The sequence below is a fragment of the Cricetulus griseus genome, chromosome 4, assembly GCF_003668045.3.
Source record: "Cricetulus griseus strain 17A/GY chromosome 4, alternate assembly CriGri-PICRH-1.0, whole genome shotgun sequence".
Lineage (NCBI taxonomy): Eukaryota > Metazoa > Chordata > Mammalia > Rodentia > Cricetidae > Cricetulus > Cricetulus griseus.
Genome location: NC_048597.1, coordinates 84,307,230 through 84,451,408, shown reverse-complemented (window position 1 = coordinate 84,451,408; position 144,179 = coordinate 84,307,230). Strand labels below are relative to the sequence as shown.

The window sequence follows — 144,179 nt, the reverse complement described above, 5'->3', positions numbered from 1 at the left end:
GAACGAGTCTACATAATCACATTTTCTTCTAAATCTGCCTTAAAAACATTTCAGTTCTATTTTATAAAAATCATTCTTTTAAACCAGAAAGAGAAGGTTTCTGGCACCTTAGTAGCTGAGAATTTTCTGTACCCGAGAAATTAACAGAAGAGATTATTCATTGCAGATCAATTGACCCAGCAACATGAAAAAAAAAAAGTTCCTAAATTCTTTGCTGCAGACATGTTTTGTAGAGGACAGGTGTGTGTGTGTGTGTGTGTGTGTGTGAGAGAGAGAGAGAGAGAGAAAGAGAGAGAGAGAGAGAGAGAGAGAGAGAGAGAGAGAGAGAGCACATAAACAAGTATGCCTGAGAATGGAATCTGAACTGAAAAGCCAATGTTGAAGTCAACCGTTGTTGTTATTTGCATGCATTTGCCTTGCCTCTGTTAGGTAAATACTAGACCACTGAGCTACACTCTAGCCATAATTGTGCAACTTGTAGGGAAAGAAAATGCAAGATTTCTACCCCATCTTCAGCAATATGTAGTTCTATTATGATGGTAAAATATAATTAATTGTTAAAATGATCTGTGAGCAAACCTGGTGCTATGAAACATGTCTCCAGACAGCTGGGAAGCAACCACGGCTGACAGGACCTGCTGTTACACAGTTATCGAACATGAGGAGTGGCCCAATTTGGGTGAAAAAATGCCCACACCAGGGCCAAATGACAGGCAAGCAGCAGCAGGCTCTCCAGGTGAAGCCCCAGATCGCCAATGGCCCAAGACCAACCTTCTCAAGGCTGGAGAGTCCTAGACTCCAGCCTGGCACTGCTTCTTGAGTGGCAAGCTCATTTGTTTTTAATCTCAGTCTGCTTTTGAAGTTCAGATGAAATGCTGGGGCTTTTCAGAGCATGGAAGGCAACGAAGTGCCTGGCTCCCCAATCTGTCCATCTGGATAGACACACTTTGAATCCAGAGAGCTTCTGGCACCTTCACAGTTGAGGACTTTGTGTGCCCTGAATCAGCGAGGGAGACTGAGATACTCATCATCCGAAGTGCAGCCCAGCAGGATGAGAAAGATTGCCTTCAAATGGGGGAAAATAGGCTGCTTTTCTTATAGGAAGTATATATTGCCATGGGTAAACTTAGAGAGTGAAAACATTAGCTTTAGTGTTAGTGACTAAAGAGGACTCGATCTGTCCATCCGTGCATGCCTTCATCACTCATTAATTACAACACAACTTGTCAGTGTGTGCACAAGTTTAAAGGGGTGCTTATCGAAGTCTGGGCCCAGGACCAACAGTGAGGGCATCTCTTAAGAAGTTGCTAGAAATGCAGAATTTTAGAATTCTTAGATTCAGCCTCAGACTAAGGATCTGAAGGGTGGAGAGGTGGCCCAGCTATCTGAGTTTTAACAAGCCTCTGATGCCTCTGGCTGCTCGACCTCGGGGACCTGTATTATGGTGCACATATGTGTTGTGCACAGTGTGTGTTGTGTGTTGGGCGGGGGTGGGAGGGTGGCAGAGACAATGCTGTGAGAGAAGTTCCCTGTCCCTAGCTGGGGCTTCCCAGAAGTTCTCCACTGGATGCTGCTACACGGTGTTCCTGTGAGATCCAGTAGCGTACCTACTCGGATGCCAAAAAATACGTGGTCTTCTCTAGCTAGTATTGTGTTAATTTGGGCTATTCTTTCTACTTAGCTTCTGGAATGAAGTAGAAAAGACTCAAATGGGGGGGGGGGCTCTCATCTATTTTCTTGCTAATGTTTGTTGATCAGAATGTTTTTATTTGTGCTCTTATGAAATGGCAAAGGTCCAGTCCTCGGGGCCCAGTATAAGACTGCCAAAGGTATTCTGGGAACCCCTAATGGTTATCAACAATGTCATCTGATAGGTAGCTCCAGCCATGTGACAAGCTTAGAACAAACACTTCCTGCTCACAAGGGCATTCTGTTATTTTCTCTCTCCTCCCATCTCCCTCACTACACCATCCTTAGTAGAAAAAGTAGCAATTCTGCAAGCCAGCCCTCCTATCAGATTAATGGGCCTGAACACAGCTGTGTGGGAGGTCAGGCTGCCTGGGATGGGAGCTGCCCCCAGAATCTCGGGGTCAGAAGCACTTATGCTGCAGTCGAATGTGACACATCTCCTGTGTTTTTCGGCTTCTCTGGAGAGGAATGTCCAAAGGGGTGTGACTGAGAGATTAGCCACAGCTATGCAGACAACAGCTGGCTGCTTACTTCATTGCCTCCTAAGGGCTGAGTTCTGGATCCTATCCAGAGAACAGTGCTTTGGGTAAAGTTCTGAAAAATAGTTCAGTCGAGGCTGCTTTTGTTGTCCGTATGGTGAACATCCTCAGATTTCACATGGAGAGTCAAGGTGATGTTTGCAATTACCAAGCTGGTCTTCCTTAAATGTTTGGTGTATGTGTGCATGAAAGTGCTCGAATATGTGCGTACAGAGGCCAGCAGTTGATGTCAGCTGTCTTCCTTAATCTTGCAATACCTTATTTTCTGAGATAGCCTCTCATTGGACCTGACACTTGCTGGTTCAGCTAGACTAGCCAACCAGAAAGCCCCCAAGGCCCCTCCGGTCTCCACCTTCCCAGTGCCAGAATTATAGATGTGCATTATCATGCCTGGCTTTTTACATGAGTGCTGGGATTCAAACTCAGGTCTTTGTGCTTACATGGCAAACAATTTACTGACTGAGCCATCTCCCCAGTCCCTCTTGATTTAAATTCTTCCACCAAAAATGAACAGTGACAGCTATTCAGAGCCGCTGAAGATAATGTAATTACTTATGAGCACTTGAGATATATTAATCATTATACTAATTTATATCAGGTCCAGCCTTTACTATGGGTTTCATTACCCTATTTTGCAGCCACAGAAATAGAAACTCAGTAAGGTTAAGTTAGGGCTGTGCCGCAAGTAATGTCCAACATCAGAATTTGAACTCAGGTTCCCCTGTCTCCAATGTATGAAGTGAGCTATTAACACACTGTTAAAATGTGCATAGTACCCAAATCAATTTAAAGGTCCAATATTTACCTTATGAAAATTATGTTTATTTACAGGGATGGAAAAGGCAATCCTACAATTCATAGGGAGAAACAAAGGCTATATAGACAAAGCAAACTTGAGCCAAAGGTACAAAGAGGAAGATGTCACTCTAAACTCAAAGCATCAGAGTGTGACAGTAAAAGAGGCATAGATGAGAAGAGAAGAAAACAGGAGAGGAGAAGAGGAGAGAGGAGGACATGGAGGAGAGGAGGAGAGAGAAGAGCAGGGGAAAGGAGGGAGAAAGGAAGGGTGAGAGGGGAAGGAAAGAGAGGAAAGGATAAAGCAGGGGAAGGGAGAGAAGGGGAGGGGAGGGCCCAAGAAAAACAATCCACACATTTATGGCCAACTGATTTTTGACAAAGGTGGCAAGAACACACAATGAGGAAAGGTCATTCTCTCCATGAAGTGATGCTGAGGTAAGTGGGCACCCACATGCAGAAGGGTGAAACTGGACCTTTATCTCACCCCGATACACAGACATCAATTCAGAGAGGATGGAAGGCATGAATGTAAGACCTGAAGCTGGGATGTCCATGGAAGGAGAAGTTGGGAAGCGTTATGACCTTGGTCTGAACAATTGCTTTTTTGTATAGGAGCCTAAAAACATCAACAACAGGAGAGGACATAGGCAAATGAGATAATGTCAAATTAAAAATGGTCAGCACAGCGAAGGAAACAGTAAGCAAAATGATTAGATAAACTTGTCTGATAAGAGACCATCACCCAAAATACAAGTAACTAAACAAGTCAGCGGTAAGAGAATGAGCAACTTGACTGAAGAATGAACAGTTTGGGCAGATGTTTTAAAACACACACACACAGCCAGTCAGTGGTGGCACATGCCTTTAATACCAGTACTCGGGATGCAGACATAAACAGATCTCTGTGAGTTTGAGGCCAGCCTGGTCTACAGAGTGAGTTCCAGGACAGGCTTCAAAGCTATAGAGAAACCCTGTCTCAAAAAACAAACAAACAAAAACAACAAACAAACAAACAAAAGATACATACACACCCAACATATGTTATAGAGCTGTGACCTCAAACCAGATAGAAGCAATTCAATTTGTGGCAGTAGGAGCACTGGACAGACATAGCTACCTTGCAATAGACTGTGGAGCTGAGCAAGCCCTAAGTATAAAAAGAGTGGATGAAGTCCTGAGTAAAAGTGTATCATTGACAAGAACCAATGCTCAGACACCTGGGAAGTGACAAAGCTTTCTTCAGGCTAGGCCTGGAATAGGCAAAGCCTTCCTCTGGTCCCTGTACAATGTTGGTAGTGTGTGTGTGAAAAAAACTAGCAACCAGTTTGCTCCTCTCGATGGCTACAACCAGCAGCGACTGCTTGTCTGTAGACACCTCCTACCAAGACTAGCTAACTCCTCCCCCTGAAGTCCCAGGTTGTTGTATAATTGGTACTGCTCTGGCTTTTCTGTACATGTGTCCATCCTTCCTTCATTCCCTCACACCCCAATTAGGTGTCTGGGACCAAGTCATGCAGGGCTTGGCTAAGGACCAAAAACAGAATGGCAATTTCTAACTCTGATATTATATGTGGGGTTGTGTAAATCTCTTTTTATTGTACAGGGACTCACAGTTAAGAGTTTGCCTTGAGGAGACGTTGAACTTTGAACTTTGGAATACTAACTTTTGTTAAGACTTAGGGAGAGCCTTACAGTTGAACTAAATGTCTTCTGCTTGACCATGAGCCTTTGGTAGGCAGAGGTGGAATGCTATGTTTTGAATGTGAACTGCCCCCCCCCCCCCCGCAGGCTCATGCTTTAATTCTTGTTTGTCAGCTGGTGGCATGGTTTGGGGAGGCTGCAGAGAACCTTGGGAGGTAGACCTAGCTGGCAGAAGTCAGTCACTGGGGAGACTGAAGGTTCTAGTTCACTCCCTTGTTCTGGTTCTATTTCCTCTGTATTCTGGTCTGCTGTGATGTGAACAAGCTCTACCACATGCCACTGCCACCAGAAGCTAAAGCTTCACCACACTGTCCCTCCCGGGATAGACTGAAATTCTTTGAAATAATGAGCCAAAATAAACTGTTCCTGTCACTATTACTGGGACAGCGATGCAAAAGCAACTAAAAAGATGAGGAGAAGGGGAAGGTGTGTGCAAAGTCGTCTGGGCATAAATAAGCACAACCATTCCAGAAAACACCATGGAAGTTCCTCATTCAGATGAGCTGCCCTATGAACCAGCAACCCTAGTTGGAATGTAAACTCCAACTAGGCAAAAACTAGTGTGTAGGCAAAGTCAGTGTGAGACCAGATATCTGCACCCCCATGTGCACTGCAGGATCACTCATACTAGTAAATGGGGGGAATCAAATGGAAACGCAGCACACACACACAATAGAATAGTAGTCAGCCATTAAAAATAAGACAACCTTGTCGTTTGTATGGGTGCACCTTATAATAAGAGAAATAAGCCAGGCACAGAAAAGCAACTACCTGCTTTGTGCTATCACTTACATATGTACTTTTAAAAATATGACTCAATGCTGGGTGGTGGCGACACATACCTTTAATCCTAGCACCTGGGAGGCAGAAACAGGTGGATCTCTGTGAGTTCAAGGCCAGCCTGGACTACAAAGTGAGTTCCAGAACAGCCAGTGCTGTTATGTTACACAGAGAAACCCTGTCTCAAAACAAACAAACAAACAAACAAATCTGAGCTCAAAAAAAGCCGAGTATAGAATGACCATTATCAAGTCCTGGGTGGGGTAAGAGTCAAAAGACACAAAAGCTTAAAGATCTACTGCACAACATAATAGCTACTGCATGCACTACATCCTTGAAAATTGCTGAAGGAGTATATGATGTATTTTTATTCTTAAAAAGTGATAAATGAAGCCGGGCGTTGGTTACACACGCCTTTAATCCCAGCACTCGGGAGGCAGAGGCAGGAGGATCTTTGTGAGTTCGAGGCCAGCCTGGTCTACAGAGCAAGTGCCAGGATAGGCTCCAAAGCTACACAGAGAAACCCTGTCTCGAAAAAACAAAAAAAAAAAAACAAAAACAAAAACAAAAAGTGATAAATGAGGTAATAGGCCTTCTTTAGCCATTCCTTAATTTCTACATATTTCAAAATGATGTATCATATGTAATATGTGTGATTTTTCTCAATTAAAAATAAATAAATAGGGGCTGTGAAGATAGTTGAGGGCATTCCCAGCATTTATTGGTAGCTGGTAATTGCCTGTAACCTAGATCCAGGGGATCCTGTGCCCTCTTCTGGACTTCTCAAGTACTGCACACATGTGGTGTACATACAGACAAGTAGGCACACACATAGGCACATGCATACACATGAAGAACAATCAAGGACTTACAAAATTGAGATTGGAGTATCAGACAAGGCAAACTACTTCCAAGAAAGGCCTAGTCATTGATATTCTAGAGAAGAGGGAAAGTAGATGGGCAAAGAACTCTGTGGGAGGGTTTTCAGATCATGCCCCTGCCTGGGCAGATGCTGCATCCTCAGTAGCATCCCAGAGGCCTTTGGTCCCAGGATGACCAGCCTAGAGGCTTGTTCTGCCTCAAACAGGACCGTTGCCTGAGGCTTGCTCTCAGGACCACACTAGAGTGTGATTCCGTCTGTATAAGCATGATGAAATTAGGGAAAGTTCTGTGTAACTCTGCTCAAGATACCATGGAAAATTTGCTTGATTTTGTTTCTGGTTATTAGATTTTTTCCCCAGCTATTAAAACTATCCAAGAATCGCTGTTTACTGATTAAAGCCATAATTTCATATTGAGAACATCTTGTATACTCACAGTAATGTGAAGCCCTGTTTCTGTTAATTGAGCTTCCCAAGTGCATCTGCCACAGACTTTATCACCAGAAGAAGGGGAGAGCGAATGACACCCTACATGAGTTTCACAACAACGGAGTTCATTGGACATTTTGTTATCATTGATCCTGACTTGAGAACCTTGCATGCGTCATGACAAATGTCATGTATTGCCAGCAGAGTGTGATGGAGGACTGGGGTATAATGGGTTGGGGTGGGTGTGGAGAGCTGAGAATAGTACCAATGGCTTTATGGCACCATTCCCCTCTGCTCTTCTGAAAAAAAAAAATTATCTTCCAAGAGGCCATGTTTGCTCACAGAAATTAACTGGCACACTATTAAGGGTCTTGTAGCAAACATTGAGATGTATTAGAAGTTGGGTGTAGCCGGGCAGTGGTGGCACACACCTTTAATCCCAGCACCTGGGAGGCAGAGGCAGGCAGATCTCTGTGAGATCTCGGCCAGCATGGTCTCCAGAGTGAGTTCCAGGACAGCCTCCAAAGCTACAGAGAAACTCTGTCTCGAAGGAAAAAAAAAAAAAAGTTGGATGTGATTACATGATCACACACACACACACACACACACACACACACACACACACACACACACACACACTGGTAATCCCCAAACTCTGGAAACTGAGGTAGAAGGATGTTGAATTGGAGGCTAGCCTGAGCTACACAATGAGAGAGCTTGCTCTCTACTGCCCTCCAAAAAAAAAAAAAAAAAAAAACCTGAAAAAGAGGAGGAGATGAAGGAGAAAGCGAAGGGAGCATCACCCCAAACCTCACTCTTCCAGGATTTTATGGAGCTTTAATCACGTGACTATGATTGATTCAGCCACTACCATGTGATCATCTTGACCTCTAGGCCTCTCTCTTCCCAGAGGTCAAAAGTTAAGGAGGGAAGCCAAACTTTCTAGTCTCTCTTTTTCTCTCTTTTGAGACAGGATTTCTCTGTATAGCCCTGGCTGTCCTGGAACTCACTCTGTAGACCAGGCTGACCTTGGACTCAGAGATCCACCTTCCTCTGCTTCAAGAGGGATCAAAGGAAGGTGTGTGGCACCACCAACCTGCTTTACCCAGAAATTCCACACTGGTTAAAGAAAAAGGTCCCAGCCAGAAGGGAAACTTGTCTCCCGGGGAGTGGGGGGTAGATTGTTTGTGGGGTCTTAACAATGTCTCAGCTCACATTACAGGGTAAGCCTCAAGGCCAGGCAAGAATGGGTAGAACCACAGCTTTGAGGTGACTGCTTAGATGTGCATATCCTTGGCCCTCAAATGAAACTTTAATTTCATTTCAGAACCCTGAACACAGACTTGGGGTGTCACTGGAATTCTCCTTTTTTTTCTTCCCAAAGTGCCACGTTGAAGAAATCTCCTAGTTTTTTTTTTCCCTTTCCACTATTAATTTGCCTCTTTAATAGGCTTATCAAAGATGGGTGGCCAAACCTGGCTTGGGGTGCAGAGTGTGACCTCCCAAGTTTGAGAACAATTATATACATGAGGCTCCTCCTGGGGTTACTCTTCAATCCTTGTATGTGTAACGCCTTTGAGTATCATGGTGAGGCTGTAATGTGGAAGGGTTAGACTCATGTCATTCAGGGTGACTGTCACAGGGCTCTGAGAGATGTAGCATTACAGTCCCTCCAGTTGAAAGGTATTATGTGCTAATAGATTTCTAAACAAGTAGAAAAAGTATATATACACATTCATGTACATATGTGCTTGATCTCTCCCTATCTGAGGAAACCTTGCAAGTTAACAAAAGCCAAATTGCTACAGTATGACCTGAACTCCTGAACTCCAGTGTTTCCCTCTCTATTTTGCCAGCATCTGGCAGCCAGATGACAGGATTTTCCAGTTTTATTCAAGTATGCATGAGGTAGATGATTAATCAGTTAATGAACCCACTCAGCCCTGGCAGTGTGGTCGTCTCCGCTATGCAGTTGAGCCTGACCATTCCTGAAATGTATCCAAAGATGCTGAATGCCGCTTTTGTCAAATCTCATTGACTCCACAGGCCCTATGTCATCAAGTTCAGCTCAGTGATTACGAGATAGAATTATTAATGAAATCTGGAGTAAATGCAGACATTGCTCTTCCGTAACCAATGAGCAGCGTTCTTTAAGACACAATGACAGACATTTTTCTCATCAGAATGAAGGGAAAGGGGAAGTCTTCAGTGATTTTTCTACATATATGTGCTATATATAATATAATATATTACAGTTTAAAATAGCAATTTAATTATGTTTAATACATAAGAACTGAAACAAAAATGTTTTAATTATGCTGCAAACACATATTACTAGCCTTTTAGTGTGCAAAATGGACTGTCATAGAAACTTCTAGTAGGATTCATAGTCCTTATATGGACATGGCTATTAATCTACACGAACAAAGCAATTTTGAATGCATAAAAGAAAACCAAAATGAACTAGGCTGGAGAGATGCTCAGTGGTTAGAGGTGGTTACTGCTCTTGCAGAGGATATGGGTTGAGTTACCAATGCCTGCAGCTCATAACTGCCTATAACTTCATTTCCAGAGAAGCTGATGGCCTCTGGTCTCCTTGGGCACCTACATCACATATACACATGCCTCTTTAAAGAATAAAATAAAAAGGAAAAATCAAAAGCTTAGAATTTTCTTTTTAAATTTTAGTCAAGAAAAGAAAACTAGAATATTCAATATTAGCAATAGATTGTTCATGGTGTTTGGCATTTATATAATACAACTGATATGATTATAAACCCCTTATAAGATGTGATCCAAAGCTATTACCTTAGACCAGTGGCTCTCAACCTTCCAAATGCTACCCCCCCCCCATTTAATACAGTTCCTCATGTGGTGGTGACCCTAACCATAGAATTATTTTGTTGCTAATCCATAACTATAATTTTGCTACTGTTATGAATCATAATGTAAATATCTAATATGCAATGGTGTCACAACCCATAGGTTGAGACCCGCTGCCTTAAAACAAAACCTCTCGGTTTTCATTACTGTTAAACTCAGATTTTTCAAGTGTTTCTTTGGTATGGCCAGATCACAGCGGTATTTGTGGTATATGTAGGGAGTGAGAATAAAAGTTGAGGAATATAAAGGAACTCTAGACATTGATGATAACTGTAGACCCTAAGGAGAATCTTTTCTTTGCCAACAGAAAGGAAACTATTTAACTGTGAATAGATCTCTCACTGAGTGACAAAAATGAACAAGAAGTGGGCAGAATCACCTTCATGTCATAAGAAACCAGGGCAGTTGTTGCATCTCTTGTTGCCAATGAGAACATTGTAGTTTGGATCCAAAGGAAACAGCATGCCATTCTCCAGTCCAAAACACAAGTGGCATTAGACCCCAAAGCAGACAATGGACAATGGTGCCTGTTAAACCCTCCACAGGCCACATTTAGCAAATGGATTTATTCTGACAAGCTGCTTCCCTACCTGGGCTCAATGAAATCTGGAGACCCTTGTTCTGACCTGATCTACTGGTTCTTCTGTTCAGAAAGGGAATGAATGCTCAGGACTCCAGATAATATCCATGTGACACTGGCAAGAAGCAATTAATGTAGCATCCTTTCTATTGACATCACCAATGGTCAGTGGCACCTTTGTTTTTCGAGGGTTTTGAAAATACATAGGAAGGGCAGGTATGGACGGAGATAAGGAAGTTCTTACCATCTTGGCAAATATCACAGACCAAGCATATGGTGACAAAGGAGAAATTAAATATTTTGGTTGTTTTATTTCTACCTGGTGAAAACTTTGGATCTTCACTTTTGTTTTGTTTTGTTTTTTGTTTTTTCAAGACAGGGTTTCTCTGTGTAGCTTTGGAGCCTATCCTGGCACTCGCTCTGGAGACCAGGCTGGCCTCCAACTCACAGAGATCCGCCTGCCTCTGCCTCCTAAGTGCTGGGATTAAAGGTGTGAGCCACCAACACCCGGCTAGGATCTTCACTTTTCATTTCCACATTTGATGTTTAAGACAAAGTCATAGATGTGAGACTATGAAGGGTGTACAGACTTCATCTAAAATGCTTTTTGATGCTAACAATTTTTCTTTAATATTTTAGTTTTCTCCTATGTAAGATTTGATGGGTTTCATGTCTGTATAGGACAATATCAGCATCACTGGGACCTTCAGAGCTGCTGATCTCTAGTTTAAAAGGAAGAAAGAAAGACAGAAAGAGAGGAAGGAGGAAAGGAAGGAAGGAAGGAAGGAAGAAAGAAAAAAGAAAGAAAGAAAGAAAGAAAGAAAGAAAGAAAGAAAGAAAGATGGGGGAGAGCCACAGACTAAAGCAATGAATGTTTTCAGGATGAAAAGCTTTCTCCTCGTGGTTCTTTTTAGACAATAAATAGTTCAAAGCAATGTAGAAATTGATGCAGAAAAAAAAAACTTAAGATTAAAGAGGAAAAATTGTGAAGTCAGAGGATGCGAACAACAGAGGAAGCAGAAACAGGAAGTAGAGAAGAAAATGGTAGCCTTGAAAGGTCTGTGGTTATAAGACCTTCTAGAGGCCAGGCGTTGGTGGCTCACGCCTTTAATCCCACCACTCAGGAGGCAGAGGCAGGTGCATCTCTGTGAGTTTGAGGCCAGCCTGGTCTCCAGAGCGAGTGCCAGGATAGGCTCCAAAGCTACACAGAGAAACCCTGTCTCGAAAAACCAACCAACCAAACAAACAAACAAAAAAGACCTTCTAGAGAAATGTGAAGTCAGGTTGCAAAGTGAGGATTCATTTCACAAACACTAATTAATTAATTAAAAAAGAATGTTTTGTTGCTTGTTAATTGCTTTGCCTAGTTTAAGCTGAAAAAAGGAATTGTCTAACAATATTGGGTAGCTTATAAAGACCAGGTTAGAAGAGCAGCAGTCATGAGACAGATCACTAACATGCCCCAGGAACCAAAAACCTCCCACACCACAGGAGAATGGAAGCCTGTACACAGCCACTTCCTGTGTCACTGTTGCATCCACAATTCTTACAGGGACCAGAGGTACCTGTGAGTCATAGAACTGGAATGATATGACTGTATCTTAGCTGCAAGGGAGTCAGAGAATATGAATCTTCTGCTTTAGGAGGGCATGGCCCAGAATATGGGAGGGTGTGCAGTGATATTGAAAGCCCATAAAGGACTCATGTCCACTACAGTGATATGATGATTGTGCCTGGGGAAGGAACAGAAATTTGGCATGATTTCTTTAAAAAGGATCAGAACGGGAAAGAACTGATGTAAGATGACAAGCTAGGGTAATGAGCAGCAACAAGAGCTTGTCTTACATCTGGGGAACAGAAGGACTGGGATGTTCCTGTAATCACTAATGATGTAGAATGACACCATTCAGCGATGGTGGTTGGCATCACTAACAGACACAGAAAAGTTAAAGGTTAGTAGTGGGTTCCATTTTGAAGAGGAAAGTTGGGTCTGGCTGGAGCTATATTCATTTGAGGGGATGGCAGGCTCCTTGGGTAGACAAAGCTAGTATATGTTCAAAAAATCAGCCACAAAAAAAAAAAAAAAAATGACAGGTGACTACCCAGTATTGAGAGGATGGAATTTAACACCTTTTTTCTTTCCTCTTAAAAACTGGTTTCTAGCCATCTGCTCTAGCGAGAAGCAAGGCAGAGCCTAAGCAAGGGCCAGGTCTTATCCAATAACATTCCTTTCTGTGCTGAGCTGCTTTTACCTTTCTTTAGATGGTTTCCTTTTCTCTCTGTAACCATGTCTTGGAGGTTAGAGATCTAATTGTTTACGTCTAGGTGAGAGGAGGAATATAAATAAGGAACCCAGCCTTGCTTTTATTGCAGTCATTTGTCACCTAGTCAGAGACAACATTAAGACACTGTTGGTGGTCAAACAGTCCACATCACAGAAGGGAAGTTGCTGCACTTTCACTGGCACAGATCTGCGGAGGCGGAGGAGGGGCTTCCTCCCTCATACTTAAGTCGTTTTGGTTTGCAGCCCCCTCCTAGACCTGTATTACCACCCTCCAGTCCCTGACAATGAAGCCCACAGAAAGAGGCCCACCAGAAACTGAATGGGTGGTTTGTTACCCACAGAGAGTCAACTGGAGCGGCATTTTCTTTTAAATCAAGGGACACTTTTGTTCTAAAGGACAAGACCACGTCAGAGCAGTCCGAGCTGCCCCACAGAGGAGGAATCTCAGTCACCTCCTCTGCTCTGGCCAAGATTACAGGGCTCTCAGGGCTGACCACAGCTGAGGTCACCAATACCTTCCTCCCCCCAAAGGACCCCCCAAGCAGGCACTACTCTGGAAAATGGAAGCCATGGGCTCAGCATGATACAATGTCACAGGGACATTCTATGCTTTGAGAACTCCTGCAGGGCCTGGTAGATAATACCAGAGTACAGGGTGACCACAAGCTGATGCCCTGCTACAGGGCATGCCAATCCTCCTCCTCCCTCTCCTTCTGCTGCTGCTCCTCCTCCTTCCTCCCTATTCCTTTTTTTTTCTTCTCCTCTTCATCTGAAATAGAAAGAAGAGGCTCGGAACTTGCACGGGAGGAAGGAAAACCTTGTCATCTAATCCTCACGGCCATCGAGGGCAGGTTCCTACAGAAGAGTCTGGTCTCCATGAGAAACAGCACAGGGTGTAATGTTGAGTCTTCCTCAGAACTCCCAGGGGTATGGAGAGAAGCAGGGTGCTTAGGATACTGAGACAGCACAACTGTGCATTTATTTGCAACAGTTACTAACATTGTTCCTGAGACAAAGTCCTTTACCCAACCCCAAGGGCATAGCACAGCTTGGCAGAGCCTGGCTGGCCAGGATGAAGGCCTCCCTCCATAGGTCACATGACTGTCATCGGAGCTGACTGTCAGAGTTGGCCTCTTGAAATTGACTGAGGTCTGAAGACTCTTGCACAAAATTCCTCAGACAACTAAATACTAAAGTGTTCTCCCTGATTCCACTTTAGGGATGGTCAAGAATCAGCTGCTCAAGGTAGCTTTCAGGGGCTATGGATTTTCAATATCACCGGCTCAAAACCCTTCCTGCAAAACAAAACAAAACAAAAAAACAAAACAAAACCCTTCCTGCAGTGTGTTAGCTCCTCCCCAAATAAAGCATTTGGCGGGGGAAGAAGCAGGTTAACAGGTAACACAGTGTGTGGAAGTTAATTGATGGGCAGCTTCTCCCCCTCTCCTGTCCTACCTGATACCAACTGACTCAGGAGGCAGATGTGAGGGTATTTTTTGGCAATAGCTCCTGGCCTCTTTGTCATTGGATGCCACAATAAAATTTGCTTTTTTGTGAAAACTAGCACTCTTCAATTGGCTTCTCTACCACTCAGTAGCAAGCTCATAAGTCAACCCACAAAGCTCAACTTTTATGCTTGTCTCTCTGAGAGGACATTTTGCTGCCAAAGGCTTTTTATGACTGGTTCTGGATTTGACAACAAATCATCAAAGGGCAGATCTTGTCCTTCTAAATTCCATCTGTGTTCCAGATCTTGCAACTATAATTTTAGATGGGGACATGCAAAGAGCAGAAGGACCAAGATGCTGTGGGCTTTGTCCTCAGGGCTGAACATACTTGGTCACAGAGCACCTAGGGAGAACTGAATAGTGTACAATAAGACACGGGCCGGTGGTGTTGAGAAACCAGCATTTGTCATTCTGCTCCAAAGCTGGTAGAGAAACGTCTGTAATCACTAAAGACAGAATAGTAAATTCAGCAATGATGGCTTGTACCACTAACAGACACAGGGAATCTGGGAGCAAGTGTCATGTCAAGACCTTTCCTGGGCCACTAGGAGTCCCCAGCAGTAGTGGCACTTGCCCATCATGTCAATGTACTCCAGGCCAAGACTCACAGAGCCTCTGTCCAGGAAAACAGTAACAGAGAAAACTTGTCATGTTTGCTGTAGGCACCTGTAAAGTCTTCCCAACATCTCCACTAGGCCCCAGGTCAGGCTCCCTGTCCCCCAAGCATATGGGTCCTATGGCACATACTCTGGCAAAGCTGGGGTTAAAGGGTGCTTCAGAGTGACAATTCTGAGTCACCAACTGGCTCAAAGATCCTCTAAGTTGGAAAAGTGAAATGAGAGAGCCAAGGGGTGGAGCATGAACAGAGGGCAAGCTACAGAATGCTGAGTCCTGCTGTGCTGGCCACATACCAGCTAGAATTATACAAAGTGTTCTTTACCTCCAACCCCTAAGCAAACTAAACAAAGGTCCCTTCTTGTGTGGTCTAATCCTATCCCTAGGTGGAGGTAGAATGAACAAGACAAAGGCCTGGATGACAGGGGCTACTGACCTTTCACCTCATTACACACACACACACACACACACACACACACACACACACACACACACACACACACACACACACACACACACACACGCGGTGGTCTGATTGTCTCCAGCCTTCAGGCAAACCTTGGTGGTCCAAACGTCTATCTGAGCACTTCCCCCTCCCATCAGTAGAGGTTTCCCTCTTTCAGAGACTAGCTGCAAGCCTGGCCCATGTACCCTCCCCTCTCTCTGTCTATGACAGGAAGCTAACGATTGCTATATTTGCATTTGAAGAGACGCTATACACAGCACCTATCTTCTAATCTTTATCTCAGCCCAGTTCCTGCTAAGGAGCTAGGATACATTTCTATCATCATCTCACCTTCAAACAACAAAATCTATCTCGTATGACTGAGCCCGTCCAACCTTCCAATGCATCTTCTTTGCATTGGTTGTTTTATTGTCACAACAGCCCAATATCATAGGTACAATATTGATCCCCATCCCAAGGTGAGGAAGCTGAGGGTATGGCATTCCTCTTGCCCCCAGGCTTGGCATTCATAGGGCACAAGAAACATGTCTAGCTTCACAGTCCTTCTTACTGGTCCTAGATAGAAACTGAATAATGGCTCAAGGGCACTTTTCCCACCAGACCATTTACACATCTTACCGTCAATGTGTAAAGGAAGTCACCAGAGTTCTAGACTGGGGTGCAGATATTTATTCCACAGTATATGGCCCAGCCTTGGGGGGGGGGGTGCTCTGTTTTTGCATTTTGTTGGTTTTTTTTGTTTTTGTTTTTTAATTGCTGTGTGCAGTGATGCGACCCAAACCCATGCCAACCACATCTGGACTATGGAGCTTCATCCTCAGCTCCCATTCTGCATATCTAATAAACCCCAGATGATGTCAGTGCAGGTGACCTGCAGGCTCCAGCCTTTTTTCCCACGATTTCGGACTGCCCAAGTAATCCCATCCACCCATCTACCTCTACACCCATTGCATCCCACCTGCTCCTAAAGGTACCTTTCTGTACCCATCTGACTTGTTCCAAGGTGATTACATTCTTTTAACAGTATCCTTTCCCAGGAATGTGCATCTCCACCATCTGAGCAGCATGCCCCACGTACAAACTGCAGCCCATCTGAGTCAGTATTTTGAGAATGGATCTGGGACCTAGCATAGGAGTCTGTTCTTTCCGGTACAAACTGATCTATCCCTTTCACCAGGTACCCAAATGACCCACATAACAAGATTCAGGGATCGGGCTACCAAAACCAGAGTTCTTTGGGGCAATTTTCCCCATCATAGCATGGATACGCTGATTTCTTTGGCCATCATGTTCATACAAAGAATTGGCTCTCCTATGTCCAGCTCATCCCCAGTGATGACATAAAAAATTAATTAAATAACCACAACTTTCTCTTTAAAGGAGATAAGAGACAGTTTATTCTCTATCCAAACAGGAGTTTCTATGGTCCCAGGGCACAGACTTTTTTGTTTTGTTTCCTCGAACTCACAGAGATCCACCTGCCTCTGCCTCCTGAGTGCTGGGATTAAAAGTGTGCGCCACCACTGCCTGGCTATTTCCTGACATTTTTATAGTAACAGAACACACTTTTCAAGTACATTGTGGAAACATCAGGAAGTCAGGGACACAGCAAAGTGAGCAGATCTTTGCTAGAGGCCTCAGGTGCTATCTGATGACAGTCATAGCTTTTGGGTTGGTCAAAGCTAGTGGCAGATGTTTCATGTGACATAAGGATGCTAGATCAGACACAGAAGTGGGCAATGAAGGTGGCTAAAGATAGCCCAGGATAAATTGTAACAAGACTGTAGACCTCTCTACGCCCTTTGAAGTTTCAGTCAATCAGGCTGATTGATGTCTGTTGATTGTGGCATGTCGAAGATGAGTTAAGAACTTTTGATACACACTACTGTAGGGTTTCATTCTCCTGCCAACAGGCACTGCACTGAGCCTTTCTGGGAAGAGTCTCATTCATTTCTGAGTAAACAAATGTGAAAAGTGATACAGTAAACTAAATGGTTTTCTCTCCCCTGGTCCTAAACCCCAAGCATACAGCTGCTTTAAGATTTGGCTGGGAATTGTCAGTTCAAATGATTTCCTTTAGCTTTAAGAATTTTCAGAGACCAGGTCTGTGTGCTGTTACATTTTCCCTGCCTCCTCCCCACTGCTCTTCCAAAGAAAGCCTCACATTGAGAACTAGAAAGGGCTGATTCAGTGACATCAACCGCTCCCAGGGTGGCTCCTTCCAAAAGTCCTTGTCCATTGTACTTGGTATCTATAGGGATAAATGTAAAGACACACCAAGCGACAAGATTCCAAAGACACTAGACTATTGTACTGTCCCGTTAATTTGGAACAATGAGCAGTCTGGAGCCTGTCTCCAGGCAACAGGAAATGCCAATCACTGTCAGGTGGGACTTGTTGATGAATGTTCTAAGGCAGAGTTTCACTTTGTTATCATAGAGTCAGAAGAGGTAACTCGGGAGTTCTCTGATATTACAGTCTTCCAACTCAAGGCGGGCCCTTTAATTACAAAGGTTCTTGCTTTGTTTGCTTCTTTTTAGTAATTTACTGATTTGTAGCAAAATGAACTTTCTCACATCAGAATTTTGAAGATCTCATGGAAAAACGAAAAGAAGCCACACTTCCATCCTTATTATCAGTGGGCTCCACATGCAACTGCACAATGAATGTGTGTGTGTGTGTGTGTGTGTGTGTGTGTGTGTGTGTGTGTGCCTCAAACATGTGTGGGCTTTTCATTGTTTGTCATTAGTCTCTAAATAACACAACTTAGCAGCAATTTATATAGCACTTACTGTAAGTAAAGTATAAGGTACTGTGAGGAGCCAAGAAATTTTTGAAATCTTCAGGGAGATTTATATGCTAATACTATGCCATTTTATATAAGGGATTTTAGTGTTCACAGATTTTGATATTCTAAAGTATGGAGTTCAGGGTCAGGGGTAGTGGGGCCAGGGGAGGTGGGGCTAAATCCCCATGATACCAAGGGATAACTGTGGCTGCCAAGGACAACCTATAAATATTTTATTTATGCATTTTAGTAGCTAAATATCAGCCTAACAGAACCTTCTGGACGTTCAGATTGATGGTCTCAAAATCTCCACCATTAAACTAGTTCAGTTTGCTCTGATCTTCAAGTCTGGACTCTCTAATAACCTCAAAGCAGTCAAATACAGGGACTGGTTGAAGGGAGACTGCCACCCACATACACTACCCTCAGCCTTGCAGCCAGCCTCTCCCTGCCTCTTCCATGCTTTGTGCTCAGCTTGGACCTCTCATATCATCACCACTCATTCATGGCCACCTATTTTGGCAGCATTTGTGCCACCTGACCTAAGATCCTCCTTTTGATAGGAAGTACTTGCTTTTCTGCCCCATTTGTGATAAGTAGAGATAGGAATATTCTAGAGTTCTACAATTCGATATGTAGTCACTAGCCACGGGTAGCTTCTTATAGTACTCCAATTTTAATAAAATGTAAAGTCACCTGAGCCACAAATGTTTGATAGTCACATGTTACTGACATAGAACACACCCATCAGGCCAAAAAGTTCTATGGACTAGCCTTGATTTAACATGCTCACGCCTGTCTCCATCCCAAGGAACTGGGGATCTTAACTAACATCTTCACCAAATCCACACCCCAAGTAAAAGTGCTATGAAACCCAAACTAATAGAACTGATAGACACTGACAGGATCCTGCTAGCATCTTGAGACAGTTCAATGTGTGGCTCCGACTGAGGCTCCCATGATGCCTGCAGCAGCACTAGAGAAGGCTGCATCACCAAACACATGGACTCTCAGGACCATGATGGGGATGTTCATATATATATATATATATATTATATATATATATATATATATATATATTCCTCTTATTGGTTGATGAATAAAACACTGTTTGGCCAATAGAGGCAGGAAGATAGGCGGGACTAGGAGGGGAGGAGAATTCTGGGAAAGGTAGGCAGAGAGAGACCATGAGGAGATGCCATGTAGCCACTAAAGGGGGAGTGGGTTTGTTGCAGGATCTCCTGGTAGGGAGGCCAGAAGATGAAAACCCAGCTCTGTCTAGGGGATGGGTTGCTAGTGGAGAAATTTAAAGGAAAGAAGGGAGAGAGGAGACACTGCTTATTGGTCAGGTGGTCAGAAGAGCATGCTTGCCTTAGGCTCTGTGCAGGCTCAGAGTATCACCGTACATCTCCCACAGATCTCGTTCTCTTGGGGAGGAGTTACTATGTTCTACTTAGGAGTATTTGAGCTGGTGGCATCAAAAGGCCTCTGACAGGGTGAACTGGCTTGTTCTGCACACATCCACTTTTGGAGTCTGCTGAAACAACCTAAGTGCTTTTCTATTTAAAAAATGTATGCCTTGGGTATGTGTAGACCTTACCTGATTTCACTAGGAACACTTAAATACCTCGTCCAGGAAGCAGAGAGAATGGGGGGGGCGGGGCAGGAACAAGAAACAGCTCCCAAGAACACACTCTCAGGGACTTTCTTCCTCCAATGAGACCCAACCTCTAAAGGTTTCTACCACCTCCCAATCACTTCCTAGAAGCCCATCCTCTGGCAACTGAGCCTTTAATTGACATGGCTGGAATACTCATCACGAGGGTGGGTTTCTTGTGACAGGATGAATTCAGTCTCCACCCCTCTCTCTGGAAGACTCAGTTGATGTAGCCAGAAGGTACTAGACCAAGCTCTCAACCATGCTAGCTTCCAGGATGATGAAGCAACTAACTCTGTTCCTCAGAAATTCTGTTATAACCACAGAAAACAAACTCAGGAGCGTGCCTAATTAAGGAGCCCCAAAGAACAGTGTCCCACACAAGACAGAACTTCATTTCTCCCTTGGGAGGTGGTCCAGTTAGCTTTCTATTGCTGGGAAAAGTCATCGACCAAAACCAGGTTGGGGAGAAAGGGTGTTGTTTAAACTACATGACCTGATCACACTCCACCACTGAAGGCAATCAGGGCAGGAAGCTGGAGGAGGAAGTGCAGCATGGAGGAGGAGCACTACACACTGGCGTGCTCTCCTGGCTTGCTCAGCCGCCTTTCTTATATAACACAGGACCAACTTGCCCAGGGGTGGCACCACCCACAGTGGGCTGTGCCCTCCTGAAATAATCGTTAATTAAGCAATTGCCTCCCAGACTGCCCTGCCAGCAGAGCTAATGGAAACAAACCCTCACTGTGATCCCCTCTTCTCACGTGACCCTAGCACATATCAAGTTGTACAAAACTACAACAGCAACAATCCACAGGTGGAAAGATAAAGCTGTCCTCTAGAACTAACATAAACGTTCCTGGTGCCCCAAGATCCAGTGCCCTTTGACTTTGTTTGGCCAACTTGGTGCATCCCATTATGACCTAAATTGTGCACTGCAGGAGACAGAAGGATGGGAGACCACAGTCCCTTGCTCAGTAGGAGCTGTTCTCCCCCCCTCGAGCACAATGCTTAGTCCCATGGCAGCACCGAGCTACAACAGAGTTAGGAAACTTCATCCTTGTACACACAGGGGCAGACATCTAGCATCCTCTGTCACCTACTACCTACTGGGCCTAAGGTGCTATGCTCCTCTGAAATACTACCTCCAGACGTAAAAGCAATAGTCCATGCATGCCGATAATGAGAAGAGAAGGCATTAAGCCTCGGGTCTTAGTCACATTGCCAATGTTCTTTCCATAACACTGACTGCCAAGCGCAGATCTCATCTCCCGAATGCTTATTTTTTTTTTACTGTAAGATAAAAGAAAAATTGATATCAGTAGGCATGACCATTACAAATGTTCTTATATATTAAGACAAAGTCCTTGCAAGGCAATAACAAAGCCATAAAGCACTAAAAGCAGGGAATTAGAACATCTAAGTTTACATATAAAAATAACATTAGCTCAGTTGTATTGGCTATGGTATTGTAAATTTCCAATTACTCAGCTAATTGCAGAATCTTAGAAGAGGATGTGGGAAATGGGGAAATAAATTAATGTTGCCATGAGAACCCTATTTTTTTAGATTGTAAGTTTGAAATAACTCCATGTCTTTCATTTTTATGCATAAAAGGGAAGAAAGAGCAGAATGGAAATGCCACTGTGTGACACCTATGGTGACAGAGTCCACAGGGACTTTGATGCTGGAGACTAGCAGAGTTAAGAAAGAACCGGGTCACATCTCACCTGCTGCTAATCCTCTACTGGGGGTAATGAAACTTCCTCTGAGTTTTCTAAGCTGCAAACACACATATTTTGCCAGGAATACCTTAAACACACCCTAAGATCTCTTTTCAGTTGAGACTAGCGTCTCTCTGGCTTTTGCCCCATGAAAGACTGGCGGTGGGGTCTGATCACAGAGTTCCCTTTTTTGTCCCCACAGCTTTCTGAACTCCTGTGTGACAAATGCCTCCAGGACTCATCAGAAAAACTGTCAATGGAAAGCCACCTTGTCCATTTTTCTAAGCACCCCTGGAACTTGCTGCCACGGGCCATCTCTGTGACTTGGTTCCTGGTATTGTCTCAAACTCTACTGGTCACTGTGAGCTTCCCAATTTCATGCCCCGGGGACACAAATTGTACACTTCAGCCAGCACTGTCTCTAAAAACCAGGAGAAAGCTGAGGCATGATGAGTCCCTAACCTCAATGGGAAAGTTGTTTTATAGCAGAGACTTGTGTCCCCTGGTATCTTTATTCGCCTTTTCTGTAACAATAGACCCCATTGTTTGATTTTGTTTGCTTGTTTGTTGTTGTATTTTGATTTGTTTTTTTGGTTTTTTGTTTTTTTTGTTTTTGTTTTTTTTTCGAGACAGGGTTTCTCTGTGGCTTTTGGAGGCTGTCCTGGAACTAGGTCTTGTAGACTAGGCTGGTCTCGAACTCACAGAGTTCTGCCTGCCTCTGCCTCCCTGAGTGCTGGGATTAAAGGCATGCGCCACCAACACCCAGCTGTTTTTTGGTTTTTTGAGATAGGGTTTCTTTGTGTAGCCTTGGTTGTCCTGGAACTCGCTCTGTAGACCAGGCTGGCCTTGAACTCACAGAGATATGCCTGCTTCTGCCTCCCCAGTTCTGGGATTAAAGGCGTGCACCACCACCATCTCCCATCAAAACCTCATTTTTTTTGTTGTTTGTTTGTTTTATCTTTGTATGTGGCTAACTCAAATAAACACCACTGCTTACTAGTTTCTTCTGCAATTAAATGTAAGTGCACATGTTTGCCTCTGGCCAATAAATTGTAACTAAAAACCAGAAGCAAAACATTGTGCTCCCCCATCCCACTTCCTTTTTATCTGTTGATAAATGGCAGGATCTCTTGTCTACCCCACTCATCTCTGTCTCTGTGCTTGCATCCTCCAATGCCACTCCTGTGTACTGCTACTTATTTGTCTATTATTTATTTATTTACCCATTTAGTTGCTTGCTTATTTGTGTTTTGATTTTTTCTTTCTTTCTTTCTTCCTTTTCTTTCTTTTTTTTTTTTTTTTTTTTTTTTTTTTTTTTTTTTGTCCTGGGATCAAGCCGTGTTTTGTACTTGCAGGGCATACCCTTAGCATTGAGCTTTGGTTTTTGGATCAGGGTTACTCATCCTATATCCCCTTGGGATCTGACAGTTGACTGGCTAGGTGATGTGATAAGAACAATTTTATTACTATAACGTGTGTGGGAGTGGGGCTTCAATGAGTATGCTCACAGAATGGCTAACCCCAGCACCTGGCAGGCAATTACAGTAGGACCTGTCAGGCAAGTGAGCTTCTTGACATGTGGTTCAAGAAATATAGTTCAGCAGACTGTCAGACAGTGTCGGGCTTTCATACAGAACATGTCAGACTTAGTTAGGGTTTCCAGATATTTATCTCAACTTTCTCCTTACATTGCTTACCAGTGTTGTTTAAAATGGGATACACAGAATTCAGGAAGTTTGGAGCTCAGAAAGATTAAATAAGTGGCACATGTTTTCTTTCAAATGCAGAGTGTGTGTGTGTGTGTGTGTGTGTGTGTGTGTGTGTGTGTGTGTAACGGAAACAGGAGGAGCTGAGAGTGAAAGGTGATGGATGAGAACAAAACACACATTATACATACATGAAAATGTCACATTGAGTTCCATTATTTTATTACTTAAATTTTTAAAAGATTTATTTATTTTTGTTTTATATGTTTGAGTAAGTCTGTGCAGTACATGCATATATACAATGCCTGTGAAGGCCAGAAAAGGGCATCAGATCCTCTGGAACTGGAGTCATAGACAGCTGTGAGTCACCATGTGGGTGCTGGGAATTGATCCCAGGTCCTCTGGAAGAACAGCCAGTGCTATTAACCACTGAGCCATCTCTCCAGCCCAAGCTCCATTATTTTGTACAAAGAGCATGTACTAACTAACTGAATTAGCATGAGGAAGGATGTATTTTACAGCTGGGAAACTTTCAAGTTCCCACAAACACATATCTTTTCTTCCACAGACATTAGAAACTGTTTGAAAAGAAGGCCCATGTCCAGCACGTGAGCTGGACAATCTTAGTGCCCCCAGTGTCCCCATCAGTCTGCAACCCCTACCTTCTGGCTTATCACATAAATAAACCACTCTGTAAAAACAATACTACAGACTCCCTGCCTTGAGCCCACGCTCCCTTGAACCTTCTATTTGAGAATCATTCCCTACCACCAGACATCATAGGATTGTGCTTCTTACTGCCTCAAATCCACATGGGATTGTGCTTCTTACTGCCTCAAATCCACAAAACCAAATACAGTAATACTTATTAAAGTGACAGAGTTCCCTTTTATGAATGGCTTTCCTCTAACTTCAGAACCCACAGTGAGCCAGCCTGGGAATCGACAAGGAAATGCCAGCTACAGCCTGGGTCACCAGACAGACTGAACAAACACACATATTTTCTTAGCCTCCATCAGCATCCCTTCCAGTAGAAACAGTAATCTGAGTTCATGCCTCAGACCCCAAGGCAGCAAGCTTATGAAAGACATGTAACTATAAACCAACTTCCTTGAAGATCAGCGCCCTGAAACCCCCGCTGGCCTTGGAAACCAGGGCACTAGCAACATCCACCCCTATCTCTCCAACCTCCCCAAAGCTTTTATCTTCCTTTCAACATTCGTTTATATCAGTCTCTTCATTTCTCCATCTCTCTTTCACCATGTTACTCTCTACAGTTACAAAGATAGATCCCTGGCAGAAAATAAAAATAATTTGTTACTCACTATATATAGTGTATGTATATACAAATATATATACATATATATACATATTATAGTATACATATGTATCACATCCATATTTACATATATAATAACCTTTCTCATATCCAGATTTGCCCACATATGTTTATCTTAAGTTTTTCCCCCCTCTTTATTTTTCCCATAAAAAATGTCTGTTGGGGGAGATCTCACGGGGGCCCACCTCTAGACAAAGAACTAAAGGAACTAAAGGATGCTGTCAACAGAGAATTAGCCTTCCCCAGGGATGAATCTTAATTGGAAATCCAATAGCAGCCCTGATATCATATATACAAACAAGCAACACTAAGCAGACTCAGCAAGTTCTATTTAGATAGTTATGTATTTATATAACACACTTACTATATGATTACATATATATATCATGTCATATATTGGGAGTGTTAAGGAAACAACTAGAGAGGAAAAGGAAGGGAGGAAATAATGAAATTATATTTTAATTTTAAAAATTATTTTACCAATCCCAAACCTTCAACAAAGAAAGAAAGAAAATAATCTTGTGTTTGGTAAATAATATTGTGTTCCTGTTTCCAGGTCCTGACTCCTGAGCACAACAGGTTAGAATGCCCCTTTCTTGAGCTCAAAGTCCCCAGGCACTCAGAGCTGGGATGGGGGTCGAGGGGTGGGAAACACACCCGATGGTGTCATCACTCTTCTAGGCATTGTGCAAGAGGACAAGGCGTCCTCTGCCATGACTGTTGCAGGCAGTCTTGTGGAAGACAGGGGTGTGGTGGATGAGCCAACCACAAAGCAATGGCAACTGAAACTAATTAGCAATGATGTCATATGGTACATCAGACCATGAGGTCATGACCCACACAGCTAAAAATAGATCCTAGGTTGTAAGGACCTGGGCTGGCAGGTAAAGGTGTGAGAAGCAAGCCTAGCGCAGGTGTGAACCAGGCCAACTGCAGAAAATTTTCAAATTGGCTCTAGGAAATTGTGTAGGTGGAAACTGGATCCTGCCATGGGTCTTTGGTGATTTTGCAAGAGGGACTCGGTGTGGGCCTACTTACTGTTTTCTAGGAGTGAGAAAGCCACCCAAGTGACGGCCTAATGACCTTTAACTCAGGACACCCGCCTGGGAAGGAGCCTGGAATGTCCTTTGGGATGCATCAAAAAAGGACAGGAGGAGAGACAATGTCACCAAGACTCTGCTAGAGGGAAAAATGAAGAAGAAATGAGATTTTAATCTTCCTTCTAAGTCATATTATGCATAATAATTACTAATTCTAATCTTTTTGTAAGATGAGCAATAATTTAGATGCACTAAAGTCAATATTTAATTACCCATGAGTTCAAATAATTTCCCTTTGCTAATGTAAAATTCTTGCCATTAGGAGAAAAATCTAGCTAAAACGAGTAAGCTAAGGTTTAAATAAAGGCTGCCTTCAAACATAGTTTAACTTGTTGGGTTCATCAAATCATGGTTTTATGTTAAATAAGACAGAAAATGCCCAGAATACTGGCTCAGACAATGTTCATTTTTTTAAACAAAATTGTTATAATTAAGTTACAACATTTAGAGATACTGTTATGATAAAGCTCAGAGGGGGACCTTGGGTGGGGGAAAATTCCATGGCAGGCAGGGGTGACTGAGGTGAAGGGACAAACATGCCAGGAAGACAGAGCTTAAGTGGGGAGTTTTATTAGAAAGGGGAGGGCAGGGGAAGGAAAGAGAAAAGAGGTAAAGAGACAAAGAGAGAGGACTGACAAGAAGAGGGAGACAGGAAAAGTCCTGTCTGCCCCAGGGGAATATGGGGAAAGAGAGAGTGGGAAGAAAGCTGGACAAGAGCAGAGTAGAAGAGAGTGGAGAGAGAGAAGAGCCAGAAAGGGAGCCTAAGTGGGCAGAGGTCTTTCTTTTAAAGGGGTCCTTTGCACTTGTGTGTAGACTATTAGTCATGGAACCCTGGGCTGACCAGAGTACTGCTTGAGTGCATTCTGCCAGCTGACGGGGCAGGCCAGCATAATGCCTGAATCCTTACAGATACAAGTTACTGGCCATTCCAAATTTGTCGTGACCTCGCTCACCCCGTGCTTTCCTCATTTTGGAAGAAATGAAAATTATTTGAAAATGTTTAGCTTTTAGATTCTGCGGGACCCTTTCCACAACTCTTACCTATCTCAGGGTTCTGGGGAGAACTCCCTCTCATTTGTGGGCTGGAGAGGTCAGATGGTCTCAGCCAAGATCTCTGATCTGCAACTTGGATTTAGCTTCCCATGTCAAAGGGGTCTCCACTGCTGACAAACCAACCTGCAGCCAACACAGTTCATCAAACACACCTGCAGCCAACACACCTGCACTCAATACAGTTTCTAAATACACCTGCTGCCAACACAGTACATGCAATATACCTGCAGCCAACAAAACTGTAGCCAACACATGCAATATTCCTGCAACCAACACAGCACATGCAACACACCTGCAGCCAACACACATGAACTCAACACAGTTTCTAAATATTGCTGCCGACAACACTCCTGCTGCTAACCGTACATGCAATATACCTGCAGCCAACAAAGCTACATCCAACAAAGTGCAATATAATACAGGGATGTCTGTCTGTCCTTTATCTTTAACGACACCGCCACAGATCAGCTGATCTGCACAGTAGTTACAACAGCTGATATTCTTTAGCAGGTGGTTAGTGTCTTCAGGCTTTTTGGCAAGTCACAGGAGACTGCATCCTTGCCCAATAGGAGGCCTTCAGACAAATACAGGCAAGCCATGTATTTCGGATGCAATCGAGCTTTCCAGCAAATCTCTAGCTGCTCCTCTGCAAAGTGAAGGATTCTCTTACAAAGCCAATAATTACTTCCTAATGCACAGGGTTGGCCATGCTGGAATATCATCCCCCAGGTTTGCTTAAAAATGGGCATTTGCTAATCTGAGGGTTGGTCTCTGGGCTTAATTTTAATGAAAAGGATAAAAACAATCAAGAGAAGAGTGCTCTCATTGCATTTGTATTTTGGAGGAGTTGGTGATAGATGGGTAGAGATGAAAATATTCTAATGGAAGGGCATTGAAGGTGGGGGCGGGGTGGACTGGTGGGTCAGCAAAACCATCAAGATCACACACAGCACAGCCAGAGTTCAAATGCCTCTGATCATTATCAAAATCTTTGGAATGTAGCAGCCTATAAAACAACCGAATCCGGAGCTGGAGGCAATGGCTCGGTGATTAAGAGCACTGGCTGCTCTTGTAGGGGACGTGGGTTCAGTTCCTAGCGCACTCACATGGTGACTCACAACTGTCTGTACTTCCAGTTCCAAGAGACCCAGCATCCTCTTCTGACCTCTGGGGACACCAGGTGGGGGCACATGGTTCACATACATACATGCAGACAAGCACTCGAACACATAAATAAATAAATATTTAAGCAACAACAACAAACCCCAGTATTCCACACCTCACCAAAGGAAGGCTAATTCAACAGCTGAGTGATAGCATGAACTGCAGACTCTAGCAGGAAGAGTTACTTAGACATGGGCGGTCAAGCACATACCCCCACACCAGTTGATGTTTGTCAAAACCATTAAGGTGGAAAAAGATGCAATTAGTTGGAGATATACATTTTCCCAACCCAGAGAATGGAAAACTAAAAATAAAACGGTCTTATCAAGCAGGGCAGGCCTGTGCCCTTTAAACTTATCCTTTGTACCACACATTCCCATGCTCCTGTCCTGTCCTGCTACCATCAGGCCCTCTGGGGAGAAAAAGAATCGGCTTTGTCTCTCTCAGACCTTTAAAAGAACATCGCCCTTTTGTCTCCGAGCTGTTTCTCCTTCACAAAATGCTGATAGAGTTTCTACAAACTGAAAGAAACCTGATGGTGCAAACACAAAAGGAATTTTCCTTCCTGTATCCAGGATAGGATGCATTTAACGTCATTGTCCCAGGAACGAAGGGCATGTCCAGCTGGTGCCTAGACGCTGCATGCTTTAGGGGTTCCTTGCTAGGACCCTACTAAGCCCAGCACTGGGAGAATTGTAAAGAAAAATAATCCTGCCCCCATCTCTGTCTACATTGAGGGTTTTAGTTCAATGTTCTTTTAGGCGATGCGTTTTTTTTTTTTTTTTTTTTTTTGAGACAGGATTTCTCTGTGTAGCTCTGGAGCCTATCCTGGAACTTGCCCTGTAAATCAGGGTGGCCTCAAACTGACAGAGATCCACCTGCCTCTGCTTCCTAAGTGCTGGGATTAAACATTTGCCCCTACCCCCACCCCCACCCGTTACCCCCCTGAGCAAGAGGGCATTTTAGGAAATCAATGGCAGGAAACAGGAGGCTGCTGAGCATCTCCAGTGTATAAGATGCTCCAGCAATCGGGAGCATAGTATTCAGAACAGTTCATTATTTCTGTGACTACATTACAGACTCCTCTACTGCTAGAGTGTAATGGCTAAGACTGCCTTCTAATGAAATTTCAGTGACTGTCATGTCCCAGAAATAAGACTTAAAAATCAGGCAGGCAAACAATGACATCTGCCCCTTTGTGGGGGTCCTCAAAATAGAAAGGTTCCTTAAGTGGGACACATGACATAGACATAACTTCTACCCCAACCCCCAAACCTAGTTAGGCAACTCCAAAGATATTGTGAAATCCATTTTGGAATTTTGTTACATTTGTTTATTTATTCATCTGTGTGTGCTTGTGGGGGGGGGCACACAACCCTTGATATGCATACACATAAATGTAAGCAAGCATTCATATACACAAATAAAAGTAAATCTTTAAAAATAATCATAAATGCAAAAGACCCACTTCTGCATTTGATAAAGTTGAAAGGACATAAATCCAGAAAAACAATTTCCATCCTGAGACCTAACCCTACCTAACCCAACCTAATGCTTATTTCTATATTTCTTTTAGATACTGGAGCTCAAACTACATGTATAATTTAGCATCTGGCCCTTTTTGCTACTGCCACCATTTGAGAGCATTGAAACCCTTTGCAAACATCAGTATTGATGGCTGCATACTATTTGGTTATAAAGCCATATCACAACATCTATATATTTAAATATATACATTGCTCATTTAAAACTGGCAAAATAGTTTTGTTTATATTCATGATACATGCTTCTACTGGGAAATATCTTTCATTCCACCTATCTGCCTTTCAACCAAAATATATCCAACTTTATTCCTTACTTAGGACATTTTTACATTTATCTTATGTGTGTGTTTGCCTCCATGTATGCATGTGAGCCACGTGTGTAACTTCTGCCCTTAGAGGGCATTAGATCCCCTGGAACTGGAGTTACAGATGGTTGTGAGCCACCATGTGGGTGCTGGGAGTCGAACCCAGCTCCTCTGCAAGAGCAGCCTGTGCTCTTAGCTGCTGAGCCATCTCTCTAGCCCCTGCATTTGTTAATTTTAATTGTTTTAAAAGATAGGCTCATGTCCTCTGGAAGAACAGCCAGTGCTGTTAACCACTGAGCCATCTCTCCAGCCCAAGCCCCATTATTTTGTACAAAGAAGAAGCAGACCCAGCTGTTAGGTAATATTGCTAGAGGTTTGTGCGGCTAATCAAGTTGTCTCTGCCTTAAACACAACCAGAACCAAGTCACCTGTCCTCATCTGCTTCCTTCCACCCAGTTAGTCTCTTGTAATTCTCTTCGCAGGTGAGAAATCCTGCCTGCAATGTCTCCACAGGGTCCCTGCCAAAGTCTAATTGTGAGAAGTGTACAGAGCAGGGCCAGTTTCTAAGGGCACATTCTTGTATCTTAGGTGGCCAGGACAGTGTTCATTTCAGGAGTGGAACCTTGGGTCCTTCCGCCATCATCTCTCCGCTCTTCCAGCCTTAGCTGCTGTCAACTGCCATTTTATTCTCTACTCTGATACATTGACATGTGGTCATAAATACTCGCCTAGACTATGGTAAAAGTCTCCAAGAGCTTGTATGTTGATACAGACAAATAAACTGTATGGCCATTACAGTTTGAATGCAGTGTGCTCCTCAGTGACTCAGGTGTTAAAGACTTGGTAACTAACTCGGCTCAGCTAGGAAGAGGATGGGACCTTTAAGGGGCGGGGCCCAATGGGAGGCTTTAAGTCAATGGAGGTGGGCGTTGGAAATGATAACAGGACAGGGGACTTTTTTCTTCCCACAAAATGAGTCTTGTTGATCCACGATACACTCCTCACTGTGTCGTACTGACTCACACAGACCATCAGCAACAGAATATGGGCTGAAACCTGTGACATCAAAAGCCAAACTAAATCTTTTCTTTTAAGTTTATAGCCTCTGGTATTTGTTTCAGGAACAAAGAGCTAACAGGCCAGTGCAAACAGTCAATGGCCTCCCTGTGCCGGAGCATCAACCCAAACTTTTTGCTGGGTTGCCAAGGAACAGCCTGACATGCTGATCTCTGACCTCTCTGAGGGCACCCATGTCCTTCACTCGCACATTATCAACTCCGGCTTCTACAGACTTCTGTCTCACCCTGGGTGCACTGGGCCAGCTATGAGATTTCAATTTTAGCCCCTGCTGGTGGCTTTACTGGTGAAATTTATACCTTTCTTCTTTCAAAAAAATAGATTTAATTTATGCGTGTTTGCCTGCATGTATTTGTGTACTGTGTGCATGCAGTTCCCACAGAAGCCAGAAGAGGGTTCAGGTCTCCTGGAGCTGGAGTACAGGTGGTTGCCTGCTGCAAGAACAATAGGCACTCTTAACCACGGAGCCATCACATCCCTCTGACTTTTTTTTTTTTTTTCTTTAATAGAATTTTTTCAACTACAAGTTTTGTTTTGGTTTGGTTTGGTTTGGGTTTTTTGTTTGTTTGTTTTGTTTTTTGAGACAGGGTTTCTCTGTGTAGCTCTGTAGTCCAGGCTGTCCTGGAACTTGCAAAGATCCATCTACCTTTGCCTCCCAAGTGCTGGGATTAAAGGCATGGGCCACCACCACCTCGTTCAACTACAAGTTTTAAGTGACCATTCTTAAATGCTTTGCAAAATCCTATCATTTTGCTAAGCAAAGACATCATTGTGTGCTTCCAACTATGCATTGTGGGGTGTGGTAAGAGCGTGTCAGAGTTTACATGGGAGAGCACAGTGACTAACCCCCCAACCCCCGAATGTCTGATAGGTGACACTGTAAGCAGTCCTGGCAGAAATGACAATATTCTACAAAGACATGTGCCCCCTTCCCTTCAACTTCCAGGCTATTGATACAACAGACCTCAGGGAATTGAAATTTCTTAAGAATCTCTTAATGGAGGAAGGGAAAGGCTGAAGTCAGCTGCCAGCCAAAGAAGGAACTTGCCTTCTAGAAAGAGATTCTACACAGTTCTAACCACCTTGCAGGAGAGACTGGAACCAAGATAATGCTAGGTCAATGACAACTGACCAGGACTGCTTAGCTATCCTACCTCTCCCTTCTATTAATCCTGAACCTTATGTTAGAACCCTGAGATGAACTTACAGGGAGGAGGGCTCACTGGACCTCTTTGTTTATCCCTCTTCCTGAGTTGACCACACTGGATAAATCTCCTTTCTCTGGTTTTCACTATTACATGTTTCTTCAATTGATTACTATGGGTGGGTGACCAAGCTTAGTGTGTTACGGTTGCCAAGACCCAGGCCCTGTCCCAGCAGCTTCAGCAACAATCTCACAGGAACTTTACCAACATCCAGGCTTGGACCTCGATTTCTCCTTAGTTTTCCTGGCATTTGTTTTCTTGCCATAGTGCTCAGGGTAGATGTCCCTCTTCAGAGAAGTCCTCCCAATTATTCATAAGCTAACCTGCCCCATTGTTGTTTTTGTTGGGCATGTCAATCAGCACAGCCAATTAGGTTAGCTGAGCTACAAATATAGACTAATACAATCAAACAACATTTTTTTTAAAGATTAAAAAAAATATTCCCGGGGCGGGAGAGATGACTCAGTGATTAAAAGCACTTGTTACTCTTGCAGAGGATCTGGGTTCAGTTCTCAGCACCCACGTGACACCTCACAAGTGAAGCCCCAGTTCTAGGGGATCGGACACCCTTTTCTGACCTCTGAGGGCACTAGACATGTACATGGCACACATACATACATATAAGCAAACACTCATACACATAAAAACAAATATTTTTAAATGTCCTATTTTTATTCCGTGGTGAATTGTCCCATAAAACCTGGCCCTTTCCAAAACTGGTAGGTCTCTATCTCTGATACAAAAGCTCTGTCATATCTTGCTGTCAGCAAAGAAGTTTTTACAAGAATGAAAATAAACACATCGACGCTGCTATAAATAAGAGGGAGCATGGAGCCAGCTCAGAGGCATTCCAATGCTCCAAAAGCACAGAAGTTCACCCAGCAGCTGTTCGGGGGCATCACAGCACACCCTTGACAATGAATTAACTGTGGTTCATAATTAAGAAGTTGCATTTTGTACTCGGGCCTCATTGCTCTCATTGTGTGTCAACCTGAGAATTCATGCATCTGAATTCCTGAAGAAAACAAGACAAACACATGTCCAGGTATACTTAGTTATAATTGGCGTTTAAGTTTTTGGAAAGGAGGAACATCTCCAACAACAGCAACAGAACCCTCCCCAAAGTATTTTTGGGCCTGCAAATTGGCCCCTTCCAAAGGAGTGACCTTATTTATAGCAGGTTAGTCTGTTAATTTAATTACTATGCAATGCAATGCAAGCCCAGTAAAACCACCACGTAGGGCGTAAAGCACAGCTGGTGTCCAACAAAAATCACCATTCATTTGGCTCAGTGGGCTGTGTGGAAGAATACCTGAGTGTGAGATACAACAGCCACTCTATTAGGACACTTTTAAACAGCAAAAGATCTACTTACTCACGTCCTAGGGTCTGGGCAAGAGAAGGAAAATTAAAAAGTCACTGGGTCTGTTTAGAGCACCAGATGTGCCTTAACCTGCCATTGTTTTATCCTAAATAAATATTAATGGTGTGATTCATTTTCAAATAAGCAATAAACATTGATTCTGCTTTTTGTTTTTGTTTTTACAGACAAGGTTTCTCTGTGTAGCTTTGTAGACCAGACTGGCCTCGAACTCACAGAGATCCACCTGCCTCTGCCTTCTGAGTGCTGGGATTAAAGGCATGCGCCGCCGTCGCCACCACCACCACCTGGCCATCGATTCTGTTTTTGTAAAAATTACTTCATGATGCAGAACCACCTAAATCAAACTTATATGAAGATAGAAATAACTTTCTAGGAAAAGGATAAGCCCAGAAGTGGATTTGATAAATTAACTATATCCCTAAAAGAAAGAAGAGAAACCCCAAAGGCCAGCATTTCTCTATGCTAATAACTTATTTCTGAATCCCCAAAACTTCTTTTGTCTGTCTGTAGAAGAGAAACATACTCTCAGGCATGAGGTACCGAATGGGAAGCCTGTGTTCTGAGGTTTTATCTCAACTCTGAGTTACTGAGTCAGTACAAATGGCCATATGGAGCTTCTAAAAAGATTTGTATTCCCTTCAAGACAGTGTCTCATTCTGTTCTAGACTGTCCTGTAGCACACACTGTAGTTCAGTCTGTCCTAGAACCCATAGAGATCATCTTGCTTCAGCCTCCCAAGGGCTGGGATTCCGGGCATGTGCCACCATGCCCTGCTTAAACGGTACTTGGCCCAACTGTCTCCTTCTTCATCCTTCTCAGTGTGAAACAGACCTGAGTGTGAACTTCAGGAACTACAGGGGAGTTGCTTGAGTGTCTTGTCATCATTTCCAACATACACATGCACATGTTATATGACAAAGTGTTTCCTATAGAGACACAGCACACCGTGTCTACTCACCCGAGATAGGGAGCCACAACAGACCAAAGTATGGATATCACCAAAGTCAAGTTTGGAAAACCAATGAGTTTTATTGGGTTACTTATAGGGGGTAGATATGACTCAAAGACAGCTGCAGCACCAAAGCCCACTCCAATATGGGTGACAACTCACAAAGCTGGGAACCTGGAGCACACTGCATGGCCTGCAAGCAGCTCAGCCAGTTAAAGAGTGTCTTTTCCAAGTGACTCTGGTGCAAACCTCTTCCAGGCTCTCCCAGTCTCTGCTTCTACCAGGTAGCCGATCTGGTCTCAGAGTCTGCTTTGCAGCTCAGCTTCCTTCCATCTGAGGGGACCCTCAGCCTCCATTGCTTATTCCAGCAGGGTGGAAGGGGCCTAGTGAATCTGCTCAGTTTGGGGAACTTCTGGAAGCTATTTTGAGTTGTTTTCCTTCCTGTTTAAGGAGCTTCCTGCAGGATGGAATGTTTTAATCTCAGAGGAAACGGTTTTGCAACTACCTGACCTAGTTAGTGATGTTGCTGAATTGATGGCGTGAAGCAGTTTGCAAAGCCCCAGGTACCATCTGACAGAGGATGGTTACTTGGACCTAGCCAATGTCACCAACATCCCTTCCTTTTCTTTCTACTCCTCTTTTTCTTTTTCTCAATTTGTCCTCACCACCCCCACCTCACCACTACCCTTGCCCCCAACTTAGCACACACACACACACACACACACACACACACACACACACACACACACACAGAGAGAGAGAGAGAGAGAGAGAGAGAGAGAGAGAGAGAGAGAGAGAGAGAGATCTGTGGTAGAATTCAAGAAGGTTTGCAGAGCACATTCTAGACCAGAGGTTCTCTGTTGGAGTGTGATGCTCTTAAAGTTACAGTCCACCATGTCCAGACAGCTCTCTGGGCTCAGCCCAAAATGGAAGACACCCTTTCCAGCACAACTCCCTTCCTACCTGGATAGTGTCTCTAGGCTTGGAGGCCTGACCTTATCTGGAAGCTGTCCCTAACCCTGGATGCCTGGCCTATCTCAAGGAGACCTTTGACACAGATCTCCTGCTTTCCTCCTGCTGCCCATATGATAATTAGGTTTTGAGCTCCCAGCTATATGGTAGAACAATGCTGCCAAAGGCAAATTAGGTGTTGCCCCGGCTGCTGTTCCCATCCTGTATTTCCCCCTCATTCTGGAATAAAGCTGAGTTGTTGTAACACTGAAAAATGTCTCCCTGAAAGGGCAAGCCATCTGAACTCTGTTCCCAACTGGTCCCTCCTCCACCGCAGACCGGTGGCCGGCATCCTTGAGAAAGAAGGAGACCCACCGTTCTTAACCTTCCTAACACTGTGACTCTGTAATACAGTTCCTCATGCTGTGGTGACCCCCAACCATAAAATCCTGTCGTTGCTGCTTCGTCACTGTAATTTTGCTACTGTTACGAGTCATAAGGTAAATATCTGATGTGCAAGATGTCTGATGTGTGATCCGTGTGAAAAGATAGCGTGATCCCTCAAAGGGGTAGAGACCCAAAGGTTGAGAACCTCTGTCGAGGCTCTTGCCCTTCTGCTGCAGCCTCTGAAGCTGGAGGAGGAGCGAGGGGTGTGCATAGGGCTTAAGCATTGCTTCCCATCCATGCCCTGGGGGGTGGGTGTGATCTCTCTTGAACAAGGTAACTAAGCAGTTCAGGGATAAGCTGCAGCCTGGGAGCTGAGGACCAGATTGATGAAGAGAGTCAGCATCTGCCCCCAGGTCCTCAGAGGAGTTAAGACAGGTAGGGTACCCATGGCCGTTTTTTGCCTCTTGCTCATGTTGGCTGCTGTTCTCATCAGATGGCTATTCTTCTGAAGCTTCATGCCTGGGTATATTGTTCCTCACGTCTCCATTCTGTTAGTGTCCAACCTGGATTCTGCATTGCACCCAGAAGTTTCTGGTGTAAAGTGTGCTCTGAGCTCAGTAAGAGCTAGGGGAAGATAATTTGTCAAATGTTTTTTTTTTTTTAAGATTTTATTTATTATGTATATAACATTCTGCTTCCATATATATCGGCACACAAGAAGAGGGCATCAGATCTTATAATGGATGGTTGTGAGCCACCATGTGGTCGCTGGGAATTGAACTCAGGACCGCTGGAAGAACAGTCAGTGCTCTTAACCTCTGAGCCATCTCTCCAGCCCTAATTTGTCAAATGTTAACTGTGGATAGTGGAAACTGCCAGGGCTAAAGTTTTATACCTTGAGATCAGCATATGATGTCACCTAATGTATCCTTATGCAAATGGCTATAGTGTTTTATAGTTACAAAAGAATGTCTTTTAGGGAAGCCCCTCATGTTGAATGGTCTGTAAGTAGTAATAAAGAACTTTTACTCTTGAGTTTGAGGCTGGTTTTGAATCTGTGTGTTTCAGTTTCAAGGTAAACCTAAGTGCCCTTGACTTCTGGTCTATTGTAGCACTATTGAGTGTGCATTGCCTGCATTGTGAAGTGTGGTTCTTGGCTTTTTAAACATCAGCAGGGATTAGAAAGATGGCTCCACAGTTTAGAGCACTGGCTGCTCTCGCAGAGGATATAGGTCTAATTCCCAGCACCCACATTAGAGCCCACAGAAGTTTGTAAATCCAGTTTCAGGGGATCCAACACCCTCTTCTAAACTCTGTGGTGCACAGGTATGCATGCAGACAAAAATCCCTACACATAGTAAAAATAAAATTAAAGCTAATCAAACAATAACAGGGACTAGAGAGATGGCTCCTCAAGACCGCCTACTGCTGCAGCATAGGAACTGAGTTTGTCTCCCAGCACCCATGTCCGATGGCTCACAATTGCCAATTCCGGGGGGAATCTGATGTCTCTGGCTTTGGTGGGCACGCATGTGCACATGCACATATGCACAACCCCCATACAAACAATTACATTTAAGAAAGGCAGATAAACACCCAATCACAGTGTTGCCATCTCTTCCACGAGCACCTCACTGAAGTACTGCCCCTTGTACTTTAATGTCACTTGGCTATACAATTGGGGTCAGACAAGTGGCAATAGAGAAAACAACACAGAAAGGGGCATTTTGAGAAAAGCATACCAAGTCCCTGAGAAACTTTGAAACTGCTGGGCTGTGCCTACTCAGGGGCAGAGGCCAGCTTTGATCCCGAGTCACAAACATCAACCTCCCACCCACACCCCATCCCAACGCCATTCCCAAGCCTGCACCTCCACAACCTTATCCTCCACCCCACCTCCTCCCAACCTCTGTTTTCCCTGCCTACCCAAGACAATGCAATGAATGTAATAAAGGAATGCTTTTCCAATGGGAAGATGGTAGGAAACTCTCAAAAGATAAGAAACAAAAACAATTTTAACACTTCCTTATTTTGTCTAACAGTCAAATTTCAGTGAATCCTGAGAAGTTACTATTCCTTAAACCCTGACATCAAAGGGTTTCTTTGCTGTCTTTCACATGGCTACCTTATAGGATAGGATCTGCATGAGGGGGAAAGAACAGTCAGTGTCTTTCTTTCTGAGACTGGTTCATTTTGCTTAACATTGCATCTTCTAGGCCCATCCATTTTCCTGCAAACTTCTTGATTTGAATTTGGAAGCACTGAGGAACTCTGGAATAATTCTAAAATGTATCATTGTTGCTGAATCAATGCACTTTCCGATTAAAAACGAATTGAATACTAGCCTTCGTCAGACCACTGCAGGTCTGTCATCATGGATGTGAGCCACATGCAGACCACCAAGCTGGCCAGGGACATCCAGGTCCTGGGTAGGACCAGTGAACAGTACAGTGTGTGCAATGAGCTGAGAAATTTGCAGATGTGAAAGGTTTCACTGGAGTCAGATCCAGAGAGAGGAGGCAGCTTGGAACTGGGAATGAGGTCCCACATATGGATTGTTTGGCCCACATGATGTTGGGCAACTGTCAAATAATATACTTATATTCTGTGTAATATGCATATTTTTGTATAGGTTAAAGATAATCTATAATCTATAATAATGTCATATATATATATATTTAATCAGATTCACCTCCCCATTGCCTTCTTTTATTTCCCTCCCACTCTTACTGAATCTCTTCTTCTCAACGAGTCTCTTCCTACTCCTGTGTGTGTGTGTGTGTGTGTGTGTGTGTGTGTGTGTGTGTCTATGAATGTGTAGCTGGAGTTTCTTGTCCCACCAGGTCCTGTCACCCTTCAGCCCCAAATAAGCACACAAAGGCTTATATTAATTATGAAACTGTTATGAAACTGTTGGCAGATGGCTAGGGCTTCTTATTGGCTAGCTCTGTCTTAATTTTTAACCCATTTCTAGAAATCTATGTATTTCCACGTGGTCTTGGCTTACCTGAGAATACCCTGACCTGTTACTCCTTTAGAGGCTGCATGGCATCTCCTCATGGTCTCTCTCTGCCTATTTTTCCCAGAATTCTCCTTTCCTCCTAGTGCCACCTATCTTCCTGCCTCTATTGGCCAAACAGTGTTTTACTCATCAACCAATAAGAGAAACATATATACAGAAGGACATCCCCCATCATATATGTGTGTATGCATATGTGTCTCTGTGTTTCTTTGTGTATGAGTGTGTATGTTTGTGTGTGTGTTTGTGTATGTGTATCTGTGTGTCTGAGTATGTATGTGTATGTGTGTATATGTGTGTCTGTCTATGAGTGTGTCTGTGTGTGTTTATAAGTGTATGTTTGTCTGTGTATGTGTGTTTATGTCTGTGTATGTCTGTGTGTCTGTCTATGAGTGTGTCTGTGTATGTGCTATGTGTATGCATGTGTCTGTATGTGTGTGTATGTGTGCGTGCATGTGTGCATGTGTATGTGTGCATGTGTGTGGGTGTGTTCCACAGAGTTTAATCAGGCTTTCTTGCATGAACACAGGGGAGGATTTATTTACTGCAGCACCTACTAACCAGCACCTACAACTGGAGAAAAAGACTTCCCTTTCTCTGGAAACCATTAATTTCCCCTCACTGTCCTGGTAGGTCAGGGGTGGGGACTTACAAACCCTTCTCCCATCCCTGATGGACTGCAGATGGATCCAAGCTTCAAAAGCAGTAATTTTAAACACCAGAAAGACAGGAAGGAAGGTGTGGAGATGCAAGCAGGAAGATCTGATTTCAAACCTCAGAAGCCACCCATATGAAAGGTTAATGCTGTGGCCAATGCTCGCAAGCCCAGCATTGCAAGGTAGAGTCAGGGGGATCTGTGGGGCTCACTGGTCAGCAAGCTTAGTCTACTTATTCTGTTCCAGAGAGAGAGAGAGAGAGAGAGAGAGAGAGAGAGAGAGAGATCCTGTTTCAAAACAGAAACAATAAAACATGTAAAGTAGATGATGTTCCTGGGAAACCACACCCAAGGTTGTCCTGTGATCTCCACACACACGTGCACACATACTTATACACATATATACACATGAACATCTACACATATATGCATATACATCAGCAAAGGATATTCTTTTTCAAAAAAGAGCAAATGTGGAGCTGGGCATTGGTGGCACATGCACTCAGGAGGCAGAGGCAGGTGGATCTCTGTGAGTTCGAGACCAGCCTGGTCTACAAGAGCTCGTTCCGGGACAGCCTCCAAAGCCACAGAGAAACCCAGTCTTGAAAAACCAAAATAAATAAATAAATAAATAAATAAATAAATAAAATAAAAAATAAAGAGCAAATGTGAATTGGAAAATGTTTCCTCTCTGAAAACTGCATTGCATTATTTTCAACATTTTGCTACAGATTAATGACCATTCCATCTGGTACTTGGGACCTCTGACTGTTAGTATTCATGCATCTGTACTGGCCTGTCCTTGGGTTTCTGACAGGATACACCCTCCGCTGGAGTCACTAAGAGCACCAGCCGTGCATATTCACTGTGTTCCTTTTAAAAGGGCCTGCCCACCTCCCATCCTTTTCTCATTCTTTCTCCCTCTGTGTCTATTCCTCCTCTCTCCCCTCCCTCCATTTCTCTCTCCCTCTCTTTCCCTATCTCTCCCTCTCTTCTCTCTCTCTCTCTTTCCTCTCTCCCCTCTCACTTGCTGCTCCTGTCTCCAGAGGCTGGTCTCCCCCCTTTCCTTTTCCCTGTTTATAATCCCTTTCCCTAATAAAAAGCCCCTTTGCTTGTATCCTGTCACATGGCATCTTTCTCTCATGTGCCACTTTTCTTAAATTACAACACTGACACCCAGTCTTGACTAGATGACATGAGCCTGGGTACCCAGGAGATCATCATAGGTGGCAATTGGTCTTGGGGAAAATGGTGGAAAAGCAAATTAAGGATGAAAACAATGGGTATGAAATGTGATTGGTCAGCATGGGATATATGAAGAAGTAGCCTGGGTAGGACGTGGGTGTTAGAGTTGAGCCATGGGGAAATGCTAAGGAAAAGGAAGACGAACAACAAGGTGGAGAGGGAGGCTTAGGACAAGTGTGGGATGCTTTGGTTTGCAATGTGTTGGCTTTGGGATTCCAGCCAGGCAACCCAATAAAAGGTCTAGTAGGAAGCCAGGGTGTCTGGCTTGAGCCCAGCAGGGAAGGCTATGCATGAGCCGTGAAATCAGATGTCAATGAGATATTGGCAGCTTGTGGTGTGGAGGATGTTCAGACTGGCAAAAGAGAAGAAAGGAAGGAAGGGAGGGAGGGAAGGAGGGAAAGAGGGAAAGAGAGATTGTAAAGAACCTACAGGTAGCCACATGTATGGAGAATATCAACATCCAAGGGTCAAGTACAGTATAGACATCAATGAAAGTGAAGGAGAAAGAACAGAGAGGTGGTCCAAAAACCAGAAAAGGGGCCCTCATTCAAACTCTGTGTCATTCTTAAAAGGATAACCATCATGATGATTTAACATTTCTCTTTCCTGCACTGTGCTAAATGCCTCCCAAACCACTTCCTTTGGCCCTCACAACAGCCCTATAAAACAGAGCATATTGTTGGCCATATTTTACAGCCTAGATGCTCACATTTCACCTAGATTCAGTAAATGTGTCCATGGTGCCAGTGAGTGGAAAAGCTGGAATCCATCCTGACTCCAGAGCTCATTCCCAGGTGAGGGAGTGGCCCATGATGTCAAGAACTCAGGGCAGTGATCCAGGGTGACAAAATATTAAAGATGTCCTTGGTATTTGGCAGTTGAACATCTTAGCTCACAAGCTGGGATGAAGTGTGCAGGATATGAGAAATCAGATGCTCCTTGCAGTGGGCAGTGCCCCAAAGCATGGCTTTGACCTTGGCTGCTGCACTGTTCCCAGGGATACCATCCATGTGGACTCCAGTGTGACCTGCTGCCATGAAGCAGCTTTGAATCCCAGCAGAATTCAAGGCGTTTCTTTGTGAGTGGTTCCAGAATCACCACAGATGCCCAAGCCCCCAGATGCTCAAGTACCCGTATGAAATTACACAGTATTTTCTGGCCAGCTACACACGTCTTCCCATGTCCTTTAAGTCGTCTGTCATATTAATACCTAACATGGTAGACATTCCACCCAAGTAGTTGTTCTGTGATGTTTAGGGAAACACAGGAGAATAAAATGTGCACCTATTCAGTGAAAATGCAGCTTTGTGTTCCTTTTCAAATATTTTCAATGCATAGTTGGTTGGCTCCATGAATGCAGAAGCCCTGGATAGGGAGGGTGGCTGATTGGGAGATTCTTCATGTTAAGAGAAGGAACAAGAGGGGAGGAGCGTGGAGGAGAGGATCTGCAAATAAGTCAGCCTGTTTTGTTTTTTAAGAGAAACAATTGCAATGTGTTTCCATTCTAGAGGAGTCCCCTGGTTTGTGTGGGGGTAGAGCGAGCTTGCCTGCTCTTCTAGAATATTTATCAACAGTGTTTCCTTTTTCCTCTACCATTTCTCCAGGGGGGAATTGTGCAGTCTATAGTCAACTCTTAGTGGAAGAGATATGAGCCAAGGAAAGCAAGCCGTTGTAAGAGAGAGGGAGGCTAGTTTGTTGGGACAAGTTGCTAAAGACAGAGTGGATACCTGAAGTGGATAGAGGTAGAGACCTGGAAGGGGGAGGGAAAGGCTCCCTATGAACCAGAGTAAGGGTGGATGCTACCAGCTAGGCATATGCTCCAAATCCATGCAATCCCTGACTTGACTGACCCCTGCCTCTGTGAAGTAGGCATCTGTGGGGCTTTTGGTTTGAATATACATTCACAGCTTTGTTTGCTTTCTGTTTTAGCCCTTGAGCTAATCTTTCCATAATGCATTCCCATTGATCTCTCCAAGAGAAGGCAGACAGTGTGGGTAGAACCATGCTGAACTTGAAGGAGTAGGTAAAAACACACTGTGAGGGGCCGGCTCCGCTCCGCTGAGTTCTTATCTCATGTAAAAAGCAGCAGGTTGCTTCATTAAGACCAGTCCAACAGTAACTTCTTGAACACTTATGACATGCTAGAAAATGCCCTAAGCTTTAAATCTATATGATTTTCAAAAAATACATAGTTTTATTTTATGCACAGGAGTGTCTTGCCTACATATATGCGCACTATGTGCATGCAGTGCCTACCGAGGCCAGAAAAGAACGTCGGCTCCCCTGGAATTGGTGTTCAGGCAGTTGTGAGCCACCATGTGGTTGCTGGGGATGGAACCTAGGTCCCCTGAAAAAGCAGCCAGGCCCTTAACCACTGAGCCATCTCTCTAGCCCCAAAATCGTAAGTTTTGTGGAAATGGTCCAAATATATACTTTTCTGTTTTAATTTTGTTATTTCATTTTAAAAACATTGACTTATGAGAAAACAAGTTAAGTTACCCAGCTTTCACATCTAGTATATGTCAATCATGTTTTGAAAGGTGGGCCTACACTCATAGTCAGGATATTCTCTCTCTCTCTCTCTCTCTCTCTCTCTCTCTCTCTCTCTCTCTCTAAGTTCACTTCAGGTCCGTTCTTCTCTGTGGCATCAAGTCAAAGGCTGACATCCTGATCAATTAATCATCTCTGAATCTTGCAAAAAAGATGAGGATGTAATCTGATAGGCAGGCTCCTGGCAGCCAGACTAGATGCCAAGTTAGAGGGTGATCAGCTCTTTATATCACTGCCCTCGTGAACCGGTGAGGATCGGTTCTTACCTGAAGTTTCTGTCAGCGCGCTGGAGAAGGTGCATACTAACTGGGTTATTCAGCATAGGAAACATGGTCATGAAATCCACACATGTGAGCCCTTACCCAACAGGGTCTGACTCAAGAACTGAGTCAGACACAACAGAGAGGCCACTCTTTGGCTATAGCCATCTTCCAACTCTCATGACCTCTTGTCAATGGAAAACCTTCAAGAATAAGCTGGGGGTTTGGAGAAACATATCATTGATTCTCAATGCAGCTCTTTTAAATATCAATATAATTTCAGTAGCTTTATTTACGTATTTATTTATTTGAGCCCAAGCTGGCCTCAAACTTATAACCCTCCTATCTTAGTCTCCCAATCACCGGAATTATGGAAGGATATTGACACACTTAGAACTTGGTGTTCCCCTGGTGAATGCAGAAGAACAATAATTCAATCAATAAAAAATAAAAATAAAACACTCACAAAACTATATACCATGTTGGGGCACAAGAGAAACACAATTACAATCTTAGTGTTTTTGTTTTTGTTTTGCTTTTTTTTGTTGTTGTTTTGAGACAGGGTTTCTCTGTGTAGCTTTGGAGCCTATCCTGGCACTCGCTCTGGAGACCAGGCTGGCCTTGAACTCACAGAGATCTACCTGCCTCTGCCTCCTGAGTGCTGGGATTAAAGGTGTGTGCCACCAACGCCCGCCTAAAGTATTTATTTATTATTTGTATTTTATTTACATAGATGTTTTGCCTGCAAGTATGTCTGTGTGAGGGTGTCAGATCCCCTGGAACAGTAGTTATAGACAGTTGTGAGTTGCCACGTGGGAGCTGGGAATTGAACCCAGGTCCTCTGGAAGAGAAGCCAGTGCTCTTAACCACTGAGCCATCTCTCCAGACCTTTCCAACCTTGGTGTTAAGGAGAATTTGCTTGCCTACACTGAGGGGAATATATTGCTTACATAGAGTTTGAAAACGTCTTGAATAGAATTTTACTATTTTTGGCATTGCCATTTTCTTTTCATGAAATAGCCTTATAAATGTGGGATGATTGCTTATGACAATGTAAACCATGAATAATGATCATTGTGTCTTATGATACTAATTTGGTAGTAAATTCTATACTTGGGGGCATAATTGTCATGACTTCATATAAAGCTATGTAATAACTCAACAAACCCATAACTCCCCAGGAGTCCTTCTGTCTTGTTTCTGAGAACACCTTAGAGGCTACTCATTCTCAGGCGCCTTAAAACTTACCGAGAAAATGTGGCTGCTTCTCAAGAAGTCTTCATTTCCTCATTTGTTGAAAAGAAAAAGAAGGAGATGATGTCATCACTAAGCTTCCTTCTCAGTCAGCAACTGCTGTTTCAGTGACCCCACAGTGGGGTCACATCAGGAAGAATTGCATTGTGGGACGTCGGTATAGGACAAAACACAAGCAACCCTCTTCTAGTGTCTATGGGTTCTTGGGGCACCCAGTTTAAACCATTATGTGTTCATAAAGGTACCCATGGCCATACGTCAATAGTCCAAGGAAAATTATGTCCCATTGCTCTTTGCTCTCCCCTCCTCACAGTACCTAACTACAAGACATTGACCTCTCCCTGACACCAACCAAGTCCTTGTCCCAAGATGTTCCCCACCCTCCTTTACTGAGAGTCCATTAAGAGATACAGACCAGGTGAATAAAGGCATAATGTCATGAGGGCATGAACACCACTGCAGGAATAAGCAGTGAGCACTTGAAAGCACAAGGGAGACAAGGCTGAGAACACTTGAGGTGCATGACATTCAGGCTTGAGAAGGACAGATGAACAGATGGGCTGGCTGGTCAGGAAGAGAATGCCTCTGCCAAGACTCAAGGGCAAGGGGTACAAACAGGGGAAGTGGTGGAAGCTTTCTCTTATCCCAGTGGCCATTGGGAGTTGGGGTTACACTGGGGTTAGGAAAGGTTAGAGGGAGGAGGTATGAGGAGCAGTGATTCAGGTGAGCTGCTTGGGGTTACTCTGAGATGAACGGAAGACAGCAAAAGGTTTTGAGTGAGGTGGATACTGTCCTGTTAAGCTGGATTTTCAGAATAGCATGGAAAAGAGGCTTCCAAACTCATAGAGAATCTTTTGCCTCTATGTCTTAGGTCATTGCATAAGCATGATATGATTTTACAATTAAATATTTGACGTGACTCTTATGCTGGTTTGACTCAACGAGGAGACTCAACTTAGGAACTTCAGGCGTGACTAGAGACCTCCTTGGTCCCAGTTCCTCCTCACTGGAAAATCTTGGTCTGTGCCTGGGTTCTGGGTACCTGAAGATTGGATCACTTTGAGCAAAGTCAGATAGAAGTGGCCCAGACCATATTCCAAGCCCAGACCCACCCTTTGGTGCATGACATATTCACAGGGTTCCCTCACCCCCAGTCATTGAGGATGCCTTTCTCTGTCTCTTGTGGCACTGTCTTACTGTGTTATCATTTTGTAAAAGACAATGTACTGCATAGTGAAGTGACTGCATAAAGAAATATCTCACAGAAGGACATGTGTTTTCCCCTTAATTTTATTTGTGTACTCAAGCACATGGATGTGATGCCACAGGGCAACATCAGGGGTTTTCCTTAATCACTCTCCACCTTTTGTCAAGTGTGTGTGTGTGTGTGTGTGTGTGTGTGTGTGTGTGTGTGCGTGTGATGTGAGTATATGTGTGCGCCTCTATGTCTGTGTGTGATGTGAAAGTATATGGGTGTGTGACTTGAGAGTTTGTGTTCATGTATATGATATGAAAAGTGTGTGTGCATGTGATTTGTGTATCTCTCTCTCTCTCTCTCTCTCTCTCTCTGTGTGTGTGTGTGTGTGTGTGTGTGTGTGTGTGTGTTTGTGTGTGTGTGCATGTGCAATGTGAGAGTGTATGAGTATATATACATATTCTTGTGATGTTGGTGCCCGAATGCCCTGGCCTTCAAGTGGCAATCAGATCTTTTCTAGCCAGTGTTTACCGTCTCACCTTGTTTTAGATCAACAGTTCTCAACCTGTGGGTTGTGACCCTTTTGCGGGTCAAATGACCCTTTCACAGGGTCGCCTATGGTCATCTGGAAACACAGATATTTACATTATGATTCATAATGGTAGCAAAATTACAGTGATGGAGTAGCAAGGAAAATAATTTTGTGGTTGGAACTGTATTAAAGGGTCGCCACATTAGAAGGTAGAGAACCACTGTTTTAGATGGTCTCTTCCACCTTGTATAACCCAGGCTGGCTGGCTAGTGAGCTTCCACTGAGTCTCTGACCAACCCTTAAATGACTATAATTGGCTTTTCCATGGGTTCTGAGGATCTGAACTCAGGTCCTTAGGCTTTGTGGGCAATGCTTTTCTGCACTGAGCCATCTGCTTATCCCTCCATCTTAGTTTTCGAGACAGAACCTCTGAGTGCAGAGATCACCCATTGGCTATGGTGGCTGGCTAGGAGGTCTGACTGTCTTCCTCCCTCACCCCAGGGTTCCATGACTCCTGGTTTTTTATGTGAGTGTTGGTGGTCTATCTCAGGTCCCATGGATGCTCTTCTGACTGAACCATCCCCCAGCATAAGTCAAGTCATTGTTTCTATCCAGGTGGATATCTGGGGCTGGTGGGCAGGCCCAGAAGGGTTCCAGGCCTTTGTGTCTTAGGACAAGGAAGTGACCAGGGAGATAAAACTGATGGTAGCAGAAGCTAGGGCAGATTGTTAGAACCATTGCAAAGGATGAAGCAGGCCAGAGCAGAGCCATTTAGAAACACAGCAGCTGCACTGCACAATGGGTTAGAGCTTTTATGTCACATAGCAGAGGCTTGGGGGACCATTTGCATAGTGCAGGCTTTTCCGTGCACGCTCTGTTCACCCAGCTCTGCATATTGCTTCATGTATCACATGTCTGGTCAGTGATCTTAAATCTCCACCCAGGGGTGTGCAGCTTAGTGTATCATGAGCCACAGGTCACCTTCAAACACCCTGAAGTGTCTCTGTGACTATACCAGTGGCTCCTGCCATGTCTAGTCTGCCTTGGCTGGCAGGTTTTTCTCCTATGCTAATTTTGTCGCCTGCTTGTAAGGCCTTCCAGACTTCATTCTCCACCCTACTCTCTGGGCCTCACTTTCATCCATTTTCCTTGGGAAAACAAAAAATAACTCTGACATTCAAATTGCTTTAGACACTATACAGGGCAACTAGGGCTGACTTTGTGCAAAGTGTTTTATTGAGATATGATTTATACATTGTTAAATCCCTCTCAATAGTGAGAGGGTCTGTCCATAGATATGCATACAATGGAATATAACTTACCCTTTAAAATGAAGGGATTTTTTATTTTTTACAAGCTAATGAGGTACTGAATAGAGTTGAAAACAATTGTCTAAACAGAAAGTGGAGGTAGGGGAGGGAAATGTTGTTTAATGAGTAGAGGGGCGGCAAGGATGACTCTTCTACAAATGAACATACTTAATATCACAGAACTGCACACCTAAAAAGTTATGATGGTCAATTTTATTTATATGTATTTTGCTGCTATTAAAAACTAACTTCAGAGCCAGCCTGGTCTACAGAGCAAGTTCCAGAACAGCCAGGGTTACACAGAAACCCTGTTCCAAACCAACAAAAAAATAAAACAAAACAAAAACCTTATAGGGCAAGGAGATGTCTCAGTGGTTAAGAACTGTGGTTGTTCTTGCAGAGGACCAGACTCAGTTCCCAGCACCCACATAGAGTGCCTCACAATTCTGTGTAACTCCATTTTTAGGGGATCTGATGCCCTTGAATGGTCTTCAAGGGAAGCCATAGGCAGAAGGTACTTACACACACACACACACACACACACACACACACACACCAATTGAAAAGCTTTAAAAAGAACTTCTGAAGTGCCCCCTTCAGTAGTTTCTAGAGTGTTCACAGTTTTGCCAATTTTGTTCTGTTTTGTTTGAGACAGGGTCTTGGTATGTAACCTGGATTGTCCTGGTATTAATATGCAGCTCAGTCTGGCCTCAAACTCAAGGCTGAAGTGCTGAAGTGCTGGGATTACAGCTTCTATCACCATACCCAGCTGTGACCATATCCATAGCCTCATTTTCTAACACTTTCTTCATCCCCGTATCCCTCCAGGAAACTCTTTGATCTCTACCAATTTGAGGAAGCTATTTTTGACAGACCATGGTGTCATCACAGATTCTTAGAAGGGCCCTTGGAGATTTAGATGAGGCTCCCCCAGAAGAGGTTTGGAGAGGCATAACAGATCAGCAAAGGGCACACAACTCGTTTGTGGCAGAGTTAGCTCTTTGATTTCATGTGAGGTTGGTTTTTCCATATCAAAAATGCTGTGTCATTCACTTCCTCCCGAGTGGTGCTGACAATAGATTCTCAGCACACAGAGATGCTACCCTTTCCTGCTGTGGACAGTCAGGCTCCTCTCTGCAGGCTCTCCCTTCACTCTCTAGAGCCTGGAAGCCAACAGTAAAGACAGCACAGCAGGAAAAAAAATTCGTATGTCTTCCAAAATGCTCCTTCACGCCTTGGTTATGTCTGAGAAAGGGTTCAATGAGTTTTGTTGATAATATCTCAGCCTGTTTTATTTGAGTAATTAGAAATGCAACCAGGCTCAGTGAGTTCACTTTTGTGGCCTTATATTGAAGGGGCCGGAGCAAATGGCATCCTAGAGCAGAAATGCCAAAGTCTTGGGCTTGAAGTAGGAGTCACTACATCCCTAGAAATGGGGGCTGGTGGACAGCTTTGCTTGGTCCTAACACTTTCTGCTCCTTGCCTTTCAGTAGCATTAGGTCTTGCAGAGCTATGGTCAGGGAAACTACAGGGGGAGAGGGTGTTAGGTATGGCATGGGTAATTAACATTGGTGAGTGTCTTTAAGTGGTAATTTCTTCAGAATTCATTGGTGGATTGAAGACTTGCAATTGTCCTGATCTATAGGAAGGTTGATGGTGGAAAAGGGTCCTACAGTTATTAAACACAAAGAAAGAGAAACCACATTAACTGAGGCTGTGGCAAATCATGGAACCCACAGATGCTGAAATATCGAGAGAGTATGGAAGCCTCACTGGGTCTATATTCCTGTGATACAGGCCCCTAGGAGTGCATGGAATTTCTTCAGCCAGGCCACTCAAGTGATAGGTACTCTTAAGTGCCCCGTGAGTTCCCATCCCATGAGGAAAAACCTGACTGGGGAGATGGTTATGGGGAATGACACAGGCTCCTAGACAACGCTCCCTGCAGACAGGGACTGCATAGCTCATGTTTGAACTCTCAGTGGCTGAAGAGTGCTTGGTACATTTTTCTGCTGAGAGAGAGAATGAGTAGTAGCAACAGTTCACATCAGAAGATGTGCAGTTATTTACAAAATGATGTATGTGCCATGCATGCACTCATCTTCAACAGCACTCAGACTTTAGCCCTCATAGGTAGGCAAGGCTGCTTCTCAAGTGAGATCACACAGCTGTAGGCGGGAGAGGTGGTATCATGTTGAGACTGCCTTTCCAAAAGGCCAGAGATATGAATAAGGACCAACTGGATACCTGTGGTTTCTGTACTCTAATGCTATATCCATGGTATACATATTTTTCACCTAAATCTGACAACACCAGCATCATATTATGCTGTTTTCAACTCATAAGACAATTACATCACGGGTTAAATAGGGGCTAGGCTGGCAAATGGGTGAACCCACAGTAGCCTCTGCTACAGATCTGGCATGATAGCACAATTGTGCCCAATATAGTTTCTGATCATTTTGATTAAGTAGATTGTAGCTTTAAGGCCCTCTGTCTTCAGGAAATGTGTTCAAACATTGCCTCTTACTTCATGAGAGCCTTGTTTCTGTTGAACTTCCATGGCCTTATTGGAAATCAATGATTCCTTTAGATCTTCAAACTGTCATGTTGAAGAGACCCAAAGATTAACTCACTCAATGAAATGGTTTGAGATTGTAGGATGTGAAGAACTTGCAATAATTAAAACACATGCTCCTGCACCAAGGTGTGTCCTATTTTAACTGTGTCTACGTCGTGCGCGAGGGAATCTCCCCGTGCAAGTTGTTTTCCTCCAACATTCCGCATGATCATAGCATTTCAGGACACTGGTAGGGCCTAACTGCTGGGCAGAGCAGCTAAACTGAGGCGAAACAAGGGAGCTATCCTTTCCTAGCAACTGTTGCTACGTGGGGGCGTGGCATCACTGCGAGAGAGGACGCCCTTGCGGCCCCTTCCCCTCACCTGCACGAACTACATTTCCCATGATGCTCGGAGAGCTCCGTTGTGACGAAAGGAACGAGCGCGGACGGGGGCGGGGAGGGGGCGCTATTCCCAAGTCGGCTCTTGGGCTCCGGCCGCCCTACCGCTGCCGCCATGTTGGGCTGAGGCGATGACAGGAGACGGCCAGGGCGTGTGGGATTGAGAAGTGGAGGAGGAGGCGGAGAGTCAGGGCTCTGAGGGGGTGCTGTTCCCCAGCTGAGGGAGGAGCCCCCGGAAGACGCCGCGGAAGGCAGCGAAGCGGAGGCGGCCGGAGCCGGGGACGCGATGCAGCCGGAGCCGCGCGGCTGCGCTGAGGCGCCCGCGGCCTGAGCCCCACGGCGTTGCGCTCGGCTCGGTTCGGCCCGGTTCGGCTCGGCTCGGCTACCGGCGAAGTCAATGCCCTTGAGCGTGGCTGCGCGCGGCCCGGCTGTGCGGCCCCGCGGCGCGCGCTGAGCCTCTCGGCGGCCCGGGCCGCCCTCAGCCCCGCGCTCGATGTGTAGCCACATAGTTATCTGTACACTTCGTCGCCGGGGCTTTAATGAGGACCTGAGTCGCGAGGGCGTGTGAATCACCGCCTGGGCCCGGGAAGGAGGACGGCGCATTTAACCCCCTCCCACCCCGCTCCATGTCCGTGTGTCACTCGGCTCAGTCCACCTGGCGCGGCGGGTCCTGGCGCTGCTACTGCTGCTGACGATCTGCTCCCCTCGCGCCTCTCGCCCCAGAACCTCTTGTGCGCCCACGGAACTTCTACTTTTTTCCCCCCTCTTTGGAAAAGCTCAGCCACGAACCGATCAGAACTGTGAAGGTTTTTGATTCTCCGTAGCTCCAGCACTTCTGCTCTTGTTTTTTGTTTTCTGCGTAAACCTCTGGCCCACTCTCAAAAGGCAAGATGTCCAGTCATGTCCCGGCGGATATGGTAAGTGAACGATAAGTTCTGACGTTCGGATTGCATTGTGGTTTCCAATCTGATTTACTCCGGAGACGACTCCGGCGTCGGGGCGAAGGTTTGTGGGACCGAGGGGAACGGGGGAGGGGGGGAAGCACTGGTGTCAAAGCCACCCCACTTGGCTTTGGAGAAGTTCGAGCTTCTACCCCCCCCTTTTTTTTTAAAGGAAGCACTGGTTTTTGGTGTAGTTTTGCTGCTGCTGCTTCTTTTTTTCTTTTGTAAACCACGGGGAGTCAGTGGTTCGGTTGTGTTTCTAAGTCGCCGGAGGCAGGGAAATGCAGCTGGAAGCGGAGGAAATTCCTCCCCGATTGCTAGAAGTCTCTGAAGGCTTGGATTTAAAAGCTTCGGGGAAAACGTCAGGGGCAGTGTGGGCAGAGCCGGGAACTGGCGCCGTGCTGGATGCCTAGGGCAGGAAGAGGCGATCTCGCTCAGTGACAGACAAAATCATTCAGGCAGTAGGTGCACGCCTGATACGTTTCAGGGACAGAGGCGCACCTCTTTGGAAAAGTCTTGCTGCGAGCCCTTCGAAAGGTCTGGCTGAACAGTTTTGACCACCCGAGATATTTAGGTATTTTTTTCGCTTCTAGGCTGATCGCATAAGGGATCCTTATTTTAAATATAGATATTCCAAGAAGGTTTCTAGGTAACAGATATTATCAGGGTTGCATTTTAGGCTTTTTGTTTGTTTGTTTAAGCCAATGAAACATGCTTATTGAGCCTGAATCATTGGGCATCGAGGACTGGAAACAAAAAGTGCTCGTTTATTGAGGCTTTCCCCTTAGGTTTCTAAAGGTTAGGGTTGTGAGTGTGTTGACTGACAGTTACTTTGTGGCCTTACAGTGCTGACGGGTGGGTTTGTGGGAGTGTGAAATGACACTTTGCAGTCCCGAGGGCAGACATAATGCATTTAACAGGAAGATGAATAATCCTGTTTATGAAAGAATTGAAGTTAATGTAATCATGCCCACTTATGTCAAGTTGACATTTGGATGTATGTGGCACAAAACCAAAACTGAACTTTGCTAATGACTGTATTTTCTGTATTTTTTTTTTTTTTTTTTTTTTTGGTTTTTCGAGACAGGGTTTCTCTGTGGCTCTGGAGACTGTCCTCTTGTAGATCAGGCTGGTCTCGAACTCACAGAGATCCGCCTGCCTCTGCCTCCCGAGTGCTGGGATTAAAGGCGTGTGCCACCAACGCCCGGCTTAATGACTACATTTTTAAAATGTCAAATATTTCTATGGGTGGAGGGTGCTCTTTTACATACCTTTAAAAGAAAAGTGGCCCTAAGCTGTGTATTTTGACCTTGGCTTAAAGACATTTTGTTTGTTTGATTTTCCTCTTAATACCCTATTCAAATGCAAAGGAACCACCGGGTCTGTCTCCTGGGCAGCCACACCGACACAGCTTCGCCTTTGCTTCCGGAGTCTTTAAACTCCGGCTCTCTCCTTTCTGTTGTTTCTTCCTTCTTGATGTGCACAGAGGGAACGGAACGGTCTCTTGCCTGCTGGAGTGGCTGCCATGGTTCCCTTTTACACTATTCTCAAAGTTGCCTGGAGAGGTCTCTACACAGAACTGCAAATGCTATTTCCCCTGTTTGATGAGTGATCTGTGGGCTCATAGCCTCTGGCAAAAATTTGCTCTTTGTAAAGCCTCCATTTTACATCATCAGCACAGTGCAGGCTACACCCACCTTAGTGCTATTTATTCTGTCAGAGAAGTTGTAATGAAATAGATCTGTGTCATTAAAGCAGTGCCACTACTTTCTTTAGGCCTAATGATAAAAAAAAAGTGGGTCGTACTGCATTGGCCACACATTGAGGTGATTTTGGGGGACTACCCTCTCTGAAGATTGGAAGCTGTGTTGGGACTGGGGGACTGAAGTAGGGGCAAGGTTTTATTAATAGCTGCAATTACAAACTCTAACGACTTGTGTGTTTGAGATTGTGTGTTCAGGCCCTGATGACTCAGTGGTGCTTTGAGATCCCTGATTAAAGGTGATATGCAAGGGCAAAGCAGTATTATGTAATAAACATAGAATGCCTGATGATGTTCTTCAGAGGTAGCCTGACACCATGCAGACTTCCAAGCTCTCAGTGGGTTTTGTGTCTCCTATTCATCTGCTTGAGGATGCAATTGTGAAAACCTTTTAAACCTCCATTTTCCATGACTTTAATTTTAGTTTTCCTTCAGAAGTGTCTTTTGTTTGATAAGTTCCTAGACTCTCCAATACATGTAATACATTAAATACTGGCTTGAAGTTGTTGATTTAATGCTTCATAGTTAAACTCCTCATACCAGTAACTGACAATTTGAGTTTGCATTGGTGACTTAAAGTGAGGACAGTTTACCACTTCTTAATTTGAAAACCATCTCTTCACTCCCACAGACTTCCCACAAAGTAACATTTCTGTGCAGCTTGACTCTAAATTGATTACATTACTAGCTGTCACAGAGCTCTGAACTTGAACTTGCATGTGTAGAATCCTCTTTCTGTTAGGGGCTGTAATGTGAACCTTTTGAGTGTTGACAGCTCCTCTGTGCTGGTCAGAAATACATGTTCTTCTGTCCTTTACATCTTAATGGTGTTTATCAACCCAAGGGCACCTGCCCAGGAGGTGGGGTGGAGCACTGATGTGAGACCCCTGCTCTGTTTCATTTGCCATAATTCCTTCCAGACAGATGATAATTGCTAAATCAGTTGACATTTGGGTAAAGTCCTCCTATGGCTATCATTGTGACTCATTTGCAACCTGTATTTTAACACTATAGTTTAATTTTGTAAATAAAAGAATTCTCGTTTAAAGTTTACTTTTAAGCATTAAGTATGTTTTGTTTTACTGTAAAAAACATTTTTATAATCCAAATTTAGAAGGACAAAGTGCCTCTGTAATGAGTGCATTTGTTACACCTTATATAAAATAATTTGAAAGGAGCCTTCTTATCACCATTCTGCAGTGTACACACACACACACACACACACACACACACACACACACACACACACGATGTGCATGTGCATGCATTCTAGAAACATAAATAAGTGTATTTACAGGAGATGCTGATTTTCTTGTTAATAATGATAGAGTTGGAAGTACATTTACTAATATATCAGTGTAGCAACCTGGCTGTGGGGGGAAAAAAAACTGAAAATATTGGAGCAGAATTTCATTATAATACATCATATTTAAATGGTAATTACCTTTTTGTTTTTAAAAACTGAGTTGACAGTTTGTGGTCTTCCTTGGGCATTAGCCATTGTTTGTTTGTATAGTGACATGTAAGCTGCTCCACAAAAAGACATTTACTGTGAAGGTAGGAATGGGGAGAAACCAGGTGATGAAGATGCCCTCACTTGGGACTGGGAAAGGTCTCAGTGTGTGTGTGTGTGCCCGTGCACACTCATGTGCACACACAGGCACATATGTTCATAAAAATGTCTCTTCGATTGTTAGACCACTTAAGACTTTGGACTAGAATTGTACTTCTTGACTTTATGGCATCTATTACATCAAAAACTATCTGCAAAACACCTGTGAGCTGGGTGTGGTAGCCCATGACTTTAATCCAGCTTTCTGGAGGTGGAGACAAGCAGATACTGTGAGTTCAAGACCAGTCTGGTCTACATATTAAGTTTTAGGCCAGCAAAGGCTACATAGTGAGACCCTGTCTCACAAACAGAAAGAGAAAGAAACTACCTATGTAATAGATTGTATGAGGACAGTGGACTCAGGCTGTTATCTAATTGCTTGTTAGGTTGATGAACAGTCACTGATCAACAGATTGTAGTCTGGAGACAAAAGATACCATGGCAGTTTTGTTAGTATATTTTGTGTGTTTAATAGAATATTTTAATCATAATGCTTGTTTTATTTCTTCTGTTCACAAAAGAAATATTTTTGGAGCCCTCTAGTGGGCAGGGAATAACTAAAATAAATTTTCTTTCAGTGTGAACTTTGATCAATTTCCTAAATTAAAGTGAAATGACGTGTGAGGAGGAGCCATGCCCAGAATAAGATCCTGGGAACAGAATTGACTATGGGAAGAGTATCCAAGATAAAATGCCAGACTCCCTCCTTGCTTACAGTTCCTTTTCATTGTTTTCTTTCCCCTGCCACATGCACTGTTTTTCCAATTGAAGTCGGGAGAGCCCTTCAAGCTAAGGAGTCAGTGAGTACAGCTTGCAAGTATGTGTGACCTGATAATGGCACAGTAAATAGCAGCTCTCTGGGTGATTTACTTGACTATGAGTCCCAGTTTTTTTTAGCTGAAATGGATTTTAGTTCATTGTAGGTCCAAGAGGACTTTCCTTTCTCTCTGAATTGTTTTTTCTTCAGTGCTTTTGTTGATGTCTTATACTTGGTCAGGTGCGGGACAGGTGTCTTAGATTTGTTATGTCTTCCATGATTTCTAAATCAGAATTGGTGTTTTAAAACTTCTTGATTCATTGAAGTGGTACAGTTTGTTACTTAGAGAAAAGTAAAAGTGTTGTTCCACATCTGCTTTGCCTAGCACTTTGAATGTGGAAAGCATACTGTTATTATTAAAAATACTGTTAATATTAAAGCTTGGATGTCCTTACATTAGTGATAAACGGTGCTGGCTCTGCTAATCTTCATAATGTAGAACACATGTGCTTTGGTTTTCAGGTTCCTTTTTTTGTTTTTGTTTTTTGAGACAGGGTTTCTCTGTATCCTTGGCTGTTCTGGAACTCACTCTGTAGACCATGCTGTGTCCAAATCACAGAAGTCTGCCTGCCTCTACCTCCCAAGTGCTGGGATCTAAGGTGTGTGCCACCACCACCAGTCTATCAAGTGTTTTTTTGGGGAGAAGAAATTGAAGTGACTTCAACTCATAATAACCCGGGCAGGAACCTTGGTGAAACAACCCCCACTCCCCAGTTCATGAAGGTTATATTTTGAAACAGCCCAGTGTGATCATTTTGAGTTGCTGCTTGGTTAGAATAGGATGTAGAGTACTTAGTCTAACTTTTTGTTTGGCTTTTTGAGTCAAGTACCGGCTATATTGCCAGGCTGTCTTCTCACTAGTTATCCTCCTGCCTAAATCTTAGTGCTGTGATTATAATGTGGGCCACAAGCTTGTCTAGCTGAGTTTTGACGACTTAGGGCCAACATTTGAATGCTGTCAATTCTGTTCCCGGGTTTACTTCAGGCACTAATTGCAAACTTGTGTATGCAAATGTGAGGCCTGAGTTTTCTGCCCTTTTTGGATCATTGCTTTATAAAATGAAGTGAGGCAAGTCAGTCAAGGTCTGAGAATAAAAATACTAGAACTTGCTTTTTGTATCTTCTTGTCCCCACTGTGCCGGTGAGCTTTTTTTTTTTTTTTCCTTCCTTCCGTCCTTCCCTCCCTTCTTCCCTTCCTCCCTCCCCCCTTCCTTTCTTCCTTTCTGCTATCTAGATTATCTGTTAATGGAGTTTGCTGAAGAAGCTGTACCAATTCTGGGAGTAGGAGGCCAATAGAAGCACTATAAGTGCAGCTGCTCAGCCGTTTTGTGACTGATCCATTATGGCATCTAGTTCATAGAACCTGCTGCTGACTTAGTACTGAGCTCTGCGTTAAAAGACTTTAAATCCCAAGTGAGAAGGAACTTACTGCTCTGAAGAATCTAGTACTGTGGAGAGAACATTCCAAGAGCATGTTTAAATATTGCCCATCTCTTGAAAGGCCTTTTCTGCAAAGAATTCCAGTGAATTTTAAATCATCAGAAGCAAAAGGCAAAACTAGTTTGCAAAAAATAAGACATCAGGAAAAGTTAAATTTTATTCACAATTTCATTTGGTAGCTGACTTTTAAGCTATATTAAGTTGGTAATGGAATGGAAACTTCCATGACTTTGTGAGCTAGTGGCATGCTCCGCTCTGGATCTATGCCTCTGTGTGAGCTAGGGTTTTCTTTTTGCCTTAGGACAGCTCTGGAAACCACATGTCAATAGTCCCAGCCAAAGGGGGGCTGAGGCAGGACAGTCACAAGTTTGAGAACAGCTTATCTAAGAGACCTTGTCTCAAAAACCAGAACAAATAAAATAACAATGGAGGAAAAATCAGTCAAAATAAACTTACCCTCTTCTTCAGGAAAACCAGTTTTAAGAACCAGATAGGCATGTTCAGAAACAGAACTTTTATTAATGTGCTAATATTTTTAGTGGTTGCAAGTTCAAAACAGATTCATATGTAGTTAAATATAAAGTAACTCAAGCATTTTACTCATTTAATTTGTTTTGGTTCTGTGAAGTAAGTGTGTTGTGTGAATTTGTTGCAAGTCTGTGCACAGTATGACATAGAGAAGAAGCCAGTGTAGTAAGTGACTAAGCTTCCTGGGCATTTTAGCTGATGTTAGATATGTAATTTTTCCTATAATCAGTATGCCTGCTTACTCTTCTCTGTTTATCATGCTGACTGTAATTTGCCATGGATATAAAAATTAAGCTTTCTATAATATAATACATGTTAAGGAAGAGCAAAAGGTGTCTGAGCAGGTTGTTCAGGAGCGTGTCTTCAGTAAAGTAAAATGTCCTTTAATGTTATCTTTAGCTCATGTCTTTGCTTGCCTATACATTTGGGAGTTTACTGTCTGGCTCTTGGTTGTGTTTTAGAGCTATATAAGGATTGTTGATGTTTGAGCCTGTAGTCTCCTTTATGTTGTTTAAACTCCTAAACACCAGAGATTCTGCATAGATCCACACACTCATGAAGAAATTGTTCATGACCACCTGGAAAAGACCACCAGGGATATATGCATAGTGAAAGAACCTAGGGGTTTGCTTTTGTAGCAAAGATATTCACAGATTAAGGAACTACAGTCTCTGGAAGGAGGGAGAGGCCTGGGCTGTCTGTGCCTGAGGACCATAACCCAGTAGTACTAGGGGAGTGAAATGGAGGTAGGTTAGTAACTGGGTGGTCTTTCAGTAGCCTGCTCCAATGGCAGGGGAAATGAAGGAGGCTGTCAAAAAGTAGGAATAACTTTGAGAGAAGGAGACTGTCATTTTGAGTTGTAGTTCAACCTTAGAAAATCTCACTATCTGTTGCTTTTCTTTTGGCCTCCTCTTCAACTTTCAGACTTACAGTGGGATTATCAGTAGAGCTCATGCTACTTTCTTACACCCTGGGTTCAGAGAGGACAAGAAACTTGAAGTCTCATGCTAGGAGCACTGAGTCATGATGGAATTTGGGTCTGATGGCATTGAAATGGGCATTCTGTACTTCCACTACCCAGGCAGGCATTGCTGAGTTCCTCATGCACATTTTCCTATCGTTGCCTCAGAATTCTTCCCAAACCGTGGTTTGGGTCACTGCTGCTTGTTCAAAGTTGAGATGAATACCATGTTGTGTGCAGCTTTGCAGCATGCTTGGTGCCTTTGGGGTTGGCATGATTTTAGAACAGTCTGCTTCATCACTAATTGCTGGACTTGGAGTATTTTAAGTGTATTGGCACTTTGAGTCTTTGTTACATGGTAGAACTTTGCTGTCCAGGTGCTTGTTAGAATGCTTCATGTATATAGCACATAGGTTGACATGTAAAGAGACGAGTGTTACTGAGCCTTTTTCTTCTATCCTCATGCTATAGCTGCTTATCTACAATGTGGACTGTCTTTAACCAAGTCAAACCTACTAGGTTTTTTAGTGGTCTCTCTTTTCTGGGCAGTATTCCATGACTGGATTTTCTTTTTGTAATGACTAGATTTTGAGAAGAAAATGTTCTTGTGAAGAAAACTGTTCAAGTTTGTCATCATCTCTTATCTCATTAAGATGATTAATTTAGGCAACACTTCACCATGTCTAGACAAAATGTTCTCATGATATGTTTAATTTTCTTTAATAGAAAAGTAAATTTTGTCTTAGAAATACTTGTTTTTTTTCATGCAGTCACATATTATAAACATCATCCATACAAATACGGATAGAACCACATTGTAATTTTAAAGTGATTCTAATAGATGTCAGTTATTTAACTCATTAATATTGTTTTGTTCCATTTCCTGTTGCTGGAAGTCTAGAGAACACATGCATGCTGAAAGAGAGGAGAATGGGAGGAGCGGAGGAGAGGGTCTAATCCCTTTTTTAAGTCCCCACCTCTTACTACTGCTACATTAGGGATGGAGTTCTTAATGCTTGACTCTCCAGGACACATTCATATCACAGCAGGAATTTAAAAGCTGTGGGAAGCAGTACTATAAGGACTGTTCCCAAACATGTTTCCTGTCTTGTGAGTAGTCCCTAAAATAAAGTTCTAGGGATGTAGTTGCTGTGCCAAAACATATGTTAATTTATTGAAGTCATAGATGGGGGGTACCAATTTCATAATTAAAAATTCTGACTTTCCAGATGAATCTGGCCGTTTCACTATGCCTTCTCTCTTCCCACTCCCTTTAGTTTTTGTTTTGAGACCATGTCTCCAGTGTATCTGAATAGCCCAGGCTAGCCTGGAACTCCATCCTGTTGGTTCAGCCTCCCGAGTGTTGTGACTAGAGAGGCATGTGCCACCATGACTAGCTAGCTGCATTCTCTTTTTAAAAATACTTGATTTTCAGATTTACTTCTTTATTTTATGTGTACATGTTGTCTGTATATGTGTGTGCACCACATGCATGCCCAGTACCTGAGGAGGTCACAAGAAGACATTGCATCCCCTGGGACTGGATGTACTACTGGTAGTTATGAATGACCGGGTGAGTGCTGGGAATGGAAACTGGATCTCTCTGCAAGAGCAGCAAAGTGCTCTTAACTGCTGAGCCATCTCTTAAGCCTCACAGTTTTTAGTATGCTAGCACATCCCTCACATCAAATGCTTTCAATTTTGTTCATGGAAAAGGTTGATTAGCAGTTTGAATTTCTTGTAAAAAAATATTTGGGAGATCTGGCTGGGCGTTGGTGGCGCACGCCTTTAATCCCAGCACTCGGGAGGCAGAGGCAGGCGGATCTCTTTGAATTCAAGACCAGCCTGGTGTCCAGAGCGAATGCCAGGATAGGCTCCAAAGCTATACAGAGAAACCCTGTCTCGAAAAACAAAAACAACAACAACAAAAAAGTATTTGGGAGATCTAAGTGTCAAGGGTATATTGACCTCATATAATGATCTGGGAAATGTTTCTAAATTTTTTGGAAGAGTTTGTGGATATTGGTTTTATTTCATCCATAAATGTAAGGAATTCAGTAACAGGGCCATCTTGATTACTGGTACTGTTTCTTTAGCTCATGCAGGACTCTGCATTCTTTCTGTGTCAGGTTTTGCTTTTTCAGGGTTCTGACCATTCACTTCCATTCCACCTTGCCTTGAAGTATTTCAGTGTCTCAGTCATTTTGATGACCCCTGCTCTTAAAATCTATCTTGGTAACTTGTGTCTCCTTATCTTGGGTATTTCAGGAAGCCGATTTAAAGCTCATTTTCTGCTAGTTTGTATTTGAATTTTCCCTTCTACTTTAACAGAATTTAACTTGCTAATCTTACTCATTCATTACCAGCCATTCCCATTTTATTACACACATTTGTTCATGGGAAATACTCCTAAATACAGATTTAGCTAGATCACACAAGTTCAATCTCTGTTCTTTTTTATTATTTAATTCAAAACATTTTTAAATTTCAAAAAATAATTGAATATGCTTTAAGATTTACACTCTGGTGTTTCTGTTGATCCATGGGTTACCTAGAGATGTGTTACATAACATTTAAGCATTGGGGATTTTCTCCATGTATTTTGTTATTGATAACATGTTTAATGCTGTTATCACCTGGGGCCATTTGCCCTAGACTTCACAGATGGATCATTTGTTGAGGCCTACCTGCTTTACAGTTTTTGAAACTAAGTAAAATTTACTAACCATGCCTAGTCTACTATATCTGTATTGCTTGCTTTTGCTTTGTGATTCTGGGATTCACACTCATGTCTGTGCATGCTAGGCAGCCACTGAGCTGTACCTTGTAGCTTGCTATTGCCTCCCCCACCCCCAGCATTCAGTTGAAAGAAGTGCATTACAGTTTCCATGTTTCTACTGACTGTATGATCTTTCAGTTCTCTTCAGTCCTGCCTTATGCATGTGAGGCTGGGTTATTGGCTGAGAATGAATTCATGACTGTTCCATTTTCCTATTGGAGCAATCTACTTACAACCTTTGCCATCTTTTCACTTTTATCTTTGGATTCTACAACTTTCTTTGGCCTTGAAATGAGTCTGAATATCACCCAGTGGGCTCTGTTACAGTGTGATAACTACTGTGTGCCTTCTCTAGATCAGTTTTCCATCAGTCCTTCCGTTTCCTGCCTTCTTTTGAAAACATAAAAGTACTTACTGTACGCACTTTTAGTGTGTTTATTATCAATACTGTCTTCACTGCTTATACTGAAGATGACCATGTTCTTTTGTAGTGTTAGGTTTTACTCTTTTAGCTCTTTGGCCCTTTTGAGGGGCCCACTACCCAGCTCCCAAATAACTACACATGAAGGCTTATTCTTAATTATGAGTGTCCGAGCTTAGCTTGGCTTGTTTCTAGCCAGCTTTTCTTATCTTAGGCTTTTCCCATTCTCTCACTATGTAAATCTTACTCTTATCTGTGGCTGGCCCCTGATTGTCCTCCTTCTCCTCTTGTTCTCTCCTTGCTTCTCATTTCACCTTCTATTTATACGTTGTCTTCCAGCCTCACCTGTCCTTGCTTTTGCCTCCCAATTGGCCATTCAGCTCTTTATTAGGACCACCAGGTGTTTTAGAAGGCACAGTAACACAGCTTCACAGAGTTAAACAAGCAGCATAAACAAAAGTCACTCACCTTAAAATAATAATTTACCACATTCTTTGCCTTACTTGGGCCTAGGCTAAAATTACTGCCTTCAATCCCAAGAAAATGGAAAGGCTTTACTATATCTTAGTCCAGTCCATTCCTCTTTAATTCTTTGCTTTATTTTAAACCCAAAGACATCTTTGTTGAAATAATAGTAACAGTAGTAATAGCAATGATGCTGTTGTTTAGAAAGTCAGTTCTTAAATTATTCCAACAATTATACTCTGGGGTCCTCATTTTTTCTTTGTGCCTCTTGTCCATTTTGTGGCTAGTGTTTCTCTTTGCTGCCTTTGGGATTATTTTTTTATGTTTGGTTTTTAGGCTTTATGATTTGCATAGAGCCTTTCCTGGTAGTTATTTTGCAGTTTGTAGACACCTTGATTTTGCCTTTGGCTTGCTACCTTTTGTCATTTGGAAATTTTTCCAGTGTGTTCTCCTTTAGTTTTTGAGGCAGCTTTAGCTAGTCGTGATCCCATGACCCTCCTGTCTCAGCTGAATGCCAGGTTTACAGTCATGCCTGTATTAAGTATGTGTGTTCAGTTGTCTTCTTCCCTTTTAGACTTGAGTTATATGGATGTTAGGCCATTTCACTGTTTCCATTAGTCTGTCGTTCCCCCATGTCAGTTTTAATATGTTGTGCCAACCTGTCTTGTGATTCGTTTATCTTCTCTTTCCAATACCCAATTAGTGAGTTTATATGTGAAGTCCTGAAGTACATGTGGGTTCAATTTCTCGTGATGTACTTGTGTTTTCTTGGCTGCATTACTCATTGTTATGAAATGTTTCTATGTTCTTGTTTTTAATTATCTGATTCTTTTTCCTTGGATTATGATGAAAAATTATAGAAGATCTGAGTAACAGTCTATTTCTCCGGGTAAGCTCTCATATTCTCACTTGGCAGTTAGAGACACATTCTCAAGTGCACACATCTGTGATTGAGATATGACATGTGGCTGAATTCAGCTTATTCAGATAGCCTCTCTTCTGGTGTGTGGCAGTCCTAATAAGGTCTGAGTGGAAGTTGGTGTATTCACCAAGATGCCTCTTCTTGGTAAATTCTGATTTTCAAGTATAGTGAGTGAGGCTAGATGAGAGTCCTTCTTAGCTTTTTGTCTTTTTTGATTTTTCGAGACAGGATTTCTCTGTGTAGCCCTGGCTGTCCTGGAACTCACTCTGTAGACCAGGCTGGTCTTGAACTCACAGACATCCATCTGCCACTGCCTCCCAAGTGCTGGGATTAAAGGCGTGGGCCACTACCACCCAGCTCCTTAGCTTTCTTTTTAGCCTTTTTAGGTTTTCCTGACTCTGAACTGTGTTATGAGTGATTCACACATGCTTTTTAAGGCAGAGGTTGAATGAATGCCAGGTTTATTGCTATGATAGTCCCTTTTACCTGGGGTCCTCAATTCCTGGCTACTTTAGTGGTATAGAATCCCAGGGTTTGTCTTTGTGGGCCAGTAAGATGGATTAAGCTCTCTCTGGCACCTTTCCTTAGCCTTTGGCAAGTGCCCAAAGAGGATGGCATCTTCCCATGCCCTTGATCCTGTCCTCCTTCTCTCCCTCCCTCCTTCCCTCGTCTGTCTGTCTTCAAAGAGCTAGATTATTGGGGACAGGGATGGCCATCGAATGTTGTAGTTGTTTTTAGTGGAAAGTTAGGTATGATGTCGCTGGTCCTTTATAGCCAGTCCTTTAAAGTTTTGTTTTGCTTCCAGCTTTGTTTACTACTAATACAAAGTGATCTCATTTTCCTCCTCATTAATTTGGGCAGAAAAAATATTTAGATGCCACTGTGCTGGGTAGAGCCTGTCAGTAGTTGGAGCCAATTATTTTCCTCCAGGTCTCTTAAATCAATTCCCTTCCATTGTCCTTATCACCTTTGTGTTCACAAGACTTCTTTCTGTTACTATATGCCCCACGTCCTTTCTCCAGGTTTGCTTTTTGAAAGCCTTATCATCTGGCTGTTTTGCTTGACAGTGGCTGGTCTTCATTCACTGGTAATGGGTCCAGGCTCCCAGCCAGGGAAGCATTCAGACTTGGGCAGTTGGGGTTACATTACAGTTCTGTCTCTGCAGTTGCCCTGCTTGCTGTTTTGCTTTTCTTTCTTTGCTTCTCTTTCCTCCTTGCAGTCTAGTCTTCCCTTTCTGCCTAAAATGCCCCTCTCATCCTTTGCAGTGTTAGTTCCATGGTGCTGTCAGTAGTGTGACCAGGCATCAGTCACTTAGTGCACTCATGCTGTGAACCATAAACCAATGGAGGCAGTCGGTCAAAGCTGTCTCCTTGGAGCTGTCTCCTCAGAGAGACAAGAAAAACACCAGAGTGGCAGGATGGCTGTCCCCTTTGGTATAAAGCACCCGAGGGACAGAGCTAACTAACCTTCCGCCCCGATTTTGGGCATGTTTGGTTCTGATAGTTCAGGGATGTGTAGGGAGCAGTAACAGCATCACTTGTTGTGGAAGGCTGCATGAACAGAGTCTGGCCTGAAGACAGAAGGCAGGTTCAGGAGTTGATAAAGGATGAGAATGTTGCTCATCAGTCTAGAACTAGGGTAGGCACCACAGAGTCGGTTGCTCTCATAAATACTGCTCCTTCTATCCTAGCAATTGTTAATATTGCCATTTGCCCACTAGACAGTGTGTAGATATACTTTAAAGATGAAAATGGCTTCTCTTTCTGTACCTCTGCCTGTGCCTAGCACAGTACTGTTATTCCCAAAGATCATTGACCTAAATTATCGTAACCAAACTAAGTAAAACAAGTAATTAATTAGAGTAAGGTTTTTTAGTCCTGTACAAGGGCTGCTTCCCCCTGAGGCAGGGTCCAAGAGGTCAACATTGGATGTGTGTAAAACAAGGATCTGGAGTCAGCGGTTTCCAAATGGAGGAATTGGTGGGCAAAATAGGTGGAATTACAGGAGCAGGACATAAGCATAATAAGTTAGTTAAAACCACCTCCTGAAACTAGAAGATGATTGCAAGGTGGTCAGAACAAGGTAGTCATAGCAACAGATTGTCAGGATAGTCATAACCTTTTGAAACAAAGGTAGGTTTGCAAGATGGTCATTACAACTTTTTGAAACAAAGACATGATTGCCATTCCTGGAACAGGCATTTGTAGTTAAGGTTACTGGTGGGGCATAGCCCAGTCCTTGAGAAACAGATTTAATCATAAATAAGGATGAACCTATTTTGTCTTTACTATAATATGACCTTCAAGCCTAAAATGGAGGCAAGTTGGATTATCAATACCTAGCACAGTGAATACTCAAAATGTTGACTAGCCTGTAGCTCTGTGCAATAAACTAGTTTCTAGTCACCTGAAACTGTTGAGCATTTCTAGTTTGGCTAGTGTAGTGGAGGACTGTATTTAGTTAAAGTAGGAATAGGAACATGTAGTTGGTGGCTACTATGTTGGACAGGGTAATGAGGTGATTTATACAGTTGACCTCAATGAAGTGAGTGGACCTCTGTGACTTTTTTAAAAAGTATTTTTTTTGTGTGTGTGTGTGTGTGTGTGTGTGTGTGTGTGTGTGTGTGTGTGTGTGTGTGATGTTCCTTTTCTATATCTCAAGGTTAGGCATCCTATTATTCTCTGTGGTCAGTTTAGTGGAGTAAGGGAGACTCTGTAATGAAGCTGGTGTAATCAAATACATGTCTTGTTAATAGGTTAAGGAAATGGTAAACATTTCATAGCTTTTAATCACAGACCCCTTTTCTAGCTATGTCTCCTTGCCTTGTGTTACTTTCAGCAATTAAATACAATTAACTCAGTGAGCAGGCAGGTATTACTGATGGGCCGGTGAGCACTAGTCTTAAGTGCTTTATACATGTTAACTTAAGTTTCCTACCATTCTCTGAGGTAGATATTACCCCCTTTTACAGGTAAGGAAGCTGAAAAGAGATTTTTAAGCATTTTGCTGCTGCCTGATGAAGCCAAATTTAAACTCGGGCATTGTTTTCAGAGCTTGGTAGGACTCAAGGAATATGCACTTAACTGTTTATTATGAGCAAAAAGGCAGCATACAGGCAGGCTGTGGTGCTGCCCACCCTGACCTCAGCACTGGCTTCCGAGCAAGGAAGACTGTGAGTTGAGGATTGGGCTCTAGGTCATAGGAAGCCCTGTCTAGAAGGAGGAAGACAAAACAGCAGAGGCAGCATTTATCTAGCATGTGGTCAAGTTCACTGCACATATAACTTAATCTGTTGTTTTTAGTACTGTTCATAGTTAAGGCTTTAGGACAGCAGACCAAGAATAGAAAATAGCTCACAAAAAAGTGAAACAGTTTTGAATATTAAACACAATTTCAAATAATAAGGACCATGAGTGAAAAACTCATGGGTTGCAAAGAGTGTAGAACATCTGTTTATTCTACTGTAAAGTTGTGAGGGCCTCTCCCTGAGATGCTGGTGATCATGTAATCACTGACATTCTACTGTCACTAGGAACTTCATTAGAACTTCTCCCCAAAGCAAGAAAGTAGCCTGTGTTAGTGCTGTGAGTTAAGTAAGAGACCATGGTAGGCTTTAATCTAAACAGTGGAGACAGAACCTTTCAGGGTTCTCTATAGAAAAGTTGGAGTGGTGATGCCCTTGAGTTATCCTCTGTGACAGGTCTCAGATCTTGCTGCTTAGACCTTGACATTGATGATGGTTGATTATTAATTTTTTGAGTGAAAGCACATCCTTGGATTCTTTCTGAATTATTTCTGATTTGCCAGTGTGATTCTTTTCTTTTTTTCTTTACACATAAAAAGAAAACTGACAAAATACACGATTGTATAACTACAATGTAGTTATTTTTAAAACATTCATAACTTGCTGGTCATGCCTTAAAAATCATCAGTATTACTATTATCAAGAGTTCAAATCCAAAGCTTATATAGTCACTATTCTTTCTTTTAAAAATTTGAAATATATGAAGGCTTTGAAAAGTGGAGCATTTGAGAATGGTTTTGTTTCGGGAACATTGAGAAAGGGGAGAGCCTTACAGAGGAAATTTGTAGTTTTTATTTAAGTCTGCTGTCTGGGTATGCAAACTGTTACATACTATTAGTGTTGACCTCAGACACATTTGTTCCATACGTGGTGTATGAAATAGGCACCTTTAAAATATGGTAACTCTAACAGTTACAGAAAGTGCACCATTGTTTAGAAATAGCTCTTGGTCAGAGAAATATCCTTAAAATGATTGATTGGTTTTATTTGAGAACTCATTAGGCCTCTCTCTGTCTTTTTATTGGCAGGAAAAGGAAGGAAGCACACAGTGTTTATACTCTGGTCAAGTGACCTAACCCTCTCTTTCCTTTGCTCTACAAGAGACTAGCTGTTTCTTCAATAATTGATGTGAAGTGTCTCTGAATTCCTGTGGTTTGAAGGCTTTACAGATATTAACTTTCTCTTCCTGACTGAGAAGGATGCGTGTGATAGTATCCTTTCCCCTCAGTTTAAATTTAGATGTCTTGATCTCGAAAGCTTGTGAGGGTGATCTGGGCTTGCTGTCTTACTTTTCTTCCTTGCCCCAGCTAAATGGTGGTATAGTGCAGTGTTTGGGCATTGCATTTGACATAATATGTGCTATACTGGTGACCTGAAATGAGGACCTAAGATAGAATTTCTGAGTGAACCACAATAATTTGCTAAACTGGAAGCTGTGGAGGAGGGATTGAACACATAAATTCACACATTCATTCATTCATACATGTATGTGTGGATTTATACTTAAATATTCCATTTCACAAACTTGATTCTAGCATTGATCTTCTGATGATGTGACTTTTAAAAAGCATCTATAATTATGCTCTACTGTAAGGCTTGTGATACAGATGATATTTTTTTAAAAATAACTGACAAAGCAGCCCCAGTAGCATTGGTGGAGTTTTTGTCATTGGGGAAATCACAGCATGCAGCCAATAAAACTTGAGTTCTACATCTTGGAAGACAGGCTAGATGATTCCAGTTTACAGCAGTCTCTACTCTCAACAGCAAAATACACAGATTTTTATAACCAGATTCATAAAATATACTCCTAGAGGTTTTCAGAGGTCAATATGGAGTGTGCTTTTTGCTTTTATTCTTGACATATTTGCTGGTAGTTTAGACAATAATTTGATATTCAGTCCATTGCAAGAACTTTGCAGTTATAGTCTCAACAGACAGCTTCTGTGAGAATGGTTGCTTCCTAAGATAAGTACTTCATGGGCCATAGTTATTTTCCTAACGTAGGCAGCATCCTCAAGGCCACATAGCTTTGAGAAAAGAAAGGGACTGTACACAGAATAGCATGGCTAATATGAACAATATTGCATTGTTTACAGAAGGCCCTACAGTTAAAATGATTTAATTCATATTCATTTACATATCATTTAAGTCAACCCTGCTGTAGGGGTGGGGGGGTGCTCCAAAGAAGTTGGCAAGGTTCCCAGCACAGCATCCTGAAAGTGTAGTGGAAATATCTAAGTATCTATCTGGTAAGGACTGGAATCATCATTGCATAATAAATGATATTTGTGATGATTTTTTACAAAAAAAAAAAGGTAACTATGGGAGGATGCTAAAATTATCCACATTACAAATGTGTAGATTACTGAGCCTGAGGTAGCCCCAGAAAATAAAGTAAGTTCAGTCTCTTCACTGCAGGAAGGAGGGACTTCTAGATGTCCTTGGTAGTTTTCTCTTTGGGTTGTCACCTATTATGTCAGAGGTGTTCAGTAGTTGGGAAACCCACCTGAAGCCTCCATGTGGGTCTTAGGTGTGAAGACCCATCTGAAGCCTCCACATTGGTTCATTTGCATGCAACCTGAGTACACCAAGAATTCCCCCAGATGTTTGTCCCCCATAAACATTGCCAAATGCTGTTTGTGGTTGTAGGCAGAGGAAACAGCTTGTGTTTGTTTTTCAGTTGTGCATTGTACATATTCTTTGGCTTCTGGCACTTTCAAATTTACTTTTTCACGTCATTAACAGATTTAACGTCAGAATGCTTGAACTTGGGTAAAGTAATTTTTGTGTTAGCATCTTTGCTCCATAGTAGATTCATGGCCATTTCAAGTGTTTATTTAATTTTTTGTTTTATAGCATTCCATCTATAGGATCTTAGAAGTCTGCAGTAGATTCATCAGAAGCATTTCCCTCCTTCCCTTCTCTCTCAGCAGCTCCTCTTGGGAATCGCCCTTGAAGGAACCCTTTTCCTGAGGGACTTGCTATGTGCAATGTGCCACAGTTAAACAGCCCTGTTTGGTTCTTAGTCACACTGGAGCAACATTGCAATTGCTCCTGACCTTAGGGATGGGCCACACTGTTGTCATCTGGGAACTAATAATAATATTCTTTAAATATTTATTCAACATGTATTTAATGGAAGAGGAAGAAATTGATTTTCTTTTAATAACATTTCCATGCAGAAGCAGCTGCCTTCCTGAGTTGTTTCTACCAGCCAGTGTGGGCCGGTTCTCTAAAATAGACAAGACAGCTCCCAAGGCATGGCAGCTTTGTTTCCTTTTATTTCGAGGTTTTCTGAAGTAGACACTAAAATTAGCTAATAAAATGTATTCTGGTAAAAACTCCTATTATTCTGTCTTGGGACTTTGGCTGACAACTAGTACATGTGACCAGTTATCCCAGGAGTGCTGCACTGTTTCTCATAAAGCTTTATTTGCAGACACAGTACCCTGAAACCCCCCTTCACCAAGCTTAGGCCATTTGCCCCTGGTGCTGATGACATGGGTAGAACATGACTGTGTCACTCTTGAGTCCTGAGCCTGTTATGGTGCTTCAGAGAGGATGTGCTCACCTGTGTTTGACTGGCTGCTAAAGTCTAGATTTTCTCTGCCTGTGCCTCAGAAATGAAATTGTCATTATTTTTCATTATGCACTAGTTGTATCTCTCCCTGTGTAGAGAATGGTCTTTGTGTGAACAACAGGAGTTTCTGTTTTATTTTCAGTGCTTTTACATTGCCACCATGAATTTCTTTTCTAGATTAAGTTTGCTGTCTGGTAAAATGTGTGTGTGTGTGTGTGTGTGTGTGTGTGTGTATCTTGATAAAATCTGTAGTTGAACAAGCAGTTTTAAGTAAATGCTAAAGGATACAACTGTTGAAAAACTTCATTGCTTGTAACATTTAAGGAACTAGGTCACAAAACCTGTAGCAAAATTACATATTCTACTTTTAGAAACATCATAAATGGGACCTCTATTTTCTCTTAGAGTAGGCCCAGTTACTCAGAATAGAAGTTAATCTTCTTGAACACATAGCTGCTTTTATTATTCTGAACCTCATTTCATTAGACACTCAAGAGAAGTGTCACTAACACTGTGATGTCTCTTTCTTCTCCTTGCTTTCCTCAGGGTTCATCTCCCCAAGCACAGCCTGCGTTGACTGAAGCCTCCTTTATTCTCATTGAAAACAGAATTGAACAGTGAATTAAAAAAATAACTTTTTATATTTTATATTTACATTTTATATTTTATCAAAATGTCTTATGTTGGTTTTAGTGTTTATCCAGATTTTGCTTCTTACTGACAGTAATTTGCTTTCCTTTGTTTAAAAATAAAATCCATGAATTCCCAGAAGTTTCTACAGTTTGTCTGTTTCCCCAAATGTGCCAAGTACCTTCCTTTTCTAACCTGAAGTCTTCACAGCCTGTAGTGTGGTGTTGTGCAGTTTCATCTACCTTCCTCTTCTGACCTTAGAGCTGCCTGAATGAAAGCCTTGCCCAGCCCCTCCCCTGTGCCCTCTTCTAGAAAGCTATGGTTTCCATTGGAGCACTGTGCACGGTTGCCTAGCTCAAGGCTTGCCTTCCCTGTCACATGGCCACACAATGAGCTCCATGTTGACAGAGGCCTGTGGGTACTTCTCATTCTATGTTCCCAGTGTGTCTGTGATAGGAGCTGTAAAGAACTCATGGATGTTTAATAGTTACATTATTTTGAAGAGAAATTGATAGAGTTAAATATATGATCTGTGTTTTAATGTTCTTTAGATAATTGGAATCTTTTTTTGTTTTTTCAGTGCTGTGACTTGAACACATGCTAGGGAGGTGTTCCCCACTGAGCAGTGTCCTAGTCGCTAAAGAAATCTATTTCTTTCCAATTAACTTTTCTGATAGAAAAGTGCATGCCTCCTAATTTGCAGTTTTACATCTAGACATAACTTTGGCGGTTGGAGCCACTGCCTCCTTCATGGTCCAAATAGAACTATTTTATGAGTCGTCTACAAGCCAAGGAATGAGAGGTGTTGGTGTCCTGTGAGCTAATATTCATACAGATATTTGTAAAGTTGTGGTATGCAGTAGTGCAGTGGGGTAGCTACACATTCAGTGTTTAACTACTCTTTTTCTATTTTAGGGGGTCAGTGAGGTGGCTTAGTGGCTAAGGTGCTTGCCACCAAGTTTGACTTTCATTCGATTTCTAGGCCCCATATAGTGGAGAGAGAACCAACTTCTGAAAGTCCTCCATGTGTGCTCTCACACATTCAAAAGCAAAAATAAAATGTATTTTTTTTTTCAAAATCCTAAGGACTTTGGGAGGTGATTTTAATGGTGTAGAGTAGATCATTAATGACTGCCTTGTAAATTGGCATCACATACATGGCCTTGTAGCACTTCACTATGATCATGGCAGACATGACAGTCATAACTATTTACACTGACCTAGAATGGCTTCAGGATCTGGACCTTAATGGAGTGGTTTGTTGTGTTGCTTTTCTGGAAGCTATTATAAGTCAGTAGGAATTGGCAGAGCGCTGAACCCTGTTTTCCAGCCTGACATTAGATATTTTCTGATTATTTTCCTTTTTGAAAAAGAACAATGTAAAGGTTAATGAGTCAGTCGTTCTTTATATATGAGAGCTGTCATTAGTGGAATACTTGTTTTCCTCCACTGCAGTTTATCCATGGGCTATCATGTATATAATTTACTGATACAGAAAGTGGGGCTATACATTGGGTGCACACCAGTTTATTCTGGAAGTGTTTCTAATGCCCATTGTTTTCTAGAAATCTTTACACATATACACATACACAAAATTATATGCGTGAGTATGTGTTAGTTCAGGCATACCTGACTGTGTGCAATCAGAGGCCCAGGGGCAGGGGGATTGTTTTGTGTCTTCTGTTAGTCTTTGCGTTGCTCATTTAAGGCAGTCTCCCTCATCCTGAAGCTCCTATTTTTTGGCCAGGCTGACAAACAGAAAGATCTCACAGCACTGGGGACACAAGTGTGCCATGAGCCCATGCTTGGCTTGTGATGTGGGTGCTGGGTTCCGAATTCAGGTCCTCATGGTTGCACAGCCAGCACTTTTAACCATGGAGCCATCTCCCCAGCTACATCTTAACATCTTGAACATTACACTTGTTTCAACCATTCCATACAGTAAGAATATGGGAAGACAAAAACCTGCAAAAGAACGATAATGTTTGTCTTAGTAGTTTCTGTGGTTGCACTAAGTAGGAAAGATTTGGTAGGTGACCCTTCTTTTGAGAAGACATACTGTGTACAGCCATATTCCTCACAGAGAAGGGTGGACCAATGGGATAAGCAACTATTTCCAACGATTTAAATACAGACTTTTGCTTATAATCGTTCATCTACCTTAAATGGTCCTGTTTCTGATTCAGATGGTGGTTTTACTATTTAATTTTTTTTCTAAGTCTTCCAGATTAGTTTTGATGCCCTGAAATCCAAGATTGTGTATGACTGTGTTGTGTATGTTGATCATGGGTCCATGAGGCCATATGTTCATACAGTCAGATCATTGTGATGTGGGCTGACTTGCTGTGCTGTAAGCTCTGTTTCATAATCCGTGCACAGAAAAGTACATCAGAATCCTTGTAAAAATTTTGGGAAGAAGGGGATAAAGCAGAAATCTGAACTCAGGAATCCTGTCTGTCACCAGTTTTATGCTTTGAATTTTAAGGTGACTACTGTGAAGCAATCGTTTTCTCAGGATAGGGAATTCTCTTTAAAGGACAGCTGCTGAGCCTTATGCTGAGCACAGTATGCAAGATGCCTGACTGGTACCCGACACATAAACAAGCAGTAACCACATGTGCGCTCTCAGAGTCTCAAAAAACCTTAGGATGTCCTGCATCTGACTGGTCTCCAGGGGCGCAGCCTCTGGCTCCTTATGAACATGAGTAATGGGGATAAGAAACTGACTTCTTTACGAACTAGCCAGTTTTGTTTTTTTTTTTTTTTATTTTATTTATTTATTTATTTTTTTGTTTTTGTTTTTGTTTTTTTGTTTGTTTCCTACCTCTGTCTTCCCTTGGTCCCGAGGAAAGTCAGTCCTATGCAATCCTCAGGTGGCAGCTTTCAGCTCTGCACTAAGGGAAATCAGTGCCTTCTTTTTGCTAATTTTGCCTCTATTAAATGTATTTCCCTCCTTTCCTATCTTCTACTTGTTGCATTAATATAACTTTTAAACAAAATTAAGCCAGTCTCCTCTTTAATATACATTTTCTCTTATATAGGTTTTAATTGTTTCATATAATGTTAATCATAGTTTAAGATAATTGATTTCAACTTGGGTAAATTGCAAGGTCCCCTTCTACTTTTCCTTCTGTGTGTATAGAGTACAACTTTATTTAAAAGTTAGCTTTTTCTTATAGAAGTTCTAGTATTCAGTGTCTATAGCTATTATTGGTTTTATCTTTAAATAATTTAAAAATTTAAAGCATAACAATTCAATTTTTATATATAGTCATATTTTGCAATGTTGAGTTCATTGCCTTGCATGTACTGATAAGTACTCTAGGCTACAACATTGGCTTCCAGAATTCAAATTTAAATTTAAAAACTTACCAATTTTAACGTTGTCTTTCCTTAGTATCAGGTGAATCTGACAATAGTTCTATACTTTTCATTCATGAAAAGTTAAAATTTCCCCTCTATTGTGTAACAGCCCTAGCTGTCCTGGAACTTGATTGGTAGATCAGGCTGGTATCAAACTCACAGAGATCGACCTGCCTCGATCTGTCAAGTACTGGGATTAAAGACATATACCACCACCAGGCTCTGGTCACTAATTCTTCTGTCCAGAGATTTAAAATCTTTCCTCTTTAGCCTCCAGCATATGGCCATCCTTTAGGCCTCCGTATAGATGGCACAGTGAGCTGGAGTTTGGGCTATATATGGTTAGCAGGTTCAAATAGGTTGTCTACAGTTAGCTTTTGTCACACAGTGAAGGGAAACTAAAGCAAAATTTTCACTGAAGATGTGAAATCTCCTTTCACTGTAGGGTTCACATGTCTCCTGGCAGTTGTGTGGAATTTCTCCTGTCTTCCAGTGTGCTCATTGATAGCATCGCTTACCTTAAATACATGTGTCACTTAGGTGGTACTGCTCCAACAGCATGACAGATTGGAACCTATCAAAAGGTTTTATATTTTTATTGAAGCATAATGCAGTCAAGTTGACAGACACCATATGTAATTTTTAATCTCCCATTTTATGTATTTAACTCATTTACATGCTCTTTTGCACTGTTGAGATTTTTTTATGACTTTGTTTTGTTGAGATGATGTGTGGATCTGATACAAGTTTCTTTTCCATGGTCTCATCATATTCTGTTTGTCAGTCTTGAACTCCATTTAAGTCTTAAATCACTTGATCAGAGTTTCCATGCTGCCCTGCTGACACAGCAGAAGTCTTTGAATTGGCTCCAGGAGGAGAGGGTCTTTCCTGGCTTCTCCTGTGGCTCTTACTACTGTGGCCCGGAGCATGGCCATTTCCCCAGCTGTTTGAGTGCTTTTCTGATGGCTGTTTTTCAGCTTTCTCAAGCTTTTTTTTTTTTTTTTTTTCTGGTGACCCTGCCTACAGTTCCTGAGTGTTATCTGCTGTTTGGGGTTCATTGGGTTTTGTTTTTTTTCTTGTTTGCCCAGTATCTACAATTGTAACAAACGATATCCTTTCAAATTAGACTTCCTGTGAAAGCACACAAAAAAATATTCAAAACACAATTTGAAAATAGTGGTAAAACTTCATAGCACTCTAGTCAAGTGTTACTTTCGTGATAATATGGCATGGTTTGGATGTCGGTGCTTTGGGGAAAGAAGGTCATGAAAACAAGAGAGGCAAGTAGCTCTAAGCCATGCTTAACACTTCTAAAATTATGATTTGACACTTCCCTCTCCTGCAACAAAACAACTGTGTACATCTGCCCCCAAAAGATTACTTTGAAGAACTACACTCATGAAAGTAAAAAGTTTTGGTCTGTTATAGGCTCATGATTTTATAGTTTTCATGTATAGATGCAAGAAAACATGATAATATAATTTATTGAGTTTAGATACTAAGACTTTTTACTTAACCATTTATCATCAGTTGAAATAGTTTCCCCCCACGAGTAATTTAAAACATGAAAGTGTCCTGCTGCCAACAAATGTGCTCTTGATGGCCAACACCATGGCTGAGTCTGCTACTGAAGCAGCTTTGCTCCCAGGAAACTTGGTAGTGTCTGGAGAGAGGTCTTTATTACCGGAGGCTTTGGGAAGTGTGGTGGAGCATCATCCAGCTCAAGGTACTGTACATCCTACAGTGCTTAACAACTCTATGATGAAGGTTTTACCAAAACGTAACTTTGGCCTGAGTTTGAGACACCCATCTTTGTTAAGAATGTGAACACAGAAGTAGTTCTGTAGGCCATTAAGTAACTAGATAGTATTTGCCTAGCATAAGTGCAGCCCTGGGTTAGAGCCCCAGCACACCACACACTGGGTATGGTGGTATACACTTGTCATTGAGGACTTGGGAGGTGGAGGCAGGGGGGACCAGAAGCTCAAGCTTATCCTCAGCTGCGTAGGGATATTCCACTTTGACAGGATGCTTAACCTCACTGAAGCTGGATTTTGCTAATGGAAAATAATGGTAACAGTCTTCACCTTGTTATAGGCAACAGTTTTGGTAAGTAGTAAGTAAGCAGTATTATCATTCCTGCTATTATCACCACCAATTAAAATATGTCAAAAGTTACTAAAATGATGAGGTTTATTGAATTGTTAAATAGATCCTAAAACTTGGGTTTTTTTTCAATTTATTTGACAAGGTGTGCTTTTGGAAAACATTTTTACTAATTATTTGTCAGTAATTTGTAATTGACATGCCACTGTTTTTAAAGAAAGGGGGCACTGAGCTCTGTTCTCTTTCTGGGCAATGTGTTTCCTCATCTAAGAGCTTTCCCTAACATCTTTCTTTAATTTCTCTGAATCTAGAATATGAAATCTTAGGGATGCCAGTTGAATTCAGAGCAGTACCCTGTAAAAGATTAAAAGAAATCTGCAAGTGATATCCCTTATCTTATGATAAATAATAACATTTATACAATGGCATGTTGCAGCAAGTGATACCACTAGAAGGAAACTTTTGCCTTCTGTGTATTTTCTAACAATATGTGTTTCATGAATGCTTATTCTCACTGAGATGGTCTAAGGGGCTAATAGAAACACTGTGAAAATGTAGGGTGCTGCTAGCTCCTTAAGAGGACATTGTGTGTTTACCATGGGAACTCAACCGCTGAGGCTTATGGGGGCCTGGTCTGCCATAGTAATCATGGTGTTTCCTTTCCTCTTTAAATGGCCCCTGGTGGTTTTATTGACGCACTTTAGGGAGGACAGTCAGCTGGTGCAGTTCTTGTTTGAGTTTTCATGAGGATATTTATTGCCTGTGCTACCACAGATACTGTGAAAACTGGCTAATAGTGGGAAGAAGAGTAGAAGGGAGCAAAGAACCTGGAGATGAAGGCACTGTGATTCTGCCCTCAGGAGTTTGCAGCCTTATTGTGGAGGTTTAATGTGCATGCATACTTAATTTGTACTCAGGATTTACAGGCCTAAATGTATGCTAGACCAGGAGAGTCAGGTAGAAAGAGGACACTTAAGGTGCAGCCATTTTCATTGATGCTAATTACTAATTACTCTTTGCACACAAATCTAGACTCACAACACTTTGAAGATGCAGACTTTGTTTTTTAATTTCAATAGACACAGTTATGTAAGTGCATGTGGCTAGTGTGTAATGTCAGCATTGAAACTGTGGCAGAACATTGCTTCCACTCACTCTGGCACATTGGTTCTCAACCTGTGGGTCAAGACCCCTTTGGGGGTTGGTTACAAATCTGATATTCTACATATCTATAGCAACAGATTCATAACAGTAGCAAAATTACAGTTACAAAATAGCAGCAAAATAATTTGTTCATCACAGTATGAGGAACTGTATTAAAGGGTCACAGCATTAGGAAGGTTGAGAACCACTGGTCTAGCATTAAAATCATTCTTTATCTGCTGTTCTGCCCAATGGGAAGAAGTGCATTGGGAGGCTCAGCCAACCCTGTCTGGCTGACAGCAGCACACAGAGACAATGAACTTCCTTAATGTTCAGATTCTCTGATCCCACACACAGCTGTGCTTGACTGGGAGCATCACATCTCTGGTCTGTTAGAGTACCTTGCACTTGGTTATTTTTCACCCTCCATTTATCCAACTAAGGAATGGAGTTTTGGTGATGAGGAAGAAAACAGGAATAAAATATGGAGAAAAGACAAATACATTAAAATTTGTCTTTATAGTTTATTTGATAAGGTGTGTCTTCAGAAAACATTTTTACTAATTGTTAGTAATTTGTAATTGATATGTCACTGTTTGAAGAAAAGATACCAAGCTGTTTTCTCTTTCTATTGTATGTGTTCCCTCATTGGATGGTTTTCTCTAATGTCTTTCTGTAATTTCTCTAAATCTAGAATATGAGTTTTGGAGGGTACTAGTTAAATTTAGAACAGTCCCCTGTAGAAGGTTAAAAAGAATCTGCAAATGATACCTCTTCCCTGTAGTAACAGAATCCAGACCAATTATGAGAGTGACATGATCAGATCGTTTATTTTACCTTAAAGAGTTGAAGCCTTGGAAGATGGGAAACATTTGAAAAGATGTATATTCTAGAAAATCCAAAACACCCGTTTGGACAGTTTTATCTATCAGAAAACATTTGTATGTCTTAAGATTCAAATAAAAACAAAATAAATCAGTGTCATAGACAAGAAAAATTTATGGATTTCCTTCATTCAGCAGAGAAATTTGTGCCTGCATGTGTTTGTGAGCACATGCAAAGTGGAAATGGGTGTGTCCCTGTGTGTGTATAAATAGTTGTTCACGATGAGCACCACTCACATCAAAGGAATCTTTGAAAGATTTTTGCATAGTTTTCTGACAGTTTCCCGGCAGCTGAAATCAGGGTCTTGTCTATAGCAGGGAAGGCATTATGTCGGTTCATGGTAAGTACTGACCAACCTGTCTCGTGAGGAGGGAGTCATTGGCATAACAGCTGTACAAACAGCTGGTGTTGAGCAGATGGGAATCATCCTTATCCCAACAGGCCTCCTGGATCCGGAGACAGTTAGCAATCTAAGGATTCCATAGAAAATTCCCTAAATTATGATGGCAGAATTATTTTCTTTCTAGAAAAACATCTTTTACTCTCTGGAAAATTATCAGCCACCTTATAACAGCAATTTAAATTGTTTTCCTTGTAGAAAGTTTCAAGTGTTAGAAGTGAAAGAGTTACTCTGATGGACCCTTGTCTGTCACCTAGAGTTATAGCACATACTTTTAAACCAGTTCACTGTCTCCCTCCCCTACTAATTGTTTTAATTTGCTATTTTAAGAAATCGAATCTGTTTTATCACTTTACCCTGAGTCATCAGATAATACATCCCCAAAAGTAAAGGTGTGTGTGACCTCTGCTTTGTTACCAGTCAGCAGAGTGGACTGCTCACAGACTAGAGATGACTGCAGGTGTTGTCAGAGTGGCCAACCCGTTACACTGGGCAGCATTTGAGGGGTAGAGTTTCCATGTCTGTGCCAACTTTTCTTTGCTCATCTTTGTGATTGTAGCCATCCTGGTGTGTTTGCAATGGTTTCTCCTCAAGTTCTGCATCTCTTCTTGTGTTTCCTGCTCGGTGTACTTTTAGTATTAAACAAGCAATGGATATTGTCTTAGTGTTGCTATTTCTGTGATGAAACATGACCAAAAACAAGTTGAGGAGGAAAGGGTTTATTTTGCTCACAGTTCCATAGAACAGTTCATCATCAAAAGCAGTGAGGGCAGGAGCTGACTCAGAGGCCACAGAGGGGTGCAGCTTATGGGCTTGCTCCTCACGGCTGCCCCGCCTCTTTTCTTATAGAACTCAATGGGCTGGGCCTTCCTCCATAGATCACTAATTAAGAAAATGCCCTACAGTAGAGCTTGCCTGCAGCCCAAACTTATGGAGGCATTTTCTCAATTGAAGCTCCCTCCTTTCTGATGACTCTAGCCTGCCTCAAGTTGACTTAAAAATAGGCAGTACAACTATTGATCTTACTTTTCAGTATGTTTTCAATGCTGTGTTCTCTAGAATTTAAGATCTACCTAGCTCTTTTTTTTTTTTTTTTTTTTTCTACCTTTTTACTTGGGTTTTTTGTTGTTGTTGTTCTAGTTAGGGAACAAGCTTGTTTCACATGTAAGTCCCTTCTTCCTCTCCCTCCCCTCACCCCATCCCTCCTCCCCCACCCCATCCACCCACCACTCCCCAGGCAGGGTAGGGCCCTCAACGGGGGCTCTGCAAAGTCCACCAAATCTTCCTGTGCTGGTTCTGGGCCCTTTCCCATGTGTCCAGGGCCAAAGTGTAACCCTTCACATGGGATGGGCTCTCAAAGTCCCTTCTTGCACCAGGGAAAAATACTAATCCACCACCAGAGCCTCCCTGGAGTGCAGAGGCCTCCTTATTGACATCCATGTTCAGGGGTCTGGATCAGTCTTGTACTGGCCTCCCCGACAGCATCTTCTACCTAGCTCTTAAATTTAGTGTATTATATTGGAAAGAATCGTCAGATAATTGGGAAGATTTGGTCAGATCATTAAAATATCTGAAAAAGAAGTAGTATCTTAGTTTATAATTGTAATTCCAAGTCTAATTACAGCTGTCCTTGGTGTGGCAGGGGAAGTATCAGGACCCCCAGTGGGACCCTGAAAATCTGATGAATCCTTTGAAATGGTACTTGTGCTTAACCCAGGACATTGTCCATGCCCTGGAACCACCTGTGGATGCTTGTAACAGTCAATGTGAAGTGTATAAATAACTGCCGTGCTCTGTTGTTTAGGGACTAGTGATAAGGAAAAATGCCTTGGTATTCAATACAGATGCTTTTTTTTCCTGAATATGTTTGATCTACAGTTGGTTCATGGAGGTGTGACTAGCTAATCAGAACCACTCATCGGTGGTAACACACAGACTTGAGTAAGAACTTAGAGCTAACTTTAAAAGTAGGACTACATCAGAGTTTTTAACTTTTCTTTTGTAGTCAGGCTTTATTTTAAAGGACAAAAGGAAGAGAGTCTTGCAAGTGGCCTTTTCTCTGCACAAAGGCTGCCTTGGGAGCTCCATTTCTCATGTTGGGCCAGCTCTGCCAGCACCTCCATTTGCAACGTCTTTAATTATTCCCTTCTTTTGCTCTTTGCTTGGCTGTCATAAGAGCTGGGTAACAACTCATTTCTTTTGAATTCAAATGTTAAAACTATTTCTGTTAGAAACAAACACCTTTCCTATTTAACACCACTCACAAGGTGTGCAGAAGTGATCCTAGATACTGATGTTACACAATTGCTAGAGACCTTGAACAGTTTGAGACAAGTTACTCAAGTGTGATTTGAAGATGTCAGCATGATCCACAAAGGGTTATACACCACTTTCAGGGAGATCTGATTATTCCAAAGCCAGACCAGAAGGAGGTGGCACACTCGTCTGAGGCTCACTCTGTCCTCACAATACATATCGTTCTGCATCTTCCCTTTCACCTTCACCATAAAGTCTGCCTTTTACAGAAGTAGGAACAGCATTCTGATAGATTCTTCCTATGTTCTCTCTATTCCCCTCTTGGAAACCATCTGATGTCCCCATTCAGCTTTAGCTTACAGTGAGTGTTTTTAATGCTGCTAGATTTGCCTGTAGCAAGTATAGCTTATGATGAAGGGATCTTTAAGTGATAGTCTGAAGCAGTCAGCTCCATTCCCTGGCACCAGTGTTCATGCTGGGCAGCACTCTTAGCTCAGGAAGCTCCCACAGATGCAGTTTTATGCTGTTTTCCCAAGGATGATATTTAATATTACAATAGTGACATTGATGTGTCCATTATTCAGTTGTTTCTGTCCTTGTTTGTGTCTTTATGAGCCCTTCTGCTGAATAATTCCTCCAACCCTGAATATATTTGGGTTTTACATTTTAATTAACGACAACAAATAAAACACCATTGTATTAAAGTCAGAATTCATGAATGTTCCAGAGACTTTAATTAATAAATGAGATCCTCAATATTAAGAGCCCATGAGGTCATAGCTATCTGGAGCACCACTAAGTGATAGTATCACTAGTCACAGGTTGATGCAAATTGTCTGTGCAAGCTGAATAGAACCTCAGAATGCAGTCAGCATGAAACAATTGCTTTCTTCATAGCCAGACAGAACATCTTCATAAACAGGAGTGCTTGCTAGCACTTTGGAATAATGAGTTAACAGACATAATGTAAAGAATTAGATGGTTTTACATTTTCTTTTCTTCTGGAGCAACTGTCTTCTATTATCACTGTGGTCTTTGTCAGAGTTCGTATTCTAGAATGCATGTAGAATAGTGAATTTCTTTTTACCTAATTATAATTATGCTTAACAGCAAAATATAGAAAACATTTTCTTGATGGTTTCTAATAGATTACTTTCTGCTTATACATAGGTGTATGTCACTGAACTGTTGACACTGAATCCGGCTAAAATCTGACATGCCGTTGGGTGTTACTGACTCATCCTTCCAGTCACAAACTGTGGTGGTGCATGCCTTCAATCCCAGCACTTGGGAGGCAGTCACTTCCAGGACAGCCAGGGTCATACAGAAATCCTGTTGGAAGGAAGGAAGGAAGGAAGGAAGGAAGGAAGGAAGGAAGGAAGGAAGGAAGGAAGGAAGGAGAAAGAAAAAAAATGCCTTCTCTATTCAGGAAGTGACTATGACTTTTGTTTGTTTGTTTGTTTTTTGAGACACGGTTTCTCTGTGTAGCTTTGGAGACTATCCTGGCACTTGCTCTGGAGACCCGGCTGGCCTCCAACTCACAGAGATCCACCTGCCTCTGCCTCCCGAGTGTTGGGATTAAAGGCATGCGCCACCACTGCCCGGCTGATGACTTATTTTTAAATGCATTATTTTTCCTATTTTGATCTAATAGCAAGATTCAGTAATAGCAAGATTCAGTCAAGAAACCATATGGTCAAAGGCACCTCATCTTGGGTAATTATATTTGGTGCTATCAGAAATAAGTTTTTAAGATTGAGTTTTCAAAACTGATACACTAAAAAAAAAAAAAAGGAAAGACTAAACTTATACTTTTCTAGATAATAAACCTTTTCTGATAATTCATTTCTGTGAAATTCTCCTGTCTTCCTCATACAGTTTAGCACCAAAGCTTGGAACCATCATTTACCCCACCCTATTTTCTCCTGTTCCCTATTCTCTTGCTCTCGGATTCTGCTCGCTGTTGGTCTCTGAGCCCAGTCTGCTCTGTATATCACCAAAGGTTTAAAAACTCACCAGTGTGCTCTGAAATTGTTTTGAACAATTATTCTGTCTTAGGGTTACTATTGCTGTAATAAAACACCATGACCAAAGCAGCCTGGGGAGGAAAGGGTTTATTTGGCCCTCACTTCCACTTCACAGTTCATCATAGAAGGAAGTCAGGACAGGAGCTCAAATAGGGCAGGATCTTGGAGGCAGGAGCTGAGGCCACGGAGGGGTGCTTCTTATTGGCTTGTTCCTCATGAATTGCTCAGCCCACCTTCTTACAGAACCCAGGACCACCAGGCCAGGGATGGCACCACACACACACAATGTGCTGGCCCCTCCCCCATGAAAATGCCCTATAGGTTTGCCTACAGCTGATGTTACAGAGGCATTTTTCTCAGCTGAAGCTTCCTCCTGTCCAGTGCCTAGTTTGTGTCAAGTTAACATAAAACTAACCAATACACAATCTTTAAAAAATTAATTTCTGGTAGTACCAAGTGTAATTATCACATATATATCATTCAATGTGGTTACAGAAAGGTTTTGGAGATGAGGTACCTTTGACTATGATGTTTCTTGACCAAATCTGGCTATTTGATGACCCCATATGGATCTATTAATTGGAAAGTAAATGTAGGCACATTATATCTTGCTACAGTGCCTGGTTTCCTCTCTGTAGGATTATTGTATAACTTTCTGTCTAACTTGAGGTATTTTAAGGATTTAAAGCAGGTCTGATCATAGTAGGGAGGGTGTGTGTGGGTGTGTGTGTGTGTGTGGGTGTGTGTGTGTGTGTGTGTGTGTGTGTGTGTGTGTGTGCGCGTGTGTGTGCGCGCGCGCGCGCGCACCTGGGATTAAGCTGAGTGCCCGCTAACAGGCAAGTAAATATTCTACCTCAGCCATAGCCATGGCTGCAGAATGTCTTGCTTAGGACTGTCAGAAATAATGATACAAGGTACAGTTTGTTAAACACACAAGCCAGTACATAGTAGTTGAAGGTCATTATCAAGCATTATATGCTGCACATAATTGTATGTGCTACACTTGTGTATTGCTGACAGCACAGTGATTTATTTACAGGGGTGTCATCACAGCCATGAGGAATTTGCTGTGCTCTGGCAGGGTGATGGCAGTACCTCACTAGTCGGATGATGGGACTTTCAGCTCCATTGTAATCGGTGTGTCTGCCATCACACATGTGATTGTCTTCGGACTACTTGTTGCATCATGGGTGACTGTTAAAAATAAGTGGCTTATCTTTCCTGTGCACTGTTATGAACATATGAGAAAATGGTTCAGACTTGATACTATAGTTTTATAATAACTTTTAAATTGTAATTAAATACATGTAAGACAGAATAACAATTTAAACCATTTATTGGTATTTAAAACATTGTTAATGATTTTTAAAGGAACACACTTCTAAACCTCTTTTTCAGTAAATAATCTTTTTCACTCTCAGAATCTATTTCTCTGAAGACTAGTTTTTAGTTTGTATCGAAGATTAAAGAGAAATTTTGCCACAGAACTTTTATCTCCTAAGAGAGAAAAAAGCAAGCCCTCTGTGTTACTGAGGAGGACTGGGGTCAGGTATTGAGGAAGTCCTAGGGGGTTGGGCAGAGGGGCTTGGCCTTAGTTGAGGTGCACTGGAGCAGACCTCATCTATTTATTATGCTTTGCTGTTGATGGCTGACCTCTCAGGACAGTTCTCTGTCCCTTCCTGTCCAAACTTGAAGGACTCACTTCTGAAAGTCCATGCTAAGTAACAAGTACTGGCATCTAATGTAGATGCCAGCTTGGTGATGATCTGAGTCGGTCAGCAAAGGACAGACACCCCAAAGGGAATAGTTTAGAAGATCCCGATGATAGAACAAAGCCAAGACAGATTTAAGTGTGGTACCTGAAAGTTCTATCCTGTGTCATGCCAGGATTTACCCATAACTGGTGTAGAACCATTTGGGGAATACTATATAAGGAAAAACCTCAGTGCCAGTGTCTGCTTTCCTTCTCTGTGATTTCAGATTGACTTATGCAAAAACTTGGACTGCTGTGTTTCTCCTAAGAGGAGGCAGTCAGGAGAAAGAGAGAGCTGTCCCCTTTCTGAAGTACATGAGAGTGTATGATGAGGGAGGAAGCCTCTCTTGTCCCCAGAGGCCTCTCTACTACTGTGCTTTTGCCAACTCCCTTTCTCCTGTGCTCACTTACCTAGTTGTCAGGGACAGTTGTCTTGAATGAACAGCCTTCTCTTAGTGAGCTGTGGGTCTAAGAGTCCTGTTTAGAATCCCAGAGCAGGCACTTCAGTGCCACTCACACAGGTGACTTTGTATGTTAAGAACCTTGCATATTGAAATCAGTTTGAAGTAGCTAGTTGGTGTCCTGTGTGCCGATTGTGTAGGAATAGCCCATAGTCAGGCTGTAATGCACTGCAGAACCAGAACTTGATTTCAGAAACATGTTTGCTATGTTTATAGCATTTGGAACTTTAAAATTTTACATTTTCAATAGTAATTTGCAAGAATTCTCAAGCATTGAGGCTAGGAAGAGACAGTGAAATACATGAAGAGGAGGCATAAGAAGAAATTAGGCTGTTGATACACTCCCAGCACTGGAGAGCTGTAGACAGGCAGGCTCGGTGACTGGCCAGGCAGCCCAGCTTGATCAGCAAGTGCCAGGCCAATAAGACCTGACCTAAAAAAGGAGGAAGATTGTAGTGTCTTTCTCTGTCCACCCAGCTCCCAAATAATGACACAAAGACTTCTTATTAATTATGAAAGCTCTGCCTATAGCTTAGTCTTGTTCCTGACTAGTTCTTGTAACTTAATTAACCCATTTATATTAATTGTGGCTCATGGCAGTTACCTCTCCTCCTGCACATCCTGCTTGCACACCTCGATTATCTCCCAGAAGTCCTGCCTATACCTCCTGCATGGCTATTGGCTGTTCAGCATTACATCTTCACACAGTGTACAAATATCCCACAACAGACTTTAATACACCCAGAACTTGAGGAATAATCAGATTGTCCTCTGACCACCAACATGCTCTCACGCTAGTTCACAAGTGCACACTCTCTCTTAGTCACACACACACACACACCTAAGCCTATGCACTGTCAATCTTCTCATAGAATTTTAATTTTACCAAGGTTCCCCAAACTTTAATTCAAAATAAATATAAATATAAAATAAATACAAAATAAATATAAAAATTCAAAAAAAAATACATTATAAAGTACTTAAGAGGAGAGTATTTTGTAGTACTGTTTAGTGACTTGCTAGTATGATTGTAGTTATTACAGTGTTCAGTAATTTATGATGTTAGCTGATTAACATTTACTATGTGACACATTAGATACTTTATATATATCTTGTACTACATTTGATTCTAACTGTTTTCTTTGTTTGGTAATAGAGAAACCTACATATGAAAGCAAGTAAGCTAGCCACTGTTACCATCCATTCATCTTCATGGCTTCATAGCTTCTTGTTTGTGTTGTGATTGGAATTTTTTTAATCAATAAATAGTTGAGCAATTCAGAAAACATAAAATACTGCCTGGAACATGGTTCTAGAAGTGCACATTCAAGTAAATGGGGAGATGTAAAATTTTCTTGAGCAGTGGTTCTCGACCTTCCTAAAGCTGCAACCCTTTAATACAGTTCCTTGTGTGTGGTGGCCCCCAACCATAAAATTATTTCGTTCCTACTTCATAACTGTAATTTTGTTACTGTTTTGAATTGTAATGTAAATATCTAATATGCACAATATTATGCCACTCTGTGGGGGTTGCGATCCACAGGTTCTAGAGGAATTTGTTAGCGACTTCTGATCTTTTATCTCCACTTAGAGTAGGCAGATGAAACAGGGTACCTCACTGAGCGTCCCACTTACAGGGTTTAATATGCAATATATGATTAGAATCTGTATCACATAAGGTGCTATCAAAGTGTAGAGACGACCCAATCCATAGGTGTCAATTTGGTTAGTTGTCACTCTGGGTGGGCCTTATCTACTGAAGGTGAGTAAGGTCATAGGCAGGAACTTGGGTATATTTTATGTAGCTTTAATGTGTTCATAGATGCCATGAATAAATAAACTGCACAAATATTTTTGCTGCTCCTTTTCAATGAGGAATATAAACATTTACTTGGCTTCTCCAGTTTCTCCTTGAAATTCTTTTCCAATTCTTTTCCACAATGTAGTTTGAGTATTTCATCTGCAGTGATTAAGTTTTTTGAGGCTGTGCTACTTATGCCCTCCCCTCTTAAGTACACAGAAGCAGTTTGGTGATAGCCAGTAGAGTCTGGCAAAGCTGTGCACTGAGATTTAGGTATGTGCATGGGAGGTGGGGAGGGAATGCCAAGCATTCCGGTAAAGGACAGCCTGTGCCGAGGCTTTGAACAACACAGGACCTTTGCAGTTTCAAGGACTGCGTAAGATGCCTGATTCTGGAGAATAAAAAGCAAGGCCACTGTGAGGCACTGCCTCCAGCCACTCCCACAACTGGGAAGTGGGGCTGTGGTTTGGCAGTGGGCAAGGTGGGGTGGTTAAACACAATGTGCATTATCTCAGTAAGTTGCACACTGTAGGCTTTTGCTTTACAGTCACTGTGCTGTGCTCTGCGTGGATGTGGCCCATGAATGCTTCCTCTTTGGTTTTTATTAAAACTCACTCAACAAATCCATATTGAGCATTTCTAATTTTATATCCTAAATATCCCTCCTTCCCACTGTTGGCTTGTTTGTGTGTTTCTTGTCTTCAAGACTATGACATCAGGAGCTGCAATGATGGCCCAGTGTTTAAGCACTGTACTACTCTTGAAGAGGACCTCTGTTGGGTCCTAGCACACACATCAGTTGAGCCACAGCTGCTGTAACTCGAGCTCCAGGATATCTGATGTCTTCTGGCCTCTGTGGGTACCAGTACTTGTGTGCACATACCCACACAGACACTTGTCAAGTAGATATAATTAAAAATAAGTCTTTTAGTGAAGATTATGAAATCCTACTTTCATACTACATTTTTCATGATGTAAACACAAAGTACAGTGTGTTTCAGATGTTTGAGTGAATGGACAATGAGTTTGTTAAATACATGATTCTCATATTTTACTATATAAGTGTTTGGATAACTTTTATTTTAAGTCAATCTTACATTCTTCCTCATTTTTTGTTGCTTTTATAGAAATATTGGCAAAATTCAAAATCTGCCATTTATTAGCCTCCAGTTCTAGAAAAGGGAAAGCCACATACCTATTTTCAGTTTCCTATATTATCTTAGTACAAGTCACTGATACAGGCATGTATCTTTTTTCTGAAGTAAGTAGGTATTTTAATATAATGTATACTTTAAAAATATTGTCATCTTCAAGTGAAAATAAGAAAAATAATGAAAATAAGTGCATGTTAAATCCCTTGTATGTATTGAGGAAGTTGGGCACCTGCATTATTTATTGTTTGATTTTTCTTAAGGTATCACCCAGACTGATCTCCACTCTCCTGCCTTCCCCTCTCAAGGGTAGGCAAGACTAACTGTAGGCGCCACCACCATGCCTAGCTGAAGAAGAGCCTTTTTATTTTGAAATAATTTAAAACTCAACATGTACGTGTAAGAAATAACAAATCCCGGGTCTTGCTAATGATAACATCTTATATAACTAACATCACAACTGGAATTAGACATTGGTAAGGTCCATGGGCTGTTGAGACTTGCTCATGTCATGGGGATGCAATAGATGTGTGTATTTAGTTCTGTAGAGTTTAGTTTCCAGGACACTGTCACATCATGACACAGCAATTGGGTCCACAGCTCCCCCTGCCCTACTTCCATAGATACAGTTCTCCCTCCCTCACACTTGCCCAAAGCTGGCCTGCTGTCCACTTCCAACCCTGTCAGTTTAAGAGTATTTTTTTTAAGTGAACTCACACAGTGTAGACCCTTTGGGGTGGCTTCCATCACTCAGTGAAATTCCCCTGAGCTGTATTGAGTGACTTGCTAAGAGGTCATCTAGGGCCTTTTCCACTCACCACTTGGCCATGGCCATTTATTAAAGAATGGTGGCAGGGTAGGACACATGGGACCTGGAGAGACACAGCAGGGAGACAGCTGTTTCTGCTGATCTTGTTCCCCAAGGGAAACTTGGGGGTCATAGGCCAGGCCTCACTGCTCGTCCCCCCTCTGGGTTTTCAATCAGGAAGTGCAAATTCCTTTTCTGCTCAGCATGCGGGTCCCTGAGAAGGATCACCCACCTCCATAATTGTCTCATTTCCAATAGTCCTTGCTCTAGTCAGTCTGTCTTCCATTCTTTAATTCCCCTAATTTTTCTACCCTGCTCAATTTAAGCAAATCATTTGATTAAGTTCTAAAATGAGGTGCCTCGAAATTTGTTATCTCAGAAAGATGGCTGGTGGTTTGAAAGCCTGGGGCTCTTGTTCCATTGGCCTTGCAGTGGGCCATGATGAACAGTCACCAGTAGTCACAGTCATCTTGCCTTGCTTTGCCTCAGTAGTTAGTTATTCATCATGTAGTTGGTCCGGAGGCTCTGAATGCCACCTCTTGGGAATCCTCATCCATTTTGCTCCATTCATACCAAGTTATTTTGTCCTGAGAGAGGCGTCTTTACTCCATTGCTGTGTGGAGGACCATGTTACCCCCCTGGGTAGTTGTCTGTGAGTAGATTCTTACAACAGTACAGGACCGGTTAACTGCTGGCCAGCCTGTGTGGCTGTGCCCATTTGAATGGTTGGAATTCAGCATTTTCCTCCATTGGTGTTAACAAACCCAGACTATCCGGCAGTGATGAGGCAGGTTACACTTCTGGTGTAAGACCAAGTCAGCTACATTAGTAACTCACTCTGTCTTCATTTAGAAGGTAGATCATAGGTCAAATATGTGTATGGTAGCAGAGAAGTGGCTTCACTTTGCAGAATATTCACTCAGCGGCAGCATGTAGATTAACTGGCATGTTGTGAGATCTAAGGACTACCCATGCATCCACAGCACCACCCAGAAGTCATTATTCACTCCTGTGTGCTACCCGCTGCACGCACAGTTCTGTGTGTAGTCAGTAACTCTGAGGCATGGCTTCATGCCTCCCCTATGACCTTTCCGCTTTGCATCTCCATGTGGATTCTTAAAACCAACTGGCTAGACGATCACCATATGCCAGGCACCGCAGGTGCTTCAGGCAGTGAGTTACTTTATTCCACTCAATACTTCCATTTGTTGTTACCATTTTTGTCTTTAGTTTCCTTGAAGCAGCCTCCATCAATTTTAGCTACTTTTAACTGTAAGACTGATAAATTCCTGGCCTTGGAGTTGTCCTATTCTCTTGCTTCTCCATCTGTACTCTGGAGCCACCTTCAGACTCCTCCAGTTTTAGGTGTTTTCTGGAGTGAGGCAGGATACTAAGGATATGACGGCCTAGATGGTTAAGGAGGGGTTAGTAGGGCTGTGTAACCGAAAAATGTGTGTCCACCCATAAATGTCAAAAGTAATTCTTCTTAGATGGTACCAAACACATGCAAAGGGCAGAAGTTTCTAGTATATAAATAGATAATAGATAATTGGTGGGGTTTTTTTTTTTTTTGAATTGTGAAAAAAATGTATTATCAGCTTATTGGTTAATGGTAGTCCAAGTTTTAAATGGTAAGTGTTGAGAACATAGGGTATATTTGTAGAGTAGGGTGTGCGTGCATGCGAGAGAGTGTGTTTCCTTCAGCCAGAATGTTTAATTTAGGCTCTGAAGAATCTTCAGAGAACACCAGTAGTATCTTGTAACTCGGTGTTAAAATGTTACATTTCTATATTCTGAAGAACAGTTTGAGTTCCTAGTAAAATTAAAAGGGGAAGACACAGATTTCCCATGTGTGTCCTCTCACATTTTAACAGCCCCCTCCCCCAGTGGGGGGGAGGGGCGGGGGGGGGCACAACAGTGACAGCTTTAGTGTAATTTCATTTTGAAAGTAGCTCTGAATTCTTACTGATATATTAAGCTTTTCACCTGCTATATAGAGTTCTCTTTTCTCTTCTGTTGAGTTATCCATACAGTTAAGAGTACAGGTTCTAATTCAGAGCCCAAGTCCATTTTATCTGTTAAGAATCCAATTGGTTCTGCATTGTTGGTGAGTTTCCATTCTCAAGAGTAGATATTTTGCAATTCCCAGCATATTTTCTGTGTGATGAGGTACCAGAGGTGCTGTTGCCATGGCTGATTAAAAAGAAAACCAGCACAGTGCAGTATTGTGGTATCTTAAAGTACATAGTAGCTGAAGAGGAGAGAAGGTAACCTGGGCCTTGTCACAGTTTGCCCTGATACAGCGACAGTTGCTGGTCATATGTAAAGAAGCTGGGCTAGATTGTCTGACGCTCAGTTTAGGACCAGACCCAACTTTTTAGTGAGGTCTTTTAAAAAAGAATAAAGTAAGTGTGTGTAAGGTGTGTGTGTGTGTGTGTGTGTGTGTGTGTGTGTGTGTGTGTGTGTGTGTGTGTGTCTGTGTCTGTCTGTCTGTGTGTCTGTCTGTGTGTCTGTCTGTGTGTGTGTGTGTGTGTCTGTGTGTGTGTGTGCGCGCTCCAGAAGAAGGCATCAGAACTCCTGCAGCTAGAGACAGTCAATTTTGAGTCATCTGTCGTGAGTATCAGGATGCAAACCTGGGTCCTCTGCTAGTGCAGTATGTGCTCTTAACTGCTGAGTCATCCATCTCTAGCCCAACTAGTCTTTAAAACAGAACTGAAGATGTAGGAAACCATATGTATATCTGTGTCTTACAGGGAAATGAGTAGATACAGTGAATTTAGCAACAGCAATAAAATTAATTATAGAAGATAAAAATTTAGAAGTGAACTTTTTGGAATATTTGCTTTGTTGGGATACATATTGACTCTCAACACATAAAATCCAAGAGATGCAGAACAAAATTGTTGGATTCTTCCTTTTAGCTTTTGTGTTTAGCAATAGGCTGCACGGGCTGACATCATTTTTATTAAGTTTTGAGTTAACGGTAAATTCTGTAATAGCAGTTGTAATTAGTTTACTTGCCAACATTGTCATATATTCAGAAACATAATGACTTTGGTTTTGTGTATGGGTGTACATGTATGTGCCTGTGTGAATGACAAAGCCAGAGGTCAGTGTCAAGTGTCTTCTTCTATCCTACTCCACCTTATCTATCTTTTGAGACAGTCTCTCACTGAGCTCTGACTCTCCAGCAGCCTAGGATCTGAACCTAGTCCTTATGCTTTCACAGCAAGCGTTTTTATCAACAAAGGTATCTCCCCGGACTTTATGAATTTGATTCTTTTACTCACAAATATATGTGTGGCAAACTTATTATAAATAACAGGGAGTAAAAGTTACATGCCAATTCTCATTATAAAAACAGGTTTGAAAGAATTTAAGTAATGTGACATAAAAGTAGTATGGGGTGGGACTATTGGAGAGGAAGGCCAGCCTAGAGAGTTTGAGGGAAAGGCAGCGGGCAGGGCTGGGGCATTTCAGCAGGAGGCTGAATAAGAAAACAGTATAATGACATACTCATGCAAAATGCCATAATGAAACTCTTATTCTGATGACTTCGTAATAATTTTAAATGGAAACCACCATATGCCGCTGGCACTGGGAATGGGGTCTGAGTGGGAACTTGTACAAATCCTCTTGTTGTCGCGTTGAGATGTCTATTCAGAGCACCACTGTCCACTTTCAGATTAATTTGCGCCTCATCTTGGTGAGTGGAAAGACGAAGGAGTTCCTCTTCTCCCCGAATGACTCTGCCTCCGACATTGCAAAGCACGTGTATGACAACTGGCCCATGGGTGAGTGTTTGGTTTGTTGTCCCTGACTTGCTTCACATGTTTTGAGGAAGTACTGAGGGCATAAGACCAACCGATGCTTGACAGGGTCATTGCCCTAGATTTTGCCTTTTCTCACCACAGAGCAGTGAAGGAGCAAGGGATGTAGAAGCCATGTTTGCCTTCATGCCAGTGGAGTGTGTCCAGTGCATATCCACTTCATGTGAATGAACCTTCATACCAAAACACAGAAGGAAAGAGACAATCTTTACCATGGCAACAGGCTCTTGTGGGCTTCTCTGTGTGGGACCTATTGAAAATGAAGCTGTGTTGAAACAAACTTGACCTGCAGTTCACATGCATGAGTTCTGTGAACAAGTCCAGAAAGAGTGAATTCTGTTCATTCTGCTTTCAGTTACACCACAGTGAATGCTTTGGGGGAGTGTATGTGGTAGCTCCTTCCCTCTCTGCTGCCTCCCTATCTAGTGAGACTCTGCCTTGCCTTAGTTTTCCCTTTGAACTTCTAAGGTTTGCCCACAACAGTTTCCATGGCATGTGCCATTTGGTAACACTGTTCTAGCCCACCACATTTAACTTTTCCCGGTACAAAGGTTTGAACCCAGGGACTTGTGCATTCTATTACTAAGCTGTATACCTTGCTCCCTTTTAGAAAGTCTTGCCCAGGCTGCCATCAAATTTGGAGTCCTTCTGCCTTAACTCTCCAGTATCTGGGATTACAAGCATGTGTTCCCATGCTGAGTCTATAAAATATGTTTAGCAAAATCAATCTACCTCTTTTCTGTAACATTAAGGTTACAGAAAACATTAAGGTTACAGGTTGTCTCTATAGCAAAGGAATGCATGGCAGACATAGTCTATAAACAATGGTTTTAAAGGCAGTGTATGCAAAGTTATTCATACTTAAGGAGAGTGACTCACCTGATCTTATCTAGAAGAGACAGTGCAGTCAGAATTCCCAGGAGAAGAGGAGGCCCTAGGAGGGGACAGGCACAGCACAGGTCCCTGGAAATTAGCATGAGTTACTCTTGTGCTTGAGTTCCTGAGTCAAGCTGATATTGTCAAGTACATGCACATACTCAACAAAACAAAACCATAGTAGAGACTTGCCTCCCTTCTCTTCCATCACTCACCCTCGGAATATTCTAGACTATTTCTTTGTTGTCCGTTATCTCCTACTGAAAGCAAAACCTAGGATTTTTGAGAAAGGTGCACAGGAATTCTCAGAATTCAGTAGTTGCAGCAGTAAGCTGACGGTAGCTGCCAGGGGAAGCATATCCTGCCTGAACAGCAGTCTCTCAGAGCTGAGGTTTTCAGATGGTGTGCCGTAACAGCTGCTGGGCTACCCATACTACAATTGGTAGCAGTTTGTCCTAGCTTCCTGTCATTTTTATCAGCTGGTCTCAAAAAGATGACATGACAGTGCCTTGTTACTGCCCTTGAGCATGCACTGCACTGAGTGCAAGCACTGAGACATTATAATATTCCGTTAATTAATGACTAATTCAAACTATAGGTCCTTCTACTAAGACTAGCTTTTCCCCAGCCCATTGCTTAACTTCAGCCTACAAGTCAGCACTCTTTGATCTTTGAGAGGCAGACAATCTTTTGCAGCTCTTTGCTACTTCTTGAGGAAGTGGGGAAGCAGCAAAGGCTGCAGTGCCTGGACGGTGGAGGCTCTGGGCCATGCCTTCCCTGGTGGCCTCAGGAGTGTGACAGTGCATAGTTGTCTCGCAGGCCTCTAAGCAGTTCCGTTTCTTTCAGACTGGGAAGAAGAACAGGTGAGCAGCCCAAACATCCTGCGACTCATTTATCAAGGCAGATTTCTACATGGAAACGTCACATTAGGAGGTAATTGACATCCTCTCCTGCCAGTACTAGTCCTTTGCTTATTTTAAATGGCAGTGCCTCTGCATTTACTAAAAAAAGATGACTTGAGGTTCCCCTGCTTTGGATGTGCCTTCTCCCTGTGAAATAAGCCCTACCTGCCAGTGTGCAAACCTACTGTGTGTGGTACAGGTAGATTTCATTGTGCTGCTGCTGATGTAGTCTGGATGGGTTGCTCCTAAGTTAAAACCCAGCACAGACTAGGGCACGATTATGACAGCAGGTTTTTATGTAGTTTGGGGAATTGCTCATTGTGTGGGGATAAATAGCTGCTGTGGACACAGTGATTGTCACTTCAGCATAGTCACTCTTTCTTCTAAGCCTAATGTGAGATCTGTAGTCTGGTCTTCCTCAGGCAGATCAGTTTTGTAAAGTTACTGAGCTTTTTTTTATGCATTTGACAGTGTTGAATATGGTCAGTCACTGTCCCCTCTTCAGGTTGTTCTGTTAATACGGGACAACAAAGTCCACTGTAAAAAGACTTGAGTTGAGGGTTAGAGCTGGTGACCTCAGTGACTGACAGTGTCATGTTAGTGGGCTACCTCAGAGTCTGGGCTCACATGTCGCCTAGTTTGTGGCAGTGTTAGATCTTATCTAAAAACTACTGTAGTCCACAGGAAGTAACTGCCATTTCAAGGTAGAATTTATTTGGCTTGTTTCTCTATTTGTAGTTTTGCCTAATTAGATCAACCCTCTGGTAATGTGAGAGTTGACTCTTAGCCTCCTGGATGTTTTGTGCATATATTAATGATGGGACCATTTTCATTTTTTACATTTCTATGGTTCAAACAAGATCTTCAATTAAAATTAAGAAATAAAAAGCAAGCTAGTTGTTGGTTGGTTTTAATGTCTTGACCATCCATCCATACGAGTGAATCTCCATTTCTCTCTGAACACTGGTCTATTGAACAGTTCCCACAAGCTCCAGTGTCCCAGTGTCAGGTTAAAGGTCACAGGATTTGTGCCAGAATCAAGATGGTTCATTCATTCTCATTAACTTATAGACTTTTTAAAACTAATTTTTAAAATTTGTTTTAGAATAATTAGCAAAATGACTCATCTCATTACGATAGTCGTGTGACTGTCAGTCTTTTTTGGAAACAAATTAAAGGACTTACCAGACTAGCTTCAGCCTGATACTTCTCTAAAATGCAGGTTTCTATACTTGCCATTTCCCACCAGTGCCACTTCTGAGTTGAAAGGCAGGTTTTTGTGTGTACAGGAAAAGTTGAAATCCAATCTTCTGGATGTTGCCTAGTGTGTAGAAAAGTCTTCCGTGAAAGAAGGCATTCCAGTTTCTCGCTTTCTCCTTCACCTTCTGCTGCCAGCAGCCATGCCTGCTGTTTGCTGTTGAGTCAGATGCAGAAGAGAAGTGCCAGCCCCACCTGCTAGATGGCAGCTTCTAGTGCCACTGCCCAACACCATGGAGTGTGCCGGCTGCTGTGAATTAGTGATGACAACTGACAACTAGCAATCAGTAGATCTATGTGTAGAGCATGACTTGAAAAGCAGGGGCACTGACTAGTGCAGTCATTTTATAAGTACAACTTTGTGCTTTCTGTCAGATAAGACAGATTTCATGAGTCTTGCCAATGGCAAAGCTAGAAGAGTCCCTTATAACTGTACACTTCCCTCTGGTGAGGGAGTGTCTCCTTGTGGAGGAGCCACAGCCTGAGCCAGCAGCTTCTAAGTGCTTTCGGCCCTGGATTGTGATTTTACAGAATGAGGTGTAAGTAACAGATTGTCTCTTTTTTACATAGCATTAAAACTTCCTTTTGGCAAAACAACAGTGATGCATTTGGTGGCCAGAGAGACCCTGCCAGAGCCCAACTCACAAGGTAAGCGTACCATGAAAGGCACCTCATTTGAACCATCAAGACATAGCTGCTTCCACACATTTTGCTGAAAAGGATATTTTCATAGTATATGAATTGAGTTTATTGAGCCAGTCACCAGGTGGTTTTTGAAACATGCCAAGATGAAGATGAAAAGATTCCTTATTTACAGGGTCGTAATTTTTTTGTTTGTTTGTTTTAATCAAGCCTTGAACAAAACTTAGGCTGTTTTGACTATGCCTCTGCATTTTGCCTCTTTACCCAAGACCCACCTGGCTAAACAGGCTGGCTTTGTTTCTCCAGGTCAGAGGAATCGGGAGAAGACTGGTGAGAGCAACTGCTGCGTGATCCTGTGATGTGTCGCCAGTATGTGCTACAGTCTGTTGATGCTGCTGGGACAGAGGAGGTTCAACAGCATCCCACACCTGTCGGACAGTCACCTGCACATCATGGGGCTGAATTACTCGGGAACTCTGTCATCTCTTCTTATAAAGTAAAAAGAACCAAGAACACTCTCATCTGGTCCTTTATTCCTGTCTCTCTTACCTGTGTTGAGCAGTCTGAAATGCACAGTGGTCTCCAGGGGAAGTAGCCTTGCTGCCACAAAGACTCATCCACAGAAGTCAGAAATCAAGTGTTGCAAGTAGTTTGCACTAAAAAAAAAAGATTATCATTATTTTCCTCATCAGCAGAATCTGCCAGCGCCTGTGGTGCCCAGAAGTACTCCTGTCACAGTCTACACTGGAGGACACTCGGAATCACTGAATTTAATCACCAGACCAGTCGCACAGGGAAAATGGGAAGGGATCTAAGATGCTGGATGAATTCTACCAAAGTCAGCCACAGTGGCTGTCCTCACAGGATATCAAACTGGGCGTGGTGTGACCGTCCCCAGGGCAGCGAAGGAAAAGCCATGCCTGCTGCGGATAGCGCTCTATACAGGGGGGGCTCTCTGCCGCCTGCGCCCTGAGTCCTCTTAGAGCCAGGGGCTCTCCAGACAGCACAGAGGGTAGGTGGGAAGCAGTACGTCCCTAGCCTTAATGTGGAGGGCCCGTTGCTCAGGGGCTAGCACTGTGCAGAAACGGTAGAAAGCCTCTGCAGCAGGTCCAGTCGTGTATTTGAATATCAGAAAATTGGAAACTTCCACCACTGTCACTCATCCGTAACCACACCCTGCATTATGCTTACTCACTAGGACAGAGGAACCCTTTTAAAAAAAGTCTCCAGATACTAATTTTGTTACTTTATGTAGTTTGCATTTGGAATCAGTGCTTGCAATTGTATTAAAATCACAAGCTGATTTTTAAGGCATACCTGATTAGTAGCACCATTCTTATTTTTACCAATAATTTAAAGATTGATATGCTATAAATAAACAATTTGCACAGCACTAAAGCATGAGCTAATTTCATCTAAACCTGTAAAAAAAAGATTTTATATTTTTTTCACTGGGAAGAAATCTTCCTAGATGAAATTACAAATATGTGTAGATTATATTTAATAAAAAGACATAAAATATCTAACTGTAGAATGCAAATATAGATTGGCGTGTAGCATATAGACCAGTATTTCATATCAACACCATTATCCAGCCTTTCTAAAGATGAAGTTGCAGACTGCGTTGTGTTCCGTATTTAATGAGGCATCCTGGCTCTCGGCAACATTAAATGTCAATGGTCTCGATGGTCATCTTTGTTTAAATGCAATCAGGTTACTTTATTCATTGTTAATGCGTTGATAAAGAGGCTTTATATGCAGTAGATCTACGAAAATATTGTTCATACTGATCAGAATTAAATTTGTATAGAGCAGAGTTTTAAAATGAATGTAAATAGCACTAAACCTTTTCTTTCTGCAACCTGTACTTAATAGATTCCTTCTGTAAACTAAATAAAAAAAATGTAGTGCATCTTTGGTTCATCTCTTGTACAATTCATTTTCTACTCTTCTCAGTCTTTTAAGATTCATTCACTTATCACTCTGTTGCTACTTGGGAGTGCTCCAGCGTCCTCACCACTTACCTGGTTAGTGTGTGAAGCACAGCAGCTGGGGTTCTGTCTTGGTTATCACTAAAGTGTTACATTCAGAAGATGTTACATATCCATCTGCTCTGTAGGCACTGACTAGAGAAGAATCCAGCAGGTAGTGAATTGGGCACTTACTCACAATGAATATAGTCTTTTGTAAATCAAGCTGGGTAATCATTATTAATACTTTGATTCTACTTACTGTCTGTCCTCCCAAAGCTAAAAGCTTTCGGTTAATTGTGATTGCATTATGGACAGTTACAAATACTCTCTATTGGCCTTTCATATATTTTATGTGTGTCCCCATACGACACATCTCCCTTTCATGGAACTTCCATTTGGAATTTGCTACATGGGAAAAGCTGGCTCATTAGTAGAAAAGGAATGATTTCATTCAAAACCTAATATCATAGTTGTAACAAATTAAAAAGAAGTAAAATTCTATACTAAAAACACCAAAGAATTTACATGATGTGCACATGAAAAGGCTGGACTTTATCCTTAAAAAAAAAAAAAATCCTGTGGACTGTCTATGGCTATAGTAGGATTGATCATACTGAGGATGAGATTGGAGGTCTCTGTCTGGAATAGCCACAACTTCCCTAAGGGTGAGCAGTGAAGAGACCCATGACCCAGTGTGTAAAGAGAGCCTGAGTCATAGGCCTGACCCCAGCCCTGAAACCAGTCATCCATTATCTCTATCCTCTGCACAATGGGGTCTTTTATCTTAAACCTCAGCATCTTTTCTGGTTGGAACCATTGGCTATCTCTTCAAGGTATGTTGTATGTGATGCCTTCATTCAAACGGAGCTTTTCACATGGCCAAATGGGTCTCTGATGTTGGCTTGACCAGTGCTGCAGCCATTTCTGTTAGCCAGTGGGTGGTAAACAGTGCTTAGTGTGAAAAGAAATTAAAACTTTCTTTACCTGTCAAATAATAGTCCTCCTCTTTTGAATGACTCCATTCATAATATTGGGTTTTTTTTTTCCTATTTATCTTCCTACTCCTTTTTCCTTTTTCGCTTTATTTTATGACTCTCGAATAAAATTCACCATAGCCCAGCCTCTCCTCTGCTGTTTATCTAAGAGAGAAAGACAGCCAGAAATCACCATGCTTCCGTACCATCCTTGTTGGTAACAGCCATGGGCATACCACACCCCACCCCCATCATTTTGTGGACAGTCACTCATTAGCCGAACAAGACTGCAGGCAGCCAGCGATTACTCAGTCTTGTGCGCTGCCACAACAGCAAGGGTTTGCCCTTAACTTTTTTTTTTTTTTTAAATAATATTGTCTTCCACATTGACAATTTTAAGATATACATTTGGAGTATACATATACATAAGTAAATAACATTTGGAGAAAGGAGCATCAACCCCATTGTTCATCAATGAGAAAAGAATTGGGTGACTGTGCTTTTAAACACCTCTGCAAGTGGGTTGCTTGCAGGCATCTGCATGGATGGAGAGCAGGTGTCAGCATGTGGCTACTATGGTGACGGTTGCCGACTCTGTTTGCTTTTACAAGTGCTTCTCCAGGCATGTTGGGTATTGGAGCACCTAAGGAGCCCTGGGAGAAGCTGCTGAGACAACTGAAGGAATTCACAGACTCCAGCTCTGCTGAAGGGCTGGGCACCAGCTGGGACCCCAGGCTCCCTTTTCGAAGGCAGGAAAGTTAATGTAGAAATCTGGTAGGAAGGAAGCTCTACAGAGGCAGGGTCCCCAACTCCCGCCACGGTCCTTGTCAAGTGGTTTATCTATAAAGATGTCACTTACTGAATCTCACTAATTGTTTCTCAGAACAGTTAGGTTTCACAGCGTCTTCAGTTTGATGATAATGCATCCTCAGATTTCAGTACCATGAAACAGCTGAGCTTTGAGAGTGGGCAACTTCAGGAAAGTTGATGTTTGAGCCTCAGGTTTCCCACCATTAAGGTAATAGCTATTTGCTGTAAAGATTGCTTTTAGATAAAGCCATCTCAAAAACAAATAAGTAGGCCATCTCTACCCAAGAGGTAGTCCGTGGCAGCCCTGTCACAAAGCTGAGTGTGCTGGACTAGGGCATTCAATCTAAATTCTAGGAAAGCAGCTTGCACAAGGGCTGGAGGACATAGCATGAGTGAGTCCAGGTAAATGTCAAAAGGATGACAGCAATGCAAACCTGGGAAATGTGCTTCATGTTAACAAAGGGCCTGATAGTTTGTTGAGATGTGGCTGTAGGGTATGCGTCCAGCTGAAAGTAAGAACTGGTACTAAATCTGTCATAACTGGGTCTACATTGTAACAGACTTAACTGGGTGTGGTGCCTTGTGTGCCTTTAATCCCAGCACTGGGAAGGCAGATCTCTGAGCAAAGGCTACCTCGTGAGTTTCAGTCCAGCCAAGGGCTACATCGGTGACACTCTATCTCAAAAAACAGAAATAAATAAATAGGTACAAATAATACCAAAAAAAAAATGAAAAATGGGCCGAGTTCTGGTCTGGGTTCATCCCAGTGCTGAAAAAGTTAAAAACCAGATGAGAGATATGTGCCATGAGAAGGTCTGAATAAAATACTGTGTGTCTAATCTAGATTATGGCTGCTGGATTCTGTCTAGCTCCACATCAGAAAAATGGGCAAACCCAGGGCTGTGCAGAGGCCCACAGTCACAGCTGAGGCCATGTTGGTCTTAGAGGGTCCAGCTGTTGCCTGAGCAATACAGACCTGGGTGTCTGTGCTGCCACACGGGGCCATGGTATCATCCAGGCCAGGGGCCGTGTCTGGGTCCATGGCCCCACTGCAGCCAATGTCTGTGTGTCCTTGGCTTCAATGTTACCATGGAAGTCTGAGCAAATACCTGGGGTTTGGACTGCCACCTGGGAAAATTTTGGCGTTTGGGAGCCACACTGTCTCTTGGGCCATGCCAGTCTGGGTGATCTGTAATGCCAATGGGCTATGATGACATCTAGGGGCCCAGCCTGTTGCCAAGGACCGTGTCTGGGTCTGTGGTTCAACCGCAGCAGAAGTCTGTGCTGTCTGCGGCCCGTGTTACCACCAAAGGCAACACTGCTCGCAGGATCTGGGCCTCCACATGTGGCCTTCTTGGTGCCCAAGGGCTGTTCTGCTGCCAGGACCATACTGACCTGAATAATATGCATTGCCACCAGGGGCCAGAGCACTGTACGGGCCTGAGCTGTGCCTAGGGCCATGTCTAGGTTAACGGTCCTACCACAGACAGGACCTGCACTGATGTCTGAGGCTACTGTTGCCATCAGTGTTAGTGCACATGTCCAGGATCTGGGCCACACCCGGGACCAAGTGGGGGTGTAGGAGTTTGAGGGCCATGCTGCCATTGTGTCCATGCCAATCTAAGTGGCCTGCCACTGCCAACCAGGACCATGATGACATCTGAGCCCAGGCTGCTGTTAAGTACCTTGTCTGGATCGGTGGTCCAACCACAGCTGGGATCTCTATTGATGTCCATAGCTCATAGTGTGCTCAGGGCCACATGAACATCAGGGGCTTTGGCCGACACCTAGGGCCAGGTTTGTGTCTGAGGATTTACCCTCTGTCAGGGACATGCAGATCTAAGTGACCTGCACTGCCATCCAGGGCCACGCTGTTGTCTGGGCCTGAGCTGCTGCTAGGGGCCATGTCTGATTCCATGGCCCTGCAGCATCCGTGGTCTGTGCTGATGTCTGTGGCTCCTGTTCCCACCAAAGGCTGAGAGGAGAGGGCTGCCCAGAGTTGGCCCTGCCCCTGACTGGCTACAGCACTGGGGAGAACTAGCCCTGCCCTCCACCAGCTGCACCACTCTAGAGAGCGGGCTCCCCAGGGCAGCACAGTAGTGCTGGCATGAGAGCAGGACTGACCAACCCCACCTTGTCTGCCATGTGGTGGCATGTGTGAGGGAAAAAATGCCCTCCCTCCCCTCACCCCAAGCCACTAGCAGCAGGTGAGAGAGCTGGCCCTGCCCCTCGGCAGCTGCAGCACATAGAAAAGCTGGCACAGCACCTTGCCTGGGCAGCACACTAGAGTTGACCCTGTTGGGGGCGGGGGCATCAGGTAAGCTGGGCCTGTGGATGTGAGAGCAGGAGAGCTATCCCTCCTGGGTATGGCATGGGATGGCAAGGGTAAGGGAAATATGCCCCCCACACCCCTTACCACCTTCTACGGGCAAGAGAGCCAACCTTGGGGACATGAGAACAGAAGAGCTGGCCCTGCCCCTCACCAAGTGCACCAAACTGAAGAGTAGGCCCTGTACCTTGCTTGAGCAAAACAGTAGAGCTGGCTCTGGTGGTGTGAGTACTCGTGAGCTGGACCCGAGGGTATGGGAGCAGGAGAACGGGCCCCACTCCTTGCTGTCTGCTACATTGGGTGAGCTAGTTGAGACAGTGCTGAAGAGCTTGCCTGGGTGGTGACAATGAGGGAAAGCTGGCAAGCTGACCAACCCAGCTATCACCCTGCTGTGGAATATTCCTTTACATTGTGTGACTATATGTTGCTGTGATTGGTTTAATAAACAAGCTGACCACCAATAGCTGGACAGGATAAAGTCAGGAAAGTCAGGCAGGAAAGCCAAACTAAGAATGCTGGGATAAGGAAGGGCAGAGTCAGAGGAGTCACCTCCAGACACAGAAGGAGCAGGATAATAAAGATACTGCCACGTGGCAGAGAGTAAATAAGGAATATGGGTTAACTTAAAATGTAAGAGCTAGTTAGTAATAAGCCTGAGCTATCGGCTGAGGATTTACAAATGAATAAGCCACAGGGTGGTTATTTGGAAGTGGCTGCCAGGATGGGAAAACTCCACCTACACCACTCAGGCCCAGAACCAGGACTACAAGGTAGCCCATCCCAAACACCCACCTCATCTATGAACTGCTGGAGCATGCAAATCCAAAGCTACAGGATCTCCATGAAACAAGGCAACAATAGGATACCCAAGAGGAGTCCTTATGAGGGCCTAGTAGCAGAAGCCTTTAATCAGACCAATGACTCATTGCAATGAACACTTACAAGTAAAGATGAATGGACTAAAGGGTCAGTATTGTGTGACTCACTGACCTTACTACAGCTTCCAGAACAAGATTTTTCTTAGTTTTTTGGTTGGTTGGTTCTTTTGGTTTGGGCAGAGGATGGAAGCAAGAGGACGGGGAGATGAGTGGGATCGGGAGGCATGATGTGAAATCCACAAAGAATCAACAAAAGTTAAAAAAAGAAAAAAAATAGTCAAGATACTGCAGTGACATCACGGTTTGATGACTCAGAATCTTGCTTGGCCAAGGCTTCTGATAATCTTTTAAAATATTTTGTTACATTTATTTAGTGTGTGTGTGTGTGTGTGTGTGTGTGTGTGTGTGTGTGTGTGTGTGTAAGTCAGGGAAAATAGTGGGAGTTAGTTCTCTTCTTTCACCATAGCTTCTGTTGTGAGGTCTCCACCAGAGAAAATTACTCAGATACAGGTTCAAGCCGGCAACTACCACTGGGTTAGCCGACCAGCAACTAACTACCACTGGATGTTCGGGATCCCATTGTAGCCCAGACTTTTCTCAGGGTGAGCTTTCATCCTGGGTTGACATACTTAGTTAGCAAGAACAGTGAGCCAGAAGTGGAACTATAGAAGTCATAAAGCAAGGTTAGCACATTTAGAGACTTTCCCCAAACTGTAGACTTTGATGGATTAGGTCTTTGTTTTCATTTGGCAGTACTATCGTCTATGCGCTGACTTTTATGGAATGAATGAATGGTACTTCCATCATAGCATCAGTTGTACTAAGGTCTGGGGGCCTGTTACAGTTCCTGGGAATCAAGCTCAGGTCATTGGGCTTGGCTGGAAGCACTATTATCAGATGAGTTGTATACCTCTGATTACCTTTTTTTCTTTTCTTTCCTCCCCCACCTCCCACCCTCTGCACCAAGACAGAGTTTCTCTTGGCTTTTCTGGAACTCACTCTGCAGATCAGGCTGGCCTGGAACTCAGAGATTTGCTTACCTCTGCCTCCCAAGAGCTGGGATTAAAGGCACATGCTATAACCCTTGAGGCAGTGAGTAGAGACCTCATCCTGACAGAGATTTGGTAATGAAAGTATTTTGGGGGGAGTTCCTGTGGAGACCTTGCAAAAGATGTTATTTTGTCCCTGGATGTAACAAATGCCCTAGCCTTCTAAAGCTGCAGGGTGGGTGGAAGAAACAGACCTGGCCCCCAGCAGAGGCACTGATTTGGCTCAGTAAGAAGCCCCATGAATTTGTGTAGATTTATTTGCTGGGGATGTTTCTTATTTTTGATAAGAGATATCCCTGACAATACCCACGAATGACCCTGGGCTTATAGCATTCAGAAAAAGAAGGCCCTGCATTAAGAACACCCTTGTCATCACAAAGTACATGAGTATGAGAAAGGCTTTAAAGAGACTACCATGGCTTCCAGTCAGCTATTTGCAAAAATTTTAAAGGCACAAGAAAATATGTGTGTGTGTGTGTGTGTGTGTGTGTGTGTGTGTGTGTGTGTGTGTGTGCGTGTGTGTGTGTGCCAGGCATTGGTGGCACACGCCCTTAATCCTAGCACTCGGGAAGCAGAGGCAGGCAGATCTCTGTGAGTTTGAAGCCAGCCTGGTCTACAGAGTGAGAGCCAGGACAGGCTCCAAAGCAATACAGAGAAACCCTGTCTCGGAAAAACCAAAAAAAAAAAATAATAAGAAGAAGAAGAAGAAAGAAGAAGAAGGAGGAGGAGGAGGAGAAGGAGGAGGAGGAGGAGGAGGAGGAGAAGGAGGAGGAGGAGGAAGAGGAATATAACAAGTGTCAAAACCCCTCTATGAATAATTTTGGGAAGGCCTGGGTGGGTCATCTGGACTTAGAAAATAGTGTTTCAAAAATATTCATATATATGCCAGATTCAAGGTAAAATGTACACTTAAAAGGTACACCACTAATTCTCAAGTCTGGCCATACACTAGAATCACATAGTTTTTAGAACTTTCATTTTTGAGACAGGATCTCATGTAGCCCAAGCTTACCATACTCTACGAAGCTTCAGAGGTTGACCTGATTGGGGTGATGAGGGAATGAAAAAAGGACAGATACACAGACAGCAAAACTGGGATTGGGTGGGCTGTGCTCCCACCAGTCTGATAGAGCATCACCAACTGCTTCAGAAACCCAGAACTTGGCACATTTCTTTATACATCCCAATGGAGGCAGCAGTTTTGTTGTACACAGATGAACAAGGAAACAGGTTTAGCTAACATCAGCTGGAGGTCTCTGCAGGGGAGCAGTCCCAAGCCACAGTCATCCAGGAGGAAGAAGCTGTCAGCATTTGCACTCAGACCAGAGGAAGGCTTTGCCATCCCTGTGAGTCCCACCCAGGGATGACTTAGCCAATCCCACAGTTCTGAAGCATTTGGGTCTTTAACATGGCTGTGCCATGCATTCACTCTTCTCCACTCCCTACACAGCTAGCCTTGAATTCGATATATAGTCAAGAATGACCTTGAATTCTGATCCTTCCTCGACCTCTTGAGTGCTGGGATTGCTACCAATACCCAGGTTATACAGTGGTGGGGACCAAAGAACCAGGACTGGTGAACGCTAGGCAATCACTCCACCTACTGAGCTGTGTCTCCAGTCCTGAGACTTTAATCTTTTTGTGTTTGCTAGAGTCTCACATTAACTGAAATCTGAATGCTTGTGGCTTAGAGTGGATGTCTTGTCTTTGCAAATGACTGAAAACAACCACTCAAAAAGACTGCAAGGGAAAGCCTGGGAAAGGCAGATGGGAACAGAAACAGGCTGGCCCTGGCATGGACAGGAAGCAGGTGCATGGAGTTCTGGTTCTTGGTTTCGAAAGCCCTTCTGTGCTGCAGAAGCCGGTCCCTCTGCCCAGCTTCTGCCAGCTGTGGGGAATGCCGGTTCCTCTGGGTGCCCTCACCATCATGGCTCTGAGACCACAGGAAATCTCATGCAACCGGGCCTCCCGTCCACACCTTAATTCCTACTACACCTTTGCATTTCCAAAATCCTTCCCTGTGGACTAAACTTAGTCACTACCAGAAACCTGCCATGGTCACAAAACAGCATGTGCCCTGAGGGCTACTTTATTAATGCTTGTGAACTTAGTCTGTGAGGTCAATTGAGACCATGGCTAGCCCATGGGGTGCTTTCTGTGTCTTGAGTTAATGGTAGCTACTTATTTCAAGACTGTGATGGCTAGTGTAAATTGTTAACTTGTTTGGTTCTAGGTTAGCCTAGGAGACAAACATCAGCACATCCATGAGACATTATGTAGGTTAGGTTAGCTTCTAGGTGTGACTATTAGTGTCTCAGTTAAGGTTTCTATTGCTGTGATGAAACACTATGACTGAGGCAATTTATAAAAGGAAACATATAATTGGGTTATATGTTTTGGGTTAGTCTATGATCATCATTGTGGGGAGTGTGGTGGCAGGAAGGCAGGTGGGCAGACATAAAACTTGTGTCCTGATCTACAGGCAGCAGGCAGAAAAGGAGAGACTGGGCTTGGCAGTCTCAAAGACCTCCCCCAGTGACACACCTTCTCCAATAAGGCTACACCTCCTAGTCCTTCCCTAAGAGTTCCACTAACTCTTCCTAACTCTCACCAAGCTTTCCAACATAGGAGCCTACAGGGGCCATTTAGTCAAACCACCACAGTTAGGCTAACTAAGGTGGGAAGACCTGCCCATGTGGGCGGCATCATTCCCTAGGCTGGGATCCTGGAGTGTATAAAAAGGAGAAACTGACCTGTGCACGAACATTTATCCATTGCTTTCTTCTTCCTGACTGGATGCAAATGTGACCAGCTGCTTCAAGCTCCTGCTGCCTCAACTTCCCTGCCATGAAGGACTGTGCCTTTGAACTTTTGCTGAAAACCCTTCCTCCATTGAGCTGTTTTTGTCAGCAACTGAAACAAGGCTATAAGGTAGATCTCAATAAAAACAAAGCAGAAAGAAACATTTAGGAAGCACCTTCCGTGTGCCAGGAAAAAAAAATATTACTTCCCCATCCTGTCTTCAGACCAGAGTAGGAAAGCAGACACACACACAGCTTGATAAGCCATATGAGGCTGCCTGGCGTTTTCCTGAGAGACTCTGGGAAGAGATGAACAGCAGTATCAGTGGTCTGAGTGAAATAGATGCCCTATGCCCGGTGCCGGCAGGCCCCAGCTGTTGAAGGCATTGAAATAAGAGCTTTCTGCTGCCTAATGATCTTCAAACTGGGACATTCATGGCCCTTCTCTTCCTTCGGACTCAGCCTGGAGCTGGGGTCCTTCCCAGGCACGTGCCTCTGGACTGGAACCACACCATCACCCTGCTGGGCTCCAGCTTGTGGCTGCAGACCTTGGGCTCGTCCACTTCCATGACTGTGGGAGCCAGTTCCTTCTAACAAAACACTTCCCATGCACACATCCTATTTGTTCTGTTTCTCTGGGGGCTTCTGATTAATACACTCAAAGGTTCCAAGAGCTTAAAGCCTTGGCAAAGTGATGAGGGTATGACATCATCAGAGACTTACCTCCTTGTTTCTTCTTCCTCTTCCTCCCCCTTTTCTTCCTCCTCCTCTTCCTCACGTTCTGTCTCCTTCTGTCTTTCACATTGCTGGAATTTAAATCCAGGTCCTTGTATATGCTAGTCAGTCATGTGCTGTAGCACTGGGTTACTCCTCTGCCCACCCTTTGTTTGTTTTTATGGCCTCACTTGGCCCTTTTCTTATCAGGTTAGGATTGTACTAAGTCTTCACAGTGGGTTAGCCACAGGATCACTATGCTCTATCACTACTCTCTCTCATATCAGTGGTCTTGGCTGACAAATGGCCTTTCAAAACAGCCAGTGCTTCTTGCAACACAAGCCTTAGAGATTCCAAACCAGATGAAATGGTCTCTGCCCTCAGGAAGCACATCGTCTAGTGGGGAGCTGGAAAGCAGGGCTAAGAAAGCGGCAACTGTGAAAAGACAGAGGCTATGGTGAGAACTCAGCAGGTGGGCACCGGGCCCTGAATAAGGAAGTCAGGACTGACCCTCACTCGTTGTCTGAGTGAAATCCTAAAGACAAATGCAAGTGGCCCATGTGTGAGTTCATGGCAGCATTGTTCACAAAGGTGGAGACAGCCCCAACATCCATTAGTGCACCGACAGAGGACAGAAATATGAATGGACACAGAGTGGGCTGCCATTCAGCCTGAAAGGGGGAAGGAAGTTCCGACATGTGTGTCAGCTCTGCCAAGTGAAAGGAGCCAGGACAAGACACCTACAATGGTAAATTCAGAGATAGAAAGCCAAGATGGTGCTGTCAGCAGTTAAAGGGGGAGGAGAGGAGAAGGGTGGTATTTAATGGCTGTGGAGCTGCAGAGTGGGAAGAAAAGGTCATGAAAATTGAAAATGATATTGGTTATACGATACCCTAAGTGTATGTAATAACAAAAATGTTACAAAAATTAAAATAGTCATCTATGTGTTTGTCTTAGTCACTGTTCTATTGCTATGAGGAGACACCATGATCAAGGCAACTCAAAAGAAAGCATTTTATCGGGGGCTGGCTTACAGTTTCAAAGGCTTAGTCCATTATCATCGTGGTGGGGAGCATAGTGGCTGTCAGGAATGGTGCTTGAGAAGGAGCTGAGAGAACATCCTGATCTGAACAGGGAGAGAGGAGGAAGAGAGAGAAAGAGGGGGGGGGAGCAGAGAGACAGAGAGGGAGACTGGGCCCTGACTTTTAAAACCTCAAAAGCCCACCCCAGCTACACACTTCATCCAACAAGGCCACATATTGTAATCCTTCTAATACTTTCAAACATTTCCTCTCCCTAGTGACTAAGCATTCAAATATATGAGCCTGTGAGCTATTCTTTTTCAGTCTACTAAAGTGTTGTATGTATTCTGTCATATATAAAATACCAGGGCTAGGGATATAGCTCAGTGCTTGCTTGGCACATGGAAGATTCTGGACTCCATCCTAGCATTGTCAAAAAGAAATTCTGTACTCAGAAGGGTAAGGAGCTGGAGGTGGGGAGCAGCAGAGAAGAAAGAGGCACAGAAATGCCACAGCCCCCACTGTCAGGTGTGGGCTGGCCAGGAGACTACAAGCCCCTCCACAGAACCAGCTCCTGAAGGATGTAACTCTGAGCAGGAATAATTAAGAAAGTTGAGTTTGGATAGCTAAGCAGGGACTATAACATGAGCAACCTTGCAAGCCTTGCCAGCTATTTTGGTGTCTGGAGCGTTTCCCAAGACCATTTGCATAAGTCAGTGTCAACCCTCTGTGTAACCTAGCCATCATTTTGGCATAGGATCTCTCCACATCTTTCTATTCATGAATTACTTTGCTCTTGGAGACATTAGATTATAAAGAACTGAGAGGCTATCCAAGGTGAAAAGACATCAAAGTGTTTTACAAACTTCATGGAGCATTTTCTGTTCATACAGAGAGTTCAAATTGATAACAGGCAGAACAACATTTGGGGGTGAGTGTTGGTTTATTTTTTGAGACAAGGACTTACTATGTGGCCTACGCTGGCCTCCAATTCAGAGATCTGTCTGCTTCTACTCCCCAGGTGCTGGAATTAAAGATGTATCCATGCCAGCCTCAGAACCATGATTCTTAACCTTGGATTCATACATAGCAGCTGTTTGTATTTTAGTTGGGCTGATAAAAGAAACACGTGAGCCCTCAGGTGGCAGTGGCACATGCCTTTAATCCCAGCACTTGGGAGGCAGAGGCAGGTGGATCTGTATGAGTTTGAGGCCAGCCTGGTCTATATTGTAAGTTCCAGAATAGTCAGAGCTACACAGAGGAAAACCTTATCTCAAAAAACAAACAAGAAAAAAAAAAAAAAACCTAAAGTGAAATGCAAGAGGGCCTGAACTGTCACAGCAGCTTCTGTCATTAGGGACTTGATTCTATTCTAGGATTGTGAAAAAAATGGTCTTGAAATGGAGAAGAAAAAGAAGGATGAGGAGAAAGGGGGGAGGAAGAAGACAAGGAGAGAGAGGTAGAACGAGGAGAAGACTGGTGGCTAGTATTGGATTTTGTTTGTTTGTTTGTTTGTTTGACTTGGTGCTGCTTAATGTCAACTTGATGAAAGCTAGGGTCACCTGGGAAGAGGGAACTTCAATTGAGGAATTGCCTCCATCAGATTGGCAAGCCTGTGGGGCATTTTTTTTTTTTTTTTTTTTGGATTGATGATTGATTAGGAGGGCCCAGCCCACTGTGGGTGGTACCACTTCTGGGATGTTTGGTCTGAGTTGTATAATAAAGCAGGCTGAGCAAGCCACAGAGAGAAAGCCAGTAAGCAGTGTTCCTCTGTGGCCTGTTCCTGTTCCTGCCTCCAAGTTTCGGCCTTGAATTCCTGCCCTCGCTTCCCTCCATAATGGACCATAACCACTGTGCTAAGATAGACCTATTTCTCTCCGAGTTTGTTTTGGTCAGTGTTTCATCACAGCAACAGAAAACAAACTAGGATGCTTGTCAGTTTCTTATGACACTGATAAATTCCCTGCTGCCATCTCATCTAACTGGGTTCCTGTAAATTTTGTCCATCACATGGTTATTCTTGTATGTTTTGAGTTTCTAACATGTCCACAAGTCTTCCTGTGTTTTTGCAACTGTTTGGTTTTAACTCCATATTTAAACGGCTTCTGTCCTTGCCTTTGGGTCTTTAATCAGGACTTCCTTGCCCTATGGCTTTTCTATTTGTTTTCCTAGTTTTACTGATGGTGCTGGTTTGGAAGTACAATAATACAGGGTCTTACACTGTCACTCGGGCTGCCTGGAACTCCCAGCAATCTTCCTGCCTCAGCCTCTGGGGTATTAGGATTACAAGTGCAAGCTACCATGCATGGCTATTGGTTTGTCTTAAAACCAATTCCTCTATTGGTAAGGTTTACCCTAACATGCTTTTCTAAGAAGATGTCTGCAGAAGCCTGATGCCTTTACACATGAATAGCATATGACAGGTGACAGAGTAGGCAATAATCTAGGTGACACATCCTTTCAGCAATTCATAAACATTGCTTTGCTGTTTTGGGACTTTGATTATTGTTTTGGGTTTTTTAAATTTTGTTTTCTTTTTTGTTTTTTAAGACAGGATCTCTCTATGTAGCTCTGGCTATTCTGGAACTCACTCTGTAGACCAGACTGGCCTGAAACTCATAGAGATCCTCCTGCCTCTGTCCCCTGAGTGGCAGGATTAAAGCCCATCATGCCTGGCCTCTGTGGGTTAATTCTATCTGGAAGACTTTACACACACACACACACACACACACACACACACACACACACACACACACCCATCCCTTCCCTTCCTCCTCCTCTCCCCTCTCCTTCTCTCCTCTTTTCTGATTTTCAGATAATGTTGCCCAGGTAGACCTTGGACTCCTAGGCTGATGCAATCCCCTTTGCCCCGTCTCAGTCCAAAGTCCATAGAACCATAAGGCCAGAGCCACCAGGCCTGCCTTTTGCATACAACTTTGTGATGCCTCATGACCCCCTTGCCAGCCCCTTCCTTCATGCCCCCCTTTTATTTTTGGGCTCCCTATGGTCCTGTGCCTGTCTATCCTCTCCTCTACTTGTGTGAACAGTTCCATTTCCTTCATTTGCACTCACTTTCATTTCCACACGTCTCTCTTCTGTCAGCACTTTGATTTTCAGCTAGGTCTAGGGCTTTGGTATTTTTTTTTCAACTTTACATGTTGGTTCTCTGATGCAGTGGTCTAGAGTTTGAAGAAATGGAATGGGCAGAGGGGAGAGGGAAGCTGGGTGTGCAGGCTCACTGGCCAAGCCACACCCTACAACCTCTGCTGGAGTGGCCCAGGACCCCTCCGCCTGGCTGGAGGAGTATAGCTCATGTTCCCGCATGGGCTTGTCCGAAGGCTTCCGATTGTCCTCCACACTCAGGGGTGGCTTTGAAACCTTAGTTTCTGCCAGAAAACCCTACTCTATTCCCTTTATGACATCTCTCCTGATCTTCTACACCTCCACCTTCTCACATCTCCCCTGGACTCCTGGAATGTGTTCTATTTATTTGTTTCACATTCTGCTGGGCAAGATGAAGGGGAAGTGACAGAGCCTGCTGATGTGCATGGTTCACACAGTTATTTAGTCACTTGCCTTTTTATTGGAAAAAATTAATTCTATAAAACAGTGGGTTTCACTGTGAGATTTTCATACAAAGCACATACAGATGAAGTACTTCGATCACATTCGGCACCCCCTCCCATTCCTCAAAATCTCTCTTTTACTTTGATGTCTTGTGGGAAGCCAAAAAGGTTCTGAGTGGATATGTGAGGAGAGGATGGCGTCCTGAGTGAGTGTGTGAGGAGAGGATGGAGTCCTGAGTGAGTGTGTGAGGAGAGGATGGAGTCCTGAGTGACTAAGTGAGGAGAGGATGGAGTCCTGAGTGACTGTGAGGAGAGGATGGAGTCCTGAGTGAGGACAGGATGGAGTCCTGAGTGAGAAGAGGATGGAGTCCTGAGTGATGGGTGAGGAGAGGATGGAGTCCTGAGTGACTGAGTGAGGAGAGGATGGAGTCCTGAGTGAGTGTGTGAGGAGAGGATGGAGTCCTGAGTGAGTGTGTGAGGAGAGGATGGAGTCCTGAGTGAGTGTGTGAGGAGAGGATGAAGTCCTGAGTGATGGGTGAGGAGAGGATGGAGTCCTGAGTGATGGGTGAGGAGAGGATGGAGTCCTGAGTGAGTGTGTGAGGAGAGGATGAAGTCCTGAGTGATGGGTGAGGAGAGGATGGAGTCCTGAGTGATGGGTGAGGAGAGGATGAAGTCCTGAGTGATGGGTGAGGAGAGGATGGAGTCCTGAGTGACTGTGAGGAGAGGATGGAGTCCTGAGTGAGTGTGTGAGGAGAGGATGGAGTCCTGAGTGAGGACAGGATGGAGTCCTGAGTGAGAAGAGGATGGAGTCCTGAGTGATGAGTGAGGAGAGGATGGAGTCCTGAGTGACTGAGTGAGGAGAGGATGGAGTCCTGAGTGAGTGTGTGAGGAGAGGATGGAGTCCTGAGTGAGGACAGGATGGAGTCCTGAGTGAGGAGAGGATGGAGTCCTGAGTGATGAGTGAGGAGAGGATGGAGTCCTGAGTGACTGAGTGAGGAGAGGATGGAGTCCTGAGTGAGTGTGTGAGGAGAGGATGGAGTCCTGAGTGACTGTGAGGAGAGGATGGAGTCCTGAGTGACTGTGAGGAGAGGATGGAGTCCTGAGTGAGGAGAGGATGGAGTCCTGAGTGAGTGTGTGAGGAGTGGATGGAGTCCTGAGTGACTGTGAGGAGAGGATGGAGTCCTGAGTAAATGTGAGGAATGGATGGAAGCCTCAAACTCATGGAAATTGGCAAAGCCTTCCTCTGGTGTGGATATTGATAATGTGTTCAAAAAACGAGCAACTGCAGCTTTCTGCTCCCAGATGATACAACCTCAGATTGCTGCCTACAGAGCCATCCTAAGATTAGCTAACCCCTCCCTTTGTGCTGTACATAGTAAACTTGCCAAGGCTCCTGGCTGGGTTGTTGCACTGTATAGTTAGTACTCCATCGGAATGACCATAGCATACCCGACCCCAGCTTTTCTCCCTGTGTGTCTGTGTGTCTGTTTCTAGGATCAAGTCTGTAGACATATGGGTCACCTCAATGTCTCTTATTGATTTTGATGTGCATATAAGAGAAAACACATAATATTTGTTTCTCTGAGTTTGGCATATTTCATTTAATGCAATGACTTCCAGCGAAATCGATTTCCCATCCTTTGTTCAAGATGGCGGCATAAAATTCTATTGTCTGTATACACTACATTTTCTTTGCCCACTCATCTGGGGGTGTAGGCTTATCCCATATCTTGGCTATAAACATGGATATGCAAGCATCTCTGTGCTATGTTGGCTTAGAGCCCTTCAGGGGGATACCCACGAGCAGTCTGGCTGACTTATGTGGTATTTCTACTTTTAGTTACCTTCATACCAATTTCCACAGTGCCCCATTGATGGGGAATGTACTGTGTATGTTTATCTTATTGATTGTTAAATAAAATACTGTTTGGCCTATGAGACAGCAAGTAGACAGGACTCGGAGTCAAAGAGGATTCTGGGAAATGTAGTAGAGAAGTGCTGATCCAAGCAGGAAATGACATAGCAAGGTGACTCATATTTAAGCAAAGGAGAACCAGGAAGGGCCCTTTTTCCTGTTCGCCTGCTCCAGCAGCACGATGTGATCCACCAACAATGAGGGACGCCAATAAGGCGTCCAATAAGATAAGTCTTATAAAATATATAGATGTATGATAATTGAGACTGAGCTAACAGATGAGGAATCCTAGTCATTGGCCAAGCAGCATTGAACCTAATACAAGTTTCTGTGTATTCATTTGGGCCTAACTCGGGCAGGCGGCTGGCATAAAGCACACACGTGGCAGTGGGGATCAGGCAGCTTTTGGCAATAATATTTATCGTAACACCCCATTTGTTGTTTTTCCCTGATAATCTTTAACTTGCCCTTCTCAATACTAATTGTTCAGGGAGTACCCACCATGTGTCAAGCTGTGGACAAGGTCCTAGGAATTGAGGACAGGCAACAAGATCTCTCCCTGTGGAAGGTGGACTTCCATTGTCTCGTCAGCTCACTGTACATCATTATCCTCTCCTCTCTGCCCGACATAGTCTCACACACTCCTTCTCCTCTAGGACCTCTCATAGCAAATGTAGTACACACCACATATCCAAAGAAATATTTTCAAAGTCACTTTCTGATGTAGCCCTCCTCTAACCAAGAAACAAACAGCAGCTTTCTCTTTCTGACCATGCCAGTGGGTTCCTGAGCGTGGCTGCTCCTTCTTGGAACCGGACGTGTGAGCTCTGGATGTTTGGTTCTCCTGACGCCTGCGCAGAAAAAGGGCTCGGGTCAGATGGCCCTGAGATTTCAATTCACAGCTGAGTGGGTGGAAACCAAAACTGAGCAAGAAGCATCCATTTTGCTGCACAGCCAGGTCAGTGGTTCTGGCTTGGAAAGCAGTGACTTCCTTGTTTGCAGGTGACTTCTCCGGGTGGCTCCTGGTATTAGTCACAGGATCTGTCCAGAATCTATAGTTTTTTTGTTTTGTTTCATTTCCTTGCAGTGGAGGGATTAAAGCCACTGTGCATGCTAGGCAAGTGGTACACCCCTGAGCTAGGCTTCCAGTGCCAATGTTATTCCTCACCAAACAGTAAGGACTAACAGCTATTTGTATAGCATTTGCCTTGTCTTATAATAACCCAGAGGTGATTGAAAGCACCCAGGAGGATTTGTGGGAGCTCAATGCAGCCATTTCACACTTGAGCATCTGTGAATCTGGTGTCTGCAGGGGATCCTGGAACCGATCACCAAAGACACTTGGAAACCAGATCATCTACTCTGACTAGTGTACCATCCAACCCGAACTCTAATTTCCCACTAATGCCTCTCAGACTAGGCTCCTCCAGGCTTCAGGAATGTCTACTCCATTCCTGAGCCCATTAGACTCTAGCTTTCCCTTGTCTAGTACCCATCTGCTCTAGGTCCTCTAATGCAGAATTAGTGCTATCCCCTCCCTACCCCCAGAGCCTCCCTGTGAATCCAGGGATCAGCACATATGGACAGGATACAGACACACAGCACTGAGTTGGGAGCAGGCTCTCATCTCCATCCTTCTGCTGATCAGCTATGATACCAGAATGACTTCACACACGGGTTCCTTAGCTCTGAAATGTGCAGGTTGAACCAAGAAGCTCAATGCTCCTTTCCATGGTAACATATTCAAAGACTCCAGGAAAAGCCCCTTCCCTCATCCACAGAGCCTTGTTGCCCTTGAGCACATTTTATTTCGAATTTGGCCACATCTTTATGTTCAGATACCTTTTCCTATGAGGCTGACTGCACACAGGTGAAATGGCCTGCTCAGTTGCTGGGAAACAAGTTTCCACCACTAGCCGAACCCTGCATTGAGTGCTGAGGGTTGATACCCTCTCTGCACACCACTGCTCCTCCTCAGAGCCCGGCTGTGCTTTATGGATAGAGTAAACAGCTTACATATGTTCAATTACTGGTTTGTCTACTGAGCCCTCCTGGTCACAGCTAAGGCTGATTGGTGACAGACCAGAGCAAGAGTTCAACATAAGGTCCAAATGAGTAGCTGAGCAGGCTCAGGGGACAGAGTATGGACCATGGTGGGTTCATTAGGGCCCTGCCAGTCAGCACTGAGAGACAGAGACTCATGGAGCCTGCAGGATGATTGACTCAGCAGAACAATTAGGTCATGGTGTGAAATCAGGCCTCTCCTTCATGGTGAGCTACATGACACAAAGGCAGAGGCTTCCTGGTCCTTCAGTCAAGATTCTGTGGAAAACTCACCACCAATGGCTTCTCTAAGGGACTCCAACAGTGCTCCCCCCAAAAAAGAAGAGCACAGGACCTGGGAGATGCACCACCATGTTGAAAAAAATGCATGTGTGTAAGTGTTTTGCCTGCATGTGTGTATGTGCGCCCTGTCCACGTAGTACCAATGGAGGTCAGAAGAGGTAGTCCCTGGGACTGGAGTCACTGATGGTTATGCCATGTGGGTACTGGGCACTGAACCTGGGTCCTCTGCAAAAGTGAGTGAGTTTCAATGGTTGGGGTGTACTTACCATTCACAGAATTCTGTTCCCCCAACCGGAAATCAAAGCATGTAAGTGGTGTGAGTTTGAGTCAGGAGGGACTCCAGGCTTACTGTGTGTACATCTATCTTCTTTTACCTCTCCTAGCATGTGGTGCCTTCTTCCATAAAAGACACACATGGATGTAGACCCATGTGACTTAGCCACCCTGCTGCCCAGCTGCTTCATTCTGACCCTTGCCTGGCCTTTCTTTAAGATCTTGTTTTAGAAAGTTACCACCCACCCCCATCTTATATCCCAGGAGGCCTCCCACAACTGGGCCACATCATCCCCCCACCCCTAAAGAAGAGAGATCAGACAGCTCCCAGATGTGAGAAAATTGGGCTTAATTATGCTGATTCCACAATTTAAAAAGATTTTTTGTAGCAAATTTCATAGGAACTTGCTTTTCCTGGTGTACTGCATATTAGTTCATTTTTGTTTCTGTGACTCAGTAGCCCAGGCAGGTTAACTTTATAAAGAAAGAAGGTTTATGGAGTTCACAGGTCCACCGACTCCATGGCATGGTCCCTACCTGAGCTCTAGTGAGGACTGCAGCCAGTGAGCGAAGCACAAAGGGAAAGTAGGGAGGAGGGAGAGTGAGGAGGAGGGTGAATGGGGAGGAGGGAGAGTGGGGAGGAATGAAGACGAGAGTACACACAGGCAAACACTTATACACATAAAATTTAAAAACAAAACATTTTTCAATTAATTCATTGACTTTGCTATGCAGGGCTTGAATCTAGGCCTTATATTTAGGCTGCATCCCCAGAGCTCTCACCATTCCTTCTTTTTTCTTTCTTTCTTTTCTCTTTGTGTTTCAACACAAGGTTTGTATGTGTAGCCCTGGCTATCTGTCCTGAAACTCACTCTGTAGACCAGGCTGGCCTCGAACTCAGAGATTTGCCTGCCTCTTCCTATACAGTGCTGGGACTAAAGGTGTGTGCCATGACTGTGGGCATGCTTCCTTCTTATTACTGGTATACATTAGTTTAAGCAAATAGTAACTTTAACTGCACTCCATAAAAATATGTGAATGCCTTGGGTGGAGTGGGACACTCTGCACAGTGTGGAAAAGAAAGCTTTATCTTGTTATCTACATTATTGTCCACAGGAGACAGTGAAAGCAGGGTAAGGAGCTCGGAGAACCAAATTCAGGAACCATTCCTGGGAATGGAAGCCATGGGCCAGACACTTCTTCAAGTTCTCTTTGTCACATAGCCCTGGATCAGCTACGGCTCTGTATAAGGAGTCTCCCCACTGGGCACCTTCAACACTGAAATCTGTTGCCTTGGGATGCTGGAGGTAAGAAGTCTGAATGGTTTGTTCCTTCTGAGAGCAGCAAAGGAGGCTCTGCTAGGGGCTTCCCTCCAGCTCCTGGTGGCTGGCTCCCTGGCAGTCTCTGACAGACACACAACACTATCTGCCTTCTTTCACATTCATGTGGCATCTCCCTGCCTGTTTGTGTCGAAATCTCTTTTCACACCAGTCTTATTGAATTAGGATCCACAGTAACTTCATTGTAGCTAACCATACCTGCAGTGACCCAGTTTCCAAGTGCTGTCCTGTTGGAGGTACTGGGGATTAAGACAACAATGTATCAGCTTGGGACACAGGATGCACTTTAGTCCTTAACACCTGCTGCATCCCTTATTTTCTGTTGCTGAAATAAAACACCATGACCATGAGTAACTTAGGGATAAAGGTGTCTATTTTGGCTTAAGTTCCAGAGGGCTAAGAGTGCATCATGGCAGAGGTATGGCAGGAGCAGGAAGCCAAGAGATCTCATCTCCAGCAGAACACAGGAAGCAGAGAGTGAACTGGGAGAGGCATGAGGCTATAAACTCTCAAAGCCCACCCCTACAATGGCGTTCCATTTCCAGTAAGGCTGCACCTCCCAAAGGTTCTATAACCTCCCTAAACACCTCCATTAACCGGGGACCTGAGCCTGTGTGGGACCTTGCTCCCTCAAGCCACCTCACCCACTCTGCATCAGGCCCTTGCTAGATGCTGAGAGACAGCAGGAGGAGCAGGTGAGCAGTCTACACAATACTCCAACAGAGTGACCTGCATCTGTGGGACAGACAAGGAGCAGGACAGCAGACATGTGAGTGAGGCTTTACAAAAACACAAGGAGTGACTCTCAGGGAAATGGCAATTCAAGACTGGAAAAACAATCATCTTTACATGATATCTAAGGGAGACTATTAAGGCTGTGGTTAAAGTCAGGTGCCTGAGGTGTGAAATTATGTGGTTAGGAAAAAGAGAAAGACTTACACACTGTTGGGAGTGTGCACTGATGCAATCTACACAGAAATTGCTATGGGGGTTTTCCAAAAGGGTTAAAAATAGAAGTATCATATGACCCAGCTATACCACTTCTCGGTATTTATCTGAAGCACTCCAAGCCAACACATTATAGAGATGCATACACACCCATGTTTAATGCTGCTCTACTCACAATAGCTAAGAATGGAAAAACAAAACAAAACCCTGTAATTTATTCATTTGTAAAGAGGAATAAAATCATGACATTTACAGGAAAACAGAAGGAGTGGCAGATCATTATGTTAAGTGAAAAAAAAAAGAGACTCAGAAAGACAATAGCACATTTTCTCACATATGCAAAATCTGTCTATGCATCCATCCATCCATCCATCCATCCATCCATCCATCCATCCACCCACCCACCCACCCACGAAGTGCATGAAAGAAGAATGGGGATTCTATGGAAGGTGAGGGGAATTTCTAAAGTGAGGATAACAAGAAAAGCTAATGGAATACATGTGTGTCCTGAAAGCATCAGGGGGAATATTTGGGGATAGAATGGGGGCCAGCAAGTGAGCAGAGGGGAATGGGGAGAGGAGTAGGGTGTGTGTGTGTGTGTGTGTGTGTGTGTGTGTGTGTGTGTGTGTATACATGTTACTCGATACATTGCTGTGCAAGCATAAGGACCTGAGTTCAATCCCTAACACCCACATAAAAGTAGAGTGCAGCAGCAAATGCCAGTAATGCCATCACTAGCACCGGAGAGCAGAGACTGGAGAATCCCTAGAGCTCCCTGTGCTGGCTGGTTGTGTGTCAACTTGACACAAGCTATAGTAGTCTGGGAGGAGGGAACCTCAGTTATGGAAATGACTCCAGAAGATCTGCTGCAGACAAACCTGTAGGGCATTTTCTTAATCAGTCATTGATGTGGGAGGGCCCAGCCCATTGTGGGAAGTGTGGTCTGGGTTCCATAAGAAAGCAGGCCAAGCAAGCCATGAGGAGCAAGCCAGTAAGCAGCACCCCTCCATGGACTCTGCTTCAGTTCTGCCTCCAGGTTTCTCCAGGTTTCTGCCTTGACTTCTCTCAGTAATGGACTGTTACCTGGAAATTTAAGCAAAATAAACCCTCTCCTCTCCAAGTTGCCTTAGGTCTTGGTATTTCACCCTAGCAATAAACCCTAACTAAGACTCCCTAAGGAGCCAATCTAGCCAAATCTGTGTGCTTTAGGTTCACTGAGAGACCCTGTTTCATAACGAAGATGGAAAGGAATTTAGGAAGTCACTCAACATTGACCTCTGACCTCTACACACAAGCACACAGAAGACCATGTGGACACATATAAAACACACACAAACAGCCTCTAATACAAGAATGTTGCACTTTTAAACATGCAGGACTTACACACAGACCAAAGAGGATTTCCGTTTGTTGGTTCTTAACTCCCTAAGGTGCTTCAGGCAAGGCTTGGCTGTGACAGTACTTTCTCATCAGGACAAACAGCTCACAAATAGTAACACAGAGATTTATTATTAATTATGAAAGCTCAGCCTTAGCTTAGGCTTGTTCCTAACTCGTGCTTATAACTTAAATTAACCTGTTTGTTTGTTTGTTTGTTTTGAGAGAGAGTTTCTCTGTGTAGCCTTGGCTGTCCTGGAATTCACTCTGTAGATCAGGCTGGCCTTGAACTCACAGAGATCTGCCTGCTTCTGCCTCCTGAGTGTTGGGATTAAGGCGTGTGCCACCGCCAGGCTATATTTTTTAATCTATGCTCTGGCACATGGTTACCTCATTTTTGTACTGTCCATTCTCCTTCCTCCACATCTGGCTGGTGGCTACACCTTTCCTCTTCCTAGAGTTCTCTCTCTGCCTCGAAGTCCCGCCTATACCTCCTGCCTAACTATTGACCATTCAGCTTTTTATTTACACCAGTTCCAGCAATATATCTTCGCACAGTGTACAAATATCCCACACTTGGCTGGTCTCTGTTTCTTTAGTTGTGGCTATAATTCACGAACCGTACAAGCCCTGGTCATCATTAGCATTTTATTGTGACCCAGGATGGATGGGTTGTTTTAAATTAAAATAAACCCATGGGCTAGAAAGGCTGACATAATTCATTTTAAGCTTTGAAAGATATAGTAGCTGCAGCAGCCCCTCCAATTTGCCATTGCCTTTGAGAGGCTTGATTCTGGCTACAGTGTCTGGGGAGCATACAACCATTGCAATCTGTTTCCAAAGGATTTTTGCTTTAAACATCTCCACAAATGATTACAGTTGTTGCCTGTGTGTTTTACTCACTCAACTTAGCAGCGGTAGCTTTTATTTGAAGCCTTAAACAAAAACAAACTCAATAAGCTGATGGGAAGTGTGCCCAGTAGAACAAATCTGGAGTTGTATTTAAAACTCAATTTGAGACAAAGGGCATTCAAAACACCTCAATGCAAGCTGATACAGTAGGAAGTGCCGATTACCTTGTAGTTAGAATATACAATTTTAAAAACAGTAGCAATTTAAAGGTAATTCTTTCAAATATGTAGGATACCCTTAAAATCTGAGGTTGCTGGCTGGTAGTGGCTCACGCCTTTAATCCCAGCACTTGGGAGACAGAGGCAGGCGGATCTCAGTTCAAAGCCAGCATGGTCTACAGAGTTGAGTTCTAGGACAGCCAGGGCTGCACAGAGAAACCCTGTCCTGAAAAAACAAAACAAAGCAAAACAAAACTGGTTGGCAGTTCTGAGCACAAAAAGCCATGGAAGTTTTTCCAACCACACTGCTGTCACTCTTCCAAAAAACCCGCACTGGCTTCTTTGTAGGTGTAGAATCCAGCACAAAGCTGCAACTGATGGCGTTGGAGGGAGGCTCCCTGACCATTGGACAGCAGCAGCAGTAACAGTAGCTTTTTCAGTATTAACGGGAGCTCTATCTAATTTACAAATGAGATTTCTGCAATTGGAAATGTACAGGACGCCTTTGTATTTACTGGAGAAAGAACTGAAGGAAAGCCACCATACATGTTTCCGTAGATGCCATTTTCTCCTCTGGGAGGGCAGGCGTGAGAAAGGAAAACCCCTTGTGTGCTTGTGTTCTGTCAGGAGCAAGCACGGAAGAGAGGACCTCCCAATGGTGCCCTGCTTAGCATTTGGAAGCACTGTTCAGTTTGTGCAACCTGAATTTGGTTCCTAAATCCTATCCCAGCTCTGGCACAACCCCAAACCACTTTGACCACCTTCCTTTAGAAAGTTCAGAGCGAGTGAATATGAAAGTACAGTTTCAGTTGGTTCCTGTCACAAGAGAGGAAGCCCAAGTGGAAAGGGCTTTGGTCACAGCCTTGTGACCTTCATGGGACTCAGTTATGGTTCCCAGACCCTCTAGCTGTGAGGACTGAGAAATCACTGGATCATTCTTAGCTGAGTAGAGTCACTAGAGTGGTGACCATTGTCCTGTGAGGTCTCCTTCCCTTTCTCCTAGTTAAATAACTATGGACTGCAGTTTGGGTCAGAGTCCCCCACCGGGTCAGGAGAGGCAATTAAAGGGAGTTGGGATGTCATTCAGTGTGGAGTGCTTGCCTAGTAAGTGTGAAACTTTGGGTTGATCTCAGTGCTATACACTCACACACGCTGGAAAGGTGAAGAGAGGGGCTGCAGACACTTTGATTATCACACCTGGATAAGAAGGACATGAAGCATCCTGTAACAGGCATCCTGCCCCTCCATCAGCACAACCAGGAGCAGGTGGCCATCCAGTTACCAGGACAGAACCGAAAGGTTGCCTTGTTGTCAACTTCATCTTAGATTTATAATGAACTATGGACACGATTACTAATATTTTATACATAAAGAAGTTAGAAAAAAATCAGTGAAAACTGCTATTTTAGACCTCAGAAATTATAAATGTACAACAAATAGCATAATAGTTATATTTCATTATTCAAACATCAAATTTAGAGACAGACTCATTAAACATGAAGGGTTTGGGAGCAGGAGAGGCTGCTCCATGGTTAAGAGCACTGACTGCTCTTGCAGAGGACCTGGGTTCAGTTCCCAGCACCCACACGGCAGCTCACAACCATCTGGAACTCCAGTTCCCTCTTCGGACTTCCATGGGGACCAGGCACATGGTGCACATATGTAAATGCAGCAAACCATTAGTATACATAAAATAAATAAAATAAAATGACATGTCTGAAAATAAAGGAAAATGACACAAAATGAAAAGCACTTAATTATATATAAACAAAAATAAAATACTTCAATCTTTTTCCAAGTGAAATCAGAAAACCCGGAGTGGCTCATGTATATTGTTGTTCAATCATGAACATATTTTTGTTGGAAGAAGTTGTTAGAAGGGCTTGGAAACACCTTACAATAGTAGAGAAACTGTTAGGAGCTAGTTCACCCCACTCCCTGAGATTCATCTTCAAAGAATCTCATCATCTCCTGCCTGTAGAAGGCTTTCTCAGACTGCCAGCCCCCAAATCATGACATGGAGACTTTATTAGTTATGAATGCTTGGCCTTAGTTTAGGCTTGTCCCATAACATATTTCAATCTGTTTCTCTCTATCTACAAGGTGCCTTAGACAGGCAAGGTAAAACAATGCAACACATCTTTACATAGTTAAACAAATGTTCTTACTCCAGAACAGCAGCCTGTTACTCTGCCTTATTCTCTTTGCACAATTCCCTGGGGCTCTTTGTTGAGTGATCTACTCTCAAGCTGGTATTGATGGCAAGCTAAATTATGCTTTAAAAGGAATATGCTAGCCAAGCAGTGGTGGCACACACTTTTAAGCCCAGCACTTGGGAGGCAGAGACAGGCAGATCTCTGTAAGGTCCAGGCCAGTGTGGTCTACATAACGAGTTCCAGGACAACCAGAACTGTTACACAGAGAAACTTTCTCGAAAAACAAACAACCCCCCCAAAAGAAATATGCATTTTATCTTTACCCTTTTGCTGGATCAGTTATAGATGCGGCTTCCAAGGCAAGTTCTATTTCCACTTCAATAATATTCTGCTAGGAAAAAAATTATTGCCATTCTGTAGATGTTTTCCTGCTCTTATATCTTCTAAAGTGTAAGTTATTTTGGGAGCGTAGCTCAGTGGGGAAGTCCTAGGTTCCAGCCTTAAGCCACAAAATGTGAGGATCTGAGCTCAGATCCCCAGAACCCACAGGAAGCCAGAAGTAGTAGCACTTCTCTGTAATCCCAGCATTTCTGTGGTGGGGGTGGATGCAGGAGAATACCTGGAGCCTTACAGACTAGCTAGCCTCGTATATGTATAGGTAGCAGCAAGAAGCCCTCCCAAAGGTGCTGTCTGACCCTACATGAATGCTGTTGGCAATGTGCATGTGCACACACAGACACACGAAAAGAAAGGTGGGGGTATTTTGTTTGTTTGTTTGTTTGTCTTTGGGTTTTGTTTTGTTTTTGAGACAGAGTTTCTCTGTGAAACAGTCCTGGCTGTCCTGGAACTCACTCTCTAGCCTAGGCTGGCCTCGAACTCACAGAGATCCTCCATCCTCTGTCTCCCAAATGCTGGGATTAAAGGAGTGCACCACCATTGCCTGGCCTGGTTTGTTTGTTGTTTTTAGTGTAGCATTTTTGCCATTTGAAAGCAAAAGTGAGCTGAGATTGTCTGAGTTTGTCCTTAGATATAACATGATTCCAGCTCCATATTATTTAAGTGTTAAGAAAGCTACACACACACACACACACACACACACACACACACACACACACACATACACACACACACAAACCAATGAACCAACCAACCTAACAACCAAACAAAAACCCAAACCTAGTTAAGAACTCAAAATCAGAGCCCTGAATGACATATTATTATTTACTATCGGTGTTATTTTTTATGTCCTCATTCCAAAAGAAATCCTTTTGTGCATATCTAACAAGTCTACTCCTGGCCATTGAGGATATATGGAAAAAATAGCATGCTATTACCCCTGCCCTTGGGATAACGTGAGGTGTGATACAGAAATGAATACTTGTACTGGGGAGAAATAACCGTTAGAATAGAGAGTAGGGTGGCCCACCAATGGTTGTCTGCGGATCCAAGTCACACATGACAAGAAAAAAATAACAACAGAGAAGTGGGTGATTACAAAGGCCTTGGGGAAAGGGAGTTCTTTGAAAATTCCAGAAATTTCTGGATGGCCCTTGAATGGATGCAAAGGGAATCTAGCAGGAGAGGTCACGGGATGCATCTGGGAGGTGAAGAGAGGGCAGAACAGACAGGACTTTGTTAGCATTTCTCTTTAGGGTGGAGGGACATCATGGAAGGATTTTAAGCATGAAGATGACATAATCCTGCTTCTCAAAGAATCTTTGTGGCCCACTGGTGGGAGGAGACAAGAGAGGGAGCAGAGAGAGCCTCTAGGAGGCTGCTGCTGTCAACTCTATGAGACACGACAGTGACTTCCATGGAGACAAAGAGGAGAACAGAACACAAGAGTGGTGGCACCTAGCAACCAGGGGCCCCAGGCACCAGGTGGATGCTGGTTCCTCAGGTGGAGATGCAGAGGAAGGGGATGATCCCATTTGGACTGAGGAAAGGGCTTCAAGGACTCTGTGTGCTGTCATTTGAGATGCTGCTGAGACCTCTAAATAGGAATATTGATGAGTGGATGACTTAACGATAAAGCAGAAGAACATGTTAAAAGGGAACAAGGGCCACACCTTGCCAGGTGCCAAGAGAGATGCTTAGAGGCTGTCCTAGTTTGTTTCTGTGGCTGTGATAAACACCACGCTCAAAAGCAACTTGGGGAGCAAAGGGTTCATCTGGCTTACTGGTTACAGTCCATCATGAGGGATGCCAGGGCAGGACTTTGGAGGCTTGCTTCTATAGCCCAGGATCACCTGCATAAGGATGCAGCACAGTGTGCTGGGCCTTCCTATATCAACTAGCAATTAAGAAAATGCCTCATAGGATAGTCAGGGGCCAATTTGATCAGGGCAATTCTTCAGCCAAGGTTTCCTCTTCCTAGGTGACTCTAGGTTTATGTCAAGTTGGCTTCTGCAGCTAACTATGACAGTGCTGAGGACATAGCCACGTTGAAAGAAGAGTGACCCCGTGTGTCTAGTCTTGCAACCTGAACACCCCAAGCTTCCTTTGGAGTTGGCAACATGGAGGTCTCCTCCATGGTACCAGTGCAGAGGTAAGTAAATGGATTGTTCCAGGCTACGCAGACATAGGCTGATGTGGGAGGGGGGGGTGAGAGCGACTTTTGCAGACAGCTCTGCCTCTGAGGTACCTTTTCAAGCACTGAATCTCTTTGACCAGGCTACTCTTGCCTTTAAGCCATCTAGGAAAGTGAAGTGAAAAGGGCCACTTGCTTAGACGCCCGTAAATTGTGCTGCCCAGGACCACTCAGTTGGCTTGTTTTTTGTTTGTTTTGGTTTTCCCTTTGCTGGGTTGATAATCAAGCCAAATGTCTTATACATGCCAAACAAGAACTCTATCATTGTGCTGCCTCCTCAGCAACTTTTGTTGTTTGTTTGTTTTGTTTTAGACAGGGTCTCCTGGGACAACCCAGGCTGACCTGAAACTCATTGTGTACTTCCTTAGTGCTGGAATTAAAGTTGTGTGCCACCACACCTGGCCTAATTCTTGGGGTGTGTTGTTGTTGTTTTCTGGGATTTTTTTTTTGAGACAGCATTAGGCTACGTAACTCAGGCTGCCCTAGAACTCCCTATCCTCCTGTCTCAACCTCCCTAGTGCTGAGGTGTGCATCACCAAGTTCAACCCTGCCTGTGGTGGTTTGAATGTCATTGACCCCATAATCTCATAGGGAGTGGCACTATTAGGAGGTGTGGCATTGTTGGAGTAGATATGGCCTGGTTGGGGGAAGTGTGTCAACATAGGGGTGGGCTTTGAGGTTTCCTATGCTCAGGATACCATCCAGTGTCTCAGTCAACTTCCTGTTGCCTGCAACATGTAGCAATCTCACTACTTCTCTAGCACCATGTCTGCCTGCATGCCACCATGTTGCACCATGATGATAATGGACTGAACCTCTGAAAATGTAAGCCACCCCAATTAAATGTTTTCCTTTATAAGAGTTGCTGTGGTCACGGTGTCTCTTTTAGTTAGGGCTTTTTTTTTTTTTTTTTTTTTTTTTTTTAATGCTCACTGTCTCCTCAAGTCTCCATCATTTATCACCAAGAGGCTCTTAACTAATTTCTCCTTCTTTTTTTTTTTCTTAAATGGTTCAAAACCAGCTTTTCTGGCTTTCTCACTTAGCCAAAAGTGAGGTGAGACACTGAAAACGCCTAAGAAACATCCGAGGAAGGAAATGAAGGAGAATGCTCAGAGCGCAGGTGCTCTTGCAGGGACTTTTTTATTTTGTTACACTAACCTCATTGTAGGAAATTGCCAATAGAGGAATGTCGATGATTTGGAGCAGAACGGTGCTTTGGAAAGAGATTACATGGCTTTTATTGAAATCTCAGAGTAACTCTGTGTCGTTCGTGCCCTCTGTAATGGCCTGGGGAGAGCAAAGGATGCAGAATGGATATAAGGAACAGAATTTCATTAAAGGGTGGGAGGGTAGGGTGAGGATTCCAGCTCTTAAATAACTTAAGGGTAAAAATGGGAGATTGGGAACAAGAGGAGATAAATGAAAGAAAATACAGTGAGGCGAGTAGATGGGTCTCCTACCACTGACCAGTTTCTGTCCTCAGAAAATCTGACACCTTCTCTCCATCTGGGTCAGAGCTTCCAAGGCCCAGGCTGGCACGAGGCTATGAGGTCACTGAAAACCACAGTGAAGACACTTTGGGAGCATCTACTCTGCATCCTTCTTCCCTCCATCAGTTAAGTGCCACCGCCCAAAGCAGGGGAGGAGGGAAGGGTGGGGAAGAGAATTCGGTTTCCTTGCTTTCTCCTTCACTGTCCCCCACACCTCCCCACAACACACTATACCCCTCACCTGTCCCCAGATGCCCATTTCTCACCACTGGGCAACTAGAAGCCACAGCGGCCCCAGGAAAATGCGTGTCTTCTCTCAATGGCTTATAGGGGGGTTCCCAGTATTCCAGAGCAAAGCAATGTCTGTTTTGTTCATTGTGTGCTTGGGTGCCTGGCACACAGTAGACTCTCCATAGTATTTCTGGAATGAATAGATGAATGGATGAATGAAGCCTCCGAAGACGACAGTTTCACACACTAGCTCAGCCCCCACGTCCACATGCCTCCACTGGTCTCTGAAGAAGTTTCTCGTTTGTTTTGTTTTTTGTTTGTTTATTTGTTGTGGGTTTTCTCCTTGGGGTTGGGGATGGAGATGGTGAAGGATTTGGGGCTGTATCCTGAAGCAGGGAATTGAAAAGATAAAGTTTGGAAAGTCCTCAAACCTGACAATGGTTGATTCCTTTTCAGGATCTAACCGTCACCTCATCTCCACTCCTGCTCGGCAGCTCTCCCTCAGTCTTGTGTCCTGCCTTCCAGCTTTACCTCCCCTCCTCCCCCTTGATCTCCATTAATTCAATTTCTCTGCAAACCTCTAGGGATTGAACTAACTGGGCCATTGAGGGAATGAAAAAGGGACAGACACAGAAAATCTGGGATCAGGTGCTCTGGGCTCTCAAATGGAGAAGCAACAGCATCCCTGGAGCTCAGTGTGTTTATCATATGCAGTTGAATTGGGAGACAGGATTATTGCACACAGCTGAACAAGGAAGTGGTGCTACTACATACATGCCAATAAAGGGGTAGACGGGCTATTACATACAACCGAAGAAGGAGGCGGGGCCATTGCATACGATAAATGGGGAGGCGAGGTTGTTATAAACAGCTGAACAAGGAGGCAGTGTTATTACACACAGCTGGAAGAGGACGCAGGTTTAATTAATCTTGGTTGGAGCCAACTCTGTTCAGGCCATGGGGGAGAAAGCTACAGTGGACATTTTCTGCACCCACTGTCATCATGGGCACCTGGACCAGAGGACGGCTCTTCCTTTGTCTGAGCCTCACCCCAGGGAAGCTTTGCACACATTCACTCTGGACTTCACCCTCTCTCTGCAAACTTTATGTCGTGTCTGAGGACTTAACTCAGTGAAAATTACTTGAATTTTAGTAGAAGGTTCTTGAAGACCACCCAAAAGAATAACAAATTTCTAGAGAGAGAAGAAGTGCATGATTTTGGAGGTCTTTGTTTTTTTTTAAAATTACTTAACCTGCCAGGCTGTGGTGGCGGCGCACGCCTTTAATCCCAGCACTCGGGAGGCAGAGGAAGGCGGATCTCTGTGAGTTTGAAACCAGCCTGGTCTACAAGAGCTAGTTCCAGGACAGCCTCCAAAGCCACAGAGAAACCCTGTCTCAACCCCCGCCCCGCAAATTACTTAACCTATTGATTTTATGGGCATTAGTGTGAGGGTGTCATATCAGATCCCCTGGAACTGGAGTTACAGACAGGTGTGAGCTGCCATGTGGGCACTGGGAATTGAGCCTGGGTCCTCTGGAAGAGCTGCCAGTGCTCTTAACCACTGAGCCATCTCTCCAGCCCAAGCTAGTGTGTCTTGATTCTTCTGCTTTAAACCATCCCTGCTCACCAAGCTGTGAGTCAGTCATTCATGAGGCTGCACCTGCCCTAGAATCTCTTTCATGAACTACACTGGATTAAGAGCTAGGGCTGCAAGATTGTCTTTCATGAGAAACAAACGTCTTTGCCTCCAGACATTCATTAATCAATGGCAATAATTCATTCACCAAGTGCCAGTGATGAAAGGTGGAACTGCACATTAGTTTGCCAGCAGCCCACACACTCGAGAGGACGAGGAGAGACAGTAAGCAAAACATTCAGGGAGCAGAGAGAACAGCTCAGGTAGAAGAGGGGAAAGTAGGAGTATGCCCAGGAAAAGCATGCCAGCAGGGAGGGCCAGGGAATGCTTCTCTGAGGAAGGGAGAGGAGGACACTCAAAGATTGTGGGGGCATGGCTCCTCCACAAAGTGGGGTGTAGTATAGCAGAGACATAAAAGGCCAAACAATCAGATACATGTTTACAATGACATCATTTTAGATCTATTATTATTATCTTTTGAGAAAGGTTCTCACTATGTAGCCTTAGCTGACCCGGAACTTGTTATGTAGGCCAGGCTGACCTCAGATTCATAGAGATCCACCTGCCTCTGCCTCCTGAGCACTGGGATTAAAGTCGTGCACCACCACACCTGGATTAGATTTATTTGATTGAGTGTATGTGTTTATATGTGAGTGAGAATATATGCACATGAGTGCAGGTGTTGGGAACTGAACTTGGGTCCCCTGGAAGGGTAGTATGCACTTGTAACCACTGAGCCATCTCTCCTGCACAAAGATTGCATATTCTGACTCTGTATTAGTCAGCTTTCTATCACTGTGACTTGAGACATTAGATTTATATGAGAAAATGTTTATTTGGGATCATGAATTAATATATTTCGTACCACATAGAAATCTCGAAGACATACATACACCAGGAATCACATGTTTTTGGGCAAACTGCACATTATTTAAATTATTATAATTACAGATCATAATATACTTTAAGTGTTGTTTTTCAATAAGTATAACATTTTTATTTATAAAAACAATTAAACAACTAATTGAACAGTTAGTTAAACAACCAACTAAACAAAGTTCTAGTACTTTTTAAATATATGGTACTGCATAAAACATTTTTCCACTATGAAGATGGACCAAAACAAAATTCAGGTATCTAGATTTTCTCCTTTTTCCACTGGAGGCACAAATCCTGCAGGCTCTTGTAGGAAATTTTTTTTCTTTCCACTCGCTGGAATATGAAGATGGAGGTTTCTGTCCCACCAGGTCTTACTGCCCTTCAGCTCCAAATAAACACACGGATGCTATATTAATTATAAAATTGTTGGCCGATGGCTAGGGCTTCTTACTGGCTACTTCTATCTTATTTATTAACCCATAACTATTAATCTATGTATTTTCATGTGGACTTGGCTTACCAGAGAATGCCCGGACTTGTTAGTCCTTTGGCAACTACATGGCATCTCCTCACAGGCTCTCTCTCCTCTCTTCAGCATTCTCCTCCTAACCCCGCCTATCTTCCTGCCTGTACTGAGAAATCAGTGTTTTATTCATCAACCAATAAGAGAAACATATATACAGAAGGACATCCCCATCAGGAAAACACATAGATCTATGCTACTTCATATCACCTGACAACCTTTTGGGTGGATCTTTACGGGGTGCTCTACTTTCACCCCCAGGGGAAGGACTGGACAGATTTGTCTAGTTCTGGAGCACCTTCATCATTGCCATCTGTTATCCAGTGTCTCTCCACCTACAGCAGAAACTGTTTAGACTTCATTTTTGCTTGTGGATTGAGGATGTTGTGTTCTCTAAAGGATATAGCACTACTTTTTTTTTTTTTTTTTTTTTGCCATTTCATTGTTTTCATGGAACAACATGAAAAGAATCGATCCACACAGTCAATGCTTTTTATGTGGGCATTGTATTCTTTGATGCAAGTAGGTTTTTCTGTTTTTTCCTATTGTCGAGACAGAAGTGTCATGGGTCATTACTACCTATCAGACAACCCACTTGTCTTTCCATGCTAGGAGAAGGTTATCACCTCCTAGAAAATACTAGCTTATCTTTCTTCATTCTTGATGTTTTCGTTTCAAGTATGGCGGTGAAGCTCTACTCTCCCTAACAGTCCCACAGACTCTAGTTTTGTTCTGTAGCAGCAAGTCAGCAGTAGATGTAGCATTGTAATAACTATCCTGGTAAATATGGTGCCGTGTGCCAAGATAGGGTCCAAGGATTAAAAAACAGTTTCCTGCAATTTCTTTCCTTCAGCAGTGCATATCTCCATATTGCAGATATAACTGGTACCATCTTTGTGGATTCCTGGGAGTTTTCTAGGAACCATGTTTATTCCTGACTCTGAGATGCCCCCCATCAAGACATCTGTTTGATTACTCTTCCCCTCTGTCCCACCCCAACCCACACAACCAGATCCTTCATGTTACCATCCTCCTACCCCCAATTTACCCAAGAGAGCTCTTTTATTTCCACTTCCTAGGGAAATCTATGTGTCCCTCCTTGGGCCCTCTCTGGGGCTGTGGATTGAAGCACAACTATCCTTTACTTTACAGCTAATATCCATTTATGAGTGAGGACATACCATGTTTGTCTTTCTGGGTCTGGGTTACCTCACTCAGGATGATTTTTTTTCCCTAGTTCCATCAATTTGCCTGAAATTTTCATGATGATATTGTTTTCTACGACTAAGTAGTACTTCATTATGTAAATGTGCCACATTTTCTTTATCCATTCTTAGGTTGGGGGCATCTAGATTATTTCCGAGTTCTGGCTATTACAAATATGACTGCTATTGTAACATAACTGAGCAAATGTCTTTTTGGTTGGTATAGCTGATCTTGAGGTAGACTGATTCCCAATTTTCCCACCATGCTGATTTTCAAAGTGGCTGTACAAATTTGCACTCCCACCAGCAGTGGAGAAGTGTCCCCTTTACTTCACATCTGCTCCAGCATAGGTTGTCATTAGTGTTTTTTTATCTTAGCCTTTCTGACAGGTGTAAGATGGTATCTCCAGTTTGTTTTGATTCTAATTTCTCTGATGGCTAAGGATGATGAACAATTCTTTAAGTGTTTCTCAGCATGTGAAACACCAGAAAACTCATGAACAGTACAAAATGTGTCAAGAAGTATCAGTCCAAAGTACAGCACTGTTGCTTTTGGGACTGGGGCAAAGTAGAGCATGGTGGTAGGAAGTGTGGTGGGGCAAAGGTGTTCACATCTTTGGCAGTTGGGAAACGGAGAGAAGTGTTGTGGCCAAATTCTGAACCCCCAATCATCAAGAGACACTATTCAATGCAAAAGCAGAGTCTTTAATTTTAATGAGTTAACTGTGTTAACTCATTTCCTCCATCCATCTGACACAGTGGGTGGAGTGAGGAGGACCTGGAGGGACTGTAGGGCAGAGGATTTATTGGGGTGGAGCAAGGGGAGTGTCTGGGGCCTGCAACAGTCTCAGGATTGGTACACTTCCAGGCTTGGGCAACCTGTCCTGTGTTGATTCATCAACTGGTTGTTATGGCCTATAGGCCCTCCCAGGGCGGTTGCTATGCTCTGCATGTCACTGTTGTGTACTTGTATGTAAAGCACACCCAGAGCTGTAAAGCACAGCCCCGCCAGCTAACTTCTGATTGGTTCCTTGCCACGAGGGTATCTGACCTCCTAGTGACCAGGACAGGAGGGGTAAGGTCAGCATGAGCACATGTTAGCCTGTCATGGCAGCTAAAACAGGGGGCTGGTCCCTTCAGTCTGTCATCCAGGGAAGTCAGGGCAGGAACTTGAAGCAGGAACCTGGAGGCAAGAACTGATATAGAGGCCACGGAGGAATTCTTGCTGTTTGTTTTCTTACACACCCCAGGACCACCTGACCAGGAGTGGCACCACCCACATTGAGCTGGGCCTTCCCACATCAATCATCAATCGAGAAAACCCCCCACAGATTTGCCTACAGGTCAGTCTCTCTTCCCAAATGACTCTTTTATGTCAAGCTGACCTAAAACTTGCCAGACAGGCCCTGATAGAAGGGAGTTTGACTATTAAGGGCATGTCCTTGGAGGAGATCAACTTCCTACTGACCAGACCAGACCTTCACCCAGCCCCCTGCTTTAGCAGCCATGACACACTGCAGAAAAGACACAGCAAGACAAAAGCCCCTGACTCAGCAACATGTGCTTGCCCGACCTTGCCCAACCTTCCAGTCACTAGGCAGTCAGATACCCTCCATGTGTCAAGTAACCAATCAGAGGTTAGCTGGTGGGCTCTGGATGTGCTTTATGGTAACAGTGACATACAGAGCACCAGTCCTGTGACTGTTGCATACCCCTAGACACTCCCCTTATGCTATCTGATATATTCCCCGCCTAGTGGTTTGTTGGGGTCTTTCTCCAGTCATCCTCAGTGGTGGATGGACCAAGGGCCTGAGCTAATGGGGCTAGCTCATTAAACAACTACAATTAAAGATTCTTTGCTTTTGCATCGAAATGGGTCTCTTGGTGATTTGGGGGTTTCAGAATTTGGGCACAACAGGACTACAAGCTGTAATCTGAAATAAACCTGTTCTTCCCTAAGTTGCTTTTAGTCATGGCATTTCCTTATGGCAATAGAAACCAAACTAAGACAAGGCCACACTTCCTAAAGATTGAATCTCCTGATAACACCAAAACCAAGCCTTTAGCATGTGGGCCTTTGGAAAGCACTCAAGAACCAAGCAGCAGCATTATCTTAAGGGCAAGAGAAGAAGCCCCCTCCTGAAATGCCAGTCAGTAGGAGGTGGAGGCAGGAGGACTGCTTCAAAGTCAAGGCCAACCTGAGTTACATAAGGGTCAGGTCCCCATGGCAACAAAGTTAGAGCCTGTTTTGTTTTGTTTTGTTTTTGTTTGTTTTGTGAAAAGCAAGGAGTGAGGGGATAGCTCAGCTTGTAGTCCTGTTGTGTACACAGTCAGCACACAGGGAGTCTACACCTGATGGAGAGTACACAGTCAGCACAGAGGGAGTCTACACTTGATGGAGAGCATACAGTCACCACATAGAGTGTCTACACCTGATGGAGAGCACACACTGTGTCTGCACCTCTGGAGAACACCCAGCCATCACACACGAGCCACCAATACCTGCTTGAGATCGTGTTGCCTAATGGTGGCTTGGTCTGGATGTTTCTGGCTGCCTGTCTTCTGCTCATCATTTTCCCTGCAGGGGTGGTATTGTCATCTCTTATACACATGCAAACCTCCATCTAACTCAACAGCACATCACCTAGTGAATTCCCTTCTTGGGGAAACAGTAGTTATGTTGGATTGCCCAGATGGGGGCAGTGTGCTTGAGATGGAAACCACTCCTTGTTTTCTATCTGTAGATGAGCAGCACTCAGTGCAGAAAGGTGACATGTCCCCTTTAGAAAGGAGACATATTCCAGAGTGAAGATTAAATATAATTCCTAAGGACTTTCTAAAGATTCCTAAGCTGTACTGTCCAGGAAAAGCCAGGCTCCTGCATCCTCACCTTCCTCTGGAAGAAACCCAGAGCAGATGGGGCACACAGAAGACTTAACATCACTCTTTGCTTTACTGTTCTGTACACACACACACACACACACACACACACACACACACACACACGCATGCACACACACACTTGACTGCTGTTCCCCACTGGTCCAGGCTTTCCAGCCAGCCTCCCACCTCTGTGGCCTGTTTCCTGGCCCTCTCCCCATTCCACACTGCTGCTTACGATTTTTCTGATGGACTGTCTGATGACCTCCCTTTCCTGTTCAGCTTTCTTCCAGAAATTCCTGCTGACTACTTGGTGAGGACCAAGTCCATTAGTCACACATCATCATCTTTCAGAGATATGAGCTTGGAACTCTCCTCTACCCATCTTTGCCTATCTCTCCTCATCTCTACCATGCCCTCAGCAATGTCAGATCCCAAACTCCAGTCAGCATCCAAATTCAATCACGTGAAGGACCCTTCACTCAGCTGTGAAGAAGCAACTCCCAGGATAAGGATGCTTAAGATGGCCTTTTATGTTTTAATTTCCTGTTATAGGCCACTGATAGTGTAGTTTGGAGGTAAAGCATGCACTTTGCATGTGCAAGGCACTGGGTCCAATTCCTGGTACCAATTTGTTGTTTTGTTGAGACAGGGTCTCACTATGTAGCCCTGGCTGTCCTGGAACTCACTATATAGACCAGGCTGACCTTGAACTTGAACTCACAGAGATCCACCCACCTCCCCCACCCCCCACCGAGTGCTCAGATTAAAAGTGTGCACTCCACACCTGGTTTCTATTACCAGTCTTTAAAAATATGATCTCAAGATGTGAAGTTTCAGGATGGGATTTTACACAGCAATAGACAAACAGGATAGAAACTGGTGTCAGGAGTCGTATATTGACATTGAAAAGATGTTAATATCTGGCCAATGAGATGGCTCAGTGCAGAATAGCATTTTCCCGTCAAAGCCTGAGGACCTGAGTTCAATCCCCGGAACATGCAAGAACACACATGGTGGGAAAGGACAACTGACTCCCACAAGGTGTTCTCTGACCTTCACACGCAGGCCATGGTATGCATACCAGATAGACAGACCTACATCAGGGAGCTCTAAAGCAGGCCAAGGCTCACCGAGTCTTGATCGTTCCAGGGCACTGGAAGAACAGCAAGGAAAGCTACTGGAAGCCAGGAAGGATTTGCACATGAGGTGTCAGAAAGAGCAACAGAGCTGCCAGGCGGTGGTGGCACAGGCATTTAATCCTAGCACTCGGGAGGCAGAGGCAGGTAGATCTCTGTGAGTTCAAGGCCAACCTGGTCTACAGCGTGAGTGCCAGAACAGCCAAGAAAGGCTGCCTTGAAAAACAAAAACAAAATCAGCAAAGCTTGGACCCACAGGAAGGAGGAATGCAGAAGTGTCTGTTGGACAGTAGGTTTGGGGGAAGTATTAACTGCTGTGTTTGTGTTGAAGGATGGATGGAAACAAGTGGACTAGGTTATGAATAGTTCTGCTTTTTAAACATGCTGTAAAGAAAATATGAAGAAGCAAGGCCTGACTTCGAAGTCTGTGGGTCCCATACTCTCAGCCTCCCCACATAGCAAATTATCCTCAAAGTAAATGGCTTGAAAATTGAAAAGGACTCTCTTCAAGACAGATCTATTTTAAGGCTTCTGGGGATTTAAAGACAGCCCCCCCCCCCAACACACACACACAGACTGCCCAGACCCTTAAGGCTGTCCTTATAGCACCCTGATTCTTACTTCAAGCCAGGCAGACAGGGCCTTGTCTCAGAAGTTCTTGTGAGACAGAGTGTGGCTTCTGTCAGCTCCCAAACGATCCCCACGAAATCCTGCAGTCGTATGAGATTTGAGCAGGTGTGCCCTCAGCTTGGCCTGACTGAGACAGGGATGGTTCAGAAAACTCTAGGCCTCTACATTTTCAGGGGGAGGAGGCAAGACAAAGAAGCTATTCACCAGCATGTATGAGCTGCTCTTACAACAAGGCAGAGCCAAGGACGACAGAGAAGGGCTCCCTGGAGCAAAATGCTGCCTAACTGACTCAAACACATGCCTAGCTGAATTGCAGGCAGACTGTGATGAGTGACATCCCTGTGCCTCCTTGCACTGCCTCCTCCACCACCATGAGTAGGACTGTCTGACATGGTCACCCAGTATAGCCTGCTGTATGTTGGGTGTAGATGGTGAGATGGGTACAGGTAACACATTCTTTTAGTTTCTAGGTACTCTTATTGAAGGCAAACCTTCTGAGGAGACTCATTTGCATCTTGGCCTGATTTAGAAGACAAGATCCTGGCCTTCCAACCTCATTCCCATAAGGCTTTGGAAATGTGACAAGATGTGACTTAATCATGCCCAGAGGGCAGTCTTCGATAGTTCGTGTTTTCCAAATATAACTGAAACAGCATGGTCATCTCTGATGCTTCTGGATTGCCAGCTGGCTGCTCCTTCATCAAGAGGTGTTTAGTTAGTGCTCAACATGATAATAATATCAATACAAGCATGAGGGTTTATTTTTAACCCCCTCCTTTTTGTTCCATTGTTCTTGACTTTGTGGGGATTTTTTGTCTTATTATTATTATTATTATTATTATTATTATTATTATTATTATTTAATTTCTCTTTGCCTTCAGGACAGCCTCCTCATGATTCTGAGATAGCTTCATACGTAACAGCATGGAGAGAGAATTGCTTTTCTGTTTTACTTTTAAAGGGTTCGAGACACCTCCAACAGACTTCTGCCTCCTTGGGGAGAAGTATATCTCAGGTCCCTTCCTAACTGGGAGTTTACCACAGGCGGTTTAACCTCAGACTCAATCCTCACCCATGGGAACCATCCCTAGATACAGAAACAAACTTCAGTTTCTATGAACTGGGAGTTTAGCAATGGCAGAGATGACCAGCAACCAAGAGCAACTACCACAAGAAAATGAAGGAGTTGAGTCAGTGTTAGCTACTGGGTAGTTAGTTCATCAGGAACATTCCTTTCTACTATGTTTTTTTTTTTTCCAACTAAAACTTTATGACAAAAACTTCCTGTCTGCCCTGTTACCATGCAAGTTGAGCATGTACAAAGGTGCTGCTGTCCATGTTAACCTTTTGAACTATGACCTCGAGCTAAGCATGCTGCAAAATGTATCTGTCCTACTTCCTAATGGCTGGAGTAACAAACCACTAGACTCTGTGTTGGGAGCAATGCTCCAGGAACCCTCTTGCCACATGCTGTGGGAATGTCTCTTTCTCTACTAGTATTCCTTGGTATGGTTCTTGTCTTGACATTTTTATTCACCTGAACAGGAGCCCATTGTGCTAAGTTACAACAGACTTTGGAAGTAGACTGGGACAAGAACTGGTGTTAGCCTCTACATGGAGCCAAGGGTAAAAGGAAGTGCTAGAGTATGTACTTCCCTTGTCTCTAAAACAAGCCTGACTTTCTCCTCCAAGCTGAGAGGTGAAAGAATTGGCCACTAGGTGGCTTCCCCATTTGTCTAAGGGACACTAATGTCCTGGTCTGAAGGTGAAAGCACCTGAGAGAAGAGTGTCTGAAATAAAGTACAGTTTTCTTTGTTGAGCTCCAGGCACTCTGGGTCTCAGAATGGCAGGGTAGCATCTGGGGAGATGGCAGCTTGGCCCAGGGAAGGTCGAACATTGAGGCTCTTTCTAGCAGACTGGGAATCGGCATAGCTGCATCCCACCCTCAGGATATGGGAGGAGGGTGGGGCTCTTATAGGATCTGCAAGAAAGACTTGTGTTCTCAGATGGCATGGGTGTGGGGAATTTTTGTGCAAATGATACCAGGCAGTTGCCTCCTCAGATCACAACCACAGGAGGGCTGTGGGAGTGGTTCATCTGCCCCTACTTCTCCCTGGTGACCTTTGGGCATAGGAAATCCAGGCTAAGCCCACATATACAGGGAGCATGGGCACGTTACTCAAAGCTGGTAACACTATGAGTACTGCTTGAAGTCACTGTCTTCACAGAGACTGTGCCACCCCTCCTCAAAACACTTTTTTTTTTTTTTTTGGTCTCCTCTCTCACTACCTCTGAACAGAAGCTTTGTGTACCTCTGGCCTGTGCAGACAACCAAGCTATGATTTCCTCTTGGTGACATTGCCAGTAGCCACTCCATTCCAATTCCCCAAAAGCTCAGGTTTGCATTCAATAAATGCAGGATGAGGCAATGTCAGCTGCCCAGTGTGGCCGCTGTGTTGCTTTGCTGAATGGTGTGCCCAAAGTGGCCCATGTGTGTCCTTGAACTAGATTCCTAGAAGCTGAGAAAGCCCAGGTTGCAGCTTTTCTGTGGAGTGAGGCCAGACAGGAACAGTGTGGGACATGGAGCCATTGCCCTAGCTCTTACCTCCAAAATATACAGATCTGGGCCTTGTGCCTAAGTGGTGTTGAATGAATGAACTAAGTCCTGAGTAAGTATATTCTTGACATGAGCACAGCCATGTAAAGGACCCCAGTGCCTTAGACCCATGGGAATAACAAGGCCTTTCCCTGGTCGAGCACAGACCTTCATTTCCTACCTTCATTTTCACAGTCTAGAAGTCACAGGGCTTCAGTCTGTGGTCCCCCAGACTGCTGCTTGACTGCACCTACTATCTTGTGCATGCTACATCCAGCTAGTCTGTTTCCTCACTCTGAGATGATACAAATACTCCTGTAATATATTCTGAATCTGGCACCTGGGATGTCCAAAAAAGTATGTTTAGTGAACAGAAAAATGCTGATGCTGCTATACACATATATCTGCAGGAACACACAGCTTGGTGGCTCCAAAATCAGCTTGCTGGATAACAATGGAATCTTTATTCTCTAACCCAGTGTTCCCCAGATCCTCCTGGCAGGGCCTGAAGCTTCCAAAATCTATTCCATAACAGCTTGAGTACCTTTCCATTGGCTGCCTGTCTTACTTAGGGTTTCTATTGCCGTGAAGAGATGGCCACAACCACAGTAACTCTTGCAAATGAAAACATTTAATTGGAGTGGCTCGCTTACAGTTTCAGAGGTTCAGTCCATTATCATCGTGATGGGGAGCATGGCGGCATGCAGGCAGATATGGAGTTGTAGTTGTAGCTGAGAGTTCTACATCATCTTACAGGCAACAGTAAGTCGACTGAGACACTGGGTGGTATCCTGAGCATAGGAAACCTCAAAGCCCACCCCCCTCCCCACAGTGACGCACTTCCTCCAGCAATGCCATACCCACTCCAACAAAGCTATACCTCCCAATGGTGCCACTCCATATGAGATTATGGGGGCCAATTACATTCAAACTACCACTTCAGTGCCTCTGGGCCCTGCTTAACTTCTGCCACTGTTCACATGTCTATGTATGTCCTGCTGAAGACCTCTCTTCAGAAAATGGTACAATCCACCTTTCTCCAAGATTGTGATTTTGACACAATTGTGATTGTGATTGTGTGTTGACATCCCAACAGACCCTTTTCATGGAGGCTGTATCACTGAGACCTTGGTGAATAAACTCTGATCCCCAACACACTGGACGAGCCAAGTGCTACTGACCTCTGTACTTCCTTTTTAGGTAAAGTAAACAGTATTTCACAGTTTCCTCCAAAATGTACAGATCTGGGCCTTGTGCCTAAGTGGTGTTGAATGAATGAACTAAGTCCTGAGTAAGTGTATTCTTGACATGAGCACAGCCATGTAAAGGACCCCAGTGCCTTAGACCCATGGAAATAACAAGGCCTTTCCCTGGTCAAGCACAGATGTTGACAGCGTCTGCAGAAAACATCAAGCACAGCTTATTTCTTCAGAATGACACAACCTGAGATTGCTCCCCAGCATCTCTTATGGAGATGAGCTAACCTGCCCATCATCCCCAGGATCTGCAATAAACACATCAGATTTCCTGGCCATTGGTGCATCTCCATCAGAGCCCAGCAACCACCCCTATCTCAGTGTGCCTGTCATTTCTTCATTCCCCATCCCATAGTCAGATCAATACCAAAGCCCTGCATGTCGTGGCAATGTTAGACAAGTTCTTCACCTACCCTGGTGGTCTGTGCTTGATCCCGAGAGAACTGGAGATGATGATAATGATTATATGAGAAGCACTTCATACACCACCTAGCATATTACAAACACTCCTAAGTACCAATCACTGCTATCTGCCTCTCTCTCAAAACCCTCAGAAAAAGGCGGTATGTGCCAGGCAACTCCCATGGTGCTAACAATCTGGCCAGCACACTGGCCACACAGTGGAGCTTGGTTTCAAGTGTCAGCCTGGGAGTTGGCCCATGTTGTATTTGTTTGCATTCCTCTTCCCTCCAGCCCCTGGCATCTGGGTCTCCGGGTGTTATTAGTAAATAACATTTCCTCATTCCATCCGAATCGTTTGAAGAAAAGTATTTCGCTGTCTCTGCTGGCCCTGCAGATTTGACTAGTCATGGAAATAAAACTCTCTGGCCGACATCTGTCCTAGGATGATAAACCTTCAGAGAACATTTTCTCTCAGTGGAAAATTTTAGCAAAACCCTCTGCACAGCAGGGCGCTTACACCACCACCCACCATTGTGGTCACACTCCGAGACCCAGGCAGAGTCACTCCTGTGGGTTAGACCCCACTCTACATTATTGTTCTGGTCAGTACATGCAATGAATTGATTTTTTTGAGCAGAGGATTCCCCAGTCTCCTGCCAGACCTACAAGGACAAAACTCTCATCCTTCTTGCATTGCCAGAATTTAGTACTCTGGAGGTATTTGCGACTACATTTCTATGAAGAAACAGGCACAGCTGCATTTATTCAGATGACCCTGGCTTTATCATGTGACTTCTAGGACATTGTGCAAGCTTATTTTGCCAACTCTAAAATGAGATAAATAAGCTTCCTGTCTCAAAGCTATAGCATAGAAGATATGAGCCCTCCAAAAGCTATGGGCTCGGTGATGTATTCTTTCCAAACTGAGCAGTCTGGATGTACCCATACCATAGAAATAGGCCCAGTGCAAAACAACCCAGAAAGAGGCCCAATGGGAAGATGGCTAAATAAGTTGTGTTGCATCTATTTTACAGGTGACTGCCAGCAAGGGGGATGAGAGAACTATCAATATCAATACAACATGGATGGAAATCAAACTGCTGAATAGAAAGACTGGCCCTGAGAGGTAGCACTGAACAAATGCTGGGAAAATCAGGGTGTAGGAAAGGGAGCCACCAGAGGGGTGTTTCGGGGGACTACTGGGAAAGCAGGCCCTTCAAGGATAGCAGGGGGCATCCTGGATGCTGGAATGCTAACTGCTTTACGAAAGGCAATATCCAAGTTGTAGACAGCAACATCCAGGTTGTGAGATTGATCCCTGGGTATTATTTCTTGTGACTTGCAACTCCCAAAACTGAAGCTTTAATTCGAAGAGACACCATGTAGTTTTCTGGGTAGACCAGATGTTATAAATTGCTCTGCTTATTGATTCCCTGACCGTACCAGTTCATTTATCTGCTTTATCTCATTTGCTTTTACATGTAACAGTTCTCATCTATAACCTATGACAGCAGTGGCACACGCCTTTAATCCCGGCACTTGGGAGTCAGAGGCAGGTGAGTTCGAGACCAGCCTGGTCTACAGAGTGAGTTCCACAATAGCCTGGGCTACTCAGAGAAACCCTGTCTCAACACCCCCCACACACAAATTTTTAAACCTAACAAATATTGTTTTCCTTAGAAATCTATTTGGGTGGCTTGAATGAGAATATCCCCCCCAGACACACACTTAGATTCTTGTATTTGAACACTTTGGCCCCAGTAGGTGACACCATTTGGGAAAATTGGGGAACCTTTAGGAGGTGGAGTCTTGCTGAAGGATGTATGTCACTTAGGGGTGGACTTTGACTCTAGTCTGGTCCTACTCCCTGTTTGTTCTCTGCTTGGTGCTTATGGCTGAGGATGTGAGCTGCCAGTTGCCTGCTCCTGCCACCATGCTTGCTGCCATGCCTCTGGAGCCATAAGTCAATAAAGTTCCTTCTATAAGTTGGTTTTCATGGTGTATTTTTTTCCCAGCAACAGAAAAGTAACCCATTTACTATGTAAACCTATACAACCATTTGTCAAAGGGCTTTGGAACATAGCTAGTTAACTTCCCTTGAGAATTTCAAAGCACATTTATAATTAAAATATGTTTAATTTTCTTCTTAAGCATTTTGGCTGTCCAATAAGCACAAACACCCCAAATGCTGAATACTGCCCACAGATAAAACACATACAGTAGGCATTAATTTCTTCTTACAGCAACCACTGGCTGCATCTGATGACCTCCTGGAGTCCAGTGGGCTGTCATTATACACATTTTCCATACATATTACACACAAAAGCCAGAACAGACCCTGCGGACCAAAGATGTAGTACAAAATGCAGGGAAATTCCAAGCAGATCCTGTCTTGGCTACATTTGGTCCTTTTCAAGCCATAGTAACAGGAAGATGAGTGGAGTAGACCTCTGCCTCAGAACACCCATCCCTCCTTCCTTCTCTGCACATCTGGGTTCTGTCTACCACCCAAGACAAAGTAAATATCTTTGTTCATCATCACTTTTATGGTTTGGATCTTATATGCCCCTTCATACCCACAGAGTCTCAAGTAGTCTGTAGTGCTATTTTTTGTTGTTGTTGTTTTTTGAGACAGGGTTTCTCTGTGTAGCTTTGGAGCCTATCCTGGCACTCGCTCTGGAGACCAGGCTGGCCTCCAACTCACAGAGATCCGCCTGCCTCTGCCTCCTGAGTGCTGGGATTAAAGGCATGTGCCACCAATGCCCGGCCTAGTCTGTGGTGTTATTGAGAGATGGTGGAACCTGCAGGACAGTGGTTCTCAACTGTCCTGTCATGATCCCCAAAGACCACTTGAAAACACAGATATTTACATTACAATTCCTAACAGT

General features: G+C 43.6%; 1 protein-coding gene and 1 long non-coding RNA gene across 2 annotated transcripts; both read left to right on the top strand.

Moving 5' to 3' along the window:
* The first annotated feature begins 50,931 nt into the window (after positions 1-50,931).
* On the top strand, positions 50,932-98,206 carry Ubl3 (ubiquitin like 3). The gene is made up of 5 exons (XM_027413710.2): positions 50,932-51,383; positions 92,471-92,579; positions 94,338-94,424; positions 96,221-96,298; positions 96,599-98,206. The coding sequence occupies exons 1-5, from the start codon at positions 51,357-51,359 to the stop codon at positions 96,649-96,651; spliced, it is 354 nt and encodes a 117-aa protein (XP_027269511.1). The 5' UTR covers positions 50,932-51,356; the 3' UTR covers positions 96,652-98,206.
* A 19,857-nt stretch (positions 98,207-118,063) lies between these two features.
* Positions 118,064-142,847, top strand: LOC118237778. Its single transcript, XR_004769994.1, has 5 exons — positions 118,064-118,249; positions 126,211-126,381; positions 140,730-140,833; positions 142,326-142,417; positions 142,780-142,847. It is a non-coding gene; the product is annotated as an uncharacterized LOC118237778 (long non-coding RNA).
* Positions 142,848-144,179: the final 1,332 nt, after the last annotated feature.

What these genes read in the sequence shown, in the direction of transcription:
- Ubl3 (XM_027413710.2), top strand. Translation starts at nt 51,357, where the DNA reads ATGTCCAGTCATGTCCCGGCGGATATG. An exon ending in GTCATGTCCCGGCGGATATG is followed by an intron (nt 51,384 to 92,470) that starts GTAAGTGAACGA and finishes GTCCACTTTCAG; the next exon opens with ATTAATTTGCGCCTCATCTT. An exon ending in TGGAAACGTCACATTAGGAG is followed by an intron (nt 94,425 to 96,220) that starts GTAATTGACATC and finishes TTTTTTACATAG; the next exon opens with CATTAAAACTTCCTTTTGGC.